This window comes from Taudactylus pleione, unplaced genomic scaffold (genome assembly GCF_031769625.1).
Source record: "Taudactylus pleione unplaced genomic scaffold, aTauple2 ptg000048l, whole genome shotgun sequence".
NCBI lineage: Eukaryota > Metazoa > Chordata > Amphibia > Anura > Myobatrachidae > Taudactylus > Taudactylus pleione.
The window spans coordinates 2438290-2567216 of record NW_028284450.1 but is presented as its reverse complement, the minus strand read 5'-3'; the positions used below and the strand labels follow the sequence as shown (position 1 = coordinate 2567216).

The following is a 128927-nucleotide window of genomic DNA, read 5'->3' as shown; positions in this document are numbered from 1 at the left end:
TTCTCTTCTCTTCCCATCACTCTGGTACAAGTTGATCTTTGTCTCATCTGTCCATAGGCTGTTGTTCCAGAACTGTAATGGCTTTTTTACATGTTGTTTGGCAAACTCTGATCTGGTCTTCCTGTTTTTGTGGCTCACCAATGGTTTGCATCTTGTGGTGAACCCTCTATATTCACTCTTGTGAAGTCTTCTCTTGATTGTTGACTTTGACACATATACACCTACCTCCTGGAGAGTGTTCTTGATTTGGCCAACTGTTGTGAAGGGGTTTTTCTTCACCAGGGAAATAATTCTTTTGTCATCCACCACAGTTGTTTTCCGTGGTCTTCCGGGTCTTTTGGTGTTGCTGAGCTCTCCGGTGCGTTCTTTCTTTTTAAGAATGTTCCAAACAGTTGATTTGGCCACACCTAATGTTTTTGCTATCTCTCTGATGGGTTTGTTTTGATTTTTCAGCCTAATGATGGCTTGCTTCACTGATAGTGACAGCTCTTTGGATCTCATATTGAGAGTTGATAGCAACTGATTCCAAATGCAAATGTCACACCTAGAATCAACTCCAGGCCTTTTACCTGCTTAATTGATAATGAAATAACGAGGGAATAGCTCACACCTGTCCATGAAATAGCTTTTGAGTTGATAGTCCCATTAAATTTGGTCCCTTAAAAAGTGGGAGGCACATATTGAAACTGTTGTAATTCCTACACCGTTCACCCGATTTGGATGTAATTACCCTCAAATTAAATCTGAAAGTCTGCAGTTAAAGCACATCTTGTTTGTTTCATTTCAAAATCATTGTGGTGGTGAATAGAGGCCAAAATCAGAAAATTCTGTCAATGTCCCAATATTTATGGACCTGACTGTATTTGAATTTTACCACCTTTCCTTCTCCCTAGCTGGTATCTCAGTGAGAAGGGTGGGATCCCATACACTAGACTTAAGGCTATTCATTTTCTGCTTATGCCATCACATGCATGGGACAACAAAAGACCAGTTTTTATAACCATGTATTTTATAAACTGCTGACCTCACTGCTTCCAACAGAATTTTTACACTCAAATATGTCAAAATAAATAAAAGTTCTATAGTTGATTAAAACAAAAGCATACAATTCAGGTCACATTTTATGGATAATTATTCTGTAGGCCTAAGATAAATGCATTTCTAATAAAAAACAAAACAAAAACAACTGCATTATCTCAAAATGATCTCAAAGTTTCTGTTTTATAGTGATTAAACAATTTATCAGCCAGACACTGTGGTCACTTGGCATGGTTCCAGCTCATCAAGGACAGTTTCTTCTCCTGTCTTCAAAGACTAAAGGGCCACCATACATCAGAGATTGATTGCAGCCATCGATTGTGTATAAAAAGCTTTCCCTTTTTCAATCGATTGTGGCAATTCTGTAATCGATTGAAAAAGGGAAAGCTTTTTATACACAATTGATTGCAAATTGCACGATTGCTGCAATCAATCTCTGATGTATCGGAGCCTTAACTTTAGCATTCCCGAGTGTCTCTCTCAAAAACAGGGCTCCAGCAGAATGCTGTTTTTATGGAATAAGACTCTACACATAGTTAAAGAACTGATAATGTATGAATTGAGCACACAGCTAACATGCTGTAAATGGGAAGTCTTGGTCATGTGTCTTGTTTTTTTTTATATAGAAATATTGTAGACTGATATGTCTGCAACAGTCTATGATATTACTCTGATTTATTAACGTCTCCAATACCTGACATACTATTATGACATGTTTTTGCATAGATTTATTTTAAAAGCCAGCAACCACAATATGGAAAGAAATTCAACATAAGATTGTTCAACACTGCTAGAACCAAAGTAACAATATGGGCTCAATTAAAACCTGGCAAATATAGCCTAGGAAATAGACTTTGGGTTACAAGGTACTGTATCCATTTTTGGCTCACTATTACAATGGCTACAAGGAGAAAGTTTTATATGCTTAATATGTTGGATTTACTTTCTATAGAGTGCTGAATGGCTCTGCTTGAACAAAGGCCCCAAACATTACCAAGGAACCTGCTTATTACATATAGAGTTTGTATGGGGTAATATTTAGTTAAAAAATATGAGATATGGTAAGAACTTACCCTTGTTATCTCTATTTCTACGAAGTCCATAGGGTTCCACAGGATACCTTGGGGTATAGGTGATGATATCAGGCATCGGGCACCATAGAGTTAAAGCTTTCAGCCTCCCAGGATGCACTAGGGTCCCCCTCCTATACCCCGCCCCCGAGCCAAGGCATCTCAGTTACGTACCAAGCCACAGGCCGGAGGAGGAGAAGGAAGAGAGAGAAAAAAGATCTGGACACACACAAGAATCACATTCTCACCAGAGGGAGACTGAAAAATTGGTGACCAGAGTAAAGCCCATCTGCAGCACAGGTGCGATAGGGCGGGAGTCCTGTGGAACCCTATGGACTTCGTAGAAATAGAGATAACAAGGGTAAGTTCTTACCATATCTCAAATTTTCTACTTCAGGGTCCATAGGGTATCCACAGGATACCTTGGGGATGTCCCAAAGCAGTATCCTTTAAGGGTGGGGACGCTCCTGTGCTGAAAGGAGAATCCGTCGCCCGAAGGAAGCATCCTGAGAGGCAAAGGTGTCAAACGCATAATACCTCACAAAGGTATGGACAGAGGACCACGTGGCAGCCTTGTAGATCTGGACTGCAGAGGCACCACGTCGTGCTGCCCACGAGGGACCCACAGACCTAGTGGAATGAGCCCTCACAGAGGATGGAACCGGCAGGCCTTCATGAAGATAAGCTTCTGAAATGGCCATACGGATCCAAGCTGCCACAGTTTGTTTGGAAGCAGGCCAACCCATTTTATGGAATCCATAGAGGACAAACAAGGCGTCCGACTTCCTAAATGAAGAAGTGCGGTCAACATAAGTTCTTAAGGCCCGCCACCACATCCAAAGTGGCCTCACCCACAGAAAGACCAGGTGAGTTAAAGGCCGGCACAACGATTTCTTCGTTAATGTGAAACCGGGAAACAACTTTGGGCAAAAATTCAGGACGAGTGCACAGCACTGCCCTGTTCCCATGAAAAATCAAGAAAGGGGGTCTACAAGAAAGAGCCCCTAAATCAGAAACACGTCTGGCCGAAGCGATAGCCAGAAGGAAAACAAACAGTCTTAGCTGTTAGCCATTTAAGGTCCACTGATCCCAGTGGTTCAAACGGCGGTCCCTGGAGAGCCCTCAGGACCACAGCCAAATCCCAAGGTGCCACAGGTGGAACAAAGGGTGGCTGAATGCGCAAAACGCCCTGCATAAAGGTGTGCACATCAGGGATTGTAGCAATCCTATGATGGAACCAGACAGACAGGGCTGAAACCTGCACCTTCAAAGAAGCAAGGCGAAGCCCATGGTCCAGTCCCGCTTGTAGGAAGGCTAGCACTCTAGACAGACGAAATTCCCTAGGTGCATAACCTCTCGGTCTACACCACTGGAAGAACGTATGCCACACGCGATGGTATATTCTCGCGGAAGACGGTTTCCGAGCTCTGAGCATGGTTCGCACTACACAGCTGGAGAAACCCCTGGACCTTAACATGGCCGTCTCAACAGCCACGCCGTCAAAGACAGCCTAGTCAGGTCAGGATATAGACAGGGACCCTGAGACAGAAGGTCCGGTCGCAGCGGCAACCGCAGAGGAATGTCCACGGACAGACCCTGAAGGTCTGAGAACCAGTGCCGTCTGGGCCATGCGGGAGCTATCAACAGGAGCGTCCCTCCTTCCTGTTTGAATTTCAGGATTACTCTCGGAAGAAGGGAAACCGGAGGAAAAAGATAAGCGAACCGGAATGTCCACTGGATGGACAGAGCATCCACCAGTGACGCCTTTTCGTCTCTTGTGCGATACCCGTACACCGGCAACTTGTTGCTGTGCCGGGACGCCATGAGGTCGATCTCTGGAAGACCCCACCTGTCCAGCAGCAGTTGAAAGACGTCGGGTGCAGAGACCATTCCCCCGGATGAACGTCCTGGCGACTGAGAAAGTCCGCCTCCCAATTCAGCACTCCCGGGATGAATACCGCTGATATGGCCGGGAGATTGCGCTCCGTCCATACCAGGATTCGGGACAGCTCTACGAGAGCCGCCCGACTTCGTGTTGCTCCCTGCCGATTTATGTAGGCCACGGTGGTAGCGTTGTCCGACTGGACCTGCACTGGGTGACCTCGGAGAACCAGATGTGCCTGCTGGAGAGCACTGAATACCGCGCGGAGCTCCAAAATGTTTATGGGAAGCTCTGCCTCTGCCTGAGTCCACATGCCCTGGAACAAGTGTGGACCCGAAACTGCTCCCCAGCCCCAAAGACTGGCGTCCGTTGTCAACAGGACCCAATTCCCCACCCAGAACGGACGACCCTTGTTGAGATGGGTCGTCTGCAACCACCAGGCTAGGGACAGGCGAACCTCCGGAGTGAGCACTATCGTCTGGGATTTTAGAGACTGAGGCAGTCCATTCCATTTGGACAGGATCCGGTGCTGTAGAGGTCTGGAGTGAAACTGGGCATATTCCACCATGTCGAATACCGACACCATGGAGCCCAGTAACCTCATCGCCGAGTGCAGAGACACACGGCGGCTCTGCAGACAACTGCGCACCCTCGACTGCAAGGCAGAGATCTTTTCCCCCGTCACAAAGATCCTCTGCTGTCTGGAGTCCAATAAGGCTCCGAGGTGCAGAATCCGCTGAGACGGGATCAGTGTGGACTTCTGCCAGTTTATCAACCAGCCGTGCCGTTGCAGTACCGCAATGGTCAGGTCCAAGTGGCGCAGAAGGAGCTCTGGAGATCCTGCCACCAAGAGAAGGTCATCCAAGTATGGTAACATGCGGACTCCCTGCAGCCGCAGGAAAGCCGCCATGACCACCATCACCTTGGTGAAAACACGCGGTGCTGTCGCCAGGCCAAAAGGCAATGCCCGGAACTGAAAGTGGTCGTTGCGGATTGCAAACCTGAGGAACTGTTGATGGCGCAAAAGAATAGGGACATGCAGGTAAGCGTCCTGTATGTCCAACAACACCATATAGTCCCCAGGTTCCAGCGCCAGAATGATGGACCGCAGGGTCTCCATCCGAAACTTCGGTACCCTCAAAGACTTGTTGAGAGCTTTGAGGTTGAGTATCGGACGATACGACCCATTGGGTTTCTGCACCAAAAAGAGATTGGAACTGGCCCTTCTGGGAGAATGGAACAGGCACTATAACTCCAGCCTGGAGCATAGTGTGCAAAACTTTCCGCAGTTCCAAGGCTTTGTTCAGGTCTGATGGTAGACCCGTGGTGAAGAATCGAGACGGTGGTCTGTGCCAGAAGGAGAGGGCGTACCCGTGAGAAACCACCTCGAGAACCCAAGTGTCCGTCGTGGTGACCGATCAACACTGGGCGAACTGCATCAGGCGGCCTCCCACTTTGGGATCCCCCAAAGGGAGGCCCGGACCATCAGGCCGCAGGCTTGTCATCTGGCTTAGGAGCCGGACGCCTGGTACTCCAGGCATGCTTCCGGGGCTTGGCCGATTTTTTGGGGCCAGCCTGTCGGGGAAAAGATTGTGCTTTAGGCCTACCCTGGGCCCTGTAAGGCCGAAAGGACGACGTACCTGAGCTGGACGGAACTGCAGCAGACGGAAGACATGCTGATTTGACTGCCGCCAGCGTGGCCACAATTTTGTCCAGATCTGGACCAAATAGGACTTCTCCGTTAAAGGGCAAGGCTTCCAGGCCCTTTTTGGAATCAGCGTCCGCCTTCCAAGATCGCAACCATAACGTGCGACGAGCCGCCACAGCAGCCGAAGAAATCCGTGAGGTCAGGGTGCTGATATCCAAAGCCGCTTCATTAATGTAAGTGGCCGAATCCCTGAGATTGCCTATCAACTCGGTCTGTTCAGCCGAACAGTCGCAATCGAAGGACGCCTCTAACGTATCTGCCCAGCGCTCCATAGCTCTGGCAACCCAACAAATGGCCATAGGCGGCCTAGTTGCCCCCCCCCCGCAAGGGAATAAACGGACTTTAGACAGATTTCCACTATAGTGTGAGACCACCCTGCAAGCACCGCACCGCAAGGGCTTTAGCAGAAAGATCAGGGACAGTGAAATGCTGACAGAAGAAAAAGAAAGTACAGGCAGCAGACGCTAGCATAGGTCACATACAATGCAAAGAAATCAATTCCTGCACTATCAGCGCTGATCCTCAACTACGCAGACTCAGAGCCTGGTAGGACACAGCGCTGCATACACAGACCTTAATCCAATGGAGGAGAGGTATGCAGGGGGACCCAGACCGCGATGCCACCGTTCATCAGGGTCCAGCAGCGCTCACCATGCTTCTTCCAAAGATGGCCACCGAGGAGCAGAGAGGAGGCCGGCCTGGGGGAGGAGCGCCGACACAGGACCAGTCAGCTACAGCAGAGAGGGCTGTGTGCAGCGGGGGAGGCGTCGGCTGTGAGACAGGGAAGGCGCGCTCCCCTGGCATGCATTTAACCCCTGGGATGCCGCAGCGCTACCGCTCTGCAGCGGTCCGCTGTCCCAGGGGGGGTAGTGGAAGCGCAGGTTAGTACCTGGCTCCACGCTGCAGCCAGTCCCAAGGGAGCCCCCTGCCTGGGGACTTAGGACCATGTTCAGCAGGGTCCCACCGCGGGACCCTGCTGCTTACCTTGTAGTCCCCCTTGGATCCGGCCATGGTCCCAAACATCTGGGGGTCACCGCTAGCTGTGACCCCAGATGCTTACCAGCATCCCCGGATCGGTACCGGCGTTCTAGTACCGGCGGGGGTGTAGGGAAGACAGCATGGACGTCAGGACTGACTGTCCATGCTGTACTTCCAGATGTGCAGCCACAGCTGCAAAGACGAAAACTTCAGGGGCTCTTCATGGCCCCCCTCTAACAGGTGCATCCGACTCCGGCCGGGCACCAAACTAAACTGAGATGCCTTGGCTCGGGGGCGGGGTATAGGAGGGGGACCCTAGTGCATCCTGGGAGGCTGAAAGCTTTAACTCTATGGTGCCCGATGCCTGACGTCATCACCTATACCCCAAGGTATCCTGTGGATATCCTATGGACCCTGAAGTAGAAAATATATTTTTGTTTCAGAAAAAAGGAACCCCTTAAATGTTTAAGTTCTTAATGCATAGCCTTTGTAATAAATTTAAGGGAAAAAAAAAAAGATGAAACGAGTTTACCAGTCTACATGAGGCATATTTTAAAGGTACATAGGTTTATAGTTTTACCCCAGTAATTCTATCAAATATCAACTATGCAGTGATTCTATGAGGTGTCCACAAATTAGGCCAATGCCAATTTTGGTGGCCATGTGTATTATCGAATCAGAATCAATATAGGTGATAAAAACCTTCAGCATACCCTCCATGTTATCAGGCATATAATGTAGAACAGAGGTTCCCAAACGTGGTCCTCAAGGCTCCCCAACAGTTCAGGTTTTAGAAATATCCATAGTTGACCACAGGTGAATTAATTAGTACCTCAGTCAATTTGATTTACTCACCTGTGCTCATCCATGGATAGCTCTAAAACTTGAACCGTTGGGGAGCCTTGAGGACAGCGTTTGGGAACCTCTGATGTAGACCATGATCATTTGGTAATGCAGCAGAAGCAGTGTACCCCCCCCACCACAAACACCTGCTGGTGGTGCAATATTCCTTGTGATATTTGGGAAGATGGCACTTGAGCAGAAGATAGTAATGCCTCTGGCACAGTGTTAGAGTCTTTGTTAATACCTGCATCTTTCTGAAGGGGTCCATGTGCCCCGCACACACTGTACCTGTTAAAGATATGCTACATCTGACAAGTATGACATGCAACATCCATTGACACATACTATAACACCCCCCCCCCCCCCCTCCGAAGAAAGTACTGAAAGATTACCCTAATACCGCTTAACAAACCTGGCTGGGCTGTTGCGATAGTTCCGGTTTCTGCCCGGTTTGTTGCGGCAGTTCTGGTTTCTTACAAATCAATACTAATCTTGTAGAAAGTGGTGTTTAGTTTGGTAAAGTCATAACCAAGTATGTTTATTAGTGTACATCAGTGGTGTGCAAATGGTCAGTAGTGATTTACAAATAGATCTTGATATGCTTGTGCATAGATGTGAAATATAATAGCTTGGGCAGCATACATCATTTCCAAGAGCACTGGCCGTTTACGCCCCACCCCGAAAATATGAGATATGGTAAGAACTTACCCTTGTTATCTCTATTTCTACGAAGTCCATAGGGTTCCACAGGATACCTTGGGGTATAGGTGTGACGTCAGTCGCAGGGCACCAAAGAGTTAAGCTTTCAGCCTCCCAGGATGCACTAGGTCCCCCTCCTATACCCCGCCCCCGGGCCAAGGCACCTCAGTTAGTTACCAAGCCATAGGCCGGAGGAGGAGAAGGAAGAGAGAGAACAAAGATCTGGACACATACAAGAATCACATTCTCACCAGAGGGAGACGGAAAACCGGTGACCAGAGCAAAGCCCATCTGCAGCACAGGTGCGACAGGGCGGGAGTCCTGTGGAACCCTATGGACTTCGTAGAAATAGAGATAACAAGGGTAAGTTCTTACCATATCTCATATTTTCTACTTCAGGGTCCATAGGGTATCCACAGGATACCTTGGGGATGTCCCAAAGCAGTATCCTTTAAGGGTGGGGACGCTCCTGTGCAGAAAGGAGAATCCGCCGCCCGAAGGAAGCATCCTGAGAGGCGAAGGTGTCAAACCTGTAATACCTCACGAAGGTATGGACAGAAGACCACGTAGCAGCCTTGCAGATCTGAACTGCCGAGGCACCACGTCGAGCTGCCCACGAAGGACCCACAGACCTAGTGGAATGAGCCTTCAGAGAAGGAGGGACCGGTAGGCCTTCATGAAGATAAGCTTCAGAAATAGCCATACGGATCCAGGCTGCCAAAGTTTGCTTTGAAGCAGGCCAACCCTTTTTACGGAAGCCAAAGAGGACAAACAAAGCGTCCGACTTCCTAAACGAAGAAGTGCGGTCAACATAAGTCCTTAAGGCCCGCACAACATCCAATGAGGCCTCACCCACGGAAAGACCCGGTGAGTTAAAGGCCGGAACAACTATTTCCTCGTTAATATGAAACTGGGAAATAACTTTGGGAAGAAACTCGGGCCGAGTGCGGAGCACTGCCCTGTTCCCATAAAAAACCAAGAAAGGGGGTCTACAAGAAAGAGCCCCTAACTCAGAAACACGTCTGGCCGAAGCAATAGCCAGAAGGAAAACAGTCTTAGCTGTTAGCCATTTAAGATCCACTGAGCCCAGTGGTTCAAACGGCGGTCCTTGGAGAGCCCTCAGGACCACAGCCAAATCCCAAGGCGCCACAGGTGGAACAAAGGGCGGCTGAATGCGGAGAACACCCTGCATAAAGGTGCGCACATCCGGGATTGTAGCAATCCTACGGTGAAACCAGACAGATAGGGCCGAAACCTGTACCTTCAAAGAAGCAAGGCGAAGCCCATGATCTAGTCCCGCTTGCAGGAAGGCGAGAATCCGAGACAGACGAAACTCCCGCGGTGCATAACCTCTCGGTCGACACCACTGGAAGAACGTATGCCACACGCGATGGTATATCCTCGCGGAAGACGGTTTCCGAGCTCGTAACATGGTACGCACCACAGAGCTGGAAAACCCCCGGGACCTCAGCATGGCCGTCTCAACAGCCACGCCGTCAAAGACAGCCGAGTCAGGTCCGGGTGAAGGCAAGGACCCTGAGACAGAAGGTCCGGTCGTAGCGGCAACCGCAGAGGAATGTCCACGGACAGACCCTGAAGGTCTGAGAACCAGTGCCGTCTGGGCCACGCGGGAGCTATCAACAGGAGCGTCCCTCCTTCCTGTTTGAATTTCCGGATTACCCGTGGAAGAAGGGAGACCGGAGGGAACAGGTATGCGAACCGGAACGTCCACCGGACGGACAGAGCATCCACCAGAGACGCCCCTTTGTCTCTTGTGCGAGACCCGTACACCGGCAACTTGTTGTTGTGCCGGGACGCCATGAGGTCGATTTCTGGAAGACCCCACCTGTCCACCAGTAGTTGAAAAACGTCCGGGTGCAGGGACCATTCCCCCGGATGAACGTCCTGGCGACTTAGAAAGTCCGCCTCCCAATTGAGCACTCCCGGGATGAAGACCGCTGATATGGCCGGAAGATTGCGCTCCGCCCAAACCAGGATCCGAGAGACCTCTACGAGAGCCGCCCGACTGCGAGTTCCTCCTTGCCTGTTTATGTAGGCCACGGTGGTAGCGTTGTCCGACTGGACCTGCACCGGGCGACCCTGGAGAAACCGCTGTGCCTGCTGGAGAGCATTGAAGACCGCACGGAGTTCCAAGATATTTATTGGAAGCTCCGCTTCTGTCGGCGTCCACCTGCCCTGGAACAAGTGTGGACCCGAAACTGCTCCCCAGCCCCGAAGACTGGCGTCCGTTGTCAACAGGACCCAATTTGGAACCCAGAACGGACGTCCCTTGTTGAGGTGGGTCGTCTGTAACCACCACGTAAGGGACAGGCGAACCTCCTGGGTGAGCACAATCGTCTGGGACTTCAGAGACTGAGTCAGCCCGTTCCACTTGGACAGGATCAGGTGCTGCAGAGGTCTGGAGTGAAACTGGGCGTATTCCACCATGTCGAACACCGACACCATGGAGCCCAGTAACCTCATCGCCGAGTGTAAGGACACCCGGCGGCTGTGCAGACAACTGCGCACCCTTGACTGTAAAGCAGAGATCTTGTCCTCCGTCACGAAGATCCTTTGCTGTCCCGAGTCCAATAAGGCTCCAAGATGCAGAATCCTCCGAGACGGGATTAGAGTGGACTTCTGCCAGTTGATTAGCCAGCCGTGCCGTTGCAGCAGTGCAATGGTCAGGTCCAAGTGGCGTAACAGGAGCTCTGGAGATCCTGCCACCAATAACAGGTCGTCCAAATACGGCAACATGCGGACTCCCTGCAGCCGCAGAGAAGCCGCCATGACCGCCATCACCTTGGTGAAAACACGTGGTGCTGTTGCCAGGCCAAAAGGTAACGCCCGAAACTGGAAGTGGTCGCTGCTGATTGCAAACCTGAGGAACTGTTGATGGCGCCAAAGAATAGGGACATGCAGGTAAGCGTCCTGTATGTCCAATGACCCCAAGTAGTCCCCAGGTTCCAGCGCCAGAATGATGGACCGTAGGGTCTCCATCCGAAACTTCGGGACCCGCAAAGACTTGTTGAGTGCTTTGAGGTTGAGTATCGGACGATATGACCCATTGGGTTTCTGTACCAAAAATAGATTTGAATAGAAACCCTGGCCCCTCTGGGAGAATGGAACCGCCACTATAACTCCAGCCTGGAGCATAGTGTGCAATACCTTCCGCAGCTCCGTAGCCTTGTTCCGGTCTGATGGGAGACCCGTGGTGAAGAAGCGAGCCGGGGGTCTGTGCCGGAAGGAGAGGGCGTATCCGTGGGAAACCACCTCCAGAACCCAAGTGTCTGTCGTAGTGGTCGACCAACACTGGGCGAACTGTAGCAGGCGGCCTCCCACCCTGGGATCCCCCAAAGGGAGGCCCGGACCGTCAGGCCGCAGGCTTGTCATCTGGCTTGGGGGCCGGACGTCTGGTACTCCATGCCTGCTTCCGGGGCTTGACCGATTTCTTAGGGCCAGCCTGTCGAGGAAACGACTGTGGTTTGGGCCTGCCCTGGGCCCTAGATGACCGAAAGGACGATGGTCCCGAACCAGAAGGAGCAGCGGCCGACGGGAGACAGGCAGATTTGGCTGCCGCCAGCGTGGCCACAATCTTATCCAGATCCGGACCGAAGAGAACTTCTCCGGTAAACGGCAACGCTTCCAGACCTTTCTTGGAATCTGCGTCCGCCTTCCAGGATCGCAGCCACAAGGTGCGACGAGCAGCTACCGCTGCTGAAGAAATTCTAGACACCAGAGTACTAATGTCTAGAGCCGCCTCGTTGATGTAGGTGGCCGAATCACGGAGATTGCCAATCAACTCCGCCTGATCGGCCGGACAGTCGGATTCAAAAGAAGCCTCTAATGAATCCGCCCAGCGCTCCATCGCTCTGGCAACCCAGCAAATGGCCATAGCCGGCCGTGCTGCCCCCCCTGCAAGGGAATAAGCGGACTTCAGGCAGATTTCTACCTTGCGGTCCGTAGCATCCTTAAGGGAGGACATGGATGGCATCGGCAATGTGGCACTACGGACAAGACGGGTCACGTGAGAATCCACCTGTGGAGGGGATTCCCACTTAGCAAAATAATTATCCGCGAACGGATAAGCCACCGCCAGGCGTCTCTGCGGCTGGTATCTTTTGCCAGGTTGTTTCCACGCCTCCTCTAAATGGTCCACCAACTGACCCGAAAGAGGAAAGACTGTGGCATCGCCCTTCACATCTTTGAAAAAGGCATACTTAGATTTAGCCGCTGGGGGAACTTCGTCCTCAATCACCAAGGCTGTGCGGACCGCCCGAATAAGTCCAGGAATATATACTTTGGACTTAGCATCAGCGTCCTTAGTATGGAGAGGTTCCTGATCGTAAGGATCTAGAATCTCCCCATCATCAGACGTCCCTTCGTCATCCTCATAAGGAGCGGACAGAGACGCCACCGGCCTTTTATGAGACCGCATCACAGACTCCCCTTGCAACACATCCGACAAGTGCTGTACAGAACTTGTCAGGGAGTTAACCCACGCTGGCTCCTGAGAACCCGGGAGCGGGGAAATAGGGAGACTGTGGGGTACCACCAATTGTCGTGGGAACCCCTGCATGGGTGACGACACCACAGACTGCTGGGACAAACCCATCGGAGTAAACGCGGGCTGCGGAGCTAACTGGCCCACTAAAGCTGTTAACGCCTGAGCGAAACAAGCCCAGGGCGGCTCCTGTACCGGTGCTGTAACCGTAATAGGCCGCGCCATGGACAAACACTGCCGGCAAAGGCCCTCCGCGCTACCCTCCCCCTCCGCTAACGGTACTTTGCACGTGGTACACTGTAGCCGGAGGGGAAAATCACTTTCAGACATGATGGCACCACGTATGTGACCTCTCTCACCAATTAAGTATTAAATAGGCGAGAGACCACCCTGCAGCACCGCACCGCAAGGGCTTTAGCAGAAAGAACAGGGACAGTAATAAAGCTGACAGTTTAGAGAAGAAAAGATTACAGGCAGCAGCGCTAGCACAGTCACATACAATGCAGAAAAATAACAATTCCTGCACTAACAGCGCTGATCACTCAACTACACAGACACAGGGCCTGGTAGGACACAGCGCTGCATACACAGACCTGACCACAGCGGAGGAGAGGTATGCGGGGGGACCCAGACCACGATGCTTCCGTCCAGCGCTTCCAGCAGCGTTCACCATGCGTTCTGGAGAAGATGGCCGCCGAGGAGCAGAGAGGAGGCTGGCCTGGGGGAGGAGCGCTGCCACAGGACCAGTCGGCAGCATGCAGAGAGGGCTGTGTGCAGCGGGGGAGGCGCCGGCTGTGAGACAGGGAAGGCGCGCTCCCCTGGCATGCATTTAACCCCTGGGACGCCGCAGCGCTACCGCTCTGCTGCGGTCCGCTGTCCCAGGGGGTAGTGGAAGCGCAGGTTGGTCGCCTGGCTCCACGCTGCAGCCAGTCCCCAGGGAGCCCCCTGCCTGGGGACTTAGGACCATGTGATCAGCGGGGACCCACCGCGGGACCCCGCTGCTTACCTCTGTCCCCCTTGAATCCGGCCATGGTCCGGAGCATCTGGGGTCACCGCTAGCTGTGACCCCAGACGCCCACCAGCATCCCCGGATCAGTACCGGCGTTCTGGTACCGGCGGGGTGTAGGGAAGACAGCATGGACGTCAGGACTGACTGTCCATGCTGTTCATCCAGATGTGCAGCCACAGCTGCATGAAGAATAAGCTTCAGGGGCTCTTCTAGCCCCCACTCCAACAGGTGCACCCGACTCCGGCCGGGCACCAAACTAAACTGAGGTGCCTTGGCCCGGGGGCGGGGTATAGGAGGGGGACCTAGTGCATCCTGGGAGGCTGAAAGCTTAACTCTTTGGTGCCCTGCGACTGACGTCACACCTATACCCCAAGGTATCCTGTGGATACCCTATGGACCCTGAAGTAGAAAATGCCTCTGCCTGTTAATCAGGCAGAGGTATACCAGGGGCTGCTTGCAATAAAACTTATGTGCAATGCAGAATCAGCCCCTTAAAGCAATGGTTCTCAAACTCAATCCTCAGATCACCAATCAGTTCATGTTTTCCAGATCACCTAGTATATGCACAGGTGTACTAATTTACTCACAGACCACTGGCATCACTAGGGGGTGCGGGCCGCACTGTGTGACACCATCCGAGGGGGTGACCCCAAAATTGCTCTGCTATTTTGGTGTCACCCCATCGGATGGTGTCACAGAGTAGAGAGAGGGAGTGGAGAGGCTGTGGGCTGCCCCCAGCAGCTGCCGGAGCGCTAGGTAAGGCAAGCCCACTGTGTGTGTGGCTGTGCCGAGAATGGGGGGGCATGAAATATGGTCACGCCCCCAAGATTTGCACACATAAGGGGGCCTGGCTTCACGGAGCGAGGCCAGGCCTTCAACGCGCAAAAGGATTCCTGCAGTGCAAGCTGCAGCGGGTGTCACCATAGTAAGTGACGTCTAATTAACTAATTATTTCTCTTGTGATTCTGTGAGGATACCTGGAAAACATGAACTGTTTGGCACTCTGAGGACCGAGTTTGAGAAGCTATGACTTCGAGATAGAACATTTCAGCTGCAGGATGCACCATGATTGCTAAAGATGCTCAGTGTCACTGCAATACATTCAACGTCTGAACTTCAGGGAAAGGATAAGCTATTACCCAGTTCCTTAAATTCTTTCAAATCAAAACTTACAGTTTCTAAAATTGTAGCTTAAAAAGGGAATTTCAAAGAACTTGCCAATGATGGAATAAGTTGTATAAAACTATGATGAAAGCATTTGCACTTATGATACATTCTGAGCTGAAATACAAAATCTTTGCCCAAACTAGAGAGGCCATCAGGATATTAAGAAGTTTGTTGAAACTACGTCCTCTGTACTCAATATAAATGCATCAAAATTAAAGGAATACACATGAAATCTGCAATGTGATATTCCACTGAAAGCAGGGGTTAATGAAAAAACTAATCCTGGGATTTACTCAAAGAAGAACAGTACCAGGCTTGAGGTCAATAGGTCTTCATTAGCCAGCATTTTTTCGATCAACAAACCTTTGCAAAGTTGCCTTCACCCAGAAGAAAATAATAGAATCAAGATACAGAAGCAATCTGAGTGAAGAATATTAAAAAAACTGCCTACACTTGTGCCTGAATTTTGAACAGTCTTTCACAGGACATTGAGTGTCATCTATCAACTTCACAATAGGAAGGGAGGTGAAATACATATGTTGGATGTTACAAAATGTTAAAAAAAGGCCTTTAAAAGAAGTTTTTCTTAAATGGATGCAGGCCACTATGTGGCTTAATGGTATAATGCTATTACAATTACAACAAATTTAAATATTGGGTACTTGTGTACTTTACGGACTCATTGCAGAGAAAACCCAATGAATGTCTTAAATGGTACTTGTGTATTTTACGTACACAAGTACCGAAAGTTGTCCCCACCTAAAGAAGAAAATTGTACGCTCGCCACACTTTGGGCTCGGTGGCTCACCACAAGGTTATATTCCCCCTCTATGCCCACTTGGATGGTAGGGAATGACGCTGGACACTGGCTGATTACGTCAGGGTCTTCTCCGTGAAAGGAATTTAGACATTACCATGATTGATAATAATGAGTATAGGACACTTGGGTTCTCATCTGCAATGAGGCCGTACCAAATATTGTAACTTAAAATGTGTTTGGCCAGAACTTTGTGTACTAAATTTAAATTCCATTAGAAGGTAAAAATACAAAGAATGGTGTTTGTTGTGATATTCTCAAACCTTCTAATGAAGGGATATCAGCCAATTGAACAGCCAATAAGAATGAGTGTTATGGTAAGAACTTACCTTTGTTAACTCTCTTTCTTCCAAGTCCACAGGGAGACCTTGGGGTGGTGGGAACCAATCCGGGCACCACACAGTTAAAGCTTTCAGCTCCCAGGATGCATTAGGTCCAGTCTCCCTATACCCCACCCCCGAGCCAGAGGCAACTCAGTTGGTAATAAGCCAAAGGCCAGAGGAGGATAAGAGAGAAGGAAGACTGGTGCACTCAAGAATCATAATCTCATACAGAAAGAGACGGAAAAGCGGTGTCCAGCAACATAGCCCATATGAAGTCAGGTACGTCAGGGCGGGTGCCCTGTGGACCCTATGGAATTCAAAAAAGAGAGTTAAAGGAAAGCTCTTACCATAACTCTCATCTTCTTCTTCGGGGTCCATAGGCTCCACAGGGAGAACTTGGGGATGTCCCAAAGCAGTCCTTTTAAGGGTGGGGAAGCTCCAGTGCTGAGAGAAAAATCCGGCGCCCAAAGGAAGCATCCTCAGAGGCAAAGGTATGAAATGCATAGAACCTTAGAAAGGTCTGGACAGAAGACATCGTGGCCGCCTTACAAAGCTGGACAGCCAAGACGCCACGGCGAGCTGCCCACGAGGGACCCACAGACCGAGTGGAACGAGCCTTAAAAGAAGATGCCTGCCTGCGTGTAAGCTTCTGAGTAAGTCATACGAAGCCATCTAGCCAATGTTTGTGGATTGGCTGGCCATCCCTTCTTGTGAAATCCACAGAGCACTAATTTCCGAAGAGAACTGGTACGTTCCTCATCTGCAGAGAGGTCTGGTGATAGAAAGGTCGGTACTATAATTTACTGATTAATATGGAAACTAGAAACAACCTTAGGAAGGAACTCAGGGCGAGTACGAAGCACTGCCCTACCCTGTTGAAATATTAGAAAAGGAGGACGACAGAGAGCGCTCCTAATTCTGACACCCTTATGGCAGATGCAATTGCCAGAAGAAAAAGAGTCTTAGCGGTCAACCACTTAAGTTCCACTAAATCTAGAGGTTCAAATGGAGGACCCTGGAGGGCCGGAAGAACTACTGCCAAATCCCAAGGAGCCACTGGTGAGACAAAAGGAGGTTGAATCCGGAGTACACCCTGGAGGAAGGTGTGGGTATCCAGAAGCGGAGCAATTCTACGTTGGAACCACACTGACAGTGAAGAGGCATGCACTTTCAACGAGGCCAGGTGTACGCCGAGGTCCAATCCAGCTTGAATGAATGCCAGTATTCTGGAAATTCAAAACACCTGAGGGACGTAATCTCTTGTACGACACCTCTGGAAATGTGTACGCCACACTCTGTGGAAGATCCTGGCGGAGGCAGGCTTACAGCGCGTGTTGATGACCGAGCCATGGACTTTAGGAGGGATGTCTCAAGAGCCAAGTCATCAAAAACAGACGATCCAGGTCGGGTACAGGCAAGGACACAGACAACAGGTCCGAATGTTGAGGCAGCAGAAATGGAGTGTCAATGGAGAGACTCCGAAGATCTGAGTACCAATGATGTCTGGGCCAAGCTGGAGCCACCAGCAGGACAGTACCTCTGTCTTGCTTGAACTCCCGAAGAACTCAGGGAGACTGGAGGAAATAGGTACGCAAACCGGAAGGTCCATTTTACTGACAGAGCATCCACCAGGCTTGCTTCAACATCTCTTGTTCTGGACCCGTACACTGGTAACTTGTGATTGTGTTGGGAGGCCATGAAGTCCACCTCTGGGAGATTCCATTTGTCCACTAGGAGTTGAAACACCTCTTGGTGAAGAGACCATTCCCCTGGAAGCATGTTGTAACGGCTGAGGAAGTCCGCTTCCCAATTGACAACTCCCGGAATAAACACTGCTGAAATGTCCAGGAGATGAGATTCTGCTCATGTCAGAATGTGTGACACTTCGGTCATTGCTGCCCGACTTCTTCAATTGCCGCCTTGATGGTTGATGTAAGCCACGGTGGTGGTGTTGTCAGATTGAACCCGTGTACCTGCACGGGCTTTCCGTGAAGAATGTGCTTTGCCATCATGAGGGCCCTGTATACAGCCCAAAGTTCCAATATGTTGATGGGCAGGGATGCCTCTACTGTTGTCCACCGGCCCTGAAAGGAGTGTGCACCGGTCACTGCACCCCATCCCGGAGACTGGCATCAGTTGTTAGGAGTATCCAGTCCAGTATCCAAAAGGGGCGACCCTTGGTTAGATGAGATGTCTGTAGCCATCAAGAGAGGGACATGCGCACCTCCGGAGAGAGTACCAATGTCTGAGCTCTGATCCGGTGGGGTAATCCGTTCCACCTGGAGAGGATCAGTCCCTGCAGGGGCCTGGAATGGAACTGAGCATATTCCACCATGTCGAACGTGGACACCATGGATCCTAGAACCTACATCGCTGAGTGTACTGACACATGGCGACTGCGGAGACATCTGCGTACTCGCAGCTGAGCGTGGAGATCTTTTCTGGAGTTAGAAAGATTCTCTGCTGGTGAGAGTCCAGAAGGGCTCCCAAATGAACCATCCTCTGTGAGGGAATTAGGGAGGACTTTTTCCAATTGATTAACCACCCATGTGCTTGTAGACAAGCAACTGTCAGTTGCAGGTGGTGGTGAAGCACTTCCTGAGAACTCGCCAACAAGAGGAGGTCATCCAGATATGGTAGGAGCCGGATACCCTGACTCCGCAGGTGGGCTGCCATGACAGCCATAATTTTGGTAAATACTCTTGGAGCCATGGATAGGCCAAAGGGCAGCGCTCGAAACTGGAAATGTTGTTGCAGTATAGCAAACCGCAGATAACGCTGGTGAGAAAGCTTTATGGGAACATGGAGGTATGCATCCTGAATGTCCATTGATACCATGTAATCCCCAGGTTCCATAGCCAGTATGATGGTTCATAAGGTTTCCATCCTGAACCTGGGCACCCTGAGGAACTTGTTCAGAGATTTGAGGTTGAGGATAGGCCGATGAGACCCATTCGGTTTCTGAACCAGAAAGCGAGTACAACCATATCCAGTCCCTCGTTGAGATATCGAAACTGGTACAATTACTCCTGCCTGCAGCAAGGACTGTATGGCTTTCTGGACCTGCAAGGCCTTGGTCTTGTTGGAAGGAGGGCCTGTACAATAAAATCGTTGGGGAGGCCTTCGAAGGAATGAGAGGGCGCAGCCCTGAGAGACCACTTCTCTTACCCAAGCATCCTTGGTGGTTTGACACCAGCACTGGGTGAACTGAAGAAGTCAGCCTCCCACTCTGGGGCCCCGTCAGGCTGTGGGTTTATCCTCCGGTTCGGAGGCCGGGCGTCTTGTGCTCCAGGCCTGTTTCTTAGGCTTGGCAGGCTTCTTGGCAGCGGACTGCCCTTTGGATTTTCCTTGGGTACGAAAGGATCGAAAGGAGGTGCTTCGAGACTTTTGCAGGAGCAGATGCTGAGGACAGAAATGCAGATTTGGCCAACGTGTCAACAATCTTGTCCAAGTCTGGACCAAACAAAATCTGCCCATTATAGGGCAAGGCCTCCAGGTCTTTCTTAGATTCAGAATCCGTGCTCCAATAGCAGCCGCAGGGAACGGCGAGCAGACACGGCCGCAGCCGAGACCCTAGATGTCAGTAGACTAGCATCCAGTGCGGCCTCACCGATATATGCAGCCGCATCCCCAATATGGCCAACCAGTGACACCCGATTCTCTGGAACTTCCAATGAGTCCTCAAGTGTATCAGCCCAACTCTCCATAGCCTTAGCTACCCATGAGATAGCAATGGACGGCTGGGTAACAGTTCCTGAAAGAGAGTATATAGACTTTAGGCAAGTTTCCACCTTCCTATCCGTAGGATCCTTTAAAGCAGGGGTCTTCAAACTTGGCCCTCCAGATGCTGTGGGACTACACATCCCAGCATGCACTGCACATAGTTTTAGCATGCTGTTATATCAAAAAGGTGGCAGTGCATGCTGGGATGTGTAGTTCCACAGCAGCTGGAGGGCCAAGTTTGAAGACCCCTGCTTTAAAGGAAGAAATGGAAGGCAAAGGTAACAGTTGCACTTTTAATTAACCATGTAATGTGTGAATCCACTGCAAGGGGTGATTCCCACTTCTTACAATGAGCTTCAGGAAATGGGTAACATGAGGGTCAAACGTTTCTGAGGTTGATACCTCTTACCAGGTGATTGCCAGGCCTCAGCCATGTGATCCACCAGGTGATCTGACAGAGGGAACACTGCTGAAGACAACTTTATCTGTTTAAACAGAGGGTGTTTGGATTTGGCGGCTGATTTGTCATCCTCTATAACCAATGCGGATCTGACCGCACGCACCATGGAAGGAATATTAATCCTTGACTTAGGCTCCGCCTTTTGCAGAGGGGTGTTGAGGTTAGAAGAATCAGCCACCTCTCCGTCATCAGATGACAGCTCAGATTCTGACAGCTGTGTGGATTGAGATTACAACACACGATGTTTAGCTGGTCGTACAGGCTTCTCACTCTGCAACATGGTCTGAATAGCCGTAGAGGTTGTAGTCAGACTCTGCACTGAGGTAGAGAAGCGGTCCACTCAGTAGTAATCCCACTGTGGGAATGACCGCCTGCTGTGTTACAGGAGGGGTCTGCATAAACATTGGTAGTCCCTGTGAGTGAGGGACGGGCTGCTGTGGTACTCCCATAGGAGGAACAGCAGCCGGAACCACCAGGCGATCCAAAATGGAGGCCAGCATCTGACAAAAGAACGCCCAAGGGGGCTCCTGTACTGATGTCGGGGGGTTCGAGGCACATGGCGGGTTATAACACCTCATAACCCATCCCGGACCACATCCTCCTCACTGAATACTGTAGTACATAATCTGCAAGATTGCGACATATGTCTGACAAGGGTAAAGAACACATTACTGTACCTGTCTGCAGGGTAAATGACACACAATATAGCACTGGGTACAACGCAACCACAAGTATGTATAAATACTAACAGGGAGCAATATACTGGTCCTGTCTTATGCTTAGGTAAGCTGCAGGAACCTGTTGCCAAAATATGGCACAGTGCAAAACACAACAGTATGTGACAGACCTCAGAAATATTGGATTATATATATGAGGTCAGGTATGAACTATCCTTACAGCACCTGTATTAGAGCAGAGAAAGGGTATAGCCATAAACTGACAGATAGAAAAGAGAGAGACAGACTGGTAGCACTAGCACAAGTCACATACAATGCAGGAAAGACGCTGCAAAGCGGCACTATAATCAACTACAAAGACGCAGTGTCTGGTAGGAAATAGCGCTACATACGCTGACCCTGGGGAGAGGTATGTAGGGGGACCGGATAATGCGTTGTCCTGGGAGAACTGCGACTGCACCATTGAGAAAATGGCCGTCGGAGACCTCAGAGGGGGCGTATCCAGAGGAGGAGAGCAGCTCAGGGAAGCCAGACCACATTAGAAAGGCGCGCTGAGCTGAGGGGAGGAGGCGCTTAAACAGTGAAGCTGTCCCCCCATGCCTATTAACCCCTGGGACGCTGGTTTCCCACACCGATTTGTCCCTGGTGGTTCAGTGCAGCGCGATGGCCGGAGCCTGCGTCCACACTCAGCAACCCCCGGTCTGTCCCCTGAGACCAGAAGTATCGATTGCCAGAACGCGCGGGTCACCACGAGCGGCGACCCGCCTTACCTGTCCCCAGATGTCCGGGTGCAGTCTGGGTCCAACAGACAGCTGCGGGGGGAAAGGGTTAGGTTAGGGGCTCCCGGAGGGAGACTTAGGTTTAGGCTGCGGAGAAGGGGGGTTTAGGTACTTAGGGGGGATTAGGGTTGGGCACCCCTAGGGGACGGTCAGGGTTAGGGGGGGGAGTAGGGTTAGTAATACTTACCTACATCCTCTGTCGGGATTTCCACTCTTGCCGGTCTGCTGGCGTTGGGATTTGAACCGCCTTGCAGCCGGCGGTCATTCATTCCATAGGGAGAGTGGAACCAATGCATCCTGGGAGCTGAAAAGCTTTAACTGCGTGGTGCCCGGATTGGTTCCCATCACCTCAAGGTCTCCCTGTGGAGCCTATGGACCCTGAAGAAACATTCAGTAACATTATATATACTTTAAAAGTGATCGTGTAAATTCCTCCTTTTGGATCCAAAACTTAAAAAACCAACTACTTAAGTTATTAAATCTACAATTAGGCAATGCCATGAAAATATGGACATAAAGCCTAAGACATAAGTCAACACGATCCTAATATGAACTCAGTTTGGTCCTAATATTTTTTTTCCAGGCTGTAATTTTAGGTTACAGAATCACAATATTTTTGGTAACAGAATCACATTAGGTTGCTACTTTGATCAGGAAGTAGAACTAAAGAAGAAGAGCCATGAAGATACGTTCCAAATTGTGTCATTTTTTCCTTAAATATTTTGTAAAACATATTAGGAAATGTAAGTCCTAGGTATTTGCTTTAGTAGATTACAATATGTTTGCTATCAGTACACTTTACCATGCTCATTACCCACTTATTGATTCCGTTACCACAGCATGATGATTCCCTTACTTTATTAAAAATGTGCCCAGGTTACAGAAATTGTCACACTTTTACAAAATTTATGTAGATGTATCTCCTGGATGTCCACATCTTGCAATAAAATTGTGAAAATCTACAGTTAATTCTGGAAGCTAAATTTATCAATTTTGTGTACACACACATTGGGGTAAAATTTACTAACATTCGTGTTGGTCCCGATTTGATCAGTTTTTAAACACCGATAGGAACGATCAAAATCGGAGTTTTTAAAAAAAAATAAAAAATTGTCAGGATAGTGTTTTCCGATGGTGTATTTGATCGCCCCTGCCAGTGTTTAATCCCGGTGTTTTCCTCCCCAACAAGCAGCCTGCACATATCATTGAGATATGTGAAGGCTGCTTGTGTATTTCTATTGTGAATAAGGGTTAATTTAAAAAAGAAAAAAGGGACATAGGAACCCCCCCAAAAAAAGCATAACCAGCCCCGGATGCCTCAGCAAGTCCTGGTTCCTAAAAATCAGAACTTGTCTCAAATTTGGCCGAGGTGTAATGCCACAGCCAGGGGACCCTTTCACCAGGTCTCACCAGCCAAAGCATTATCAGCCCAAGCCGAGGATCTCAGGGGAGGTTGGGACCCCCCCTAATAAAGGGGTCCCCCCTCTCTGGAGGACCCTATGCTTAAGCTGAGGCCCGGGGCTCTTCCGCGCACCCCTGGGTGTTGGATTCAGGGGTAATAATGTTTAAAATAGAATTAAACTATTGTTTTTTTTACAGTGGAAATACAGGTCCCAGCGTGCCTGCCCTTTGGCACTTGTGCACTTACAAGTGACAGCAGGCGATCAGCACCAGTAGTCCCACTGCTAATAAAAAATTGTTAAAAAACCACAAGAGAGACACACAGTAGAAAGTACAATTTTGTTACACACCTACCACACACACACATATTTACCTACTGCCAGATATTCGGTCTCCTTCTCCATGTAGAAATCCAATGCGTTACCTGTAAAAAAATAAATAAAAAAAAAATCCTATACTCCTTTACCTCCTGGCGAAGATTCAGTCCTCTTCTCCAGTAGCACCAAATGGGTCTTGGCAAATCAAAAAAACAAGTGTCCGCTACTCATGTGAAATTCTCACGGCCGGCCAGCCAGCCAATCACAGACCATTCTACATGTAGCGGCCGCTGATTGGCTGTGACCCACGTGCCTGTCACTCTACAGCACGTGGGTCACAGCCAATCAGCGGCCGCTACATGGCTAGTGGGCCTTGAGAATTTCAGAAGAGTAGCGTTTATCATTCCGCGTAGTATAGGTATATGTGATTACACATTTACCTATGCTTGTCCAAGCTGGAACGGGACACTTGCAAAATACGGTAGAACCCTACATGTTTTTTTCCCTGTATTTTTAGGAACCAGGAGTGGCTGAGGGAGTGGCTGAGGTGCCCGGGGCTGGTTATGATTTTTTTTTTTAATGGGCAACCCTACATAATTTTTTGTATTAAATTAACCCTTTAAACTATCTGTAGACTCTGAAAAATACACATATCACACTGATCTGTATATTTATCAGCAAAACACACAGCTCAGGAGGTGGTCTATTTGAAACTTCTATTTAGGTCAGAGTTTGCTACAATTACACCAATGATTCTAATAACGATTCTTGGTAAATTTCCGAGTTGTATATTTTTCAGTGAAAGTACTTTTGAGTTTGGCCAATGGTGTATTTAATCCTGTTTGCAAAAACACTCCCGAGTTTGTCATTAGTAAATTTACGAATTAAAAAAAAATGGCTAAACACACCCGAGATTGCAATCTCGGACCAACACGAAAATTAGTCAATTTACCCCATAGTAACATGTCTCATGAATGGTGATTCTGTTACGGACTGTAAAAATAGGTTGATTTATCAGGGATAACTTACACAAGATAGCACTTAAGCTATTTTGATAGTATTTTTTATATTGGCTTTATTGTGGGCTGCTGGGTTATGATGATTTATTCACGTTAGTGGTGGCAGTTGTAAAAGTGATTCCAATACTAGTGGAACTGCCCAATTGTATCTAGCTAGGCTTACTCATGACTACTGATGATTGGGTGAAGAGCCCATGTACTGGCAGAAGCATCCTCAAGATTCCAGCTTTCAGGACGTTTACCTGGATCCAGGAACTTCTGCTCACGACACCACCTAATTTATATATTGCCATAGGCATTTAAGAGACACATTATAGCAGAGCTTCTTAATTATGGTATGTTGTTAATAAAAATACATTGCTGTTAGGCTTTCATATGCCATACTATTAGTTATTCTTTTTAAATGACTGGAACACTGTAAAGATTTTATATAATTTCTAGCATATGTATCCTGTATATATCATGTCCGCATATACACTACACATTCTGCCGCTCAATGACACAATATATCTTTACAGGAAAAATTTTGCCACACCGCATCGTATGAACATCAGATGCGACCAAACAATTAATCAATGAATTTTAGGTACAAAATATACGAGGGGCGTTGCGATGCATCGCAGATCGCAAGATTGGCCACTAAATCATTTAGTTTGTACCCAGCTTTAGTCTCCTGGGCCATCATGAAAAACCCATTTGAATTATTGTTACAATCTCTGTTCTGATCTTTTTTCTGAATCTTGTTTAGTGGGTGGAAAACTTTTACTATTGCCATAGGAAAGGAGGCCAGTACATCGCATTATCTGACACGGTTTTGAGTTATGAATTTGCAGTGTGAGAAAAGAGTGACAAGAGTCCATATAGCCTGCCTATTTTTGTCGTTTTGGGATCCAGCATTTTAGAATACCTGGGTTCCACTCTGCTTGGTAATCCAATGTGACTTGTTTTGGATATATTTTCCTCGTTTCATTTAAGTGTTTTCTTAATAAACATATCAGTTTTTATCTACACCATGAGTTTTATTTCTTTCCACATGCTGATATATTGTAAGATGATTTAATCTGAATGGATAAAGAAACCCTGTATTGCCTGTATAACGCTGCATATATGTAATGATCATTGTAAGCACCTGTGTATATGTGCTTATTCTTGTACACATCTGGTTTGCGGTAGTGCACTCTGTCAAATATAAACTCCTTTGGAATTGCACGAGTACATCACTACTACTGATAATTATTGACGAACAAAGGGGGAAAAAAGGCGCTGTGTTGGGAAACTCTAGTATTGAGTATAGAAATTCAAAAGGATTAGATTTATGTTCTTAGTGACCAGTAAATTGTAATATAATCTGTGAGCTATCACTTATAGCTTCCCCTCAAAAAAAAAATAACAGATAGTCCCCTGGTTGCAACATATATAGCAAATACAAATAAAAAAAAGAGTGGCGCTAGAAAATTTACTAATTCGATTGTGTGTTATATAAACCATAAACACATTCTTATTTGAAAGAAAATAATAAAAAATTACATATAGAGCCGTGTGATCTTACATAAAAATATTTCTAATATTTAATTTCTAATAAATTCATTGTATGTATGTGTTTTTAGCATGTGGAAATTAAATATTAGAAATATTTTTATGTAAGATCACATGGCTCTATATGTAATTTTTTATTATTATTTTCTTTCAAATAAGAATGTGTTTAGTTTATAAAACACAATCATATTAGTCACATTTTTTAGTGCCATTCTTTTTATTTATATTTGATAATTATTGACACCAGAGGTGTTTATACACATAGGACTATCAAGTTCTCACATATGTTTATAGTTTTCTTTTTATCTATTTTTGAACATTTGGAGGAAGCCATTTTCTCATCAGAAGGACGTCTTGGTGAGATCAGGGACCATCCATTCTGTGTTTTTTCTGTTATTTGGGACAATTCTTAGCATATTATTGGTCTTTCCTGTATATATGTATACTTGTGTGAGTTGGTGACTTACAGTTATTGACCTTTTGCTGCTCTGAAGTGTGGCGCAAAAGTTTTTAGTTCTGTATATCTGCTTATAGTGCTTTGTTTTTTGTTAATTTATCATCATCATGTAATTAGAAGTTATACACCCAGCAATGAAACCAACACATTGTCATAATACTGTTTTCTCCTATACATGAAGAAATACAAATTAGGAAAAAAAATAAAAAAATAAAAAGGACCGATTATCTCCAGCTGATAGTTTTCTAATTTAACCTAATATAACTATCCATTTACATGAAGTTTTGATCGTCAGAATAAAAATGGGTTCCATTCTTCATTTAAAAAAAAATAATAATAATAATTTTAGTTGGTCGGCTCTGCAGCTATATAAACTGCTAAGGTCTATTTCGTCTCCAAAATGCATGCGAAGGGTGGAGCCAGAGTGTGTTCCGCCTCTCGAATGGCTTCCACTGCTCTGTATCGGTAATGGGTAACACAGGTGGAAGTGAAACAGATAAAGAGAGGGGCAGCATAGGCAGTACTGAAGTGATCCAGCATATGCTGAGTCATTTATGTCAGAATAAAAATATCAGCACAAAATCTATCCAACTAAAATATGCAAAATTTTTTGAAAAATATCCTTAATACAATAAGTAAAATGCTTCTCATATTCTCATGCCAATATATTTGAACCAAGTTTTAAAGTTGGCGTTGAACTTCGATGCTTCTCTTATTGATGGAACAAGAACCATAACACATAAATTAAAATTTAACCACCATTATTCATTATTTTAAAAAGGAGAATAGAACAGTTTACAAAAAAACACAACAGCATGACCACAAACAAATGGTTAGAGTTGCAGACATTAAAGTATCCTTGGGATATTAAGACAACACTGATAAAAGCACTACTTTAATTTAACTGTGACATCTAAATGATCATTTAATGCTAGTGATATTAGGGAATCAAAGCAGTATATGACTGTGCAAGCTTTCTTAATGCATTCACCATTGTAAAATAGTCTGAAACATGTTCTGAAGTCATTCATTCTCCATCTGTTGAGCTTTTCACAATTATTTTCTCTCTAAGGCCCTCATTCAGAGCCGTACACTCTGAGCAGAGCGCACGCTCTGAATGAGGGCCGGCCTCCATGAAAATGGAGCGTCCTTCTGGACGCTCGTATAGCTGTGGGTCACCACCCACAGGCTATACGAGCGTGCATTTTGATGGCCGCGATGGTCGAGACCATCGAAATTGCGAGCCGGAGCCTGCGGTTGAGGTTTTCAACCGCAAGCTCCGGAGTGATTTTGGCTAGTGATGTCAGTGGGCCGGCTTTTGACGGGAGGCACGCCCCCGGCACGCCTAACAAAGGGGGCGTGCTGTCAATCAACATTGACAGCACGCCCCATTTGATCGGACACAACGAGCGAAGGACTTTCCTCTTGATCGGACAGCCGCTCGCGAGTGGGTCTGAATCAGGCCCTAAGTTGCTGAAATGTAAGTTTTAAGATTCTTATAGTTTGGCAAAACTAATTTTGATAGAAAAAAATATGTTGAATGGAACAATTTAATGTTAATAGTTTCTGTACTTTTATAATGTAAAAACTAATACAGCCCCTCACTACACTCAAATAGGAACTAGTGATAGGTTTTCTAATGTACTCTATGTGGAGTCTGAATGAAAACACTATTTAAAATACTATTCCTTTATTCACAATTTTCCAACTGCAGAGTGCCATGAAATTAGTCAAATATGTGGATGGTAAAAGTGGGCTGATCTCTGGCTCTCTAGTGGTGTCTCCCATACTGCAGGTCACAAATTCTGGAGCATTGGACCACTGAGGGCAGTAACATCTCATATCTCACACGCTAATCACTTTCTGATAGATAAATGCAATAATTGTATCCATAAACATTATGTATACAAAACAAATTTAAGTAATAAAAAAGATCCATACATAAGCATTTAATTACCCCATATCCTGCTGTCGTGTTTCCTTGTTTTTCATATTCATTTCTCCAGATGAGAACTCAAGCAAGTGCCTATTGTGGCGGACAGTACTGACTTCTACATCAAAGGGACCCAGGCTAGACTGGAGAATACTATAAAAAGTACATAATATACATTTTGTTTTTAGCTAAAATAATTATAATTAGCTCACATTTAAGTCATAACATCATAGATCACTTGTTTAAAACAAAGTAATAATACTAAACTACAATAAACTTATAGCTATAGCTTATTAAGGAGTCACAATATTTTTTGCTTAAACAAATTAAGCATTCCCCTAAGTGGATATGACGAGTCTTCTTCCAGGGGTGTGAATAATTTTATAATGTAAAAACAGGTCAGCAAAGAAAATGGATCATTTGAGTTGTGTAGCTTAACATTCAACTATCTTGATGTTAACAATCAAAAAAATATAAAAATAGTGAGACCACCCAACCACCCGGATTCAGAGTTGTATGCTAATCACATTGCCGCGTGATGCAAAATTATGCTAATGCCACAGGAAGCGTCTGGTGTAAATAGACACCTCCTGCCGGTTAGTGATCCGCTGCTGTGTTCAAGTGGATTTCCGTACGTTAACCCCCGATTTACTGAGTAGCATTTCCCCTTGCAGCTAACTGAATTCCCCCTAAAGTCTTGTCATAGGTTTCCTCTGTCAAGTCCTCTACCTTGTGCAGTCAAACGCATGTCACCACCTTTTATGCGTTTCATAAGCTCCACTTCCTCAGAGAGTGGTGACTGAAAGTAAAAGTTCAGCTTTACCAGAATTGAAACAATAAAATAAATAAATGTTTTTCTTTGTATTTTCAAGTATATTATTTAGGGCAGACGTGTGAGCTACTTTAGTAAAATTAAACCTCCTGAAGAGCTATTAAAATTGTAGAAAAACAATCTGGCTAATAACCGAACAAATGAAGGTCATTTAATGAAGATTAAAAATTATGTTTCATAGAAAACAACAATGGATTTAATTATTACAGTGATATTGTTGTAGTTTGTAAATAAAATGTAAGCAAAGGCACATTTTAGTGTTAATTACCGGCTCCAAGGAGGTACATGCAGTAGAGGAGCTAAAGATACTGTATAGGCAGGGCTGCTGTGAGACTTTCCGGCAGGGCTGGGTGTGAGTCACTCTCCGCTGTAGCGTAGACACAGTGTGTGGAACCATAGGGAAGTGAGGAGGTCACTTCCTCCTATTATACTCAGCAGTACTGCAGCTAGGTGAGCTACCAGTAGTTTGCGGTCTTAATTTTGGTAGCTCACCTAGCTACAGGTTGGAGACCACTGATTTAGGGCTAGTACCCACACGTGTGTAACATGACACTTTGTTGATGTTAGATATACTGTAGTGAAGTAGAGGCAGATTGGCTATTTTTTAAAGAAAGCATATATAAGATTTTTATAGGTGAGTATTATTGTAGCTTCATGTACTTCTAAGTTCTGAAAGGACTGCACAAACTCATTTCTTTTTAGATCCTCACTTGTACAAAGTGGTTCTTGTATTTCAATTTCATGTCCAGATTTACTAATGCTGTCTTTATCATTTTATAACTAATTGATTTCTCATATGTACAGGTTGAGTCTCCCATATCCAAATATTCCGAAATACGGAATTATTTTGGCATGACTGAGATAATGAAACCTTTGATTTTTGATGGTTCAATGTACACGAACTTTGTCTAAGGCACAAATTATTAAAGATATTGTATAAAATTACCTTCAGGCTGTGTCTATAAGGTGTATATGAAACATAAATGAATTTCATTTCTGTACACAACCTTTGCTTGAGCCACAAAATTATTGAAAATATTGTATAAAATGACCTGCAGGCTGTGTGTATAAGGTGTATATAACACATAAATGCATTCTGTGTTTAGATGTGGGCCCTATTCTTAAGACATTTCAATATGATATACAAATATTCCAAAATACGGACTATTCAGTTATCCAAAATACCCCTGGTCCCAAGCATTTTGGATATGGGAGACTCAACCTGTGCCTCATTTTATTCCAAAAAGTAAAAGGAGTTTGGCTGTGAAACGGTTTGTAGACTAGTGAAAAAACAAAAAACATGGAAGAAAAGAGCCATATACTCTTAAGGACATATATGTTAAATATACCAATCTTTATCAATATTAAAACAACCAATTTTACGTTATTATACATATACACACAAGACATTACCTAATGGGATTAAAATTGATCACTAAAAATAAAGCCGCCATCATCAGGCAGACAGCTCTCCTTTTTGGAGCAGTCACTTTAAGCTTCCGATTCTGCAGGAAAACAAACAGAAAATGAATTAACAAATATTCTCAATGTTGTCATCAGCTTTGTCATGTGCTATAGTTACCATAAGCAGGTATAATAGATTATGCACTTATTCAAACAGAAAATTATAAAGATTAGCTGAAACCCATTTTTAAATCACCTCAGACACAACTTCTTCCAGTAGTTTCTGCAAGGACCCATTTTCCTTCTTGAGCTTCTCGTTCTCGGACAAAGCCGCTCGCAGGCGCAGCTCTAAGCCCTGCATATATTCCTTCTTCTTCCTTCTAGACTGAAATGCTGACTCACGGTTTTTAATCATCCTTTGCTGCCTCCGCATCACATTTACCTGTTTGAACAACAAGTTTGAAGCCTAATTATTACTAACATATATTTTACAGCTACAACACCACCAGTGTAATCAGTGTGAAAAATGTGAAGTGTACAATTAGGCATAATGTAGCATTGAGAAATATGTAAACATTATAAAGTCCACATTTCCATCCATGTACATGTCAATGACATGTCTCCAAATAGCACATGAACAATTCAAAGACTACACCAAAAAAACTATGTACTGTAACTTCCAATCCTGAACACAAGTATACAGTAGGTACTACACAGCAAAAAAGGGAAGGGAGAAGTTTGTGCCCACTGTCGAAGCTGGATTATTGGCTGAGACAAGATCAGTTTAAAATTGAATCGCAGAGACGCCATTTTAGATAAACTCACACTTTAGTACATGTGGCGATATTACTATTGGCATCATGCGATTGCATCTGTGACCATCGCCATAAGTTACGGCGATTCATCAAAAGCCCATTTCATGACTATGTAGTTTGGGTGCTCTGAATAAAGTGTATATTATTATAATTCCCCTAAAGGATATATTTCAGAAATGGCTGTACAGTATGTCAAAATTGGATTGTATTAGCTAAACAGAGCAAATGGCCACGTGACAACTAGCCTGTGTAGACAAGTTTCATGGACATAACGTCTGCTCTCACTCCAGGTGGCCCTGCTCGAATACAGCAAGAGGGTCGTTTGTAGCACCTTACATTAGCAGGCTTCCTACAATAAAATACCTTCAAAGCCAAGAGTGTTATCTGAGGTTTGGGTCTTGTAGCTGTGCTAATTTGCATCCACACAGGCCCTGGGAGAACAAAGACCAGTATTTTGGAGCCTGAAAAGGGTGGGGGCTGCTGGGGCATGAGCAAGTCATGGAACTATAAGGCTCAGCATTCCACACTGCTAGGTGTTCACTTAGTTTAAGTGCACCATTTCTCATACACACATTAATACGCACAATTGCGCTGTTAAATAATCGCATATTAGCGAATGCATAAGATCCTGTATGAAAACGCTGTTTATTACCTTCATGCGCATGTATCTGCCCCAAGTTAACTAGCGTCTTTACATCACACCCCGCATACTTACACATTACATATTCACATAAAAGGTTTAATAAGCTTTAAAGTATAAGATTTAAGTTTGTTCATTTAGCATAAATGCTGTGAAATAAAGATTATTTGGTAACTAAGGTTTTATACATGACAAGTAAGCCGTGATTGGTATTGTACTGATGCGTACTCTTTCAACAGTATTCCGGTACCATCGGTGTGGAGATCGCATCATGCATTCTCAACCTATGGACCGCAGAGACTTCAAGCAACAAAATGTACATTATATGAACAACTGTTACGATGTTGCATGAGGCAGGAAACCAGAGACCCCCAGTTGTTAGAGGCTGGGTTGTGTCTATTTGAATCAACCTGTTAAATGCCTTGTAACATATGCCCTCTCCTTTAGGACCAATGGCATTAGCAACAAACTTCTCTATTGTGTTGTTTATTTCTGGGGGGTATAAATGTGTGCTCTGACCCTGGGTTCCAAGTCTTTGTGCTGAATGCTGATTGACGAGGGGTTTCTTGCTGATGCCTAACATCTGCACCAGAGAGCGCTGCGTATGTATAATTGTACTAGGGTCTGTATAATCTCTTTGTGCTAAGATTATATGAGGATCATAGCGTGTAACTGCTGTACTTTTACTTGAATAATACTTTGTGCTTTGGAACCACGGGTTCTAGGTCTGGAGTCTTTATTTACTGTATGACTGCGTAAGCAAATTAGCGTCATCCTTAGAGGTTTATAGGAAGGATATTAGAAAGTATAGGCAGGGGTATATAGAGGTTCAAAGGCAGTATCCTTAGTTGGGGGCTCATCGTGAAGTCACTTACCTACTCACATGGCACATACGGTTATCGATATCTCAGCAAAGGGTGGAGTGGCCACATGCAGGGTTTACCTGCAACCGCTTTGTGCTGAAAGATCGCTATCCGTTTTCGTGTGAGCCAAGGAAGCTGACTAGAATCCAGGGACAAGAGAAGAAAAAGTTTGTTTTCCTTGGTTGATAGAACCTAATGTTTAAAGGGGTGCCGAAGTATTGAGCAAGCGGCTGAGTCGCAGTTTTGCGCACAGTAAAGACGCACTTTTGCGTACGCAGCTAAAAAGTTGTCATACGGTTGTGTGGTAGTCGCATTATTGTGTATGTGACTGGTCGCACAATAGCGTATATGTACTTCCGGTTGTGCTGCCACGTGTTTAAATAAAGCCGTTGAGGTTTACATTTTTCAATTATTATCAATATCTGGGTTAACGTGTATTTTTCTGCGCAGGAAAAAGTGTGTAACAGTGAGTATTTGTTGGTAGGGGTAACTTGTTCCCTACAGTTAGAGGTACCGTATGACCTTTAAGGGCTAAGTGCTAGTCGCTAGGTAAGTAGCTTACCGTTCTATAGACAGTAGCAGGTGTATATGTTGTCTTTGTTGTAGAGAGGTGCGTGGAATTAGCCGACTTAAACTTCCATAGGTGTGGAAGTTGCCTTACTAAATCTTATCCGGGTGTGGAAGTTGCCTTTTTCAATTCTAATCCAGGTGTGTGGGCGCTGCCGTTTAAATCGTCCAAAGGTAAGTGAAAGTATCTTGATTGTCTTTCACCAGTTTAAATCTTTATTGAAAAGCGTAGGATTTGTCTCAGAATGGGAGCCGCGCAAACAATAGAGATGTTAGACAATGATGTGCTACTAATGGAAGCGCCGATTGGATCGGCCCATCGTATTATGCATACTAAGTACGGTACTTATGCGATAAGGTATTGTGATGTATGGTTTAAAATGACGATGAAGAGTGTTAGACAGTTTCCCAGAATTAGTAGTTTTGATAAAAATGTACTAGATAATGTCCGGGATCACATCAGTCTGATGCGCTCCCAAGAGAAAAAGGTAAAATATTATGAATGTTTAAAGTTGTGGCAGCATGAAGGGGATGCGTGGCTAAAAAATGTGCAAGTGACCCAAACTAGCGTTGCGAGAGCATTGCCAGAGAATACATCCGCGACGCTAAATTGCAATACGGGCGAGCCGCAAAATGGCACGCACGTGTAGCAAGGTAGCAGTGTGGAGAGTATTGCCAGCAGTTCACGCTCACCACCCCCACCTTATGTGGATGGAGGTGCAAGTACAGTTACCAAAAATACCCATAAAAATGTAACAAGCAATTTGTACCCTCTCTTAAGCAACCATAAAGAAAATGTTTATGATGTGGATGATGAGCCTATTGTAATGTCTGCCATTTCCCATGCTGTGCAAATGAAAGATGCTGCATCACCACAATCACGAGTGGTGCCGCCATCTCCATCCGTAACAGCAAGGGAAGTGCTAACACCCTCTGCATCCGTAGAGGAAGTTGTTAATACCATACGTAGCAGCAGCAGATTAAACCCCCAGCCAGGTAACAAGGTAAACGGTAGCAGCGCTGCCGGTCTGCATCCCATTCGGACAATAACCGTTTCAAATGGAAATGCAGATGCGAACGGTGTAGTGCCCACAAGGAAAGTAGTAATGCATTGTCCATGGACAAGAGCAGAACTAAATTCCATCATAAATGATTTCCCCGATCCCAAAAAGGAACTAGCCAGATGTCAAAGATTTTTGAGAAATTTGGGTAGTTCTCATGAGCCAACTAATAAAGATTGGCGTGTGGTGTTAAGGGCCTGTCTACCACGCAATACCGACGTGACAAAATTTATCACGGATTGTGTATTGGATGGTGACGTTCCCTTAACAGACCAAGTAAACCAAGGTAACATTTCCCGCATTGTAACTCAATTGGGTATATATTTTCCGGTAGTAGTTAACTGGAACAAAATTTTCACCATTAAGCAAAAGGAGAGTGAATCTGCAGAAGATTATTGCGACCGGGCTCTGCAGGCTATCACCCAGTACACTGGGTTAGAAGATATTAAAGATAGCACTCACAACAGGGGAATGATAGTCACGGTACTCATGGACGGTCTGAAAGAGAATTTAAAGACTCGAGTTCAGATCTCAACCTGGCTGGGGGGGAGTCACAATAGATACGCTCATAGAATCTGCCATAGAACATGATAAAAACATCTCAAAGAAGAGAGAGACCCAGAGCGAAAAACTAATGGCTGTCAGTATACAAGCTCTTGAGGGAATGACGGTAACATCACAGCCAACAGACACACTCGCATCTGCACACACACTTACACCTGAACAGTTATATGCCCTCACTAACCCTACGCAACAACAAACACAGCTCTATTCCACAAACCCTATACAACCACAGGTCCCATACTACTCACAAACCTCATATCCCCCACAATACCCTTACCCATATCCACCACCTTTACCCTCTGCTCAAACCTCAAAACAACACGTGTCTTCACCCAATCCACGAACATGTTTTAATTGTAAACAAACAGGACATTTAAGTAGAAACCCCAAATCAGGGAAGACCTGGACATCCCCATAAGGGGTATGCACAGAGACCAGCAAATGTCCAGCAGGCACCAGCTCCAATTGTGGCCGTAAATGCTTTATTGGAGAATGGTAGCCAACGCTAGGGGTCAGGTCATACCTGTAGTCTACAGATAGTCAGGTTAACGGGAAGTACTAGGGAAGAACAGGTCATGATGGTTGATGTAGCTGGTACTTAATATCCTTTTCTTGTAGACACAGGGGCGACCAGGTCAGTGATAAAATCTCCCGTTAATTTGCAGGTGACCAACGAGACAGTACCAACAATGGGTGTAACAGGTAAAGTGGAACAATATCCTTTAACAAAGTCCACAGAGGTTACTATTGGACCGTTGCATACCAAGCATTCTTCTGGCTGCTGCGACTCCTACTAACCTGCTGGGTAGAGACTTGTTATGTAAGATGGGATGTGTTATATATTGCACCCCTGATGGTGTATTTTTAGATATCCCTGAGAGAGTTGCACACGAGGTGCGGGATATGTTGGACACTCTCCAAAGGACAATGTATCACTCTACAAGTTTAAATGAAAATCCATCTCAGGTAGATGAAATGTTGTCCCAAATTCGAGATTCCCTTTGGACTAAGGATGGACAGGACACTGGATTAATGGCAAACATAAGCACTGTCATGGTAAATTTAAAAAGCGGTAGGCAAGCTCCAAAAAATCCCCAGTACCCACTAAAACAGGAGGTAGAATTAGGAGTTTTTCCAATAATTGAGCGATTATTGCAACAGGGAATTTTAGCTCATACAGCTAGTGTAGCCAACAGTCCCATCTTACCAGTGATGAAGAGTGGTGGGAGGGGTTATAGGCTGGTCCAAGACCTTAGCGGTGTTAATAAGGTAGTAGAGAGCCAATTCCCTGTAGTGCCAAATCCAGCTGTCATTTTGATGCAGATCCCACCAAATGCAACCCATTTCACTGTCATTGACCTCTGTTCTGCTTTCTTCTCTGTGACTTTCCACCATGACTGTCAGCATCTATTCGCATTTACATACAGAGGTGTACAATACACATGGACACGGTTACCCCAAGGTTTCATAGACAGCCCCAGTATCTTCTCCCAGGCATTGTACGACTGTTTACAATCTTTTCAACCTGCCAATGGATCTGTTCTAATTCAATATGTGGACGATTTATTGCTATGTTCTGACTCGTTTATGTCATGTTTGAATGATACTAAACTTTTGTTGCTTCATCTCTCGCATACAGGACACAAGGTGGCTAAGGACAAACTACAGCCGTGCCAATCCAGAGTAAAATATTTGGGACACTGCCTAACCCAGGGGTTACGACATCTTACAAATGATAGAATCCAGGCCATACAGAACATGACACTGCCGCAGAATCAACAGCAAATTCGTACCTTCTTGGGAATGTGTGGATACTGTATAATGTGGATCCCAGGTTTTTCTATTTTGGCCTTACCTTTACAGGAATTAGTCTCTTCCTCAAAGCCCGATCGTGTCATAAACAGAGCAGGCTTTTCTTAATCTTAAGGATAGTCTGACAAAGCACCTGCATTGGGAATACCTGATTTTGAAAAACCTTTTGATTTGTATTGTACGGAAGCCGATGGTTGTGCTGCAGGTGTCCTTACACAAAAACATGGTGATGCCAGTAGGCCTGTAGCATACTACAGTGCCCAATTGGACACTGTGGCAAGATCACTCCCCACTTGTTTGAGAAGTGTAGCAGCTACCGCTTTATTGGTGAGTAAAAGTGAGGACGTAGTATTGGGTCATGATATGATTGTCTACACTCCCCATGCTGTATCTGCTCTGTTGAACTCAGCTCAAACCAGACACGTCTCTTCGGCTAGGTTTACCAAATGGGAACTAGCTCTAATCGCACCCGCAAACATCACTGTTAAACGTTGCAGCACGCTGAACCCAGCAACGTATTTACCATATGTACATGATGTACAAAGGGTGGAAGGAGGCGAGTTGCTGGCGGGAGGTGAGTTCAGCGGACATAATGATATGCACGCTTGTATGGAATATCTGAATCAGACCTTTACTGCTAGACCTGACATACACGACACACCTTTAGAGAATGTGGATGTGACTTTTTATATGGATGGGAGTTGTCATAGACAAACAGACACAGGTGAATTATGTACAGGTTATGCTGTTGTAAATGACACAGACATCATAGAAGCTAGACCTCTTGGTCCTCCTCACTCAGCCCAGGTGGCAGAGTTAGTAGCACTAACTAGAGCATGTGAACTGGCAGCAGGCAAATCTGCTAACATTTACACTGACTCGTGGTACGCGTTCGGGGTGGTGCACGATTTTGGGGCTCTCTGGCGTCTGAGAAATTTTATGACAGCAGCAGGCACACCAGTTGCACATTCCCGACACATAAAACATATTTTAGAAGCAATCCAACTGCCCAAAGTGGTGGCAGTAATTAAATGTAAAGCCCATACATGTGAGGATGATCTGGTGTCACTGGGCAACAACAGAGGCGATGAAGCTGCAAAATGGGCAGCAGGGTTATAAATGTTTTCTCCCACTGAAACAATTGTCTTTCCAAACAATTGATATGCTGAAATTAATTGAGATGCAAAATTTGTGTTCAATTCAGGAAAAGTCCATTTGCAAGTCCAAGGGATGTGGACAAGAGTCCTCTGGGCTCTGGAGGGACGGACAAGGTAAACCAGTAGCCCCCAAGGCATATTAAACCAGCCTGGCTGAGGCAGCAAACGGTCTGACTCATCTGGGAAAACAAGATATGTGCAAGTTGGTGAGAGCATACTGGTGCGCACCAGGTTTTTCTTCACAAGCAGAAAAGATAGCAATGTCCTGTCTGACCTGCTTGAGGAAGAACATAGGGAAAGCGATCCCTACCGAACCGTCCCACATTCCACCGACCGATGGACCTTTCCAGGTGATACAAATTGATTTAATCCAATTACCACCCTGCAGAAATCTGAAGTATGTATTAGTGTGCACTGATGTATTTTCTAATTGGGTTGAGGCCTACCCAGCGGCCACTAATACTGCTGCGTTTACTGCCAAGAAAATAGTTGAGGAATTTGTATGCAGGTACGGTATCCCTAAAATCATTGAGAGTGACAGGGGTACTCATTTCACAGGTGATGTTTTTCAAAATATGTGTAAGCTGATGGGTATTAATAGCCGACTTCACACCCCCTACCGACCACAAGCCAGTGCCAAGGTAGAGAGGATGAACGTGACTATTAAAAATAAGTTAAGTAAAATCATGGCAGAGACTGGACTAGGATGGCCAGAAGCGTTACCTTTGGTCCTACATAGACCCCCTCTAAATCTGTACCCATTTGAAATACTGTACGGTAGACAACCTCATTGGATTATAAGACCACAGGAAGACTTGAAGGGTAACAACGAGGTAACTGTAAAGTATCTTATATCAGTGAGTAAGCAGTTAAAGCAACAGCAGCAGAAACTGAAATTGTTGTCCCATGATTTGCCTGAAACTAACTGTCTTGATGTTGAACGAGGAGACTATGTTATGAACAGAAATTTCTTGCATTCAGGTTGTTTGACTGATCGGTGGGAAGGTCCGTACCAGGTGCTGCTGACAAGTGCTACATCTTTGAAGGTGGCTGAGAGAGATACCTGGGTCCATTCCACTCACTGCAAAAAGGTCAATCAACCAGTGGAGAAACAAGTCGGAGACCAGGCTGATAGCGTGGACCTGGTGCTCGCGAGCTTGTTCCGGGAGGATTGAAAAGGTCGTAGTGAGATACCTGAACTAAGAGAAATTTGCAGGTCTTGTTGTGACAATGGACGGGCCTGCTGTGTTCATTTTCATATTCTCTTTTAGAGTGTTCACCATCCTGGTCAGTTCGGGAATATCCAGTTTCTGTGATGGGAGACCGATTGAGGAAATGGGAGCTGATGGCAGTGCTGATGGAGTGGAGTCAGGAGGAGTGCAATGCCAAGAGTGTCTGACCAATCTTAGTACTGTTATTGTTAAGAGAGCTGTCATTCTGGATACTCGGGGACGGTGCGGAGGTTTATCTTCTGAAGATTCCTGTATTTGTGAGCTTTGTGGGTCCCTAGTTGATGAGAACTGTATCCAACGGTGCCAACCTAAATATAACCCGTACTGGGGTGGGTATCCTTTAGAGGATTATCATAGCATGGTAGACAAAGTGTTAAATCAAACTGATTGCTGGGTGTGTTCACATAATGTAGGGTTGATGCCATTTCCGCTGAATATCACGGAAATTTTAGAATTACAAAAAGGGAAAACATTGGATGGAAAATTTCTCTCATCCAAACCACCTCATTTCAAACTATATCAATTCCAAGTAGATAGCTCACTTATGTGTTTAAACATAACCAACTCCAATAAACCCGGGAGTTGGGAAGTGACGGGGAATAATCAGACGATGACCTTCTCACAAAGAGCTGATAATGAGTCCATAAACCATGATCTGTTACGCTCAATTAAATCTAGTGGGAAACATTGAGTTCCACCAAAGAAATTATTGGTAAGGTGCCAGATGGTTATTGTGCTAAAATAATACAGCCAGAATCTTGCATGTACCAGATGGAAGACCCAGAAATAGGATTGTTTGCAAGGGAAATGTGCTTAACAATAATGATGCATACCATTCCTTATGTTCTTCCTGATAATGTATATTTGATATGTGGAAGAAAAGCGTATAAGTGGCTCTCCCCGAGTTCCGAAGGTTTGTGTTACCTGGGAAGAGTAGTCCCAGAAGTTATGACCCTCACACATGTTGAAATGCTTGGTATACATAAAAACACACCGTCACCATATCTTCACACACAATATGAACACAGAGGCAAACGAAATATGATACCTGGTGACGTGCACAAAGCCACTCAGTTAATTAGTGAGACAACTGGCTTTCAAATTTTAGTCGCATTGGATCCCACCAGGATCGCTCAGGGTACATTAAACTTTAGATATATTCAGGAACTTGCTAAATTGATAGATAATATCACCGAGATGTACGATGACACATTCAGGTATACAGGGAGAGAATTGCAAGTATACAAGAAAGAACTGGTGCAACACATGCTAGTGTTAAATTATTTAACTGCTGTTACTGGAGGGTATTGCGTAATGTTGGCCACCCAATTTGGAGTAAAATGTTGCACCTATGTCACCAATGATACCAGCGACCCCAAGGAGGTGATAGACCGGAAGATGGATGAAATTCTGCAGCTAAAATGGGAGTTTCGTAAGAACCATAACGCTTCAGTGGCTGAAGTAAGGGAGAAGATAGAAGGATGAGTTTCATGGCTGAACCCAGTGAAATGGTTCTCAGGTCTAGGGGAATGGGTCCAGGAAATGATCGCCAGTATAGGCAAATTCTTAATCCTTATACTGATTGTCATCATAATAATTGGCACATGTGTTCCTATTGTGTTGAAGTGTGGAAAATGTAAAAATAGAGTAAAACAAAAGAACGAAATTATGATGGTGGTCAGTATGAATACCGAGGTAAATACAGAACTGCATTACAACCCTGAACTAGGAAATACCATCATTTAATTGTATTATATTTAGACATGCATAGAATGTATTATTGAAATGTTATTTTTAAAAAACACCTCAGATAATGTAAAGTCTCAAATTTCTCCTTCAAGACTGCCTTTATAGGACTGGTGTATCCCCACACATTTCACATGATCTTCCAAGATCCGTGGTGTGCGTATAATAGTAGTTTTATGTCCCCACTCAGAGACACATTATTGATGGATTAAGAACCACCTTGTGCCATCCCATAATAACACTAAATAGTATATAAATGTAAGCCTAAATTATATTTTAAAATCATATTGTGATAGAATGTTGTTCGCTATCAAAGGGTGGACTGTCGAAGCTGGATTATTGGCTGAGACCAGATCAGTTTAAAATTGAATCGCAGAGACGCCATTTTGCGAATGGCTGCCTAAGTGCCATTTTAGATAAATTCACACTTTAGTACATGTGGCGATATTACTATTCGCATCATGCGATTGCATCTGTGACCATCGCCATAAGTTACGGCAATTCATCTAAAGCCCATTTCATGACTTTATGTAGTTTGGGTGCTCTGGATAAAGTGTATATTATTATAATTCCCCTAAAGGATATATTTCAGAAATGGCTGTACAGTATGTCAAAATTGGATTGCATTAGCTAAACAGAGCAAATGGCCACGTGACAACTAGCCTGTGTAGACAAGCTTCATGGGCATAACGTCTGCTCTCACTCCAGGTGGCCCTGCTCGAATACAGCAAGAGGGTCGTTTGTAGCACCTTACATTAGCAGGCTTCCTACAATAAAATACCTTCAAAGCCAAGAGTGTTATCTGAGGTTTGGGTCTTGTAGCTGTGCTAATTTGCATCCACACAGGTCCTGGGAGAACAAAGACCAGTATTTTGGAGCCTGAAAAGGGTGGGGGCTGCTGGGGCATGAGCAAGTCATGGAACTATAAGGCTCAGCATTCCACACTGCTAGGTGTTCACTTAGTTTAAGTGAGATTTAAGTGCACCATTTCTCATACACACATTAATACGCACAATTGCGCTGTTAACTAATCGCATATTAACGAATGCATAAGATCCTGTATGAAAACGCTGTTTATTAGCATCATGCGCACGCATCTACCCCAAGTTAACTAGCGTCTTTACATCACACCCCGCATACTTACACATTACATATTCCCATAAAAGGTTTAATAAGCTTTAAAGTATAAGATTTAAGTTTGTTCATTTAGCATAAATGCTGTGAAATACAGATTATTTGGTAACTAAGGTTTTATACATGATAAGGAAGCCGTGATTGGTATTGTACTGATGCGTACTCTTTCAACAGTATTCCGGTACCATCGATGTGGAGATTGCATCATGCATTCTTAACGTATGGACCGCAGAGACTTCAAGCAACAAAATGTACATTATATGAACAACTGTTACGATGTTGCATGAGGCAGGAAACCAGAGACCCCCAGTTGTTAGAGGCTGGGTTGTGTCTATTTGAATCAACCTGTTAAATGCCTTGTAACATATGCCCTCTCCTTTAGGACCAATGGCATTGGCAACAAACTTCTCTATTGTGTTGTTTATTTCTGGGGGGTATAAATATGTGTGCTCTGACCCTGGGTTCCTAGTCTTTGTGCTGAATGCTGATGCCTAACATCTGCACCAGAGGGCGCTGCGTATGTATAATTGTACTTGGGTCTGTATAATCTCTTTGCGCGAAGATTATATGAGGATCATAGCGTGTAACTGCTGTACTTTTACTTGAATAATACTTTGTGCTTTGGAACCACAGGTTCTAGGTCTATTTACTGCATGACTGCGTAAGCAAATTAGCGTCATCCTTAGAGGTTTATAGGAAGGATATTAGAATGTATAGGCAGGGTTATATAGAGGTTCAAAGGCAGTATCCTTACCACCACAACAGCTCACATACGGCCAATAATCATGCATCTCACTCATGGTAGACCTTATTGAAGAATGGCCAAGATTACAGTTTATCTTAACAAAATTTTGCAAATTCAACCTAAACCAAGGATTAATGATTGTCGCCTGAAAATGTTGTGATGGTCTTCCCAACATAAAGTACACAAGGACAGCACAGTCCATAAATTATATAGTTGGGCATAAAGTACAATTTTTCTTTTAGATGGTTTTTGTCAAGGAGAGAGAAGAGAGTAAAAATTGTCCCCTGCTGCAAGCAGGATTTCTAGAGCAGCCACAATTCTTTATTTCATAACATTGAAGGCATTGGAGATGGTCAATAAGGGGAGGAAACATCTAGATATCATAATTACCTATTAGTTTTAAATTTGTAAACACAAATAAAGAAATGCTGATTGCAGCCAAATACAGGCAGGCGACAATGCTCTAACCTAAGTTTGAGAGACCAATGGGACAAAGAAGCACAAACTGGAAACATTGCTCAGTGCTATTCCTAGAAAATTTTGGCAGCCGGGTGGCATCCTTCGTGCAAAAGGGGCGTAGCTTTACATGGAGGGGGCATGGCCACACAATAGTACCAATTCACATTAAGCCCACACAATATGACCCCTTTATTGCCCATTATGTACACAGTATGCCCCCTTATTGCACATTATGCCCACACAGTATGGCCTTTTATTGCACACTATGCCTGGCCTGGGTGTTGGGAAGGGGCAAGGGTAGATAGCTAGGGCAGTATTGGGGGCAAGGAGGAGGTTAGGGACAGGCAGTGCTAGGGGTAAGGAGGGGCTGCACACAGCAGTCAAGGTAAATGGGAATACCAGGTGAAGGGGCCACACAGCCGGGGAGTGACAGAGGCCACAAAGACAGCCAGTAACACCAAGGACAGGGGTTCTCACATTTCATTCAGGGTGCTCTTCTACCTGCACAGTTTACACCTGAGCAGCTGCGGCACCAGCTTCTGGAAGTGTTTCTGCAGCACCAACAGGTCTGCACACCTCCCCAGCCCGGGTCAGACATCCCCACTGAGGCACAGTGAATAGAGAGTGTCTGTGGCGGGAGCGGCATGTGATGGAGAGGGACCGGAGTGTGGCTGAGTGAGCCGGGAAGATGGGGCACAGGAAGAGTAACAGAGTGTGACAAGCGGGCGGCAGCTGCAGAAGGTGGACACAGAGGGAGGAGGAGCCGCAAGCGCCAGGGTGATTCTGGGAGCTGTAGTGAAGAGACTCTGGCGGCGGCGATTGGTTGAGAAGACGCCGCCGGCTGTGACTGGTTTCTGCGGCACTGCACACAGGACAAACAGCGCATCCTGCAGGTCCCGGGTGGCAAGATAATATTGCTGGGTGGACCGCCCTTTAAATAAAGGCTGAGGAGAACACTGTTACTAGAACCTAACAGCTATTATCTTTCACATAGGTATCTGCCAATTCACTATTTCAGCAGAAACTACTCTGCCTGTTAGGAGTATAGACAGTTCAAGCTGCATTTTACAGTCAGCATAGCAGCCAGTACGACTCTTCCCAGTTCTGTCTGGATGCTGGGCGCATCCATGATATGTTTGAACCAGATTTTGACAGAGAACCTGTGCCAATAGTTGGTTGATATCATAAATGTACAGCACCAGCATCATAGGTATACATTAATGTAAAAATGGTCAGAATGTCAATATTCACAATGACAACAATGACAGAATGTTAACAATGTCAAAAGTAGATGTTTTAAAAAAGATTTTAGTGTTAGTCGGTGACTAGGGTAAGGCTGTGGTTAGAGATACTCACCTAGTCAATGGTAAAATGGCAAGGCCAACATGACGACTGTCAACATTCACAATGTCGACAATGAATTTTGATCTCCCGTCAAGGTCAACAATGCGATGCACATAGGACACACCAGGAGACTGTGCTAATTTGATATGCAGCACTTGTATATCTGTGTGTGTGTGACAGAATCTGTAAACAGAACTTCGAGTGGAAAATCACTGAGCTGCTGCATCGTAGCACATTGCATGCTGATAAGAGACTCAGGCCCTGATTCAGAGCCGGACGCTCTTTCAGAGCGCTCGCTCTGAATCAGGGCTTTTTTTTAAATTTTATTTTAATTGGAGCCGGCTTCCTGGCCGCTCGCTAAGCTGTGGGTGATCACCCACAGCTTTTACGAGCGGCCAGGTGATGGTACCAGCCCCATGAGGAGAGTGAGGGGGGGCTGTGATCACACGGGGTGCTATTGCTGGCGGGGTCCTAGTGTAATGATTGAGGTGGGGTAAAGGGTCCTTGCATGGTACTGACCTTGAAGACTGTAGAGGGAGAGACTGTGTTGCAGCAGCACTGATCCTCTCCTCCCCCTCAGCTGCTGCCAGCAGTGACAGGAATCCCTCATTCCCAGCTGATAGGCGATGCACAGCCAGGAAATGGTAGTGAAGTAGGCGGACACAGCCAGCCAGTGTACGCCTATTATCGTTCAGTTGCTGGGAAAGTTCACAATACACTAGAACGATTAGCTGGTGAAAATCAAACATGTTTGATTTTCACCAACTAGTTGGAACGACCGTTTCTGGACGTTTCTCAGTGTGTGGGAACAAATGGCTGATTATCATTTGCTCCCACACAGTAGACAATTATCATTCCAACCAGCCAACTAGTTGGCCGGTTGGAACGATATCGTTCTAGTGTGTGGCCAGCTTTAGCCTTCTCAAATCATTGAATGCATTAACTGCCATAGTATTGTAGACCCCATAGTAGCAATAAACCTCCCCCGCACATTTTTAACATTTGAAATAAAGTCAAAGTCAAGGCAGTATGATGTAAGGTCACAATTGTCAACCAAATTAATTTATGTAAAATTCTGTCACATATGTAAAACTTCTGTTACATTCTCTGGTAATATAAGCATTGAGCGGAAGACGTTCGTCATTTTAATGACCATTGTATAACAGTAACATATGGATTTTGGAATCTGAGGGCAGAATGAACAGGTAAGGTCAGGATTGGTAGGACTGGAAACTAGGCATGTGGATCACAGGACATTTCAGTAGAGAAGCAGGCAGAGGTATACATTACACACGCAATGCAGTCTTATTACCGGCTTTAGTATTAGTATTAGAACTATATCTCCTTGTGCTCAGTATGGAGATTACATGTAGATCACAGCTTAACCACAGAAAGCGCATGTCATCTACATTCTGGTCTGAGACTGTACGTTAGCAATGTATAGGATTTAACTGTAATTCTTGACTGGGATCATATTGAAATGTAAAAACACTACCCTGTATATCCATTCAACTGGCGCAATATCGCAACTTTGCTGCCAACCTTTTTTTCTTTCTTTTTGGAGTGAGAATATTTTTGTGTCTTTTCCATAGACAACAGCTTTAAGTGAAAATAAATAGCAGTACAGATATTTCAAATGGAACATATTACCTAAGATGAATTCAAATTCTACAACATAAAACAATGAATATCAAATAAAAAACATACTTGCCCCTGCACAGTAACATTTATATGCCAGTCATTTTTTCATGAAAAGTGTAACATTTGCACTTTACCAACTACTATACCTCAGGCATCAAATATTTAAACACTTTAAAAATCCATCCCTTTATTAGAACTTGCACTACACCCCCCTCCTATACAACACACACAATGCACCCTCACACCTATCCTACTCTCAGCTATACTAACCACACTAATACACCCTCACACCTACCCTAATTCCACATATACTACGCACCATAATGCACCCTCACACCTACCCTACTTCCACATATACTACACACCATAATACACCCTCACACCTACCCTACTCCCCCCTCACTACTCACACTAATACACCCTTCATAGCTACCCTACTCCCCCGTCTACTACTCACACCCTTCATACCTACCCTACTCTCAGCTACACTACCCACACTAATGCACTCACACCTACCGTACTCCCCCTATACTAATGCACCCTCACGCCTACCCTACTCTCCCCTATACTACCCACACTAATTATTACATTTTATTTATAGGGCGCCACAAGTGGTCCGCAGCGCCGTACATACAGTAAAGGGTACACAGACCATTACATTACAATACAGTAACCAAAATATAAACAGAACACAAGTAACAATTAGCAACACAATTCTCCATACACAGTTCAGCTCTGAAAGTGAAGGCTGTCATAGAAGTGCTAGAGAAGGAGGCTGTGAGACAGTTGGAAGGAGTACCCTGCTCCTAGGAGCTTACAATCTAGGTAATGCACCCTCACACCTACCCTACACTCCCCTATACTACCCACACAAATGCATCCTCGCATCTACCCTACTCCCTCATATACTACCCACACTAATGCACCCTCACACCTATCCTACTCTCCCCTATACTACCCACACTAATGCATCCGCACATCTACCCTACTCCCTCATATACTACCCACACTAATGCATCCGTACATCTACCCTACTCCCACATATAGTACCCACTAATGCACCCTCCCACCTACCCTAGTCCCTCATATACTACTCACATTAATGCACCATCCCACCTACTCTATCTATTCCAACCTACACAACCCACATATACACCATAACACCTACCCTACTCCCACATATACTACACACTAATACACCCTCACACCGACCCATCTCCCACATATACTACCACCACTCCAACCCATACTCCTCACACTAGTGCACCATCACACCTACCTTATTCCCACATATAATACCCACACTAATGCACCATATAACTGAAGATTGAAAGGCTTTTTAAGAATTATGGTCCTGTGCAGTGTATAACTTCCTTTTTTCTCAATTGCAGTATGGGAACAGACAGTTGTACTTTTAGGTGTAATTTAATGTTTTTTAAGCAATATGCTATATACTAGCCTAGAGGGGAATTCAATTAGCCATGATAACTCATAACCCATTAACGGGTATAAATGTGACTTTTTATGGGGGACGCAAATTTGAAGCTATACAATTATAACATGCGTTAATTCTCCATATTCTCCAAAAGTTGGGGAAAATCCCTATTTTAAGGTACAAATCTGAGGACTTGGTTGAGAACCACTGGGACACCTTTCTTAATGAATAATTAAGCAGTTAGAAGTTTATAAATTAGCCCAATATGGGCAATAATGCCATGTCATTTTTGGGGTAAATTTAGCAAAATGCAGAATAATGAGTTACAAGATGTTGGACAGGTATAATGGGGTGCTGTATGAATGGGAAAGATGTTTTCAAGCTTGCAGGTGGGAGTTACAGGTGTAACACATTTTTAAAAGTGGCTTAAAATGACACAAATATCTACTTACAGGCCTTCATGTGCATCCCAAATTTATCTAGAGCATTTATTTTGCTGAAAAACACCTGCTGTCTATCATTTTTTTCCACTGTTTTTAAAAATGCATATAACAGCAATTGTACACATTTTAAGAACCCCAAATAACTTGCTTTTGGCCACTTACAGACTTCTATAACAGTTATCCAATATTAGTTTGCATTTTTTGGGGTACAGGCTTATTTCCACATTTTCACCCTTACTTAACGCGGGTATTACCAGCAAGAATTACCGCGTGAACGCCTGAATAAGCATTTTTTTATTTTAATTGCGCATTAAATGGGAACGTGCATAAACGCATTACTGGCCCATATGCGATGAAAAATTTTTGAGGCCCACTGTGAATCAGCCCTAGAATGTGCACAACTTACAATAGGACATTGGTAACTCTTATACCTCTTTTATACCAAAATCCCGGGTCTGACCCGGGATTTGGAATACATTTCCAACCCGGGACAGACCCCTTTTAAACCGCGGCGCCGAGCCAGACATACCGTTCACACCGGAGCCGGGTCAGCAGTGACCCGGCTCTTCCATGCAGGTAAGAAGCGCTTCTTCCCCTTCCTCTTACCTCACTCTCTGCTGCGCTCCAGAGGCAGGGAGCGCTGGTCGGGCTGGCCCTGGTTGCAGTGGACACTTGGAGATTATGTAATCTCCAAGCACCACTGAAGCCAGCCAATCGGGCAGTATGCGGCACGTTCCGGGTCATTGTGACCCGGATCGCGCAGTTTACACTGCAGGAGGACACGGAAACGACCCGTGGCCAACCCTGCAAGCTACCCAAGTTGAATCTCCGGGTCTCTGGACCCGGGTGGATCCATTTACACTGACAAAAATCCTAGGGTGATGCGCTTTCACGTGCATCAACCCGGGATTTTTAAGTTGGTGTAAAAGAGGTATTAGTTACAATATTATGACTGCTATATAATCAAATTAATTTTGCTCCTTCAGATTATCTTGTACTACTGTATTCCTGAAAACATGACTTGTCAAAAAGTATTTTAACAATACTTTTACGTACTTGTTAGGTATAGAACACATCCTCAACACAAGTCTATTATACTACAGGTAGCCAATGAAAGCCTGTAGTGGTTGTACTTCTATGATCATCTTGATATTTTCATGGCCAAATATCTTCAACAGAAATCTTTAAATCCTGGACCAGTCCCTAGAAATTAGGCATAGTAGCTATTATGTTAGATTGTAGAATAGTGACTACTACTGCCAGAAAGTGTAATTATTCTATCAAAGTAACTTACTAGCAAACAGGATTCATAGTCCAGAATGTTTTTAATACAGATGTGTTCTCATACATCTAGCTTCCTTGCGTGTTAAACAGCCCTTCTTGTTGCACCATGCGGTGGCGTAACTCAGTAGCGCTGAGCATCTTATAGTCAGACTTTTTACATTCAAATGAGTCTTATTCGCACAGTGTTGTGAATAGGACGCACACACAGCTTCTGCTGATTAAAATATGTGGTATGCCTATATTATGTGTGCAACTGCAGCTCTATCTGCATGCAAAACACTATGTTACAGTGTCACAACTGCTGACACTAACGTACCATTTCGCATGCAGATGCACCCACAGTCGCACACAGAATATATGCCGCATATCATTTAAATCAGCAGAATCTGCTTGTGCGTTCTATTCGCATCGCTGTGCGAATAAGACACATTTGAAGGTAAAAAGTTGCACAAAAAGATACTCAGCGCTACAGAGTCACAAGGCTCTCACGCAATATGTGTAACGCGACTTGTAGCGCACTGAGGTAAGATGTATGTGGATATATCTGTATAAAACAATCTAATCATTCAATTCTATGAAGTGTTCATTAGAAGAAATTCTAGATCACTATACTGCTCAAGTAAAATGAAAATTATTAATCAATAAAGAGTGGCTTGATGTCGATTGAAGAAAGCTTACTGTAACCTATAACTCGAGTCTAGTAATTCATTTAAAAGAAAAAAAAAGGCAAAGTTCAGTAAAAGAGGTGTCTATGCCAATGCAGTTCATGCAGGCGAGCAAAAATGCGCATATACTCCTGTCATGAGATACCAGTAATAAGTAGGGGTGAGCGGGTTCGGATTTCTGAAATCCGAACCCCCCCGAGCCCCCCCGATCCGAGTCCGATCCGAGTCAGGCTCGACTTTTCCCGCCTGACTCGGATCTGACATCGAGGCAAAACGTCATCATCCCGCCTTCCGAGTCTCGCGGGTTTTGGATCCTATATAAGGTACCCGCGTCGGCGCCATTTTCTCACTCGGCTGTGGACAGTGAAGAGGGAGGGTGGGAGTTAGTGCTGTGTAGTGTAGTGTAGTGTAGTGCTGCTGTTGTCCACTACTTCAAAGTCCATAGGGGCTGGCTGTGTTGTGCTGTGCTGCTGTTGTTAATAGGGGCTGTGTCCACTACTTCAAAGTCCATAGGGGCTGGCTGGACTGTGTTGTGCAGTCAGTTCCAAAGTCCTGTGCAGTGTCCCAGTCCTAAAGGGGTGCTGTAGTGTTGTCCAGGGGGTGCTCTGTCCATCAGGGGTGCTCCCCCCAAGTGCTAAAAAAATAATATATTTTCTGTGTTTGTGAATTGTGTGCGCAGTAGCCGCACGTGCATCAACAAAGTAGTGCCAAGCGTGCGCCTGTGTCATAAGTAAAGGGCCGGCTGGCTTGACCGTTAAGGGTGCTGTAACCCCCGAAAGTACACTCCAGTCCAAACCAAAAAAAAAATTATTTTCTGTGTTTGTGAATTGTGTGCGCAGTAGCCGCACGTGCATCAACAAAGTAGTGCCAAGCGTGCGCCTGTGTCATAAGTAAAGGGCCGGCTGGCTTGACCGTTAAGGGTGCTGTAACCCCCGAAAGTACACTCCAGTCCAAACCTAAAAAAAAATTATTTTCTGTGTTTGTGAATTGTGTGCGCAGTAGCCGCACGTGCATCAACAAAGTAGTGCCAAGCGTGCGCCTGTGTCATAAGTAAAGGGCCGGCTGGCTTGACCGTTAAAGGGTGCTGTAACCCCCGAAAGTACACTCCAGTCCAAACCAAAAAAAAATTATTTTCTGTGTTTGTGAATTGTGTGCGCAGTAGCCGCACGTGCATCAACAAAGTAGTGCCAAGCGTGCGCCTGTGTCATAAGTAAAGGGCCGGCTGGCTTGACCGTTAAGGGTGCTGTAACCCCCGAAAGTACACTCCAGTCCAAACCTAAAAAAAAATTATTTTCTGTGTTTGTGAATTGTGTGCGCAGTAGCCGCACGTGCATCAACAAAGTAGTGCCAAGAGTGCCCCTGTGTCATAAGTAAAGGGCCGGCTGGCTTGACCGTTAAAGGGTGCTGTAACCCCCGAAAGTACACTCCAGTCCAAACCCAAAAAAAATTATTTTCTGTGTTTGTGAATTGTGTGCGCAGTAGCCGCACGTGCATCAACAAAGTAGTGCCAAGCGTGCGCCTGTGTCATAAGTAAAGGGCCGGCTGGCTTGACCGTTAAGGGTGCTGTAACTCCCGAAAGTACACTCCAGTCCAAACCAAAAAAAAAATTATTTTCTGTGTTTGTGAATTGTGTGCGCAGTAGCCGCACGTGCATCAACAAAGTAGTGCCAAGCGTGCGCCTGTGTCATAAGTAAAGGGCCGGCTGGCTTGACCGTTAAGGGTGCTGTAACCCCCGAAAGTACACTCCAGTCCAAACCAAAAAAAAAATTATTTTCTGTGTTTGTGAATTGTGTGCGCAGTAGCCGCACGTGCATCAACAAAGTAGTGCCAAGCGTGCGCCTGTGTCATAAGTAAAGGGCCGGCTGGCTTGACCGTTAAAGGGTGCTGTAACCCACAAAGTACACTCCAGTCCGAACCAAAAAAAAATTTATTTTCTGTGTTTAGCCGCACGTATATATCAAATCGATATAACATAAATGGAGGACCAAACTTTCTCCGATAAAAATAAAATAGAGAAAGATCAAGAACCACTTCCTCCTAGTGCTGAAGCTGCTGCCACTAGTCATGACATAGACGATAACATGCCATCAACGTCGTCTGCCAAGGCCGATGCCCAATGTCATAGTAGAGGGCACATACAATCCCAAATGGCAAAGTTCAGGAAAATGACCTTGAAAAAGACATTTAAATCAGCTGAAGAGAAACGTAAACTTGCCAATATGCCATTTACGACACGGAGTGGCAAGGAACGGCTAAGGTCGATCCCTAGTATGTTCATGACTAGTGGTTCAGCTTCACATGACGATGGAAGCACTCCTCCCACTAAAAAAATCAAAAGAGTTAAGCTGGCAAAAGCACAGCGAAGAACTGTGCTTTCTAAGAAGATATCACAAATCCCCAAAGAGAGTCCAAGTGTGGTGGTGGTTGCGATGCCTGACCTTCCCAGCACTGGACGGGAAGAGGTGGCTCTTTCCACCATTTGCACGCCCCCTGCAAGTGCTGAAAGGAGCACCCACAGTCCACTTGCTGATATGCAAATTGAAGATGTCACTGTTGAAGTACAACAGGATGAGGATACTGGTGTAGCTGGCGCTGAGGAGGAAGTTGGCGAGGAGGATTCTGATGGTGATGTGGTTTGTTTAAATCCGGCTCCGGGGGAGACAGTTGTTGTCCGTGGGATGAAAAAGCCCATCACGGTCATGCCTGGGCAGAAGACCAAACATTCCACCTCTTTGGTCTGGCAATATTTCTATCCAAATCCGGACAACAACTGTCTTGCCATATGTACCATATGTAAAGGTGAAATAAGTAGGGGTAGGGACGTCAACCACCTAGGAACATCCTCCCTTATACGGCACCTGCAGCGCGTTCATAAAAAGTTACTGTCAAGTTCAGAAACTTTGGCTCAGACCGTAAGCAGTCCAGGGACACCTAAATCCCGTTGTCCTGTTGTATCCAAGCGCCTGCAAACCACACCGTCAACTCCCTCCTCGTCAATTTCCTCCTTAGTCAGGATCGGAAGTAGTCCTGCAGGCCATATCACTGGCATGACTGACTCTCCTATCCGGGATTCCTCCGGAGGATCCTGCATTGCTACGCCTACTGCTGCCGCTGCTGCTGTTGCTGCTGCTGCTGGGAGTCGTTCATCATCCCAGAGAGGAAGTAGGAACACCACTACTTTTACTAAACAATTGACCCTCCAACAGTCCTTAGCGAGGAGGATGAAGTACGACAGCAGTCATCCTGAAGCAAAACGTATAACTGAGGCCTTGACTGCTATGTTGGTGTTAGACGTGCGTCCGGTATCCGCCATTAGTGCAGTGGGATTTAGACAATTGATGGAGGTAGTGTGTCCCCGGTTCCAAATCCCGTCTAGATTCCACTTCACTAGGCAGGCGATACCGAGACTGTACAGAAACGTCAGAAAAAGTGTCCTCAGTGTCCTGAAAAATGCCGTTGTACACAATGTCCACTTAACCACGGACATGTGGACAAGTGGAACAGGGCAGACTAAGGACTATATGACTGTGACAGCCCACTGGGTAGATGTATCACCTTACGCAGCAACAGCAGCAGCGTCACCAGTAGCAGCATCTCAGAAACGCCAGCTCGTTACAAGGCAGGCTACGCTGTGTATCACCGGTTTCAGTAAGAGGCACACCGCCGACAACCTCTTAGAGAAACTGAGGGAAATCATCGCCCAGTGGCTTACCCCACTTAGACTCTCCTGGGGATTTGTGATATCTGACAACGCCACCAATATTGTGCGGGCATTACATCTGGGCAAATTCCAGCACGTCCCATGTTTTGCTCACACAATAAACTTGGTGGTGCAGAATTTTCTGAAAAGCGACAGGGGCGTGCAGGAGACGCTTTGGGTGGCCCGAAAAATTTCTGGCCACTTTCGCCATTCAGCGACTGCGTGCCGAAGACTGGAGCGCCAGCAAACACTCTTGAACCTGCCCCGCCATCACCTGAAGCAAGAGGTTGTGACGCGGTGGAACTCAACCCTCTATATGCTTCAGAGGATGGAGGAGCAGCAAAAGGCCATACAAGCCTATACATCCACCTATGACATAGGCAAAGGAGGGGGTATGCACCTGACTCAAGCGCAGTGGAGAATGATTTCCGTGTTGTGCAAGGTTCTTCAGCCCTTCGAACTTGTCACACGTGAAGTCAGTTCAGACACTGCCAGCTTGAGTCAGGTCATTCCCCTCATCAGGCTTTTGCAGAAGCAGCTGGAGAAAGTGAAGGAGGAGCTAAGACGGAGCGATTCCGCTCGGCATGTGGGACTTGTGGATGAAGCCCTTCATTCGCTTTGCCAGGATTCCAGGGTGGTCAATCTGTTGAAATCAGACCACTACATTTTGGCCACCGTGCTCGATCCTAGGTTTAAAGCCTATGTGGTGTCTCTCTTTCCGGCCGACACAAGCCTGCAGAGGTGCAAAGACCTGCTGGTGAACACACTGTCAGCTGAAGCGGAACGTGACACGTCAACGGCTCCTTCTTCATTTTCTCCCGCAACTGGGGCTGCCAGGAAAAAACTTAGGTATCCTAAGCAACCCGCTGGCGGTGATGCAGGGCAGGCAGGACCAAGTTTGGACATCTGGTCCGGACTGAAGGACCTGGCAACAATTTCTGACATGTCTACTGTCACTGCATATGATACTGTCACCATTGACAGAATGGTGGAGGATTACATCGGTGACAGCATCCAAGTAGGCATGTCAGACAGTCCATACCTGTACTGGCAGGAAAAAGAGGCAATTTGGAGGCCCCTGTACAAACTGGCTCTATTTTACCTGAGTTGCCCCCCCTCCAGTGTGTACTCCGAAAGAGTGTTTAGTGCAGCCGGGAACCTTGTCAGCGAAAGGCGTAGGAGGTTGCTTCCACAGAATGTGGAGAAGATGATGTTCATCAAAATGAATTATCAGCTCTTCCAGGGAGACCAGCCTCCAGAAGGTACAGAGGGACCTGTGGTGGTGGATTCAAGTGGGGACGAGTTAATACTTTGTGAGGATGAGGATGTACACACTGAAGAGGGTGAGGAATCGGTGGATGAGGAGGATGAGGATGACATCTTGCCTCCGTAGAGCCAGTTTGTGCAGGGACACATTAATTGCCAGCTTGTTTTGTGGGGGCCCAAACGAACCAATCATTTCAGCCACAGTTGTGTGGCAGACCCTGGCGCTGAAATGATTGATTTGTTAAAGTGTGCATGTCCTGTTTATACAACATAAGGGTGGGTGGGAGGGCCCAAGGACAATTCCATCTTGCACTTCTTTTTTTTCTTTGCATTATGTACAGTTTGGGGCCTAGTTTTTCTAACTGCCATCCTGTCTGCCACTGCAGTGTCACTCCTAGATGGGTCACGTGTTTGTGCCGCCCACTCGTGTCGCTTAGCATAGTCATCCAGCTACCTCGGTGCAACCTTTTGGACATGAAAACACTATTGTGAGGTGTGAGGTGTTCAGAATAGACTGGAAATGAGTGGAAATTAAGGTTATTGAGGTTAATAATAGCATAGGAGCAGAGAAACCAACAAATTCTGTGATTTTAGCTGTTTTTATGCTTTTTTTCAAAAAAATACAGATCCAAAACACAAAACCCAGAACCCAAAACACGGAAGGGTGGTTTTGGCAAAACCAATCCAGATCCAAAACACGAAGAAAGATCCAGATCCAAAACCAAAACACAAAACACGAAAAGTGGCCGGTGCACACCCCTAGTAATAAGGCAGTTGCAAATACATGATGATAAGGAGTTGTTCTAAACTAGGCCCATATGCTGCCGATTCAGAGGCGTACACTTGATATATATATACAGCTCTGCATATATGTTGAAATATGCTATAATATTTTTTTTTGTAATTTACCCAAGGTTAGATACCAACTCTTTATCAGCCCCTATTATCACTTAATACAAAAATTACAATAAAGTCACTTATATGTATGGGCTAATTATAAAGTCATGTATCTACCCTAATGGGTATGTGTGTGTATGTGGTAAGGAATATAGATTGCTCCATTGCGTCAGAAACTGATGTGAATGGCCAAATATTCTCTGTAAAGTGCTGTATGTACTATATAAACAACCGGTGAGTAACAAAGGGGCGGGTATGCCCCGAAAAGTCGGCCTGTTTGTTTAAACATGGTTTAAATATACCTTTTTAATCACTACTCAAGTCTCGGAATGCCGCTATTTATTGTCACTATTGTACTTACCAGTTTACCAGGTGGCTCCCAAGCACATTACTAGCAGAGAAGTGGGTGCCGGGCTATTCTACAATATATGCTGTATATATAAATATATATATTTTGACAGTGAACTTGATATGCAGCGACTTAAGTGCTTAAAATACTAATACTAGTCTAGTTAGTAATAAATAAAAGGAACTTAGAGTTATGTGAAAAATATTCACATTCCTATCTATTATGTGGTAATACTTCCCTTGAGGAAGTCTGTGGACTTGCCTAAAGAAACTACTAAATAAGATAAGCACTTGGCACTTTATGCCATCTTTCTATACAGACTTTTTATCTATTTATTTGCTCTACTTTGCACTGGTCATGTTTAAAATTAAATAATTTTTTAACAAAACTCTGTCAGCTATTTGTACCTGTGATTTCTTTTTTATTTTATTATTTCTTTCTTCCTTTTTTATTTATATTTATTTATTTAATGTTGTAATCTGAATAAAACTGTTTATATATTTTTTTATATAAATGATACTTGTCTCCCTGGTATATACCTAATGATAAGGCCTTGTATATTTTACAATAGACTATAAGATAGTTTGTGTATGACATCAGTGCATGAACATTGATTTACTTTCTATATGTCCTTTTGCACAAATGCACTGACACTATCACATTTATCCACTTGTTGATTTTTTTTTAGTATATTTGTCACTTAACTGATCGCTTGTTGAGTATTACCACATAATAGAGTTATGTGAAAAATATTCACATTCCTTTGTTTATTACTAACTAGACGAGTATAAATTAGTATTTAAGCACTTAAGTCGCTGCATATCAAGTTCACTGTCAATATATATTATATATATATATATATATATATATATATATATATATATTTTACAGAGAGAGAGAGAGAGCGAGAGAAGGTAAAAAAAAGAGGGCATGCAAAATGTGTAAATAGTAACAGGTGAAAAACACTCACAATTGTCATATAAAATCTGGCATATCTGAAAAACAGAGTCACCCACTAATCAAGTCCACGTCTGACGAAAAAAAACACCTTTGGGGGGGTCTACAGAGATGCAGGAAGCATTGACAATCTATTTGGGAAGAAGGAATGGAGCTTATAAATTTCCGTAATTTCCTAAATGAACGGCAGGACCACAGCGTGGTTTTTCAGATATGCCACTTTTTTTTACTTCTTTATTTTGCGTCCTCTGTTTTACTTTCTTAAACTACAGATACAGCCCTTGAGGGGGGGCTAAGGAGGGGAGCAGTACTGTATAACATGGACAATCTGCTGGACCATACATATATATGTTTAATAGTTGCGTTGAGATTTCTCTGTCTGCGCGATATAGATTATATATTTATTATAGTATAACAAATTTATATATATATATATATATATATTTATTTTGTTTACAAACAGATACACTATATAATTTACTTTATTAATTTATCATAACTTATTAAAAACACACAAAAAACATGTAGTGTAAAAATATGAATTTTGTGAACTGTTGCATGCAAAGTGAGCCATACAGGAAACAAAAACAATGGCCCTCATTCAGAGCCGTACGCTCTGAGCAGAGCGCACGCTCTGAATGAGGGCCGGGCTCCATTTTCATGGAGCGTCCTCCTGGACGCTCGTATAGCTGTGGGTCACCACCCACAGGCTATACGAGCGTGCTTTTTGATGGCCGCGATGGTCGAGACCATCGCGACCATCGAAATTGCGAGCCGGAGCCTGCGGTTGAGGTTTTCAACCGCAAGCTCCGGAGTGATTTTGGCTCTATCAGAGCCAAAATCACTCCCACTGACATCACTAGTGATGTCAGTGGGCCGGCTTCTGACGGGAGGCGTTCCCGTGGGAACGCCCCCGTCAGGGAGGCACGCCCCCGGCACGCCCACCAAAGGGGGCGTGCTGTCAATCAACATTGACAGCACGCCCCCTTTGATCGGACGCAACGAGCGAAGGACTTTCCTTCGCTCGTCGCGTCTGGCGCATGCGCACGACGGAGCTCCCTCCGTCGTGCGCATGCTCAGTGCATAACATCGACCCACTTGCGAGCGGACAGCCGCTCGCGAGTGGGTCTGAATCAGGCCCAATATTTTTAACAAAGGAAAGCACACAAAAGGAAGCTGAGAATCTTAAGCATATGGTAAATTATTATAGTTAAACTGTCATTCTTTATTTCCCAGGTGACTTGCTGCATGCACGGTATGAGAAAACGTACATTTAACATGCATGTGCATATCATTTGAAAAGTGCTAACATTTGCCACAGTAAAGAATAATAAGGAATTGAATATATCCCTATATAGATTTAGGAGCAATTTTCACAAATGGTATTTCTGTAAATGTATAACTGTAAAAAATTTATGTGTACATACTTAAAGAATGAACCATCCTTGACTTAAGTCATAAATTGTTATGCAAATCACATTTGGTTATTGCAAAGATTCAAATTCAACCAAATGGCAGACTGACAGTGCTATTTTGTGTTACCAAAGAATTATACTGTATGCTAAACCTTTGCATTTCACTGCAGTAAAAACAAAAAAAAATATGTATGTGTATATTTTACATATATATATATATATATATATATATATATCTATATTTGCGTTCAGCACAGACTACTACGGCCCTAACTGTGTGGAGTTTGTATATTCATCCTGTACTTGCATTGGTTTCATCCCACACTCCAAAAATATATTGGTAGGTTAATTGTCTCCCAAGAAAAAAATAAACCTAGTGTGTATGTGCGTGAGCATGTGGTAGGAAATATAGATTGTAAGCTCCACTGGGCCAGGGACTGATGTGAATGGTCAAATATTCTCTGTAAAGTGCTGCGGAATGTGTGTGAGCAGTGTTCCTCTTGAGGTTACAATTCCACATCAGCTATATTTGAAAAAAAACATAACACGGATGAAAGACTTAAAGGTGGGTACATACATACAATATCAGCCCTATTTGGCCAATTTTGGCAAATCGGGATGAGAAATCAGGGATATCGTTTCATTAGCCATGCTGCACAGCCAATCACACAATATTGCATGCGAGGCTGTACATGTTAATGAAGGACGGAACAGTGATCGTTCAGTCGTTCATTAAATCTCTTAACTGTGTACCGGCAAACTCCTTTGGAGCATGGCGATTGCAGGCCGTACAAGTGTGTAGCTGACCTAATAAACAGATAAGCGTCCTATATTTTATCTGCCTGGCTTCAGCTTATTTTTACACTGTATGGAACAGACCGCCTCCTACAGATGTGCCCTCACTCGTCTTTGCTGCAGTCATGGCAAACAGCCTCTCTCGGCATGCCTTGGTCCAGTGAAACTCTGATATCGACGCCCATGTTTTTTTTCTGAAAACCAAGACGCACCAGGAGACTATGCTGATTAATTCGATATGCGATACTTGTATATCTGTGTGCAACCGAGTCTTTCAATCAGTATGCAAAGTGCTACGATTAAGCAGTTGCAGCTTTTTTCCACTTCTAGTTCCAATTAAAGCCTCAGTCGCACACAGATATACAAGTGTCACATATCAAGTTAATCAGCACTGTCTCCTGGTGCGTCCCAGTCGCAAATCACACAGCAGGTATAATAATTTTAAACATGCCACTTACAGGCATGTTTCAGGTTCTAACAACTGTATTGTTGAAGTGCTTTAAGCAGCAGTTCAGCCGCATAGGGATCCTGGAGCTGTGATATTGAGGTCAACATAATTACTGCCGACCTCCCGCACCCAACTCAATGGCACTCTCCTCATCACTGGTTAGGAGCATGAGTCAGTATTGGTGTTTTAATTATTACTAGGTATGAGCAAATCACATGAAGAAGAACATAAATAATGTTTAGGTTTAAAGCTGCTTTAAGACAAATTTGATGGAATATTACCAATCTACAAAAAAGTTGTTGTATTAACTGTAAGATATAATGCTGACTGATGTTTACAATGATCTGCAAAGACAGATCTGCTAACTTTGGTTCAACATACAATCTTATCACATCTTCATTCTTCAAACCAAAAAGGATTTTTTACATTGAAGTCAATTAAGGGAAACTGTGAACATGGTCGGGTATAGTGGGTGCAGAATTTGTGAGGACACGTTAAATGTAAACCATATCTCCATGCTCCACCTCCTATACGCCATGCCTGCTGGGATTAACCCAGTTTAGTATTATGAGGCTTCTTTGAGCTGCTTATGTAGGTTTTACAGATGTTTATTATAAGGTAATTAGCGTCCCACCCCGACTTCGCATGGGGCAATTTTGAATTTACGGCGATAGACTTTTTTTTAACCAAGGTCTTATAAGATTGCCTGGGTTGGGAATGGGATCCTGGCGGTCGGGATGCAGCCGGTCAGGATACCGGCAGCGGCATCATGACAGTCAGAATCCCGACACTAGAAGGTGAGATCCCCAACACTAACCCTTACCCCTAACCCTCCCTGGTCACTAAAGCTGACTTCTATTTCCCCCAAGCCCCCTAGTGCCTAACCCCCGATATTTACCTTCGGGATGCTGGAGGTCGAGATACTGGACCCGGGATCCCGTTGCGGTCGGGAATCAAGCGCCGTTATTTAGACTGTCGGTATCCTGCAGGCCAAGATGCTGACTACATCCTGGTAGCCTTGTAGACATTACTAGTTTTTCCTCCTGACGTCAACACGAAAAGATTTCGTTTGGACATGACATGCAAAAAGGCCATGTATGTCCATGAGAAAAACAATCTCCATTTAGGTCAACTCCAGCCACATTAAGTGTCTGTCCCTGCGCTTTATTTATTGTCATGCCAAAGCAGACACTTACCGGGAATTGGACTAATTTGAAATCAAAGAATTGTTTGTCACAAATAAAATAGGAACGGTAAAAAAAAGGCAAAGTTGAAAATGTATCAGTAAACAGGGCTTGCATCAATTTTTTAGGAGGCCCAGTATAATACGTATTAATATCAACATGGAATAAAATAAAGCCCATCGTTGTGATATATCTAATGTTTTAGGCAACGTAAGCCAAAAAAAAGCGCAGACGTCCATTTTTTCATCAACTTGCTTCACTAAAATCATAACTGCTTGGCTCCCTTGTGTTATACCATTAATCCTTCATACATCTAAACCTTCATCGACAAATGCTCTATTGAATAGTGAAAATGGTGTCAAAATCTGTCCAGTGGTTCTCAAGATCAGCCTGAAAGAACAGACAGATGCCTACCAGGGACTTTATTTTATACTATGCATAGATCGATGATATGGGTATGGTATTGTTGCTTCTATGAATTTAAAGTAGGCAAAAAAGTGGTGTTTCATGGTAAAACTGCAATTTACATTTACAACTGGAAAATTAATTATATATAGACAGGACCGTCTCTACCTTTAGACAGCTGCCTAAGGGCGCCGGCCTCTGGAGGGCGCCAGAGAGTCCACCTAACAAAAAAAAAAAAAGGATGTCTCTCAAAAACATACTTCTTTTACATGGTGCTGGCAGGGTCTGGTGACGCTCCCTGTGTGAGGGTCCCTATCACACAGGGAGCGTCACCAGGATGGTGCAGCGCCCGGACCCCAAGCCCCAATTTGCAGGTGGTACTTGTTTCCGACAGTGTTGCGGACATGATGCAATGACGTTGCAACGCTGCCACTGGACTGGAGGAGCCGGCTGCTGAAACACGAAACACAGCATTGCAGATTGTTAGGTCAGGACGAGAGGATGGCCTGAGTTAAGTGAACAAGTGGATAGAAAACCGCGGGGAGAAGGGGCGGCAAAATGAAGAATTGCCTAGGGCGCTTGCAAACCTAGCACCGGCCCTGTATATAGCATATCTGACTATTAGATCACAAGTGATAAATCAGAGAGAAACAGCATGTTCTTTTAGTCTCAGTCCTTCAACTCTCACACCACACAATTCAGCATAGAATAGCTGGAATTAAAGATTCAATTGGATCACAGTTATATTCTGATCTACAGAAATGTGAGTATCTCAGTATTGCACTGGATTATTTTTGTGATGTACAGTTTACATTATTGCTAAGGACTTCAAATGTTTGTGTAATCAAATAACTACTTAGAAATTATATTATTAAAAAATAGAATATGGGCCGTCCATGTGAAAAACACTGATTTTTGTGAAAACTAATCTGCCTTTACAAAAAGTTTCTACAATAGCAGCAGATGGGGTGCCATCTATGGCCAGAACTGTAAGCTATGCAGAACTGATGACAGGACTCAGACATCTGTTTTTTCCTGCATCATCCATTGGGAGAAACTGATGTCTAGAAGCTGCATTTGGATTATGTAATGAATTCCATCTTGGATATAATAAATTATATTCTACCATCAACCACAGATAATTCAAGTATCTCAAAGCTGAACTAGACCAAGGTCTTACCAATGCTCTGCTGCTTCACTGCACTATAAGATGGCTCTCGAAAAGTAAAGTGGTATTTCATTTTTTAAACTTTTGGATGCTGTGAAGTTTCCCATGGAAGTGAAGTAAAAGAACTCAAAGTCTCAGACCCACATTGGATCTTCGATCTGGTGGACAATCTGCGGCGTCTGGAATGATTCAACTTGGTTATCTAAAAGGAAAAGTTAAAGATGCTGCCTAACTTTGTATTGGTATTGGTCAACAAACTAACTGACTTCAAAAGGAGGAACATGGAGACATTTTCTCTCATTGTTAAATTCAATTGAACAAGAAGCCAACATTTTAAAAAGCACAACACAATATGTAACACTTCCAATGGCTTGATGCGCGCCATTTAAAAGCCCCTTTAGTCACAAATGAAGCAGCTTCTCAGATTCAATGGAATTAACTTTCCTCATGAAAGAACCCCTTCATTTTTGGAGATATGAAGGAGAAATGCAGTACAGGTTATGCTTAGACAAATATCCAATGTTTCTGTTTTTATCCAAACACAAATGTAAAATTGAAACATCGATATGTTTTGACAGACATGCAAGGGAAGTGGCCTCAACTGAATACAAGCCAGATTTTTTTTTTAATATTGATGAAAGCAGGGATAACCACAGTAAGGTCAGTTTTCAATTAGCCGTGGGAATTAACCTCAGGCTAATTGGTAGCTAGCGCTAATCAATTACAGCCAACGATAAGCCCGTAGACTGCATTTAATGCGGATTTCTGTTAGAGCCTGAGGGAGGCTCAAATAGAAATCTGCAGTAACTGCCCTTAGCGCAGGTGCCACGAACGCATTAACCGCTATATGAATAACGTTTACACACCCTGCTAGGTAAAACTAATATTGGAATAACAAAATTGTCTAGTGTGTATCCTCAATTGTGCGCTACTGCAGACGACATACGAGATTGTTTGATTGAAGAATCAAACAATATTGTATGTGGGGCAGTGCATTGTAATGAAGGACAGAAGTATCATTCTGTCATTCATTAAATCGTATAGTGTGTACCGGCATTCTGCGATGGTCTGAACGAAGGGAAATCACCCAGATCATCAGCACAATTGCCAATCGATGTAATGTGTACCCACCCTGAGATTTAAAATAAACAACGTATTTCAGTTCTAATCACGTACATGCCGTTATTTACTTCAAGTGGCCTTACACTAAGAGTACTTTAGACTTTGATTTGATTGTGTTTGTTACATTTAGGTGAATATAAGTAAACATTTTTACTCAAGATAAAGCCTATCTGGTTACTTTTAAAGCAAGACAAAAATTAGTGATACATTTCAAAACAGAATAGTTAGATATAAACTTTCTACAGTAACTAATTTACTACATGGTTACAGATGGGGGAAGTATTGTCTTATGGAAACCGTGCACTTATTACGGCATGCTTCAGCTTGCTAGTCACACAGACAGGTAAATGAGCTTAATACAGATGATCATTCTGCATGCTCCATCTGTACATATGAAAAATGGTTACATTTATTAACTGGACAGGTCTTCTAGAAATGTTTTTATTCTTAGCGAATAAGGTAAAATAGAAAACAAGAACAACCCGGTTCATAAAAGAATGCTGGAAGAATATTATTCAGATTCTAGTCATTATACAGCAGAGGCTACAAAGCAAGTTTTAATATCAGGTCATCAAATTGGTGCTTTGCATATAATCATATTACACCAAAAGAACAGCATTATACTTTAAAACACAGAACCCACAGGAAAAATAAGGAGAACTATATGAGACGCCTCTCACAATTTCCAGTCTGCCCAGAGCCAACAACTTTCCACATCAGGAAGATGAGGTTAGAGGCTGTATGGGGGAGAATTAACTATTTCATGTCATGGCCACTGCACAATTGAATATTGGAGACAAGATGACAAATTACCTTTTATTAAATGCTCTTAATAAATCCTGTCATCCTTTTCTAAAATACAGATGTTGGTGCAAGCGCTGTACTTTACAAATATGGTTTACAAAAGTTTAAATATCTTGTAGTTGTCAAGTAATAGATGTGGGTTTTATCATTTCATTGCCTGGGTCATAGAATATAAAACAGTCACCTCATCTTATAAAACCAAATTCCTGAACCCTGTTTCCTCATGCTGTGTTATGGCGGAATTTAGTATTTTTCTTGATCTATAACAAGGACAACAGTTATTTCCTGACATTATCAGTATATGTCCATGTTAGTAAATAATAAGTGATGTCCCTTTCATCAATAAGTTTGTATTGCTCCCATAATATAATTACTAAATAATATTGTCCCCTTAACTGAAGATTGTGTTACCGGCAAAACCAGTCAGAAAATATTATTTAATATAGTTTAAAAAAATATTTTTAAATATTTAATTTAAAAAAAAATATATATGCCTAGGGGGTGTCTCGCACCACCCTCATGTCCATAGGCCCCTATTATAAAATCACTTAACACCCCCCCCCCCCACCGCTAGTGTAATTTTTTTTATTATTACTATAAGCGCCCCCTCCCCTCCAGATTTTACCTCTCCTTAACACCCACAGACTACCCTCCCACTCCCTAACTCCCTGGAACCATACACCCCCTCCCCCCCCCACACACATGCAGAGCGCAGAGGAGATTTTGTTATAGGGATGTCCATTGGTGGGATAGCGATCGATAACTAACATCGATGGTGTGAAATAATTTCCTGAAACTATCGATGGTTTCACCCATCGATGGCTATCCCTACTTTGTCAGGGGAGACTGATGATCAGTCAGTGGCTTTTGAGCAGTGTGGCCTGTAGTAAATATGGTGATTTTACAAAACCTCTCTGTAGAGAATTTAGTCTTTAATGTGCTTTTTCTAAATCTCGCATCAATTTACATTTCCTACAGTTTTACACTTTAGATTCCTTTAACAAGTTGTATACAAAAGTGTAATTGTTTTCTTTATTGTGTTATATGTTTAAAAATGTTATTAATTGTACAAAAAAAATGATTGCAGAGTTAGACAACAAAGGTATATAAAGAACAGCTGGTGTACTTTATTTTCTACAAGAAAATAAAGTACACCATCTGCTCTATCACTTTGTTGAAAGCCAAATTGTTTGTTGAGAGGGGCACTGCTTTTCCAATTTACTGCACATCAGAGAAGAATGTTTAAAAAAAGCAGGGGCAGTGCCCCAAAATTTCATTTGGCTTGGGTGATTGGCTTTAGTCTCCCAGGTAACAGAATTCTATAAATAACAGACCATGAAATGCCCAACTACAGAATACAGTTTAGCAGCGCTAGATGCACTTTGCTATTTGACTCATCTCAGCAGCCATTTAATTATCTACACGATGTGAGATATATTATTTGCAGTTTGTGATGAAATATAAGGAAAATGCTATGCCACATCACAGAAAGCTTCAATGACAGGCCACTATTAGATAGGTTTAAGCAGAAACACCTTGCCAATATAATGGTGTGCTGTCTCTACTTGGCAATCTATCGATGCTTTGCTATAGGTTTCAGTGGATATATTGACATAAATATGGAGACTCCATACCAATAACTAAATAAGAGTGTGCAGTGTATACAAGATGGCTCCTAAGGGCCATATTTAGCAATATTATTTTTACTAAAATAATGTGAAAAGGGAAGTTTCCACATCCTTTTCAGATTATTTTAGTATCACACTACCGTTTGGCTGCAGCTTCGCTCGTGTGTATGTCCGCTATTGCTCAGCTGAAATAATTTTACAAAGACAGTAGTGGCATCTAATATTGTTATGTATATATTATATTGTAGACATTGATCACAAAATGTCTTTGTAAACAATATATGCAGTTTATCATTCAGAGATTTACACAAAAAGATGCTTGGGGCTACTAACTTGTGAGCAAGCCACTTAACCTACAGTAACACTGAAAGGTTGCAAGTAGCATGAGCAGCGACTCTATGATATGTAGTATTTGTCTTGGTGCACAATCTACTGGATTAACATGTATAATGCAACTTCATGAGTCAAGATAAGATGTCTAATTAGTGCTTAATATATAGTTGGATTTTCCTGTCAAATAGATCTTGAGATAGATATATATCTATGTATTTATATATGCATACATACATAACTGTTTGCGTTCGGGTGTGCAATATTATAGAATTAGAGAGAGAGAGATAGATGTCTATCTCATTTTGGACTTGAGTAGCCCGTGCAAATTCTGATAAAAAAAAAAAAATGTTTTGTCTCGATAGTTCATAAACAGTACCTAAAAGTATAATTGTCCCAAAAAATTATATTTATATACATTGTCATTTTTGGCTTGAGGAGCCTGTCCGTGCTGAGTGTCAAACGTCTGTTTTTTCCTTTATTGCTCCTCTCCCTGATGTCACATTTAAATAATACATACCTCAGTTTCTTTCTAGGTGACTAAGCTATACAATAGTGAAAATGCAATCAAAATTCATCTCGTAGTTTTTGCGTGATGCCGGAATGGACAAACAAAAATTCAGAAAAAAAAAATTAAGAAACAGTGCAAAGGAGTACATTTCTGCAAAAAAAATATTTGTACAGACATAACCATTACAAATTTATTATAAGTATAGATAAATGTATTAAAGGGCTTTTGGAGCAATTTTCATGAAAGACTACTCCAAGCCCTTAAATTTGCATAGTTTAGTAAGCAGATTGCATTTCCCATTCTTGTAATGGGAGATGTGATCTACTTCAAATTTACCAAAGTTCAATTGTAAGAAAATACAGAGGGAAGCCCGGTGATAATAATGGCACCCGGAGACGGCGCTATTAAGGCTTTCCTCAGTTACACAGACTCCTGGTCTGCTAGGCAGGAGCCTGTGTAACGGAGGTAGCTGGCGGCACATGAGTGGCCACACACTTTTTGTGAAAAATAGCCTTATAAATATGTGTAGAGGATTCACAGGGACAGAGCTTTATCGCAAGCTCTGTACCTGCATGTAATATTTGATACATCCTTGTGATGTATTCAAATATCGCATTGCGAATCCTGGTGATTTGATCACATCCGCATCAGAGATGCAGATAGCAATAAATAGGGCCCTAAGTACATAAATTATAAGTGCAAAAGTGGAACAGATACATTCTGTTTTATCTGTGCCCTGGAATCAATAGATTATACTCAAATATATTCCAAGACTTAACATTACTTTTACTTTAAGCTCTGAATATCCATTGAGAAACACAAATATTTCATAAGAGTATGATACAAAATAAATGTATGATCACTGCATCTGCATAAAGCGCCATGTCACACTGGTGGCTCAAACATGTCTCATTGCCTTTTTTTTTCATTTCTCATCTAATTAGTTTTATTTTGAAAAATGGAGTTGCCAAAAACCATCTTGTATAAGGAACATAAAACACATTTTTACCCATTAGGTCAACTGCAGTAATCCTACTGTTCAACAAATTAAGTATAGATTACACAGACTTCTATAGAAAAAAAAACCAGTTTCCAAGTGACCGCCAATCACACACTTCCCAATTCCATCCTGCAGTTTTTCGCATTAATAAAATACTCTCTTCTCCCAAATGCATGTAACCAAATAAAGATGGATTTCTCCCATCACAAAGCTACTAATGTACAGCAATGTGTTTTTCAATGATCATACAGTGTGCTTTCCATCCAATCTCTCTAGACTTCCATGTATTAAGTTACTACCATGGTCTGTATGTGTTCTCAATTTTGTCCAAATGCTTACCTGGCTCTCTATTTTCATTCTAGGGGGCTTATGTAATAGGTTGCGGGAATAATTTTAAAGGCAAAACCAAGCAGGTTGTGCCTTTAAAAAGATTGCTTCATTAAAAATATGCAAAGACTCGCAGGAGTTGCTGCAGCTCGTAACCTATTACATAAGCCCCTATGACTATCAGGGCTCATCCATTAATATACACTGCGACAACTGATTTAAAAAAAAAAGCATGTTTTCATGCATTAATATATTTTTATGTACTTTTAATGTATTGTGCATTTACCACTACAATTTATTATATCGGGAGTGCAAGCTAAAGAAATATGATGTTCTATATTACAAATGTAACCGAAAAAGATATTTTAGACCATAGAATATATCCTATTTTTAGTGTATTTTGTAACGGATTTCTTAACATGTGAAAAGAGCAGTAGAAGCAGATAAGTATAAAGCAATGCTATGTTATATAAGCTTTGCCACATTTGACTCTACTTTACTGCGATAGTAGTTATGCTCTGCTGTTAAAAGGACTTTAAAATAGGCCAAAGCTGTCTTCATAGATCTTCAACATTTTGCCATGGAATGAACGGACAGCTACCTAGTACACAGATATAAAACGTGTTTGTTATGGACTTTACTACTTGAAGTTTTTCATTCCAGGCACAATTCACTTTGGCACTTCAAAGTGTGAACTGTTTGACAAACTGGGTTTTAATAGTTTTGAAACAAAAGTGCCACGTAGTCACATCTATTAGGAATTTAACATGCAGGCACAATGCCAAAGACATTTTCCATTACTCACAATGTGTTTAATCAGTTAGCACTCAGGGCATTTTATTGTCTTGAGAGAAAAAAAAAAAAAGTATATATACTGTCATTAACTACCCCTGCCAAGACTGGTAAAATAGCCCAGGGAAAGGTCTCAAGCCACAGATAGATAGAAGTAAATGTATGGTGTGTGTGTATGTATGTATATATATATATATATATATATATATATATATATACACACACATACACACACATTTTCCCTGGTGACATATTATAATATGAAACATTGGATTTGACCTTCTTGGAATTTCTTGTGGCGAGCAGTGGGACCAGTATTTTGCAGGGTTGTAGGCGTGCCGTTCCTCTAGAACAGGGGTGGCCAATAAGTGGACCTCCAGCTGCAACCCTGCTCTAGAATATTTAATATTTTTATACCTACACAAACACCTAAACTCTCTAGATTTTGTTTTTTTTGATCTATCGCCATGTAGTGATAGCTAAAGTTAGAATAAATGTAGGTATATTAAATACTTAAAAAGCATAAAATAGAAGAGAAAAGCATAAAAAACATTTGTCTGCTTGGAAATAACATTATTCTGTAGAAACAGTGTTAACACGCAATCATTTTGGCACACTTGCAGTTATAAGAAATATTTGCACTCAGTTTCTGGGCAACAAAAGAACTGAGAAGGCCATGACATACTTGTCCACTCTAAGCTATCCTCTCCAATGCACTGTATATGGTGTAGATATTTTTTTCTGGTTTTACACAACAGTATTGAGTAAAGACAAAGGAAGGTGTTGTTGTTGTTGTAGTACAGTTATTCTCCACATAGTATATCTTGTTTGTTGCATATATCTATCTTTCAGCCAAAGCGCACACTGCACTTCTACACTAGATATCTGTAATACATCTACACCATATGCAGTACTAAATTATTATTACCAGTTATTTATATAGTGCACACCTATTCCGCAGTGCTTTACAAATAATATTTTGTCCATTCACATCAGTCCCTGCCCCAGTGAAGCTTACAATCTATATTCCCTGTAGAAAAGAGAGGGGGGTTTAACCCCCTATTGTTCCGCAGCACACTGAATTATGCTAGCAACAATATATGAACACTATATGGTAATAGAATTTCAGAGAGATTAGTTGCATGCATTTGCAAATACATGGGATGCTGCTAGGCCTCGTCAAGGCTTCTCTGTCACTAGCAGTCCCTACACTAAACGGTTCACGTCCGGGGCGCAGAGCATCCCAAAAGAACGTCCAGCCCAGGACATCACACGAAAAATGTTTGTAATCTATATTCCCTATCACATGCACACACACACACTAGGGTTAATTTTGTTGCAAACCAATTAGCCTACCAGTATATTTTTGGAATGTGGGAGGAAACCGGAGTACCCGGAGAAAACCCTCGCAAGCACAGGGAGAATATACAAACCCACACAGGTGGGAATAGAACCTATGACCTCAGTGCTGTGAGGCAGCAATGCTAACCATTACACCGTCTGTGCTGCCCTAAATGACACTTTTCTCTTTGATAATCAATATTACGTATCAACAACCAGTCCATAACGCCCCATTACAATGCAATTAGTTACAACATTAAATCTTCACAAATGTTGTAAGTGAGAAAAGTAGCTGGAGAGCAAGGCAGTGACTCAACAAAATAAAATGTTACATAAAAGAAAAAATTAAAAGTGAGACATAACTAAGCCAACATTATCATATGGGTTCTTTTTGGTCAAACATTTTTGACCTTATTTCTTGACATTTTCCAGATTTAATAATAGTAAAACCAAGAAAATAGTTTCATGCATAAACAAAAGGTAGTTAGGTTTGGTAATATAGCCCAGAATAAAGAATATGCTGGACAGTGCTTTATGTCAGGGTTTGACAAACACCAATTGCCAGGTCACCATGGCAACTAAAGCTGGGAACACAATGGCAGATATAGAATGTGGTCAAGCGCTTCCAATTTGTAACCAAAACAGCTTTCTTAAACAAAATAATTTTTATATATATATATATATATATATATATATATAAAATAAAAAAAGGATGTGCAGGGTGTAATCAGTTCATAGGACACACATAAAATGCACACTTAAATGATAGTGAGTAACGAAACGTGTTGGTGAAGGAAGGCGCCCAGCAACAGCGATTTTACTCGCACCCAGCAACAGCGATTTAGGCACCGCGAGCGGACAACCATTGGGAGGGTTAGGTTTGTGGCACCCGGGGGGGGGCTTAGGGCTAGTCACCCCCCGGGAGGGTTAGGGTTAGGCTAGGGGGAAGGAGGGTTAGGGTTAGGCACCCCCGGGGGGACTTAGGGTTAGGCACCCCCCCGGGGGACTTAGGTTTAGGCAGCGGGGAAGGGGGGGTTAGGGTTAGATTAGGTTAGTTAGTACTTACCTATCCACGATCGGGATTTCCAGCGTTGTTGGGCTTCCGCTGCTGGGAACTCTGCTGTTGTCGGCCAGGCGCTGCCGGCAATCGAACCGGGATTTCATACCGATTCCCTCTCTATATCTCTCTCTCTTTCTATATATATATATATATATATATATATATATATATATATATATATATATATATATACACACACACACAGTATATACTCATCATCCAGACGCGGCACTCGCGGTTCTGAAGACAGTGCCAAGGTAAAGGCACTGAAACGTTGCTTGCTTTGTACCACTGATGGGATAAAATTTTGACATCAAGAGCCACGTCTGGAGGATGAGTATGACATAATACACGCACGCACCTTGGCCAAGTTGTTTGTTTACTGGGAGAGCCGGACCCTTTGCTTTCTTCTCATATTATACATACATACATACATACACACACACACACATATATATTTATTTTTGCTATAATTTTAGGCATATTTATTACACTTAATTTACAGCGCTTTCTGGTACCACACACTGACAGATATATTGGCCGTTCAATTGATCATTGGCCAGTGTGTACCAACGATATGTAAGTGAACAACTTTGAGACTTATCGCATTGGATGTGCCAAACAGCTGATGGACAGATATATCTGCGGACATGTCTGACAATCGGCAAGTGTGTACGTACACATGCAGCAGCAGCCGCAGGGAGTGGAACTTACACGCCCCAGACCCGCGGCTGCCTGGAAAATGATGGTCGTTCAGTGTATATGAATTAACAACATGTACATATATATCTGCAGATCACTCGATCTGCCTATATATCTGCTAGGTGTGTACCCACCTTAAAACTAAACAGGACCTGGGGAGGCATTTATCAAACCTTCTAAACAGAAAAACTGGAGGTGTTGCCCATAGCAACCAATCAGATTTAGTTATTTATCTAATACAATCGATAAAATAACTAGAATATGATTTACTGCTATGGGCATTAGCTCTACTTGTCCTTTTTAGGCGGTTTGGTAAATTCACCCCCTGGTGAGCTGAGGAAGGGAGAAGTACACAGAAGATGAATAAGGTTTTGTAGTGCCCTTGTCCTGAGAACATTGATCAACAATGACCAGTACTACCATTGGTGCCCATGCAGACCTCTCTACTGGTAGCTGTATCGTTCGTGACTGGAGTTGCTGACACTCTCTTAATAAATTTAAGCGTGCGTTTCTTGCAACCTGAGCCCTGGTGTAGACATATGAAATTAATGTTGGCCACCTTCTTCAAAGGTGCTTTTTTCTGGTAACATACACACACCAGAGTGCTTGATGTTGGTAAGATACAAGCACCTGAGGCATAAGATACAAGCACCTGAGGCAGAGTACTTGTTGTTGATAATATAGAAGCACCTGTCGAAGAGTACTTGTTGTTGGTAATATACAAGCACCTGAGGCAGAGTACTTGTTGTTGGTAATATACAAGCACCTGAGGCAGAGTACTTGTTGTTGGTAATATACAAGCACCTGTCGAAGAGTACTTGTTGTTGGTAATATACAAGCACCTGAGGCAGAGTACTTGTTGTTGGTAATATACAAGCACCTGAGGCAGAGTACTTGTTGTTGGTAATATACAAGCACCTGTCGAAGAGTACTTGTTGTTGGTAATATACAAGCACCTGAGGCAGAGTACTTGTTGTTGGTAATATACAAGCACCTGAGGCAGAGTACTTGTTGTTGGTAATATACAAGCACCTGAGGCAGAGTACTTGTTGTTGGTAATATACAAGCACCTGAGGCAGAGTACTTGTTGTTGGTAATATACAAGCACCTGAGGCAGAGTACTTGTTGTTGATAATATAGAAGCACCTGTCGAAGAGTACTTGTTGTTGGTAATATACAAGCACCTGAGGCAGAGTACTTGTTGTTGGTAATATACAAGCACCTGAGGCAGAGTACTTGTTGTTGGTAATATACAAGCACCTGAGGCAGAGTACTTGTTGTTGGTAATATACAAGCACCTGTCGAAGAGTACTTGTTGTTGGTAATATACAAGCACCTGAGGCAGAGTACTTGTTGTTGGTAATATACAAGCACCTGAGGCAGAGTACTTGTTGTTGGTAATATACAAGCACCTGAGGCAGAGTACTTGTTGTTGGTAACAACACAAACATCAGAGTACTTGCTAAAATGGAAAAAAAAAATAGATCTATCACAGTACAGGATAAATTGATTGATACCTTGTATTTCTGTTCATATGAGATGCAGTCCGACAAAGTGTGGTCCTCTATGCGCCTGATTCAGAGTTGTACACTACTGCATTCGCACTTGTAATTCATGTGGAAAACATGCTGATGCCCGCTAACAGACTCCCCGCCTGAGATAGTGTGCGACAGACTGAGCAAATGATGCTACACCCACTTCCCCTATCTACATTGTTTAGGGATCCTCTGGGGGTTGAGAGCACACCACCATAAATGCAACATCAGACACACACATCAACGTCTCAAGTCAGTCCTGGGCTGCGCAGATTCAGGGTCAACTTTCCCTCGAAAAATGGCCTCAGAGACTGTGGTTCTGCATTTGGAAAAGCAGCCACTCAGAACCTTGCAATTATACGGAGACATTGCGAATGGCGTGAGACTTTCCTTGGCACATGCCCGGTAGCAAAAAGAAAAATAAATCAGGCCCTATGACTGCAGTACTCAAAAGGTATACCTGGGCCTGCTTAGAAATTGTCAGAAGATTTTGAGTCCCTTGACATAATATACACTTTGTGTATATTTGTTTTACACTCAATCCCATAGCTTTATGTCAGTGAAGCTTCCTGAGAAGTAAAACTGAAAACAGGAGATTGTGTTTGGCTGTTTCTAGATTTAATTTATAATCCATGTATGGTTCTGTGTAAGGGAACTGTGCTGCATTGATATACAAATATATATGTAATAAAACAGACATTGCACATTAGTGTGAGGGAGATTTACAGCATGACAAATTAGTCTGTGTCCACATAAGAAAAAAAACAAAAGAAGATGACAATTTTTCTTTAATTCAAGTAATATGTACACTTACAAATTAGTATAAAAAAATATTGCTATTAATGAATGTTCTACAAAAAAAAAAAAAAATTCAGTATACGAAATGTAAAGATGGTGTTTATTTTCTGTGTGAACTACAACATAGTAGTAATCTCAGAGGTCAACTAACTTCTAGTGTGTGCATATGTCGCACTTACAGTAACCTCAAGATTGCAACTTTCATGTGCAGCCCCATGTGTGTCATTGGCGGTGAGTTGGTATGCCGGTGTGCAACTGAATCAACCCCTTAGATCAGGGCTCGCAAATTTTTCTAAAATCTAGGAGCCAGGGCGAAAGTAAAGGAGCCAGCACAACCACAAACCCCCCCCCCCCCCCCCCCACACACAAAAAAAAAAAAAAAAAAAAAAAAAAAATAAATTACAGGATTAAAATTGTGTTATGCAGCTGTCACAACACAGCACATGGGGTAGTGGTTACCTCCTTGCTTTTGCTGGGTGCCCCCAGCCAGGTCACTGTTGCAGCTCCTTCCTCTCTGCAGTGTCCACCTTCCCTGCCTCCTTCGTGCACAGAGCTCAGCTTGCTGAAGGAGCGCCAGCTACCAGATGGGCCCGGCACCACCAACAATACACTTGCCCGATGGATGCAATGCAAACAGGTGCCGCGGAGAAGACAATTAGCAGGGGTGACGCCGCACGGCGATTGCCTTGCTAGATGTCGCACGGTTGACTGGCTGGGGGAGGCGCCGCGCGGTGATTGGCTTACTAGACGCCGTGCGGTGATTGGCTGGGGGAGGTGCCGCGCGGTGATTGGTCGGGGAGACGCCGCAACACCAGCGGGTCCTACAGGACCCGATCAATTTTTAAAACTGCGATCACTGCAGGAAATGCCCACCACAATAATCTCTGCCGGGGCTGATCTGCTTCTTCCCTCTCTGTAAAATCTGGTCGCCAGGCACCAATATCTGGTCGCCATGGTGACCTGGCCCCCAGGATTTGTTGAGCCCTGCCTTAGATTGTAAACTCATTTACATGCCGTTGCATGCCATAGTATATAATTTGTTTGTGCCATGAATCTTTCAATGTACAGTGCTGCATAACCTGTTGCCTGTTTTTGTCAACAAACAGTTGCCGAATTGCAGCCTCATAAGGGGATGTGCGATACTGAGCGCAACTGAAGTGCTTCCTGTCATACTGGGACATGTCAAAGTTAACAGTGAGTAATGCATAGGTGTAAAGTGCCTATATAAGTACGGAGGGCACACTATGCAGGTCTGAGGTTTGGTTTCGGTACTGCAACATATTAACAGCTGCCTTCTGTAGTAAATTATACAGAAACCAAGAGAAAACGTGAACAGATAAAGGAAGTAAGCGAGAGAGAGCACTGATAATTACCACACGGAAGACAGGTTTTTCACAATTGTAAACTCATTTGTATTCTGAGAAATATATCAAACTTACATCTGCTCCATTGTCAGGTGTTTGAGCCTGAATGAAGGATTTCATTGGAGAGGTTTTCCCATTCGGAGGTCCTGTGTGTGTCATTATGTTTATAGATTGTGTTGGGATTTGAGCGGATCCGCCACTCACAGTTAGGACTGGCTGTGCAGCAACAATACCAGGTGCAGGGAGCTGAACAACTGCAGTAGGGGCTAGCAGAACCTGTTGACCTACATGTAAAAGAAAGGTAAAATGGAAAGTCATTTAAAAAATAACGCTCTAGTTTTCTCTGCAAACACAGGGCCTAATTCAGCAGTGCACTGCTGAACGCAGATTACTGATGTTTGGGAATCTGTGCAGGCGCCAGACCCGTTCTGCACATGTGCAAAACGGGTCTGCGAGCCCGCACGTAAACTGGCAGCAGAATGTCAAGTGATTGACAGTCTGCTGCCATTTGGGGGAGGGCAGATGGTGGCAATGCCCTCAGTTTCCCGAAACGGAGGTGTGTCGCCGCCGTTGTGGGGGAGGGAAGCAGTCAGAATCTCCATCAGGTGACGGAGATTTCCTGGCATCTTTCTCTAAACTGCAGCGGCCGGCTGCGGGACCCCATAGGTCACCGCTGCGGACCATTGGTATGCTGATTATACGATGCTGCGTTGAAAAACGCAGCTCAAGAAAGTAATGCACAGGAGGCGTGATGCTTCCTGCTGTATTACCATATCTGCACGGATCACAATTGCAAAGCTGCCTGCGTGCATACATCATATATCTATAGCCTGCGTGCAGCTTTGCAATTAGGATCCTTGCAGAATCAGGCCCACAGGCCATTTTGTTGTATCAATGAAAATACTGGGGAACAGGACAAATCACACAACAGGTGCATTCTCTAATGTGGATTATAGGTAGAGGAATTCTAAAGAATAAAAAAACAACAAGCATAAAACACACAAAACGCTCTAAAATGTATTCTTCATTTGTATATGGAAAAACTGAAGTTGTAACATATACAGTATTAAAATGTATTTTGCTAATAAAGGTAGAAACTGAAAAACAAGTTACACTTTATCATTGTGAGTAAAGTAAATATTAGCATTCCAAGTAAACCCATAACTGTGAATAAAATCAATAACCCTTAAGTGCACAACAATATGATACTAGCACAGTAGATGAAATGTTCTTCCCATGTATTTCTCTGGATTCCCCCCATGATTTGAAAGATGTACTGCTAAGTTATTTAACTGGTGTGTAAATAGACCGAAAGCTCCAAAATCACGGTGAATGATGTACCATGAATAATGTTGTGATTTCACAGTGCTATAGAAAAAACATGTGCATTACAAATAAAAGGACACTAATCATTAACTAATTGATTTATCTACATAGTACAGGGTGTACTTCCCTGAGTGAACAGTGGACACATAGGAACACTGTTTCTTTGGTACAAGACACTACATGCTACACAATAACAGGACATTAAAACCTCGAGGATACAGTAGGTACTCTAACCATTCAAATTACTACAAAAAATATTTGTAATACTGCTGAATGTAAATGAATGAAGTGAAAATAGAAATGTTATCACTAGAGCAGACATACTATCCAAATCAATCATTTAAGAAGTTTTGTGGTAAGTGAATCACAGTTGATTATGACAATTACCGTCTTTCAGTCGTTAGTAGAAAATACAGTAGGCTGCTACCAGCTTATACATGTACATTGTTACACTTTCTAATGGTGCCCACACACATAGCGATCTGCACACAATCCCACGGTGTGTGCGCGATTTCCCCTGAACCCTCCCCCGGCAGCTCCCCGGCAATCCCACACACAATTTGGAGTAAAAAATGTCCAATCTGACTTAAGATCTATTGTGCATCCAGTGCATTGTGTCCCAGATTGGCAAATCTGCCCTACAGCACGGCAGATCTGAAGATGCGATGTACGACGAGCGGGGACGCGCACTGGCATTGTGATCGTGAGTGGACAGTCATGATTTGGGCAGCTTTAGAATACCGAATCTTCTACACCCATGTATAAAAGTCACACCTATAAACCAAAGTTTAACTTTAATAGTAGCAATTTTCTGTACACACACTATAATATATATATTTGCCCTCTGTTAATGTTTATACTCATAATTGGCTGAACAACATCAGGTCTGATCTCTTTCATGACAATTCCTTCACTACAATCTCATGTTATCTACTGATTCCATACATGCCTCTCAGAACAGTGATGCACAGAATGATGGTTGCTCAATCAATTTATTGGCCTATCACAGGTGCATGTAAGGGAGGGGGTATCATGTAGCGTAGGACCACCAGCGCAGAGACACTTTGCCATGGCCGGTGGCTTACTATAGTGCATGTAACAGACCTCTGCATTGCTATTTTCATTTAGGATGAAAGTCTCTTTTGCTAGCCCACTTATTTTTCTCTGGTGTAGATTAACCCCTCCCTTACACGCACCTGTGATAGGCCAATAAATTGATTGCGCAACCACCATTCTGTGTATCACTGTCCTGAGAGGCATATATGGGGTCAGTATCAGGAGGTTATGCTGACCCTTGTAGTGCCAAATTAGAAGATCTTGGTGTGCCTCCAGTTGAGTTGGCTCTCAATTTATAAATATGACCCAAAGTGGTGCTATTATCATGTAGTGCAGGACCAGAAGAGCAGAAACGCTTTGCCATGGCTGGTGGTTTACCATAAATTGGCAAATGTATGCAACTGATATTATCATGTAGGATGTTAATCTCTTTTGCGGCCCATTGTAGTGTTCGGGCAGAAAATTTTAAATTTTTGTCTTCATCAGGAGGTTGTAACGATACATAGCTATTGCCACACCTAACAAGCGAAGGTGAGCCACCATGATTGCTATCACATTTGTGTAGATCTGCAGTTAGACCATGCATTGGGAAATTTTACTTTACTGTTTGCACTGCTCTGCACTTTTTTGAGGACAGTCACGCAGGATTGCCCTTCCCGGACGGACGTAAGGTAGGGAAGAGACAAGGCAGAGAAAAGTTATGTACTGTCCGGTTATCCGTAAAACAAAGGTCACTGCTTTCGCAATAAAACGTGTGTATGGGCTTCAATTGTTAAGCTTTTACTGTCAAAATATTACTATAGATTCAAGAAGTAACTATGCAAGCAATACAAAATTATTTATTTCCAGTAGTACGGTTACTAGTGAAAAGGCCTGGTAATTCAGACAATGCAAATATTATTATTTATAAAGGCACCGCAAGGGTTCTGTAGCAGCATACAAGACAACATAAACAAGTACAGACTAATCCAAGGTACATATCAGATTGACGTGTATCCCAGGCAACCGGACGCCCGATGAAAGGATATTTTGGGTGGCCGTACCCACTGCACGATCCGCTATACGACCGCAATATATATCCTTCCATCCTGCATTCACCTGTATGCGGTCGTCAGCAACGTTATCCCATCTGACTGCACTATTATAGTGGTATAATAAACAAGTTTATTTTAAATTTAAACTGGTGTATGAAAAAAAGGCATAGTAAACGTGCTAAAATAAACTTTCAATTTATTGTGGCTTTAAATTGGACTTGCGCCCACATCTTTCTATATATTTGGGTTTTCGAAAATTGGGAAAAGCAATATTACCTAGAACAGCAGTATACAGTGAATTCTCTTCGTGCCAGAGAGCTCATTTTTATTTTCTTATAAACATAGGTACATAATAGGCCGTACTACACATTGTTGTATATCTTTCTATTTTCATGATCGTATGAGAGAATCTACAATTTGATGAATAACAGAAAAACACACAGAAAACTTCTTTCACATAAGTATTTTTTATCTTTCTTAAATATTTATAACTTACACTTGTGACCCAGTAGGTAGCGCCATTCTCCACATCACACCCATATTTCCCACAGATGTTGTAAAGTTCTATCTGCTTATTAACATCTTTGTTGCGGAGGATGAGTGGGAGATACAGCAAGACTGCGGAGAACGAGATCCACTCGGGAAGTGACTTCGTTACGTCACTTTTGGGGGGGTAATGAAAATGGTGGAGGAACTTTAATTCCCTACAACTACCCAACCCCTTACCTGGGTGTACCCCTCTATCAAATGCTGTGCCCACACACTGATCACCAGATATTAGCCCTCAGCACTACAGAAAAATAATGTAGTTGGGGGACAGGGATGAATTTCCCCCAGCCTGCATACAAATAATTAAGGGGCACCCATTTTAGGAAAAGAGCGTCCCCTCTTTCAAATGTAGTTCATACTGCCTGGTGTTTCCAAGCGCTAATAAAAATCAAACCTCTAATTAAATAAATGAATGGAGGGTAACTATATATATTTCGGTAGAAATACATATACAATAAATATTATAAAATCAAAAAATTTATAAAAGTGGAATTTGAGTTAAAGTCAACAGCAATTCTAAATATGGATGTGTGATGAATGCCAACCAATAACACAAATAACATTTTTACACATCTGATATGGCACAAAGTAAACAGTCATCGGGACACGCTATATGAATATATAAAAATTGTTTAACGAACAAATAAAATTTTTCTAAATAATAATCTTAAATTACATTAATCCAATTAAAACAGTGTATAAAAGACTTCCGGTGGGCGGACCATCCAGTATGGCTGCTTTTTAGTTTGGCTCTGTTACAGGCACCAAATCTAGAATCCTCCTCTCTCAGTTTGGATTGCTGAGACCTTCCCAGTACTCCCATTCACTTGGAGAGTCTGAGGATACCTGTATTGCCTGGGAGTAATGCTTAATTTCCCCGGAGTCTAGCCATCAAGCCAGATGGCCTGCATGACCGCCAACTTGTTTGGCGCGGAATCACTTTGATCCTTGTTGGCTTTCCCCACGAGGCTCCCCTCTTGCAGACCCTATCCCTGGGTTGTTGCTTACCTACTGCTCCCCGATTTGTTTTAGATCCACTGCCATCAAGTTCATCCCGGGGCTGTGCGGACTTACTGGCGCCAAGAGGATCTCATGGCGTAGATGGGCGCTGCCTGAGTTGCTGGAGTATCCCGGACTGGCGCTGCCTCTGGGTGCCGTTTCCTGCCGTGGACGGCCGCTTCCTCTGCTCACCATCCACTGACTGGATCACATCCCGGGCACCGACGAGACCTCGTGGCACGGATGAGCGCTGAATACCTCACACCGTATCCTGCATGCCTTGCTGCGCCGGAGCTGCTTGGGAGTCCTGTCCCGGGCTCATGCTGTGAGCGGCAGCTCCCTCTGCTCAAAACCCGTGCAGTCTGAGGAGATGCATTAGCCGCGGTACCTGGGGACAATTGGATATAGTTTCCTTCTCTTAGGCTGCCCCTCTGAGACACCTGGGAGAACTTCGCCTGCGGGCTGCTTGTGATGTTCCCAAGAGGCAACACACCTCTACCCTATTTACCAGAGCTGACCGCTATTTGGACTGTCCCTGGCCGCAAGTGATCCCCTCCGAAGGGCGCTGACCTTTGAGGTATCCAGGGAGGCAGGAAAGACATTAAGATCTGTGGAGCAACTGGTCTACAGCACTCTTCCCGGTACTAACTCTGTTTGTGGCCCCCTTTCTCTGTCCCTTACTTACACCTCACTAACCTGACCCTTACTTTTTCATCTACCCTTTCTTGAACCCGTTCCTTCCTAGTGTCTGACCCATTCCCCCAGTTATCCATTTGCACCATCCCCAGTCTCTTTACCAGCGATTTCTCAAACTTAATATGTCTAAGACTGAGCTGATCGTCTTCCCACCCTCCCACATAACCTCATTTCCTACTATTTCTTTATCAATAGATGGCATAACTATCTCATCTAGTCCCAAAGTGCGTTGTCTTGGAGTCATTCTGGACTCTTCCCTCTCCTTCAAACGACAAACTCAGAACCTCTCACAGTCCTGTCATTTCCATCTCAAGAATATTTCCAAGATCAGACCCTTTCTCACCTAGGGTCCACCAAAACCCTCATACATTCACTGGTCATCTCTAGATTGGACTACTGTAACCTCCTCCTATCTGGCCTCCTCAATTCCCATCTCTCTCCTCTCCAGTCTGTCCTCAATGCTGCTGCTCGGCACATTTTCCTCTCCAAATGCTCTACATCTGCCCCCCCTCTCCTACAAGCCCTCCACTGGCTCCCCTTCCCTTTCAGAATCCAATTCAAGGTTCTCAAACTCACTTCCTCTCCCATTTACATCTCTGATCTCATCTCCCTTCACTCTTCTGTCCACCCTTTTCGATCACTTAATACACGCCGCCTTTCATGCCAGCTGATTACTTCCTCCCACTCCCGCCTCCAAGATTTTACCCGTGCTGCTCCCCACCTTTGGAACTCCCTCCCTCTCCCCATCAGACTCTGCACCTCTCTACAATCATTCAAACAAGCTCTTAAGATCCACTACTTCATGGGGAATACAAACAAATTACCGCCGAACTTGTTCAAATCCCGACAGCGGCAGGCCGACACGGCTGAAAATCCCGATCGTTCGCAGGCAAGTATGAACTAACCTAACCCTCCTTAGGGGTGCCTAACCCTAACCTTCCCCCCAGTGCCTATCCCTAATCCCCCCTTCCCCGCCGCCTAACCCTAAGTCCCCCCCGGGGGTGGCTAACTCTAACCCTCCCTCCCCCTAGCCTAACCTTAACCTCCCGGGGGGGTGCCTAACCCTAAGTCCCCCCAGGGAGCCCTAAAACTACCCCTCCCCCCCCCCCAGCGGCTGTCCGCAGCAGCGCCTGGCATCACTTTGATCGGGATGCCGGGCGCCGGTCCCCCGACGTCGGTAAAATGACAGGCGTCTAGAATTAGACACCTGTCATTTAACCCTCGCTGGGATAGAGCAGTCGGGATGCCGGCTGTCGGGTTTACGTCAGCCGGCTTCCTGATTGCATACCTTTCATTAAAGCCTTCCAGATCTCATTCAAACTTGTTGCTACATCTTCCATCCTCCCTGCCTACCCCATCTGTGTCACTCCAGTTTGTCTGTCCCTCCCTTTTAGAATGTAAGCTCTTTCGAGCAGGGCCCCCTACCATCTTGTGCTTCTCCCTACTGTATCTTCATTTATATCTTACTTCCCACTAGGGCAACTAACACTTGGCTGCTTATGTGGGTGTAAAGGTTGTTAATATATAGCTATATTTAGAAACATAGAATTTGACGGCAGATAAGAACCGCTTGGCCCATCTAGTCTGACCCATTTTTAAACATATTACCTCAACCTTATTGATCCTTACTTCTGAAGGATATCCTTATGTCTATCCCATGCATGTTTAAATTGCTCTACTGTCTTAGCCTCTACCACCTCTGATGAGAGGTGGTAGAGGCCACTTGTCCACTACCATTTCTGTGAAGTAATTTTTCCTCAAATTTCCCCTGAACTTACCACCTCCCGATTTTAGAACATGTCCTCTTGTTCTAAAACTTCTCTTTCTTTGAAGAATGTCTCCTTCCTTTACCTTGTTAAAACTCTTTATATATTTGAACATTTCTATCATGTCCCCCTTTTGCCTTCTTTGCTCCAAACTATACTTATTAAGATCTTTTAGTCTTTCCTGGTACGTTTTGTGGTTAAGACCTTGCACCAATTTAGTTGCCCTTCTTTGTGCAGTCATTAATGTATTAATATCCTTCTGGAGATATGGCCCAAAGAACTGAACACAGTATTCAATACGAGGACGTACCGATGACATATACAGTGGTATTATCACTTCTTTCTTTCTACTACTGATTGCTCTCTCTATGCAACCAAGCATCTGACTTGCCTTCCTCATTGCTTTGTTACAATGTTTGTTTGCCTTTAAGTCACCTGAAATAGTGATTCCTAGATCCCTTTCCTCTTCAGTAGTTTCCATTATAGTGCCATTAATACTATATTTAGCCTTTGGATTTTTGAGACCCAAGTGCATGATCTTGCATTTTTTGGCATTAAACTGTAGTTGCCACGTTCTTGACCATTCCTCTAGTCTACCTAGATCATCAATCATTTGTTTTACCCCTCCTGGTGTGTCTACCCTGTTGCATACCTTTGTGTCATCTGCAAAAAGGCATAGTTTCCCTTCAATACCAATTGCAATGTCACAAACAAAGATATTAAAAAGCACTGTCCAAGTACAGATCCCTGAGGTACTCCACTGGTAACATTTCCCTCTTGAGACTGCACTCCGTTTACTACAACTCTCTGTTTCCTATCCTGCAGCCATGATCTTATCCATTCAACTATCTTTGTATCCAATCCCATACTTCCCAGTTTATTTAAGTGTCTGCAATGTGGAACAGTGTCAAAAGCCTTACTAAAGTCTAGATAAGCTATATCTATGGCCCCCCCCCCCTTTATCTATTTCCTTAGTCACCCAGTCAAAAAAGTCAATAAGATTTGTTTGACACGATCTCCCCCCAGTAAATCCATGCTGTTTGGGATCCTGCAAATTGTTGAATTTGAGATAATCTATGACTCTTTCTTTTAAGAGTGTTCCCATCAATTTCCCTACTACTGATGTAGTTGCTTGCCTCTTCCTTGCTTTCACTTTTGTGCAGTGGGACAACGTTTGCTCTTTTCCAGTCCTCTGGAATTACTCCAGTAGCTAGTGACTGGTTGAATAATTATGTAATGGTGTTACCAGCACCTCTTTAAGCTCTTTTAGTATCCGTGGATGTATCCCATCTGGCCCAACTGATTTATCCACTTTCAGTTTTGAGAGTTCTGTTAGGATCTTCTCCTCTGTAAATGTGCTTGTTCCTACCTCATTTTTCTGATTACACCTGCAACTTAACTGTGGCCCCTTTCCCTCTCTCTCAGTAGTGAATACTGAACAAAAATAATTATTAAGATGATCAGCTATTACATTGTCTCCCTCAACAAGACTCCCTCTTTCTGTCTAGTCTTTTTATTCAACCTTTTGTTTTTCTCCTTTCGCTTATATACTTAAAAAAAAGTTTTGTCCCCTTTACCCACTGACTGTGCCATTTTGTCCTCAGCTTTTGCCTTTTCACATCTTTACTTTACTTTCTTATAGGGGGCATCCACTACACGATTTTAGCAGGCGATTGAATGATAACGACGTCGTTATCGTTAAATCGTTTAAAAATCATTTATAAATCGTGCAGTGTTTGGTCGTTAACGATCAACGATGCGCACTCCCGCTGGTCGTTTCATCGTCTCATCAGTCGACTGAACATGCAGGTCAATTTCACTTGATCTATTAAAAATAGTTTGCAAAACGTTTTCAAATCGTTCAGAATGAAAGATAAAATTTCAAGGGAAAAAATCAAGGGAAAATCGTTTATAGAGATTGGACAGGGAGTAGATCGTCTAGTGGATGTGCCCCTTTAGCCTCCTTCTATTTTACAAGATACACCTCTTTGTCTTCATTATTTTGCATCTGCTTGTATTTCCTGAAGCCCATCTTTATTGCTTTCACAATACTTGCTACCTCTTTCCCAAACCACACTGGCTTCCTTTTCCTTGTAGTTTTCCTAACCCTTTTGATACAAAGGTCTGTTGCCTTTAATATTGCACATTTTAAAATGTTTCCACCTCTCCTGCACTCCTTTCAAGTTCCTCCACTCTGCCAAAGATTTGCTTAAACATCTTCCCATCCCTGCAAAATCAACCTTCCTAAAATCTAACACCTTTGTTTTTGTATGGGGTGAGTCAGTATCTGTCTTTATTCTGAACCATACTGCTTGATGATCACTGGATCCCAGGTTTTCACCCACTTTTGCATCAGATATTCTGTCTCCATTTGTAAGTATTAAGTCTAATATTGCATCTTTCTGAGTGGGCTCCCTCACCAATTGCTGGAGGCAGGCACCCTGCAATGAATTCAGGATGTCCCTACTTCTAGTGGAACTTGCCACAGACACCTCCCAGTTTATATCAGGTCGATTAAAATCTCCCATGATTATAACCTCTCCTTTTAATGCCATTTTAGTGATGTCTGCAATAGTTTATTGTCCAGTTCCTCTTCCTGACCTGTAGGTCACCCCAATACGAAGAAATCACTTTCTCCCCTGTTTCTATAGTCACCCAAAGGGACTCGGTTTTTTCTTCAATACTATGTATTAACGTAGTATTTATGCTATTCTTGACATACATTGCTGCTCCACCTATTCTTCCCATTCTATCCTTCCTAAATAAAGTATATCCTGGTATAGCTATGTCCCATGACTCCGTAATAGCCACAATATTCAGATCATCCCTTGTCATTGTTGCAATTAGTTCAAGGATTTTATTTCCTAAGCTCCAAGCATTTGCACACATTGCTCTTATAGTTTTATTTGTTTGCTTATTTCTCCTGTTCCTAGGTATGTTCATCTCTCTGCCTATGTTAATTTGGTTTTGTTCTGAATCATCTTCTGTTGCTGTGGTTATGCTTCCTGTTCCATTTGCCAGCAGAAATAATACCTCTTTATTGGGGGAGCAGATTTATTATTTCTTGTTTGGTTCACTGCCCCCCTCTTCTAGTCTAAATAGTTCTTGGTGAAGCTTTCAAAAACTGTTCACTCAGTATTCTAGTTCCTGTTGAAGATGGGAACAGGCCATCATATTTGTATAAGCTTCTATCTTGCCAGATGGCGTGGCTATGGACTATCAATCCAAATCCCTCCTCATAACACCACTTATGTAGCCAAACATTGAAGTTTCTGATGCAATGATTTCTATCTCCCCCTCTGTGTACTGGCAATACTTCTGAAAAAGTAACAGTGGTTGCCACCTGCTTTAGAGCAGTCCCTAACTTCCAGAATTCATCTTTTACTGCCATGACTTCAGCATTGGCCAGGTCATTTGTCCCTAGGTGGACAATGACATCCACCTCTCCATCTTTTCTTGCTGCCTTCACAATTCTCAGAATGTGCTCTTTATCCCTTGGAGCTGTGGCTCTAGGTAAACACCTTACTTGTCTCTCTACTTCAGCAGTGTTTCCCAGATGCACTCCTCTAATAATGGAATCTCCCAATCCATGTCCGTGTCCTGCATTGTATTGTAAGTCGCTGGTTACTTGTTTATGTAATTGGTAAGGAGCTGCAGAACACTTGTGCGCCATATAAATAAATAAGTTATTTTTTATATACTGCTGCCACCTAGTGGTTGTTTCCTATATTCAAGATTTTGACAGAATATTTTCATTTCACTGCTACAATATTTAACCAATTCAGTGTTTTTGACATTGCACACTTTAATCTGTGTTTACATTAATCTTATTTACTGGGAATAATATTTATTGTAAATTTTACAATTGTTTATTTCCATTTGGGGTTTCTTTTGTTTCCTAACAATGTAATGTTTTGTTTTTGGAGTAGCTCCATACTATTCTCTATTCCACCCCATTCACTAAATAGCTATTCAGATATAAAGTGGGAGTTTCCCCTCTCATACTCTGACTTATACTGCTCCATTTCTAATTTCTGTCCTACGGGACACGTTATGGACAGATACATCCATAAACACTCAGCTAATAAATCATCAAACCCTTCTGCTAACACCAGAATGAGCAGAGCCGGTAAATCTACAGGGAAATCCAACCCCCCCATCCCCTTACTCAGACTCTGCTCCAAGTGAGGGATGTTCCTTCTGGTCATCCCTCTACTACTGAAATGGCACAGGAAATTTCTAAAATTCTTATACCCTTGATTGATAAAAAACTTTAGAGTTTACAAACTCTTTTTGATACGGCCCTGTCCAAAATCTAAGCTAATTCTGATTCGGAGGACCAGTTTCACACAATTCAACAATCTTCTGATGCTCAAGCTGTCTCTATTCAGGCCCTACAAGCCAAAATAGATGACCTGGGGAACAGACACAGGAGGGGCAATTAGTGTCAGGGAAGCTTAGCTATCAGAAATTTTCTCCGTTAATGTTTTAGGGGCTCTAGATAGACATGATGATTCATTGTTCCCACATATAGAGCAAGCTCACCGTATAGGCCCTGATCGTTCTGATGTAAACACCAAACCTAGGCGGTCATAGCAAAATTCCTCGATTTCCATATGAAGGAACACATTTTACGGGCATATAGAAGAATTCCACATCTTACTGTTGTTAATGGCTCCAGTATCCTGATATTTCAGGATTTCTCAGCCTCAAGTGTCACAAAAGCGCAAGGAGTTTTCTGACATATGCAAACTGCTCCATGATAACAACACCTGATTTGCCTTGATGTACCCTATTAAACTTCGAATCCAAGACAGTGGTCGCACCCTGTTCTTCACTGACCCAAGTCAAGCCAAATCTCATGTCACTTGTATGCTTGGTCAGTTCTTGTATGCTTGGGTGGTTCTCCCAACAGAAGACTCACTTTGTGTGTTTATTTGTCAATCCTAATCTATTTTGAATGACTATGTTCCTCTTTAATTGAGCTACTCAACTATCACAAATATATCTTTTTTTTTTATTTCTTCTTTTACTGTTGTTGCGAGCACCATTTGACTACATGGTCCTTGCTGGGTTTTGGTGGTTTTTGGAAAAAATTGTAGTTTGAAGCAACGTATATTTTTTTTGTTTTTGTCAATGAGCTTTTTCGCACCTTTCTCTCTCCCCCACTTCTTTTTTGTTGTCTCAAGCCTGATTTTACTATACCTATCTCCCCCGCTTTCTGGGACGGGGGGTTGGAGATTGAAGAGTTGGCCTTGTCCTTTTTACATCACCCTCGCAGGAGAACTGGCAGAAACTTCTATACAATCTTCTAGTCTAACTTCCCTCTGTCTAATGCACACTTCAAACTTGTCTCCTGGAACGTGGGGAGTCTTAACTCACCGGTGAAACAGGATTTTGGTACTTACCGATAAATCCCTTTCTCCGATTCCATAGGGGATACTGGAGGCGAAAGACAGTGGGGGTATAGACAGTGCTAAGTGGAGCTGGGCACTTTAAATTTCAAGAAGTGTGACTAGCTCCTCCCCTCTATACCCCCCCCCCCTCCAAGCCTTAGTCTAAGAAAACTGTGCCCAAGGGGAGCTGAGAAAAAACAAACCGAAGAGGAGGAGGTGAAGCAAGTACACAGAACATATGAAAAGTTTGAAATAACAGTAACATAACCAGAGACATCAAACAAGTCTCTAACAGTCATAACATAAAATGATCCCAACCCTGGCAGGAAGGAACAGCGCAGGGTGGGCGTCCAGTGTCCCCTATGGAATCGGAGAAAGGGATTTATCGGTAAGTACCAAAATCCCATCCTGTTTTCTCCTTCATCCACTAGGGGACACTGGAGGCTAAAGACAGTGGGGACGTCCCAGAGCTCCCATTACGTGTGGGACAGCGCTGAGAACCCTGCAAAGCAGACAGGACATGCTGCGCTGCAGAGGCCGCAAACATGTCAAATCTGTAAAAAAAACAAAACCGGTATGATGGCTAGACCAAGTAGCCACTTGGCAAAGAAACCCCATGGAAAACCCCCGCGATCAGCTGCCCATGAGGATCTGACTGAGCGAGAGGAATGCTCTAAAATAAAAAAGGTGGAGGCTCACTAGAGGAAGCAATATCCGCCTGTCTGAAGGACAGACAACTCTAGCAGGCCAGCGACTGTGTGGAGGCTTGCTTGCCAGGACGAACCGCAGCATACAAAACAAAGTGTCTGTAGCACTTATGGCTGTAGTCCTGTCCACAGAAAAACGAAGAGCCCTAACAACCAATAAGGGTCTAGAACGAAGGTGAATCTTGTGGAAGAACCAGCACCACAATCAATTGTTCCTGCCGAAAAAACGAAAACCACCTTTGGAAGAAAGTCCATTGTAGTACGGGAATCTGCTCTATCCCCGGGAAAAACCAAGTCTGGAGGACAACAGGATAGAGCCCCTAGATCTCAAGACGCCCTCCTGGCTGAGGCCGGAGCAAGAAGATGTGTTACCTTCCACGAAAGGTATTTTAACTCCACCTACTACAGAAGATCGAACAGAGGAGACTGTATGAAGTAAAGTACGAGATCCAAATCCCATGGAGCCGTAGGAGGAACAGAGAACCCAGCCGTATTGATAACTAGCTTGCATAAAAAACAAAAGTCTGGCTAGTTTGAAGTTTGTAGGGAGAACCCATCTACGTTCACACCATGAAACATAAATCCTCCAAAACCGGTGGCAATGTATAGAAGTAACCTCTTATCGGGTGCCAAGCCTAGTAGGGATTACTCTGAATGGTATGCCTCTACATCCTAAGATGGCCCTTTCATTAGCCACGCTGTGAAACGTAGCCGCTGAGAGTCTGGACAGACTAAAGGACCCCGTAGTAAAAAATGTTCTCTGAGAGGCAGAGGCAGCGGATCGTTAATCAACAGGAGTCGAAGGTCAGAATACAAAGCTCCGCAAAGACAGTCCGGAGCTATCAACAGAACCCTGGCCTTCTCCCCTTAGATGCTTAGAAGAATCTGACGGAGAAGAGGAAACCGCTAGACAAAATTGGAACTGCCACGGATTTGACAGTGCGTATCCTGTCACAACCCCCAGGACTCTCAATCAAGAGCAGTAGAGAGGCAGTTATTTTTTTTTTTTGTCTTGATGCCAACAGGTCGACCTGTGGAAACCCTACCGTAGGGCCAGCTATTGAAAAACCTGCGAATGAAGACCCCGTATGCAACCGGTCGGCTGAGGAAGTCTGCCTACCAAGTTACAACTCCCATTGCGAACTTTGTCGCCCAGGTGTTTAATGAACGCCAAGGTCGTGGCGAAGTCTAACTGGACTCAGACTGCCTGACCCCGCAACAGGTGATATGCAGTTTGAATAGTATGGAACACCCTCCGCAAATCCAATACCTTTAGCAGCAGACTTGTTTACTGTGAAGTCAAGCGGTCTCAGATCCTTAATCACAGTCCCCCATCCTGTCAGACTCCCTTCTGTGGTGAGAAGAGTCCAATCCCACTCTCCGAATCTCTTCCCTCCAGTAGGTGTATTAAGTGCAACCTCCAGAGATGAGATCAGAGTTCTGGAACTTAACCCTACCCGTTGGTAATGGAAAAGATGGGATTCTGTCCAGTGAGAGGAGGAGAAGCTGAAACTTCCGGGAGTGAAAACATCCATAAAGAAAGGCTCTGAATACCGTAACCATCTCCCTAAGGAGGAGACTGGAAACATGCACCCTGACATAAGGTGTCCCTGAGCCTACCCAGAATTGTAACGTCCCAGCAAGTACTAGGCTTAGTGGAGAAGTAGATGCGACTCCACCCCAACCTCCGGAAGCACTTGAAGTTGATGGTCCCGTGAATAACCCGGAGCCTAGACGAGAGTCCTGTGAAAGAATGAAAGAACTTCTAGGGGGAAGAGTCGCAGACGGAATATAAAATGAGTAATCTAAAGTAACTAGAGTAAACCATATATCTAGATTAATTGCAAGTAATACACTATCTGCTAATGAAAGCAATTGTCTTAATTCCACAACCGCCTTCAGCAGATTACAATAACAGACCACAGCAACATATAGCCCCCAGATAGAGGGCGTGTTTTTTGATATTGATCTGAAAAGAACAGATACCACATTTGATCTTAGCCAAAAGGCAGAGAAACGATCACCTGCAGCAGAGTGTGTGTGTATATATATATATATTCCTGTATTTCCACCAAAGGAAGGAGGCACTCGCCACTTCAAATATTGTTTAAAAAATTCTTTATTCATGGGCTTTAGACTTGATTGGATGCATCAAAATCTGGTCAGCGTTTCGGTTCCACATTGAACCTTTTTCAAGACCTCATCCAATAATAATCTAATGCTAAGTGCACCGCCTTTTACTTTTATATAATAACCTGGCTACCCCGCTACTCAGGGAGCCAGGATCTACTTACAGAGCTGCTCATGCTGCCGGTGGCGGTGTGACTGATGGGGGCCGCTATGCGCGCTGCACGCAGCGGCATGTGGAACCCCCTGTTATTGACAGTGGTTTCAGCAGTCGGGGACCCCAGGCGAAGTGCATGCACTTGCGAGTGGGTCCCCCCGGCAGCTCCATCGGTGCAGACAGGCAGTGCAGTTACTGCCTGTCTGTCCTCAATGTAATTTCTTAGTTCAGCGCAGCAGCGCTCTTACAATTAAAAATCCCTGAGGAGAGTGTGTCTATACATCCAGCTCCACTCGGGCACAAACTTAGACTGAGGCTTGGAGGGGGGTATAGAGGGGAGGAGCTAGTCACACTTCTTAAAATTTAAAGTGCCCAGCTCCACTTAGCACCGTCTATACCCCACTGTCTTTAGCCTCCAGTGTCCCCTAGTGGATGAAGGAGAAAAAGTAGTTACTCATTTAAAACTATTTCGTCCTCAGATTGTTTTTTTTTCATAGAAAGGCTAGGGGGGTGGCTATCTTGTTTCATAAAGATTGAGCCTAATAGCTGCTATCTGCTCCTTGATGTAAAATTTTGGGGCTCCCACTATACCTTGGTAAATATCTATGCCTCTAATATTGCCACTTCTGATTTCATATGCGACCTCTCACCTTCTAAAACAACGGACAAACTTTCCCCTTATTGTAGGTGGAGATTTCAATTCGTGGATGATCCTCTTCTTGATAAGCAACCTCCCTCTAGACTTCCCCACCCTTCATCATGGAGACATATTCAGTCCCTCAAATCCACTCTCCAGCTCACTGATATCTGATGCCTCCTTAATCCCACAAAAACATTTACCTTTCTCTCTGGAGTACTCCACTCTTGGTCCCGAATTGACACAATTCAGCGACTCCTTAGTAGCTTTAGTTCACCACACAGATATACACACCATCTTAATTTCAGATCATGCCCCGGTTTCACTATCTCTCACTCACTCCATACAGGCAGGTGGCTCACGTCTATAGCTCTTCCCAAGTTATCTTTATCAATCCACTGAATACAGGGACTTTCTCACTGCACACTGGGCAAACTATTTAGATGACAACCTGGAAAGCTGGGAAAGACCTACAATATTATGGGGATCATCCAAAACAGTTGTTCGGGGGTCATATTATTGACTTTGTATCTAGAAAAAACAAAAAATCTGCTAAACAATATAACCTCTTAAACACTGCCTTATTTCAAGCATCTGATGAGTCCTTGCTTCATTACACACAGGCCAAACAACTTTTAAATGATTTTCTTTATCCCAGGCTAAAAAGAGACCTGGTGTTCTCTAAATTTCATTATTTTCGCTAGGCTAACAAAACTGGTCAACTATTGGCGACCATGGCTAAATCAGGTAAACCTCGTAGATTCATTACAGAAATTAGACATCCCCGGGCCATACTATTTTGCTTCCCAAACCCCATCGAGACCCCTATTTACTTGATTTCTAAGGTCCCATAACTCTACTCAACACAGACATTAAATTGTTAGCCAAAATTATATCTGATAGGCTCCACCTCATTCTTCGCCAGATTTTTACTACTCATCAACTGGGTTTTGTGCGTGATCGTCACTCTGTAAAGGGAGCGAGAGCCGCTATCGTCGCCGTGGTTGCTTCCATTCAGGATACACATACTCCTCAAAACACTCTAATCAGTCTAGACACCACCAAAGCATTTGACACTGTCTTATGGCCACATCTGTGTTCTATTCTCTCTCATCGAAATTTTCATCCCATTTTTATAGAGCTTATTCGATATCTTTATATGTCCCCGTCCACCTCCTTGCTACTTAATGGTTATTGAGGTGAACCTCTACTTATGTCCTGTGGCACCCATCAGGGATATCTGCTTTCCCCACTCCTAGTCAATATAGATACTGATCCCCTCCTACTTATATTAGAAAAAGATGCCCATTTTAGAGGTTTCACCATTGGTTCTAAAGAAATGAAACTAACTGCGTTTGCGGTTGATAATTTTATTATATGCAGTCAGGTGCATAAATATTAGGACATTGACAGAATTTTCATATTTTGGCCTCTATTCACCACCACAATGGCTTTGAAATGAAACAAACAAGATGTGCTTTAACTGCAGACTTTCAGATTTAATTTGAGGCTAATTACATCCAAATCAGGTGAACGGTGTAGGAATTACAACGGTTTCTATATGTGCCTACCACTTTTTAAGGGGCCAAAAGTAATGGGACTATCAACGCAAAAGCTATTTCATGGACAGGTGTGGGCTATTCCCTCGTTATTTCATTATCAATTAAGCAGGTAAAAGGTCTGGAGTTGATTCTAGGTGTGACATTTGCATTTGGAATCAGTTGCTGTCGACTATCAATATGAGATCCAAAGAGCTGTCACTATCAGTGAAGCAAGCCATCATTAGACTGAAAAATCAAAACAAACCCATCAGAGAGATAGCAAAAACATTAGGTGTGGCCAAATCAACTGTTTGGAACATTCTTAAAAAGAAAGAACGCATCGGAGAGCTCAGCAACACCAAAAGACCCGGAAGACCAGGGAAAACAACTGTGGTGGATGACAGAATCATTATTTCCCTGGTGAAGAAAAACCCCTTCAAAACAGTTGGCCAAATCAAGAACACTCTCCAGGAGGTAGATGTATATGTGTCAAAGTCAACAATCAAGAGAAGACTTCACAAGACTGAATATAGAGTGTTCACCACAAGATGTAAACCATTGGTGAGCCACAAAAACAGGAAGACCAGATTAGAGTTTGCCAAACAACATCTAAAAAAGCCATTACAGCTCTGGAACAACATCCTAAGGACAGATGAGACAAAGATCAACTGTCCATAGGACCTGACTGTAGCTCTAATCCTTCCGACTCCCTAGTATATTTAACTGAAAAATTGTGTTTGTTTGGGGGAGGTGTCTGACTTTGCAGTCAACTGGACTAAGTCAACAGCACTCAATTTGGGTCGTAACGTTCCTAGATCTGTAGGACCAGATAGCATTTCGCTGTCCTGGCACTCAGATCACATTAGGGGTAAAAATTCCATGGAACCCAGAACTTACACACCAATTGCGTGTCCCTCTCTCTTATATTGGCTGGGCAAATCTCTTTAAAATGATAACATTTCCTCGCCTTGCATAACCGATAAAGGTCTTGCCATTGTCACTTACCCCTAAAGATATTACGCATTCACTTTCTTTTTCAACATTTTATTTGGCAAGGAAAAAGACCACGCATTGGTTTATTAAAATTGCAACAACCCAATTCGAAATTTCCAAATGTACAGTGGTACTCCCTAGCGGCGAATTTACGCTACCTCAAAGATTGGCTACATGGCCAAGAAACCCATGCCAATACGTCCCTGGAAAGGGAATTTCTGAAGGGGGAGAGCTGTTGTCATTCTTACATCTTCATGACCAGGAGATTCCAACTCATATGAGAAAGAACCCGTTGCTCTGGGCCCCCAGGAGATTGTGGCACACTCTGCGACATAAGCATAATTTAAATGCGCATAAATCACTTTATCTTCCTTTCATATCCAATCTTGAATTTCAAGATGGCTCTGCTAGACACCCTTTCAACATTTGGAGGGTTGGAGGGGTAAATAATATTAGATGTTTGGTGGACATATCGGCGAGGCGGCCTCTCACGTTCCGGGCGGTAACTGAGAAGTTCCCCGTATTAACTGCATATCCTGTGGCCTTTCTTCTAGCGCGTCATTTTTCTCAAGCTGACTGGTCGAATCCCTTAGATACTTTTCTTCTGCAAACGCCTCCAAGGAGAAAAGCGATCTCAATAGCCTATAGACATTTTCAACATAATCTAGATTATTCTACTTCTAAGGGGGGACGAGGCTTGGATCTCACAACTCCGAGGCGTGCAAACAACAGATTTATTAAAAGCCCACTCTAGGTCATGTCAAATGCTCTCCTCTACCATGTATACAGAGAGGTTTCTTAATATATTACACAGATCCTATCTGTCCCGACATAGAAGATTTCTAATTGGGCTTTCAACATCTCATTCATGTTTCAAGTGTGGCCAATCTCAGGCTGATCAATTCCATTGTCTATGGTCATGCCCGATGATTCACAGATTTTGGTTACAAATACTGAATTATTCCCGAAAGCACTTGTTTAATAACATGTCACTAACCCCCGATTGGGCTTTGTTTGGCATCCTCCCCAGAAGGCTTAAAATTACAAAAGGTGACAGACGACTATTCTACAGGTGTGGATACATCCTGAGCGTCCCACCTTACCTCTGTTTAAAACAAAATAATTGTATTTATTTTGTTTGGCTTGAGTGGAGGTGGTGAGGGAGAAAAAAGCAAAAAACTGAAAAAAATTGAGATGTGGGAAAGTTTTACTGCAAGCCTTTCTACAGACATTCAAAACCAAATTCGAAACTCCCTATGCAATACTTCCTGGTATCTTCTACGAATGATTGAGGGTGACCCTCCAGTCACAATCACGATGTGACCATTGGCTGGAGAGGGGTTTGCGGGCGACCATTATTTTACTTTAATATTCATTTATTTGTTCAATTAAATGTTTCATTTAATTTTTTTGATGCAAGTTTAATATTTGTGTGTTTTACCATTTAAATGGATCTATTTATTGTAGGAGTTTCTTTTAATTTGATGGCACAATATATATTTGTTAGTGCTATCTGTACAAATATCTGGCCTTGCATAGCTTTATATGCTGGGTCCGCCTGTTTGTGAACATGTATATGTATATTTGTTTTATGTTCAGTACATTGCTTCAATAAAAATATATTAAAAAAAAAAAAAAAAAATAGTATATAAAAGTATTTCTCTCTCTAGAGATAGACTAGCACCCGCCCTGGCTTCGCACTGGAGCAATTTTGAATTTACAGCGATAGCCTTTTTTTAACCGAGGTCTTATAAGATTGCCTTGTTGACGACATTAGTCGTTTTTCCTCCTGACGTCAAGAGAAAGAAACTCCGCTTACAGATGTGCCCTTATACATCTTTGCTGCATTTGCGCTAAAAAGCCCCTCTTGGCACAGCAGGAACTTTTGCTGGCGCCGGGCGTCTTTTTTGCCAAAAATGCTTCTAAGTCGCAATGCGATGCAACAAGAACGTACCAGCAGACTGTGCTGATTAATGTAATATACGACACATATCTGTGTACACCAGAGTCTGTATATGAACCCTAACCATACAAGTGAGAAGAGAGGTCAGGGAAGGAAAGGTAGATCTGAGTCAGTATAGAGAGGATATTGGAGACCAAAAGAGCTGTGAGCTCACCTAAAGAGGACGTATAGAGCGGGAATAGGAGAGGTCCAAGAACAGAGTCTTGGGGGACACCTACTGTCAGTGGAAAAACTGCAACTTCGAATATATAAATGGATCGAACAGTCCCCAAAGCAAGGTTTTGGCCAAAATTGCAGAACTTCACCACAATATGCGACTGTGCAAGTTACCATTTATTACTGTACACAATATTTGCTACTTAACAAAGATACTGGTGGAGAAGTGCAGTTTCCCGATCAAGATAGACTTGAATTCTACTAATAAGGTCTGATGATGTGAAGATTATCTATTGGTCCAGGCTCTGATTGGGGGATTTTACATTGCTGCTCTGCGACTAAAGAAAAATTGTACACTGCCAAATCAGGAACGTTTTTATTGTACAGGTTTTACATTTATTCAAAATTAATTTTACATAATGGTCTTGGCAGTATAAACATGATAACTTCCACATTTAACAGATCAAAATGTTTTTGCTTGTCATAACAAAGCCACTCTTTGCTCACGAACAATACAACTGATGACTGGTATATACTGTACTTACTGGCAAGTTGTGGGCTTAATAATGAAGAAAAAGTGAGGCATATCATGTGACTACAGAATGTTTGGCAAATATCCTATTGTAAAAAGATAATGGTCAGCTGAGTATACTGAACTTTCCCACTAATCCTATAATACACTTTCACAATATGCTGGCTGTATTGAATACAAAAATGTATCCACTTTCCCATTATCGCCAGCATATAATATAATATAATAGCGTTCCCGCTAGGCTGTTTTAGCAGGGCGCGTCGCCCTGCCCTCCTTCTGGAGGGCAAAAAGCATCCTGCCCTCCAGAAGGAGGGCAAAAAGCGCCCTGCCCTCACAGCCTGCGGGTGCAGTCTTCACCCGCAGGACGCAGTGTCCCGCGGGTGGAGAAATGTGCGGTGACCCGGTCACCGCCGGAGAATAGACGCCGGGTGCATGCGCCCAGCATCTATTCTCACTGCCTGCAGCGTTTGGGGGCTGCCCGGCGTGTCCGTAAGTGCCGGGCACGCCCCCAAGTATGACGAAAAGGGGATGCGTCTTATAGACATGCCCCCTTTTCATGGCCACGCCCCTTTTTCGGACACGCGCGCACAAAGTTGCCCTCCCTAGCTCAAGCACCCTGCCTGCCGCCGGAGCTAGAGTGAACACTAATATATATATATATATATATATATATATATATATATATAAGATCCACTGGCAGGGACTGATGTGAACGATTAAACAATGTTTGTAAAACGTAATCAACATAATATGTGAATATTTAAAACCAATTCTTCTTACCTGCTCGTGTTGCTGGCTGAATGTTAATTAGTGGTTGCTGTTTTGGAAGTAGTGTGGTAAGTGGCTGAAATATAATGGTTTTAGTGGCAATTCCTGTGGATGAGTTGATGTCTGCAGATGAAGGAATCAGGATGGCTTTTGGCTGTATTGATGGCTTAGGCACCACTGGAGTAAGTTTCCTCTGTCTTGCGGATGCTTTACCTGCAAATACACAATAATGGGCACGCAATACAATACAATATAAATGAAGACATAATTACTATTCAACATGGGAAAATGTCCAAACAAAAAATATTACTGTAATGAAGAGACTACAAAACTATGTTGAATACGTTTCTAACCCATTTTTATGAAAATAAGCAGGCATTGCCGTGTAATCAAAGATTACACACCAATGCATGCATGTTTTCATAATATGTATTACTAGGAATGTATTTTTTTTTTTTTTTTTTTAAACTGGACGTTTAAACAGTGTCAAAAGATACCTAGATTACGCAGATATCTGTGTGTGTATTTCATGATCACAAAAGAGAGTCTCTGTTCAGAATGTGTAAAAATACTACCAAGCCATAGTTTTGGAACAATTTGCTGCTTGGACTACTAATACCCCCAGAACAAATAGAATAGCATATAAACTGCATTATTAGAGCATTCTGTTTAAATCCTTTATCACACCCTAATGAAGTTCCTGCAACAAAACACGTACGGTTGCCTCCCACGTTGTGCCACTGGACTTTCTTTGTCTCTGTATGGCGCATTGGAATCCTTTCTGAAGCAGATTCAAAATAGTATTGTATTAATGAGCTTTTGCTATACCGTGACTAAATGATCCTTGGATGAGCCAGCACTGCTAATAAGCTTTTGCTTATTTTAACAATGAGAACATATTTCAATTTGAACGAACTGTCCAATAAATAATAAGAGATATGGTAAGACCTTACCTTTGCTATCTCTATTTCTACGAAGTCCATAGGGATCCACAGGAGACCTTGGGGTATAGGTTGATGACGCAGTCGTCGGGCACGTCAATAGTTAAATCTGTGCTCCCAGGATGCACCGGGCCCCTCTCCTATACCCCGCCCCCAGGCCAAGGCACCTCAGTTACGTAAGAAGCCAATGGCCAGAGGAGGAGAAGAGAGAAGAAAGAAATTCTGGAACACACAAGTATCACATTCTCACATTCAGAAGGAGACGGAAAAACCGGTGACCAGAACACAGCCCATCTGCAGCACAGGTGCGACAGGGTGGGAGTCCTGTGGATCCCTATGGACTTCGTAGAAATAGAGATAACAAAAGGTAAGGACTTAACATATCTTATTTTCAGGGTATAGGGCTCCACAGGAGACCTTGGGGATGTCCCAAAGCAGTCTCCTTAAGGGTTGAGATGCTCCTGTGCAGAAAGGAGAATCCGCCACCCGAAGGAAGCATCCTGAGAGGCAAAGGTATCAAATGCATAATACCTTAAAAAGGTATGGACAGAAGACCATTTGGCCGCCTTGCACAGCTGAACAGCCGAGGCGCCACGGCGAGCTGCCCACGAAGGACCCACAGACCCTAGTTGAATGAGCCTTAACAGAGGACGGAACAGGAAGGCCCTCATGAATGTAAGCCTCTGAAATTGCCAAGCGAATCCAGCCTGCCAAAGTCTGCTTAGTGGCAGGCCATCCCTTCTTACGGAAACCATAAAGGACAAACAACGAGTCCGACTTCCGAAATGAATTGGTACAGTCAACATAAGTCCTTAGAGCACGTACCGCATCCAAGGAGGCCTCACCAGCTGAGAGGTCTGGGGAATTAAAGGCCGACACTATAATTTCCTCATTAGTGTGGAAACTAGATACCACCTTAGGTAGAATATCTGGGAGAGTCCGAAGCACCGCTCTGTCCGTATGAAAAATCAAAAAGGGAGGGCGACAAGACAGAGGCCCCAAATCTGACACCCTTCTGGTCTTAGCTGTAAGCCATTTTAAATCCACTGAGCCCAGTGGTTCAAATTGGGGTCCTTGGAGAGCCCTAAGGACCACAGCCAAAGCCCAAGGAGCCACAGGTGGGACAAAGGGAGGCTGGATGCGAAGCACACCTTCCATAAAAGGTGTGTACATCAGGAAGAGTAGCAATCCTACGCTGAAACAATACTGACAGGGCAGAAACCTGCACCTTCAGAGAAGCAAGGCGAAGACTGTGATCTAAGCCTGTCTGTAGGAAAGCCAAAACAATGGATATTCCAAATACCTGAGGATCATAACCTCTGGGGTGACACCCTTCAAAGAAGGCGTGCCACACTCTGATAAATTCTCGCAGAAGCAGGCTTGCGAGCTCCGAGCATGGTGTTAACCACCGAGCTGGAAAAACCCCATGATCTTAAGAGGGCAGTCTCAAGAGCCACGCTGTCAAAGACAGACGACTCAGGTTCGGGTAATGGCAAGGACCTTGGGACAACAGGTCCGGACGTTGAAGCAACAACATCGGAGTGGGAGATTGCCCTCAGCCCAAGTCAGGATGCGAGACACTTCCATTAGTGCTGTCTGACTTAGAGTTCCTCCTTGGCGGTTTACGTAGGCCACTGTGGTGGCGTTGTCTGACTGGACTTGCACAGGTTTTCCGTGAAGCATGAGCCTTGTTTGCTAAAGAACTCTTAGAACCGCCCTGAGTTCCAATATGTTTATTGGAAGAACGGACTCCTCTATTGTCCACCTTCCCTGGAAGAAGTGTGTACCTGTCACTGCACCCCAACCCCGGGGACAGGCGTCCGTCGTCAGGAGGACCCACTCCTGAATCCAAAAGGGGCGGCCTTTGGTAAAGTGACTTGAGTGAAGCCACCAAGTGAAAGACAGACGCACCTCCAGAGACAGTACCAATGTCTGGGTTCGTATCCGGCGTGGAGATCCGTCCCACCTGGAAAGGATCAGAGTCTGTGGAGGCCGGGAATGAAACTGGCCATACTCCACCATGTTGAATGTCGACACCATGTAGCCCAGTAACTGCATTGCCGAGTGAATTGACACCCGGGCGACTGTGCAGGCAGCTGCGAATCAGCTGCTGCAGGGTGGATATTTTGTCCCTGGTTAAGAAAATGCTCTGTTGTTGAGAATCCAACAATGCCCCAAGATGAAGCATCTTCTGAGAGGGCGTCAGAGAGGACTTCTTCCAGTTGATCTACCACCTGTGGCTTTGTAACACTGATTGTCAGCTTGTAGATGCTGAAGAAGCAATTCTGGGGACCTGACTAACAGCAGCAGGTCGTCCAGGTAAGGCAACAGATGGACCCCCTGCAGCTGCAGTTGGGCCGCCATCACCGCCACAAGTTTGGTGAACACCCTGGGTGCCGTGGACAGCCCAAAAGGCAGGGCCAGAAACTGGAAGTGTTGTTGTAACGCTGCGAACATGAGGTACCTCTAGTGAGCCGAAGCTATCGGGACATGCAGGTATGCATCCTGAATGTCCAGAGACACCATAAAATCCCCAGGCTACATAGCCAGTATAATAGACTGCAGGGTTTCCATCTTGAACAGAGGCACTCTGAGAAACTTTTTTTTTTAGGGACTTGAGGTTTAGGATAGGCCTGTATGAACCATTTGGTTTCGGAACCAAAAAGAGTTTGGAATACCACCCCATTCCCTTCTGGGAAGTAGGTACTGGAACTATAACTCCCTCCAGGAGTATAGAACATATAACTTTCTGAAGTTCCAATGCCTTTTCCTGATCCATCTGAAGTCCCGTAGGGAAGAATTGATGAGGAGGTCTGCTGCGGAAGGAGAGGGCGTACCCTTGAGAGACCACTTCCCTTACCCAAGTGTCTGTGGTGGTGTGACATCAGCACTGGGCGAACTGAAGAAGTCGGCCTCCCACCTTGGGGTCCCCCAAGGAGAGGCCCGCCGCGTCAGGCTGAGGGTTTAGCATCGGGCTTGGCAGCTGGACGTCTGGTACTCCAAGCCTGCTTCTTGGACTCTGCATCCACTCTCCAAGATCGCAACCAAAGAGAGCGCCTGGCTGACACTGCAGCGGATGAAATGCAAGATATTAAGAGACTAACATCCAAAGCAGCCTCATTCACTAGCCTACCAGTTAGCCTACAAGTTCCATGGCCCTGGCCACCCAGCATATAGCCATAGCTGGCCTAGCGACTCCACTTTTCTGTCCAAAACATCCATTAATGGTGACATGGACAGCATAGGAAGGGTCGCACTTTTGACCAGGCGCGTAATATGAGAATCCACCTGAGGAGGAGTTTCCCATTTAGAGAAATACTTCTCCTCAAACGGATAAGTGGCCTCCAACCATTTTTGCGGCTGAAGTCTCCTGCTTGGAGTTTTCCAGGCTTCGTCCAAAATGTTCAACCAGCTGATTCGACAGAGGAAAAGCAGTCGCTGAACTTTTAACTTCCTTAAAGAAAGCATGTTTGGATTTGGCTGCTGGGGTATCCTCATCCCCAATATCCATGCCCACACGGACCGCACAAATGAGGCTGTGCACATACATTATAGACTTAAGCTTTGCCTCTTCTTGAGGGAGCTCTGAATCAGATAAGTCCTGAATTTCCCCATCATCATCTGTGAAACAGATGGCATAGCAACCTGCGGAGCGTACCCCAATTGTTGGGACACTGTAGGTGCAGCAAGCAGACCAATCAGGGTAGTTAACGCTTGTGCAAAACTAGCCCAGGGCGGCTCTTCCCCAGCAGGTAATCCTGCATTCCTGGCACACAGGGTACACCATCCTCCCACAATAATCTCCCCTTCCTTTGGTTCTGCAAAACACCTAGTGCAGGACTGCGTGAGGGGGATATCAGCCTGTCCAGAATCACTTCCAGACATAAAATCAAAGTATGGGTCACACTCCGCAGATCAATAAACACACTGAACTGTGAAGTAAACTAACAACCTGTCAGTATCTGTCACTGCTGGGGGTAGTGAGAATAGAGAGTACAGGGATAGTAAAATGGCTGACAGAGAGAGTGAAAATTAGTCATACAGCGCTAGCAGACACATACAATGCAAGAACACCACCTGCACTATTTTGCACCTTAATCAACTACTAGACCTACAGTCTAGTAGGAACAGTGATACATACACCGACCTACTGGTGGAGAGGTATGTAGAGGGACCCAAGCTCCACAGCTCCCGGTGAGACCAGCGTCTTATGGTCATAAAATGGGCGCCGGAGGACTCATAGGGGGCATGCCTGAGGGAGAAGAACTGCCTGCAACCGCCGGACCGCTGTGGAAAGGAGCGCAGTGCAGCGGGGGAGGGGCCGGCTGTGCCTTACAGGGAAGGGCCGCTCCCCTGGCGTGCTATTAACCCCTGGGATGCCACAACGTCCGCACGTTGTGGCCCCCTATCCCTGGTGGTCTAGTGGTAGCGCAGGCGCTGTGCCTGGTGCCACAAGCAGCCTCTTCTCAGGGGGTCCCTATCCATGGGAAGTAAAAACAGACTGAGGTCAGCGGGCACCCACCGCGGACGCCCGCTGCTTACCTGAACGTCCCCCGTGTAGTCCAGCCACAGTCCTGGGCGTCTGGGGGTCTTTGCTAGCCAAAACCCCCAGACACCCACCGCGATGCCAGCGTCTCGGCGCTGGCAGGATGGACAGCCCCTGCTGACCACTCTGCAGGAAAACTATTTTCTGGGGCTGATACACAGCCCCTCTTGAAGTGACACAAGCAAGAAAAGATCAAGCGCTCAATTCCCAATACAAGGACAATATATGGGTTAATAATAAGATCAATAGTAATGAATTCCTTAATCTACAGCTGCTGTCAAGATATAGGTGTAAGCTCTGAAACCTATATAAAAACAAAGGATGGGCAAATGATAGACAGCGCTATCAGATTAGGAATAATTTAATATAGTACATATAGTTTACACATCAAAATATAACACAATTAAAAAAAATAATATTTAAAACTCAAAAACCGGCGGGTTTATATAATATAATATATATATATATATTTTTTATTTTTATTTTTTTTAAACCGGACGGTTTTAGATTTTCAAAATATTATTTTTTTTAATTGTGTTATATTTTGATGTGTATATTTTGATTTTTGAGAATATGAAATCTGTGCAATATTTAATTAATTTCATCTATATGTACAATATTAAATTATTCCTAATCTGATAGCGCTGTCTATCATTTGCCCATCCCTCTTGAAGTAACCCGATCTCCGGCCGGACACCTACGAAACTGAGGTGCCTTGGCCTGGGGGCGGGGTATAGGAGAGGGGCCCGATGCATCTTGGGAGCACAGATTTTACTATTGAGGTGCCGGCGACTGCGTCATCACCTATACCCCAAAGTCTCCTGTGGATCCCTATGGACCCTGCAGTAGAAAAGAGGATTTTTGGTCACCGTTGAATCCTTCTCTCTTAAGCAGGCTGGGGGACACTGGACCATCAGATTGTGGCACAAAACGTGTAATTTTAAATATAAGATCCTCCCCTCCGTAACTCCCCACAAGCCAGTTTACCTTCAAAAAAGCCTGGAAGGAAAAGCAGTCACCCAGTGAAACGGTTAGAACAGCAATATAAAACAGTAGGGAAAGACAAAAGAGACATGAAGATACGTATTGCCGATGTCTAGGGAGGCCAAAAGCCTGTTGGATTCTATGCTGTGGATAACTGGCCCAAGATTGGCTGGAAGAAATGATTTGGCTTCCAAACAAAGAACAAGTAGAAGTAAAAGCCTTCATTCCAGCGGTGGAACTGGAGCAACAACACACTCCGAATGGAGAAACTGGAAAGCCCGGACCAATGCAGACCGCTTCTCCGCATCTCGAGGAAGAGCAGTGGCAAAGAAACTCCGTTGTGGCGGACCACTGAGGTTGATGCACACTGGCGTCTAAAGACGACACCACAGAATTGTGACAGGCAACCGAACTGGGTGGAGAGGGACTCCGACAGGCTTCTTCAGATCCCTGACCCCCAAGTACCGGCTGGCATTAGAATATTTGGCCCCTAGGAGCCGAACCCCTGCTGGGGAAGAAGCAGACATTCACAGAATGAACTGGAGGGGACGCGCCACCCCGTTAGGTGGAGAGAAAAACTGGAAACCATGGACCCCGCTACTTTAAGAGCAACCACCGGAAGAAAGGTGCCTTGCTCCACGGAGCCTGGGGAATAAAAGTATCCAGGTCCAGCCCAAAGAGAACGCCCCTACCAAACGGAAGAGACCAAGGAACGGCCCCCCAAGCATGGAGCCTATGTGCTCCCTGAACTGAGATTCGTAGCTGAAAACCTGGAAGCCATCTGAGCAACATCTTGCCAGGCCGCACACACAGTCAGCTGCACCGCGAAGCTGTTCCACCAAGTCCAGTAGGGAAACAGTTGACGAATTACTCTGATGCCCAGCGACAAGTTAGCCAGCCCATGTCTCTAAAGCTCGAAACCCCTGATAGTGGACCCGAGACAACCTTTCAATAAGTAACTCACCGGATCCTTAAAGGACACAAGACCCAGAGCAGGTAGCTAAACGTGCTGCCACAGTGTCAAGCCTATGAGGCAATTCCCACTTGGATACATGATCCAGCGGAAGAGGATAAACGGAAGCAAAGTTCCAAGGGATAGCGAACGTCATATTTGGCGCTTTCCCGGCGTCCTCGAGGAGACCTGAAAAAAGCAACGACCTTCTTGTGCTGATGCAACGGACCCTCCCATTTAGGATTCCACGACCAAGCAGTCCCAAGAGTGGCACCCAGCAGCCAGGGATCTACTACACTGTGACTGGCAGAATACTCCAGTTCTCCATTCTGCAGAACCAGAACCAGAAGCAGGCCTCCTAATTTGCCACACTGAGCAACCAGGCGAAGCTGCAGCTCCAAACTGATCCTCTCGCTGAAGCGCCACCAGGAGATCGACCGACAAAGCCTGTGTCCCACACTAGCTCCGCCAGAATAGATGAAGCGCCCCCGGACGGCACATGACCAGGCTTCGTATGACGGCGCAAAGTGTCCCGGAGACCACCTGTTCACATGCTATGGCATAACCCCATGGCGAGTGGCCAACCTTTTAAAATCACATTGCCCCATGCCTTGTAGGGAATAGTGTTTAAACCGGAGTACCCGGAGGAAACTCACGCAAGCACAGAGAGGACATACAAACTCCACAGTCAGGGCCGTAGTGGGTACTGAACCCACAACCTCAGTGCTGTGAGGCAGGAATGCTAACCACTGCACCGCCTGAGCTGCCCCAACCACGGTTGTGTGACGTAAGCATGGCCAACAGCAAGCTCCAGAATCTACTCGCTGCACTGGCTGGCAGGGTGAAAGCAGTGCGTGACGGCGATGACCTGGGAAGGTGTAGGTACGTGCGGCTCAAGGACTCAACGCTATAGCGATGCCATGAGCCTTAACTAGTGCCTACTATTACTACAAAATGTACAGCAGGTCTAACACTTAAATGACAGGTGGTACAAGAACAAGTCACAATGTCACTGAGTTACATTAAACCAAGACACAGAAGAAATAGGTACTCAGCCTTCCAGCCACAGGGAGGAGGAGGAGCCTAGGTCGTGAAGAGTCCTGAGCCATCTCCCAGCCTGGATGAGATCCATTTCCAGCGTGCCACGCGGCCCCGAGCTGCACAAAGACTCCATCTTCGCCGGGGGGGAGTAACTCAGCTGCCTGAAGCTTCACCCCCCGCACCGTGGCCGCTCTTCCAACGCCAGTGACCAGCCACCCTCTACATGGGGAAGATACTGGCGGCTGTAGTCTGGACCAGAGTGCACTCCACTACCAGAAACTGCCGCACAGAGGAAGATGGCACCGCCATCGTAGACCACGCTGGCACCTTACACCCTCTAAAAGGGTGAGATGCCCTCAAGTCCCCGGAGTCCAGGAGGTCTCAGCAGAGACCTGAGCGCCACCGGGGAAGTGACCGCTGGTCAGCTCCCTCTCTCTGCCGTGGCTGCCAAAAGCAGTGTACAGCGCATAGACTAAATAAAATGAAAGTTTAAAAAAAAAAAAAAAACAGAAACCTACTGGGGCTGCACTGGCTTGTGGGGAGTTGCGGTGGGGAGGAGCTTATATTTAAAAAGTTACACAATCCCATGGTCCAGTGTTCCCCATCCTTGCTGCCAGAGAAATTAATTTTATGGAATCACAGCAGTTCTCCGATATTTCTTTTTACACCAGTTGATCATGTGATACAGATATGGAATAAAACACCATGAACATTCTAAATTAAGCTGTAATGAGATAGAGCAGGGATGGGGAACCTCAGGCCCGGGGGCCATACAAGGCCCTCAGAATCATTTGGTCTGGCCCTCGGAGCTTTTTTCTGCTAGCCTCAACTGGCACCCACCTAGAATGGCACCCACAGCCAGAATCTATGCAGTAGTGCCTCTTGGAGCATCCTTAGGATGCTTCAGATGGTCACACGGCTGCCCTTACAGCTCCCCGGATCATCCTCAGGATGCTCCGGGCATTGCTGTAATCACCGGCGATTGTGGCCCCGCCTTGTGTAAACTCATGCGGAGGGGGCGTGGGCTGCACCGGGCCTGCAAATAACGTAATATATATCAAAATGGCCATCAGCAGAAAAAAAGTTGACCACCCCTGAGATAGAGCATACATTGCACATATATTTGGCTTCATTAAAAGTCGTTTTAAGCTTATAACATACTATATTATGAGTGCTTTCCTATCCTTATTTTTTTCTAGGATTGATTATTAATCTGTTGCTAGTACAGATTGGAGGAGGAGCAGCTGTCACTTAGCACTTTATTATTTCCCTGGGCCTTAAAAGTCCTTTTGAATGGAGAGATAGTCACAGAACTACAACCCTACTCTTTGTTATTTTATATAAGCTATATACACAATCATTTTAGATTTCTAGATTTGCCTTGACTCATGGAGATAGGATTCTTAAAGGGGAAATGGATGAAAAAAGTAAATGGGACACACAACTTGGAATGGTTGCCTCTCACTCATGTAATATCTTAAGGTTAGCCATCATAAGATAATTGAAGAATTCTACATTCAAGAAGTACTCATGAATAAATAAAATAGCCTTTTCTTGAACATAGTGGGACATAAGGCAAGGGATGAGCTGCGCGCTTATCTTGAGGTTTTATAGTGGACATCTTAAGCAGACTAAAGTAATTCAATAGATCGCAGACCACGAATAAAGCGGTTTCACCCATAAAAGGAGGGTGCTATAGACAAAAAGTGAGTAATACAATGTATAAACAACATATTTAAAAAATAAAAAAAATGTGAATCTACTCCCTCCTCAACAAGGAGCTTGACTTATTATGGCCAGCAGGATTCTTGTCAAGTTTTATCAAGGTTTTCATAGAAGCTTACATGAATTAGGTGGATATACAGATGGTGACAGATCATGATATGGGAGAACTGATAGTTAATCCTTTGCTCTCATCAATAAAAGTTTGCTAATAGTTCCATTTTATGGAAGACAGAACATATATACAAGTAGTCACATTCAAGGATAACTATGTCTGCCTGGAGGAAAGAAAATCAATTCGCTAAATTGTGAATAACCAAGTTTACATTTATGGCGGAATAACATTTTAAGTCTGCATCGCTAGGTCTAGACTCGAGTAAGTCAGTTTCTCATTTCGTTTCCTGTTATATGGGAATCAGTGTGATTTACCGCTGGCCGCATGGCCCGACAGCGGAAGCCCGGCAGTGAAGATCCCGACAGGTGAGTATTTTTTCTATTTACTAACCTAAAGCCGTCCCCCACCCTAGCCGTCCCTTAGGGGTGCCTAACCCCCCCCAAGTGCCTAAACCTAACCCCCCCTTCCCCGCAGCCTAACCCTAAGTCTACCAGGGGGGTGCCTAACCATAGCCTCTTGGGGGGGTGCCTAACCCTAAGTCCCCCCCAGGAGCCCCTAACCTAACCTAACCTAACCCTACCCCCCCCCCCCCCCCCGCTCGGCTTACCTTCGATCGGTATGCCGGGTGTATGCATTAGGTCTAATGACAGGCGTCAGGATTTCGATGCCCGTCAGACACTTGCTGGGATTAGACGGTCGGCATTTAGACAGTCGGCATCCCGACTGCATACCGTTGTATGATCTATGTAACTCAGTTTAATTGGAAGTATTGACAAGGTGTGTATGTCTCAAAAATTATTTGTGGAGTCATTTTAATTTGTAATAGAATACCTACCACATGATTAGGTGTAAAAGAATAGAAAATAATAATGGGGAAAAAAAAAAAAAAAAAGATATAACCATATACACATTATTTATAAAAGTAATTCAGTGTGAAGTACAATTTAGCAACAGTACATACTTGTGGCATGATGTGTTTTTATAGGTTTTAATTCTGGTTGTTCTGGAGATCCAGGACTTCTTAAAGCTTCAGAGCATAGTGAGACTGGAGACATCTGATCGCTGGATGAAATGTCAACCTCCTCCTGTAGAAAGTGTGATGAAAACAAAACTTCAATTAGAATTCTCAAAACTAAAATAGAAAAGGTGTCCTCTTCCTTGTTTCTCAACCATGCCAAGTTACACCTGATGTTAATATTAATTGTACATACAAGGAAAGTCACAAGTATAGATTTTTTTTTACTTCTGTTACGAAACACAATTATAGAAGACCAGTGGCGTAACTAGGTTATTTGGAGCCCAGAGCGAGTTAAAAAAACGGAGCCCCCCCCCCCCCTAAGTATGTGCGTGCAACGAAAAAGTGGGCGAAGCCAAATGCCACAAGGGTCGTGACAACTGAAAAACGGAGGCATGTCAATATGATACCACCGTTTCTTGTCACTCTGGGAACATTCCTTTCCATTCCATATGCACCATAATGCCTCTAGTAGTAGTGCCCCTTATGCAAGCCCAGTAGCAATGCCCCTGCAGTAGTGCCCCATATACAGTGCCCCCAGTAGTGCACTTTTATTCAGTGCCCCCAGTAGTGGCCCCCCTATGCAGTGGTTCTTGTACTGTGCCCCCCTACGCAGTGACCATTATACAGTGCCCCCGTATACAGAGCCCCTTATACAGTGACCCAGTAGTGGTCCCCTCTATGCAGTGCCCCCTACATATATCACAAAGACACACATAAAAAACAAAACACAATACTTACCTGAATCCTAGCTCCGGGTCCTCCGTCCTCTCGCTCGGCACTATGGGAGAGACATCATTACGCATCTCCCTTCACCCACTGCGGGAGCTGGTAGGCGGAGCTCATTAGTGAGCTCCGGCCGTGGGTGCAGCAGCCAATGAGAGTCTGTCTGACTCCCATTGGCTACTAAAACAAACACACAGTACGAGTGCACAACCTGGCGCCGGCGTATTTTACTGTCTAGTGCGGTCCGCACTACACTAACTAAAACTACTGACCTGACCTGGATCGGCGCTGGTCCAACGGCGCCCATGACGTCGCGCCCCCTCCACCCCAAGGGCACGAGCTAAGGCTGACCCCCCCGAGTTACGCCACTGTAGAAGACATAAGTTTCAGCAACAAACTCTTATGAGTAAGGTTCCATTTTGCCATCACACACTTACTGAAGCACAAGTCAAAGTGCAGCAAAAATTTCAAGGTAGAACACTGTTCAAAAACAAAGAATACCATTAATCATGAATCAAGGTGAGAAATGTGGTTGTTCCTTACCAGCAAATATTGTGATGAAGATGCTGGTGAGTCAGACTGTACAGAAGAACTGGAAGATGAAGGCGAGAGTGGCTCCAGTTTTATGCCATCTCCTAGTAATAAATAACAGTTAATAAAAATTATATATTAGATCTATATAATAAGCAAGAAAGAGTGTGTGTATCTGTCCTTTATGCATGGCCAGAGTTTTGGACCTAGCTCCACCAAATTTGGCATGGTGGTGTAGTTTGACCAAGATTAGTTTTTTTTGCAGGGCCACACACTGTCACACAATGCCTAAAAATGGAGACACTAACATTACACAGGTTCCAGGGCTGGCTCCAGTGGAAATTGGCAGTCTGCCAAAAACCTGTGTGAAAGCTATACAAGTATCCTGTCAATCTCACAGGCTGAGCAAGTGTCATGCAAGTTCATACAGAGTTAGTCCTTTTAAAAGTGACCATATAGATTAGTGAGTGTTTGCATGCAAGGGCGTAACTAGAACTTTGTGGGCCACATAGCAATATCTTAAAATGCCGCCCCCCCACTCCCCCCGATAACAAAAATACATACTATTGCCCCCACACAGAGCCCATTCAGATTATGCCACACAGTAGTACCCCTTATACACATTATGCCATGTGGTATGGTAGTTGTGCCCCTTATACATTATGCCACACAGTAATGCCCCTTACACATTATACCACACAGATTATGCCACATAGCAGTAGTGCCTCATATAACACATTATTTTATATTAAATATTTATATATTTAATACAAAACATATATATATATATATATATACACATATACATATATATATATATATATATATATATATATATATACACACACACACACACATATAAATATACACATTGATTGCTTGGGGGCGATTCAATTCAGTGCAAGGTGAACAGTACCAGGAAGTTGGTCCCGGAACTATTCAATTCACTGCGCTGTTTAGTCCGTTAAGTTGGAAAATGACAATTCTCTCGACTTAACCTGGGTTTTTAGTCGTGAGAACCGGAATTCTAGAACTAAAGTGCCGGATGCGAGGCTCTTAGCTCAGCGTTTAGCCGGCAAACAGGCCAGCACTTTAGTTGGATTTCTGCTCGCACCCTCAGGAAGGTATGAAGGTAGTCGGCCAAACATTTAGTAAAAATAATTTAGTCAGCTGAATTGAAACATCGCGTTGAATTAATTCAGCCCCATGTAATGCATTCCTATTATTAATTAATCCTGCGGGAAAGTCACAAAAGCAATACAGGTTGAGTCTCCCATATACAAAATGCTTGGGACCAGGGGGTTTTTGGATATCGGAATATTCTGTATTTTGGAATATTTGTATACCATATTGAAATGTTTTAGGAATAGGGCCCAAATCAAACACAGAATGCATTTATGATTCATATACACCTTATACACACAGCCTAAAGGTAATTTTGTACAATATTTTCAATAATTTTGTGGCTCAAACAAAGTTTGTGTACATACATGAAATTCATTTATATGTCATATACACAAAGCCTATAGGTCATTTTATACTTTATTTTTAATAATTTTGTGTCTTAAACAAAGTATGTGTACATTGAACCATCAAAAATCAAAGTTTTCATTATCTCAGTCATGCTAAATATATTCCGTATTTCGGAATATTCCGTATTTCGGAATATTTGGATATGGGAGACTCAACCTGTAGTAAATTTGCCATTGCTTGTTCTTTAACACACAAGACCACAAGTGGTAAATGTAGCTTTAGTTATAGTTTGAATGTTCTAGATGAAGAGTGACAATGTGCATATAGTTGTTTGAACTGACTGTCTATATAGCATTGTAACTCAAATGCATTGAAATTAGTACTTTCCCTGTTTTCTATGGTCTAGAGGTCAAAAATGTTCTGTGTACAGTTAAACAGTACATACCAGTGTAGCATTGATCGGGCCCATCCCAAGGGTAGGAATCCCATGACATTAGGTCCATATTAAAATCAAGATTATCAAAGTTATTTTCCTGTGGACACAAGAAGTAATATCAAGGCAAGTCCATTTCAGACTGTACATTACACAAAATGCGTATATATCTTTATCTTTTTATATAAAATGTATGACATTATATACTTACATAGGTGTTGCATTTGTCCTCTTGAAACAAGTCATCAACATCAACCAAGTTGCTTAGTTCATCAAACAGTGAAGAACCTGTAAAACAAAATAATAATACATTACTACTTTTATTCTTTGTAAAAAAAATTGCTATTTTAAAGCTGCCATGTAATTTGTTCTAGGTTATTGTGTGCAATTCAAAGTCCATCATTCTACAAAGAGCAAACTTGTATACAAATGGAAAATGCCATCAGATGACAGTCTCAACAAGAACGTGTGCCCCAGCAAAGTAACCCAAATATCAGCCTGTACAATACTCGGAGAAATCACAAACTACATCCAAAGTTCCACAAATCATGACTAAAGTCAGAAAAAAACTAAACAAGTAAGGCTGTCATGAAAGGGCAGCAAGGAGAAAGCCCCATCTCTCCCCAAAATACATTACATTACAGATTAGGGGGGTGATTCAGCACTGGATGGAATTGCATAGCTGCACGCAAGCAGCTTTGCAATTCCGTCCTTGCTATTACGTTAATGCAGCAGAAGGCATTAGGTCTCCTGCATGCATTAATGACCCGAGCTGCGTCGGTTCATTTGCATGATTCTTGGCCAACTGAATGATGTCCAAAAGAGGCCAGAAAATCTTTCACAGTCTTCTGTCATTTGGGGGCGGGGGGGTGCCTCCCCCCTCCAAACGGCAGATGCGCAGAATGGCTCCTTCACACGCGCATATTCCTGGCATTGCGTTAAATCACACCCTAGGTTTGCAAAGCGCAGCGAAGCAATGTCATAAGGAGGAATGAGCAACATTTTGTAAATTATTATTTAAGAGACTGAACCTCGTACAAAAACGATTGCTTGCAGTTACTGCTGCTGAAAGTTGTAATAAAAGTCACTGAGTCAAGGGCCACTCCACTCTTTCACACCAGTGATCGGAAATACACGCTTTAGTACGTATTTTACCCGGTATTGAGGACCGGGGGCTCACTTTTTCAGATTGAGTGGGTCCATGGGAACGCGATCCGCTGCGGCCAATCCCTGGTTCCTCATTAAATGATGACCCTGGCACAGCTGCATGCTATAAAAAGCGGAGACAGGCCAGACCTCTTGGGCGCCTTTACTGGATCTCATGCACTACAGGAACATGCGTCTCAATGGCCGGCGTGACGGCAGTCCCTGCACCCAGAGTGAAGACATCCTCCATTAAGTGCAAGCGGGTAGCGAGTGGGGGGGTTTAATGGCGAGTCGGTGACTGGTGCTCAGAGCCGGCTCAAGGCAGGTGGCTGCACAAGGGTGCCCCACATAGTGGACGCTGTGTGGCCGATGCCAAGACCCGCACCCAGGAGCCCCATTAGGATGGTACATGTGTAAAGGGCACGTTTATGTCTGCACCAGGGCAGGGGGAGTTGCCAGATGGCTGCCGAGCGGCTGTCCATACTCGCCGGCCCGGCAGCATGGAGTAACATTTGTGACAGGCAGCCTAGCAGAGAATCAGATTAGCTGCCTGTCATTATAGCGATGTGGCCGTGCGACAGGCAGCCAATCTGATGTCACTGCGGCTTGCGAATATATAGAGCTGCCCTCAACACTCAGGATTTTTTTTAAAATATTTACTTCTCTCTCTCTCCCTCTCTCTCAACTCCCTTCCCCATGTGTGCCTCTGCCCACCCTCATCCGTTCCTCTGCCCACACTCCCCATATAATCCTCTGCCCACCCAGCCTTTGTGAGCATCTGCCCGCTATCCCTATCTGTATGCCTCTGGTTGGGGAGCCCTACTTATTTAATCTATATTGGGACCCACAAATTCTGATGCAACCCTGCCTTCCCCCACTGTCCTGCATCCTTGTAGCCTGGCAGCGCTGAACAAAAGTCTTTGTCCTGTGTCATGTCAACAGTAAAGCATCCTGAGATCATTCATGTGTGGAGTTGCTTCTCAGCCAAGTGGGCTCACTCACAATTTTGCCTTGGGGTAAGGGTAGATAGCAGCTAGGGCAGTACAGGTGGGGGGGGGGGGGGGGGGGGAGTACATAAGGGCAAGCTGGGGCAAAGCAGGTGCTTAGGGACAGGCAGTACTGGGGGTAGGGAGGAGGTAAGAGTACTATTGGCAATGTTACATTAATAATAATACTGCTGACTGATCCTCTCAGTATACACCAAGCCCAGTTAATAATTTCTCTAAGGCCTGCAGCACTGCACTGCAGGCACAGGGGACACACACACTACTGCAGTGGGAGCCACACTTCTACACATCCCTACCATACAGGGTCACAGTCATAAGCCTAATCATTTCCCCTGGCACATATGTCGGCCAGGGGAGTGTAGGCAGGCATGGGGTGTCACGGTGGTTCGCTGCCCATACACAGAGCACACGTCATGGGGCAGAGACAGAAAGCAGTGCTTACCTTTGCGGAGGAGGAGGGTGGCTGCACTGCACTGAGTGAGTGAGTCAGGCCAGTCTCTGCGGCATAGGTACATAGTGCTGGTGACGGCTCCTGGGGTCAGTGCACCCTACAGAGACACCGCTGGAGATTTTCCTCCAACCCAGGCCAGAGCCCTCAGCAGATCGACGCGCTGCGCTGGTGGGCTGCGATTGGCTGAAGAGACAACGGTAATGATTGGCTGGGGAAAGAGGTAGATAGCTGCTGCTCCTGTGTAGTGGGCAGAGCCTGGCGGTCACAGGACGGGGTGGTGGGCCGGCCGGTGTCTGGCTGGTCAGAGCTGCCTGGAGATCGGGTAAGGATTGGAGGGGTGGGAACTTGATGAGGAAACACCGCTGGCGATTGGCTGCTGCGGTGCTGCAGACAGCATGTCCAGCAGGACCCACTCAATTTTTAAAAATTGGGTCCCCAACAGCCTGTATTGCGTAAAGACGCGCCACAGCACGCATTTTGCAATTCCTGAATATATTTTTCATTATAAAGGGGGGGTCTAAAGATCAACAAGCAACCGCCTTTAAAGGATTACCCATGTGCCTATTGCCACATTAAGCAAAGAAATGCCATGCACATATAACAGGGATCATTAGTATAAAAATGATGCTCGGTACACACTAAGTGACTCGCCCATCTTGCTGATTTACGTTTGTCTCAGACCATGCAAGATTGCCGGTACACACTAGAAGATTTAATGAACGGAACAATGTGTGACCAGAAGCTGCGAAGAACGACGAACGGGAGCGCGCAATAGGGCATACACTAGAAGATGTGGACGATTCGTATACTATACCCTTACTATGGTATACCTAGAGATCCCTAAAATACTACGACTACCTATAAGACCTAAGCAACCCCCCAACCCATATACCAAACCCAAATAATGGCATACTAAAAATATAGCTGGTAGGAGCTAAACTTTAGGAAAACCTTAAAGCAAAGCACTCCCCAGAAATAGAAAACCTCGGTGAGAACAAATATAGACTGCAAAAGATCTACAGAATAATTTCCAACTGACTAGGAAAATAAACTACACATATCGTGGTAAGTAACACTATAGGTGAAATGAGTAAAATCAGGATTAATTGGAACAATATAGTACCGTTATATACACATGTCCTGCTAAGTGCAAAAATGACAAATCAATATGATTGAAAAAAAACAAACAGGACTAGACCTTTGCGCAAAACCAAACCACAACCCAAGAACCTCAGTACCCAATAATATAGCAATATTTAAACAGCACAAAAAAAACATAATATAAGAAACACAGCAAATAATCAAACATTAGCAGCACTGGAAGGCAAGACACAGTAAATGCACAAAAAAAAAAAAAAAAAAATCTAAAAAACAGGAGGGAACAATAGCCAGGCGTTGAGCCTACTGATAGCTCCTAGAGGACCATCGGAGCAATCGAGGTTCTGTTTTTCCAACAATATCCAAGGGTAGGGCATCCCAGCGGATACTGCCCATAGTGTATGAGGAAATCCCCAAGAAAAGGCCTTTCTGGAAGAACCTAGGCAGAGCAGGAATACCCAAATATCGCCACCCCTGTGATGCAGCACCTTCGATATGAAGGAACTCAGAGATGCCCCGACAATAGAGCCCAGATGAGTCATAAATCTGTCTCATAACAAAACATTCCTTAAAAACATCCAGGCCATAGGAGACTCGCTGCATCCCCTCCACATGAGACTCAGGCTACACGACCACTGTCCCCATGGATGTATCAAGGTCAACATAATCCCAGCAAAGATAATGCACAGTATCAAACAACAGTTGTGTCAGAGCAGCCAGTGGAGTTTGCAGAGCACTATATGGAAATGTGGCAGGAGATTCCTTCTCACTAGTAAACATAAGGGTAAATTCAATTAGCATTGCGTTACTCACCTTTGGCAGCCATCCACACATACTACATACTCATAGCCTTCCTCATTCTAATTAGATAAAAGGTTTGATTTCAGATGTTGCAAGAGAATATACAGAAAGGCTGTACCACAGAGAACATTGGATAATTAGGGAGGAACCATTTGTGTATAGGCATCATCCCTGCATACACAGTAACGTTTATCCAGAATTCCAGTATTCAGAAAGGGAGCAAATAATTGCAGCTCACTCATACTCATAGGCACGATCACCAAGCACCTCCTTCTACAGTTAGTGTCAGCAGGTCTGCTAGACAAGGTACACAATGAAATACATCTTTTATACGACAATGAGGAAATGAGAAACTAGGACAAAGTTGCATCTGCACAGCTGTTCTATATTTGCATTATGTAAGAATAGCTAGGTCTAGCTTTTTCTTCCCTTATTTGTTTTTGACCACAATTATGGCACACTCTGCTCTTGTTTATAACACCTGTACTTTACACATTCTTAAGGAACAAGCTAATTTTAGTTTTCATAACTGATAAAAAAAATGTACAGTTACGACCAATAAAACCAAAATGAGCAATTATGAAATCAGTAAGCACAAATTGGATTTGTAACCTGTGGCTTTAATACAAATTTCAGTTTCACCAGCTATGTTCTGACAGGGATTGGTATGTATTACCGCCGGCCGCATGTGAAGATCCTGCAGAAAGCGTTGTGAGTCATTGAGGTCCTGTGTGTGCTACAGCAGTCGATAGAAATCATCAGCGTCTCCCCAACCAATCACCTGCGGGCAGCATCTCCTTGTCCAAACGCCGTCCAAACCTGCCGACCCGCCACCCCGCCTCCTTCCCCTCAGCGGCCACTTGGATATTACTGCGATTCACAGGTCCCCTGTGGCGCACGGACCCTCTCTGACGGCGAGTCAGCTCTGTGAGGAGACCTCAGCCTGTGTGACTTGCGGCTGCTTGCAATCGTTCCTGCAGTGTCTGGCGACCCTTCTCCCGGCTACGCTTTGCTGTGACCACAGCTATTAATGTTGCAGGAAAGGGCAGCGAGTCTGCTCCCCCTGGCACTGCTATTACTGTATATGAGTGTCACCGCCGGTTGAATGTGCAGTGCACCCCGCAGCTTCTCCTTGGCGACTGCACCTCGCACTGCTATTACTGGCTGTGCAACCGGCTATCCGTGTCACTGGCTCCCCCTGGCGGCCACTCATCACACTGCAGCGCTGCTGTAACCCAGAGGGATATGTGCTTTATATCCCTCTGCCCGATGTCACTGGGGGCTTAGTTCATCTCCGACCCCATAATGTCTCCTCCTGGGACCCGCCTCCAGCTCCAGTCCCTACACCATCTGCGCAATAACTGCCCTACAACTGCCTGCCCCTAACCCCTTCCGTGCCCCCCCAGCACTGTCTTAACTGCTGTCTGTACTTACCCCCTTCCTACCCACAGCATTGCCTGTCCTTATCAGTTCTGCCTCCAGCTCTACCCCAACTGCTGTTTCCCCTTAATCCCATCTGCCCCAAATACTACCTGCCCCAAGCACTGCCCAAGCTGCCACCTGACCCCAGCATTGTCCCAACTGCTGTCTGCCCTCATCCCCCTTCACGTGATGGGACCCAGAAACGGTGAAGTAGGACTTTGATTTTTAAAAGTGAAGGGTCCTTGGGACCCACAATTGTTTTTGCTCAGCGCAATCACTTACAGGTCATGATTTGAGAATTTCGGTCTGTGGAAGCAGATGGGATAATTACTGAACTAGCAAAATAGATTCACTCACTTGTACATGGATAAACAGATCCACAAAACACGACCTGTTGGTGGTACTTGAAAACTAGAGTTGAGAACCCCAAGCCTACAGAATAGTAACAGATGGTAATAATAACATCTAAAGCTGAGTACACAATATGCGATTGTGTACCCAGCCGATGGAATGATACAATGTTGTGTACAAAGGCACAATGTGTCATTCTGTGCTGCATTTAGCAGCATGGCGTTGCTCAACTCATCGCCCCATCTGATGTGCATCGATGCGACTAACGACCTGCGGGCACGCGCGATCCGTCGTACACACTATGCGATCAGCATGATATATTGTTTCGATCCACATCTGAACGATCGAGGGATCGCACAGTGTGTACCCAGCTTAAGATAACTACAAGTCAGAGATATTAAAAAGTGAGCAAGCAATTTGTTTTAAATAACATATAAGCTTATATAGAAATAACCATCTAAAGCTGGTACGAATATACAATCACATTGCAGTCTGAAGCACCCTGTAGAAACCATCCAAAGTTCTACATGTGGGCAGTGATCGCGATGAGCGAAAAAAATTGTGGGTCCCAGGGACCACTCACTTTAAAAAAGTGGGGTCCTACTCCACAGTTTCTGGGTCCCATCATATATTATTAGAGCAGGCAGCAGTTGGGACAGTGCTGGGGGCAGGTAGATGGTGGTGTAGAGGGGTTAAAGGCAAGCAGCAGTTGGGCTAGAGCTGGGGGTAAAGGCAGGGAGTAGATTGGGTAGATCTGGGGGTAGAGGGGAGTAATGGCAAGCAGTGCTGAAGATAGGGAGGGGGTAAGTGCAGACAGCAGTTGCAACAGTCCTGGTATTCTGCCAATGAAGACCTAGTTGTCATGCATGGAATGGGATTGAAATGCCGCCAGTTCAAATTCCGACAGCAGATGCCAGACAGGATCAAGATCCCAACAGGATCTTGATAAGTACCATAACCTCCCCTGTCTCCCTTTAACCCTAACCCTCCCTTAGTGGTGCCTAACCCTAACCTAACCCCCCCCCCCTTACCGCTCCCTAAACCTAACCCTCCCAGGGGGGGGGGGGGTGCCTAACCCCAATCTCTCCCTGGGGGTGCTCAACCCTAAACCTCCCCCCTAGGGGTGCCTAACGCTAATCTCCCCCTCCCCCAAACCTAACCCCGCTAGACTCCCCATTCCTAACGCTAATGGTGCCCCGGACTTCCCTTCATTCAGGATTGCGTCCTCGGCATCGGGATTATGATAGGCGTCGGCCAGCAGTCTGCTGTCGGGATTGTGACCGGAGGCATCCCGCCGTGCATGTAGAACATCAAAAATAAACAGTGTGCAATGTACTTTGTATACAAACTTAAAACTCGCATTCTACAGGTCCAGACCCAAACCACTTCATACCCAAAATTTACAGCCCCATGACAGCATAGCAATAATCCCAACAATCAGGTAATATATTAGATAATATATAGTACATAATATTGTATAATAGCACATTTTAATCCCCACAGACATCTGTCAAGCAATACATAAACAGTGCAACTTGCCACATACAGTGTAACATGCCAATTAACATGCTCAGTAAAATACCCCTGTGCTGTGCCCAGACAAATGCCTAGGATGTGCATAGCAGGATGCACCATGATATCCTTAGCTGTTACTAAGTTACTAACTAATGCTGGCCATACACGTTGCGATGCACCGTGTAGTGCGACTGCCGATCCGTCAGCAGACGGATCGTGCTGTCACTGCCGGCATTTGTGCGGTCCCCGCAGACCACACGATATGCCGGTTCCTCCCTCCACCATTTGAATGGGATCGTACATCGTATCCCAGGTCAGATGGTTTTGCAGGAAGACCTGGGGATGCGATGTACGACCCCGCGGGAGTGCTCAGCACGATATCAGGTACGATATCGTGCCCATACACGGCACGATATAGAAACTATATCGTGCCATGTATGGCCACCTTTACAGTACATAAGCCAGAGTGTGTGACCTTTTTATATGTGTTGCTTCCTAAGAAACTATTCCAATGAAGGACTTTTTCGAAACTTTGTCCTTCAGTGTTCGGGCCCCTAGAGGTGAACAGACCCTTATCCCATATACCCAGCAAGCAGCAGAGCAAAATAACAGAAAAACAAATATTATACAAATAGTTATTTCCACACAGAGGAAAAGTTCTCCATGTGTGGTAGTTTGTAAACTCAACTGGGGCAGGGACTGATGTGAATAACCAAATAATCTCTGTAAAGCATTGTAATAACCGCTAATATATATTCATCATTCATTATTGTAGGTTAAAAGATTATTTTTCACCTAAATTTGTAGGAATAAAGTAACAATGCTATACATTATAAAGGCAATGCAGGATATATCACATACATCTCCTGCTTACCTTGCAGCCCTGATGTGGCACACCGTGCCCATACACTAGTGCAGGGATCCATATGCATCAAACTCGGAAAACTGAAAGTATTCAGAGTTCTAATCCAGGATGAAGTAATATTCAGATGGCATTAATTCCCAGAGCCCCACTCCTTCCTATGGGAAGAAGTACTGGATCGCGAATAGTGAACAATTCGGATCCATTCGTCCCCTCTGGACCTCTATGTGCACATGTGCGAACGCCGTTCACTCATGCAATCTAACACTGTTGGGTCAAACCCGGTAGTGTAAACTTATGCCACTACTAATACGCCTTTCACACCAAAATCCTGCGTCTGACCCAGGACAGACCCCGGGTCATACGGATACGGATACAGTTTATACCCCTTTCACACCGCCGTTCTGACCCAGGTTATACCCAGGACGTCGCCGTTTACACTGCACACAGGTGCAGTGGAATTATTCTGCCGGCGTTTTTAGATGGGAATTCTCCCCCTCCATGCTGTAAACAGGACTCGAGACTGATTACACAAGTTACCTGTCCACACTGCCCCTTTCCGCATCCAACCCTGCAAGCTACCCGGGTAGGATTGCCAGGCCAGACCGACCCCAGATTTATTCACGGACCCTTTTACACAGCCGCAAAACGGTGGTGTGAAAGTGGTATAATTAATAGTAGAAGATAGTTGCTTTTTGGAGCAGCTGTTCCCACGCCGGATCAATATTGACTTCCTCCCGTAGTTTGCATCTGCCACCGCAACTCACTGCGATTTGGATACCAAAGTGACGGAGGCTGAATAATGAATGGGCCCCTAAGATACATATCCAGATATGTAACAGAATAAATTATTTACGTACAACACAAGGTAACCATACATGACAGCTGAGACCAGGAGGACCACTCATAAGACTAATCATCACAATATAACGTAATATCCTGTATTGGCCCGTACACACGGGATGATCATATATCGTTGTCTGATCGTCCTGAATGTGCTGGATGCTCGATATCTAACATCCAACAACATGCACCAACTCCCAAACAACGTAACGACCTGCGATCCCTATTGTAAACAGGCTATCCTGGTCAATAACGACCAGGTTGGCCTGCCTGCATGGGCGATGGTCGAAATCGACCATCCGTGCCCGCACATTGACCATCGTTTGAAGGGGCCAGAAACTGGTTGATTTGAACGAAAACGATATATCATTAGCATTCAAATCGACCAGGGAAATCTGACTGTGTATGTACCATAACTCAGACCATTAATAGCTGTAAATGCTGCATACGGGGGATGATACTGTGTATAACGTATTGCTCAATCCCATCAGGTCCCCCCAGGCGTCCATAGTCCCGCGTCAGATATGTGGGGGCAGCAGCTGTACTGCTCTACGGACCGAGTCTCAGTATACGACATACAGATCACACAGCACCTGTAAATATACTTACCCCAGTCCAGTCCGTCATAGGTTGGACCACCACCCGGGCCAGGGCCCTCTATCCCCCCCAGGATCCTGTTCTGGACCCCGGCTGACATGTCGCCGTAGTTCCGCACCGACTGACTGGCTGCAACTGATACACGTCTCCTTTCTCTAAGCAACACAGGGTGACCGGCTACGGGTTCCGAGGCAGTTCAAACAGCACAGCACGAAGTGCACATGCTCCGCAGCATATGATTAGTTACTGCTCTCAGTGCTACACACCAGTGAAAAGTAGCAGCTGAACTACGGAGTGAGAGAACTATACAGCTGGGGTTCTGTACATGACACTCACACTATACCTTATGCAATCATCATCACATCTTTCATACCTATTCATTAGTTAATAGACTGCATAGAAATAAATAGAAATGTGATAATTGTATTGCGTATGTGAGAATAAAGCATAGCACTTTACATAACGATTGCTTGAGTCTGGATACGTTGCATCACTACATAAAACCGGGAAGCAATCGGGAAGCCGACTGCCTATATAATGGCAGCCGGCTTCCCGACTGTCTTATCCCGGCAAGGGTGAAATGCCGGGCGTCTAGATGTAGACGAGTGGACAGCTGCGGGGGGGGGGGGGGGGGGTGTTAGGTTTAGGGCTCCCGGGTGGGACTTAGGGTTAGGCACCCCACTGGGAGGGTTAGGCTAGGGGGAGGGTTAGGGTTAGGCACCCCCGGGGGGGATTTAGGGTTAGGCACCCACCCTGGCGGGTGCAATGCAACCCCAAAATACACTATATTTATAATTACAAACAATGGTAGTTTTATACCTGTTTATATATGGTTTTATGGGAATGGGTATTATATGTTTTAGCTGTTAGCCGATTACCAGTGTTCCAAGTTTCAACTCTCATGCTGATTTCCTGCCTAGGTGGAGGGCTAGTGATACAGCCAGAACCGTCAGAAATAGAAGACACCGCTGAGGCAGCCAAACTAATTAAGTCACCGCTGGACCACCAGGAACGTTTTGTTGACATTCTAATAATGTTGACATTTAATCAATGTCGACATGATGTCGATGTGGTCAATGTCAACATACCAAGCATGTTGACATTACTGTACTCCCTCTCACACATCCCAATGTTAAAATAAGTGTATGGGATGTTATACAAGACAGCATACTAAATCATATACGCTGTAAGTAATATAGGGCCTCATTCAGCATGTATCGCAACTGCTAAATCGTATTCAGACGATTGTTGAGTACTGTCCATGCGTACACATCGCAGTGCAAAGGTATTGCGATTGCACTGCAACCACGGAGAGCCATCGCAGAGTGATTGACAGGCAGTAAGCGTTTGGAGTTGGTGACGGGGTGGTCGGAGAAACTCAGGCATCTCTTACTGTTTGAACGCCGTTACATGGACGTGCATAAATTAGCCAATGTGACGGCATACGCAGCTTGAGTACTCACTGCGTGCAGAAAGGTTAGCAATTTCTGAGTTAGGTCTGGCCTGCTGTAATTGTGCGTGAGGCTCTGATGTTACTTGATGGTACCGATGTTTTTTCTGGATTGCAAGTTATTAAGCATGTGAGATAGGGGAAGTGGGCATCTTTATGTTGGTCTGCAACGGCTTTGCGATTACATTCACTAGCATATTTTTGCAGCGGACCTGCATGCGACTACGGAGCTGCGATCACAATAGCGATCTGTAATGAATCAGGCCCATAGTCCGATGTTTCAATTGCATGTGCAAAATAATGTTGGAATCCAATAGATATGAGACATATTTAAGTTACTTGTGCATTCTTTACCTCAATCCAAATTGAGCATCTTTATTGGGGATCTGGTCGGAATCCTGATGCTCACAATGCTAGCAGTTGGGGGGGGGGGGTTAGGTTGCAGTAGGAGAGGGTTAAGGGAATGGTTAAAATACTTAACCTGCAGGTGTCGGGACTTCCACCATCTGGATTATGCTGTAGGGATTCTGACTACCGGCATTTCAGCTCCGGGTTCGCGAACTCAACCCCTTGATTGAGATTAGATATACAGTGTAACAATGGTTACACTGTTAGGAGATATATATCATACTAATGGATGATTGTTTTTAGAAGATCCAACCATGTCCAATATCTAATATTAAGTATCACTAAGCCTATTTATATTGTGCATTAATTGCTTAACCTTCCGTAAACAAGGAGGAAAAAATCAACATGGTGAACCATTTGGGGTATCGCATAACATTGATTTTTGCCTCTGAAGGTATAAAAATAAAACAAAATAATGAAAAGGGAATAAACTCTTTAATCTTCTAAACTTTTACTAACTAGTTTTTAAGTAACAACTGTTTTTAAAAAGCTCTTTGGAACACCTTTGAATCACAATAGTTAGTAAAAATTAAATTTCTGAACAATAAGTAAAATAAACTTATACCCCTCTCAGACATACCAAGAATCCTGGACCTTTGCCGAGACTCAGCCAAACTACAGATGTGTCCTCATACACCTTTCCTTTTTTTCTTCATTTGGCACAAGATGCCGTCATGACTAAGATGTACCATGACGAGTAGCAATTAGATAGATCCCACATTTTTTTTTTCTGCAAAAGTACTCATATAAACGATAAGATTAAAGTAGCACATTTTAAGAAAAATCACAAGGCGTGGATAATACAGATTAAAAGGCATGGCAAATTTGGTGACACGGCTCGATTTTAGGAAAGGTGTACTGTATGTGGAGACATCTGTACCTGGGTCTCATGTATGTCTGAAAGGCACCAACCCAGGAACACGTTCCCGGGTTGCCATCCCTACAATTGACCAGGGTTTTCCTAGGGACGCAAGTCTCAGGTAGACAACCCTGGTCAAGACTGAATGCTGCAACCCGGGATTTTACTCCCGGGCTGCACCTAGAAGCTTCTCATTGGCCAGCCAGGGCTGGCTGATTCATGCTGTTGACATCATCAGTGGGAGCCCGAGAGCGTGTGAGACCACATGCAGAGGAGAACAGTGCCAGTGGGGACAGTGGACCTGAATCAGAGCCGTTCGCTAAGGCGCGATCACTCGCTGCCGGGCGATTGTTGCTCAGTGCGTATGCATGTAATTTGCAGTGCGCGTGCGCAAGCCAGTCTCAGGGATGGGGAATCGTGCACTCGTAGTACACAGAATGCCCACTACTTTGAGTGACAGTGCCATTTGTGGGTGGTAACGGGAAGGTGCTTGTAAACGGGGGAGTGGTGTTGCGGACGCAGGTGTGTCAGTTCGTCAAAACCCGGTTTAAAGGGCATGCATAATTAGCAAAGTAGCGTCATTGTACATGTCACCTGCATGTATTTCAGCCAGCACTGATCGCAGTGCTTGCGGCGGGGTAAGGCTACCTAAAGCGCTGCGAGCAACTCAGATGGCTCTCGATGTTACCGTTTAATCTTACAATTCCAGGAGATGACGTGTGTTAGCGAGTGGAAAGGGGGCGTCTTTATACACTAGCGAGCACTCAGTGCCTAAGACATAGAGGGCGTCCTTACGCCACGCAGTGTGAGCGTTTAAATATCCGGCTCCTTTTTGCCAGCGAGCGGCCGCATCTTGCGAGCAGGTCTGAATGAGCTCCAGTGTGTGCAAAACATTGCCAGTGAGGACTTTTAAAAATGTTTTTAAATAAAAAGATTTCGACAAATATCTTGGCTTTTATTATATTTATAGCATAACCTCATTATTGTGGGGCAGTAAAGTAAAAAAAATTGATTAACTGTGTATAACACTGAAACTCCCTGTTTATGTTTGTAAGGGGTTTTGACCTGGGAATTTTCTGGGTCTCAGGTGTAGTGTGAAAGGGGGTCTCAAGCAAAAACCCAGGTCTGATCAGGGAAATTCCCGGGTCGTATGACTGAAATAGCTATTAGTCAACTCAATCTTAATGAGGTCACTCTTGGCTGACATCAAAGCCGGTGCCAAACCAGGTGGGGTATCACATGCCCACACGCACTTTTACGCATATGTACAAGCACTTGCCGCATTAAACCGCCGTCACTATGCAAGATGGCAACGTCGCAACTCCAGCTACATGAAACACAGTATTTTGTATAAAGTTATAGGTGTTTAAATCTTGCTGAGGTATGTCAAATGCCATCTAGCTCACCGAAGGTTAAGTAATACCTCTTTTCCACCAAAATTTCGGTTCTGACCCAGAGTTGGAACAGGGTTCCTATCCGGATCAGACCCGGAATTTTGCCGGCGCCGACTCTTTTCCGGCGTGTAAGTGGTCGCTTGGAGATGATGTCATTTCCAAGCGCCACTGAAGCCGACCAATCGGCCTGCTTGCAGCGCACTCCAGGTCATCGTGACCCGGAGTGTGCTGTTCTCACAGCAGAGTTTCACGGGCTACGCCCGTGTTAAACCCTTGTATTTACCTGGGTTGAATTGCCGGGTCACTCGACCCGGCGATCCAACCCTCTCCCCTTTTACACAAGGGAGCTGCCCAGGTTAACCCTTCAATATCCCGGGTTTTAGCTTCGGTGTAAAAGGGGTATTCGAGTGCTGACCAAATAAGAGGGTGTTAAATTTGATATAGTTTTTTGTAGCTAGCTCTACACAAACTGCTGTATGAATAAAAGTGATTGCCACAGTTTCACTTAATTGCTCAAATTTTAAAGCAGAGCCAATAAGAGGACTGTCAAACTTGCAATTAACTATTTCAGATAGCTATATATAAACTCTTTCGTAACAAAATGATTACTACACTCAAAGGTTTTTATAAGTGGAGATGTTGCTCATGGCAACCAATCAGATTCTACTTAACTTTTTTTTTATATATAGATTTATTTTTTTGATTCTAATTTTTCAAAATTACACTGACAATAACATCTCAAAGAAAAAGACATAATGGAGTATAAACATACCTCCTTAGTGCAAAGATGAGAAATAATACAATATATAACAACATAAGAAGTATATAAATATACAATTTCCAGAGGCATTGTTATTGTATTCAAAAACAGAAAATACTAATATCTGGATCAATTAGGTATATATCTTATACAAAAAAAAAAGGGTCCTAAGAACAGCCAGTGTTCCCTATACTGGAATCCAAAAAATATTGTATATAGAAAAAGAGAATCGGAGATTTCTCTCCATTTATTAACTATTGCAATAGCCTCTAAACAAATAATATACAAAAAATAAAATACATATAGGGAAGACAAATGAAAGTCTTGAGGGGGGGGGGGGGGGGAAGGGGAGAGACAATGGGAGAGAGGGATATAGGGTAATTAAGAAAAATGTCTAGATTATTTGCCATAAATACTATCAAGCTATCTCTGTATTCTTTGATATAGATGCCAATTGGTATATTCAAAAAGCTTTAGAATCCGTACCTTAGAAGAGGGATCAAGGGTTTCAATAGGAGGCCCCCATTTTTTATAAAAGCGCAACCCCCCAGATTCAATATCAGGTAGGGTACATTGTCGCTCCAAATAAAGCGTACACATAAGTGCTATAGTTACATGATGCAGTCTTGGAGGGGGGGGGGGTATGCTCTTTCCATTTATTAAGTATAGCCATTTTAGCAAGAGTTATGATAAAACTAATCAGAGGTATAAGTCGTTTATGGGAAGACTCCATCCCCCATGATGAGAAATTGGCACATAATAAAGCAACTGGGTCTAGTTGCAAACTGAGTTTGAAAGCACCATTCATGAAAACAATTATTTTATTCCAAAAGTTTGGTATTTTCGGACAAGACCTAAATTTGTGAAAAAATAGGGCATCAGAAGCACAACATTTGGGGCAATGACCTGTCTCCTCCACAACCATATGTTTGCGTTGTCCTTGTGATATGTATGCCCTATGAAGAGTCCGAATATGGACTTCCTGCAGTTGGGCAGAACT

General features: G+C 44.1%; 1 protein-coding gene and 1 pseudogene across 3 annotated transcripts; both read right to left on the bottom strand.

Moving 5' to 3' along the window:
* Positions 1–28360: 28360 nt before the first annotated feature.
* Positions 28361–123265, bottom strand: LOC148537613 (cyclic AMP-dependent transcription factor ATF-6 alpha-like). 3 transcript variants are annotated; one of them, XM_088460545.1, is made up of 10 exons: positions 123069–123265; positions 113175–113251; positions 112976–113063; positions 111070–111161; positions 109747–109870; positions 98497–98697; positions 76157–76365; positions 30833–31018; positions 30586–30677; positions 28361–28493 (listed from the first exon to the last, which is right to left on the bottom strand). In XM_088460545.1, exons 1-10 carry the CDS (start codon positions 123154–123156, stop codon positions 28361–28363), a joined length of 1290 nt encoding a protein of 429 aa, XP_088316671.1. In that variant the 5' UTR covers positions 123157–123265. The 3 variants fall into 3 exon arrangements, with proteins under 3 accessions (XP_088316671.1, XP_088316672.1, XP_088316674.1); XM_088460546.1 differs by lacking the exon at positions 123069–123265 and adding an exon at positions 118248–118668; XM_088460548.1 differs by lacking the exon at positions 123069–123265 and adding an exon at positions 118143–118240.
* On the bottom strand, positions 91420–91631 carry LOC148537614 (U2 spliceosomal RNA; annotated as a pseudogene).
* Positions 123266–128927: the final 5662 nt, after the last annotated feature.

Coding starts and splice junctions, on each gene's coding strand:
- LOC148537613 (XM_088460545.1), bottom strand. CDS start 123,156: ATGTCAGCCGGGGTCCAGAACAGGATCCTGGGGGGGATAGAGGGCCCT. Junction 111,162..112,975: donor GCCCGATCAATGCTACACTG/GTATGTACTGTT, acceptor ATTTATTACTAG/GAGATGGCATAAAACTGGAG. Junction 30,678..30,832: donor TGGAAGAAGTTGTGTCTGAG/GTGATTTAAAAA, acceptor GTTTTCCTGCAG/AATCGGAAGCTTAAAGTGAC.